This window comes from Oncorhynchus clarkii, chromosome 7 (assembly GCF_045791955.1).
Source record: "Oncorhynchus clarkii lewisi isolate Uvic-CL-2024 chromosome 7, UVic_Ocla_1.0, whole genome shotgun sequence".
Lineage (NCBI taxonomy): Eukaryota > Metazoa > Chordata > Actinopteri > Salmoniformes > Salmonidae > Oncorhynchus > Oncorhynchus clarkii.
Window position 1 is genome coordinate 9,367,006 of NC_092153.1, and position 131,454 is coordinate 9,498,459.

At 43.2% G+C, this 131,454-nt stretch overlaps 1 protein-coding gene across 1 annotated transcript; it reads left to right on the forward strand.

Annotated features, from left to right (window-relative positions):
• Window positions 1-33,763: 33,763 nt before the first annotated feature.
• On the forward strand, window positions 33,764-121,456 carry LOC139413997 (uncharacterized). The gene is made up of 2 exons (XM_071161882.1): window positions 33,764-33,804; window positions 120,112-121,456. The coding sequence occupies exons 1-2, from the start codon at window positions 33,764-33,766 to the stop codon at window positions 121,454-121,456; spliced, it is 1,386 nt and encodes a 461-aa protein (XP_071017983.1).
• The last annotated feature ends 9,998 nt before the right edge of the window (window positions 121,457-131,454 follow it).

Below are 131,454 nucleotides of genomic sequence, written 5' to 3' on the forward strand. Positions count from 1 at the left end.
AAGAGACATTACTGTGCAGCTGTATTCATCGACCTGGCCAAGGCTTTCCACTCTGGTTATTAAATCATAACCGCCATCGATAAGAGACATTACTGTGCAGCTGTATTCATCGACCTGGCCAAGGCTTTCCACTCTGGTTATTAAATCATAACCGCCATCGATAAGAGACAAGAGACATTACTGTGCAGCTGTATTCATCAACCTGGCCAAGGCTTTCCACTCTGGTTATTAAATCATAACCGCCATCGATAAGAGACATTACTGTGCAGCTGTATTCATCGACCTGGCCAAGGCTTTCCACTCTGGTTATTAAATCATAACCGCCATCGATAAGAGACATTACTGTGCAGCTGTATTCATCGACCTGGCCAAGGCTTTCCACTCTGGTTATTAAATCATAACCGCCATCGATAAGAGACATTACTGTGCAGCTGTATTCATCAACCTGGCCAAGGCTTTCCACTCTGGTTATTAAATCATAACCGCCATCGATAAGAGACATTACTGTGCAGCTGTATTCATCAACCTGGCCAAGGCTTTCCACTCTGGTTATTAAATCATAACCGCCATCGATAAGAGACATTACTGTGCAGCTGTATTCATCGACCTGGCCAAGGCTTTCCACTCTGGTTATTAAATCATAACCGCCATCGATAAGAGACATTACTGTGCAGCTGTATTCATCAACCTGGCCAAGGCTTTCCACTCTGGTTATTAAATCATAACCGCCATCGATAAGAGACATTACTGTGCAGCTGTATTCATCAACCTGGCCAAGGCTTTCCACTCTGGTTATTAAATCATAACCGCCATCGATAAAAGACATTACTGTGCAGCTGTATTCATCGACCTGGCCAAGGCTTCCCACTCTGGTTATTAAATCATAACCGCCATCGATAAGAGACATTACTGTGCAGCTGTATTCATCGACCTGGCCAAGGCTTTCCACTCTGGTTATTAAATCATAACCGCCATCGATAAGAGACATTACTGTGCAGCTGTATTCATCGACCTGGCCAAGGCTTTCCACTCTGGTTATTAAATCATAACCGCCATCGACAAGAGACATTACTGTGCAGCTGTATTCATCAACCTGGCCAAGGCTTTCCACTCTGGTTATTAAATCATAACCGCCATCGATAAGAGACATTACTGTGCAGCTGTATTCATCAACCTGGCCAAGGCTTTCCACTCTGGTTATTAAATCATAACCGCCATCGATAAGAGACATTACTGTGCAGCTGTATTCATCAACCTGGCCAAGGCTTTCCACTCTGGTTATTAAATCATAACCGCCATCGATAAGAGATAAGAGACATTACTGTGCAGCTGTATTCATTGTTGCACATTGTTGTTTTTCCCTCAGCACTGCACAGCTGATTCAAATGATCAACTCATCATCAAGTTTCAAGTGGTATTTTTCGTGTTCATTTGTGATGCCGTCCTTGATATGATCCTGTTATTGTCACATGCTACACATGCACATGTGTGTGTCCATGCATGTATCAATCCAATGTTACCATGATTTGTTATCAGGGATATTATACTTTAGTAATCCACCTGGTGATGTAACAGTCTAGTAATTACATTGTCTTCCATATTCTTACAGATACCTTGTAACTGGAGATTCCTTCAAAACGACTGCCTACAGTTATCGTGTAGGGCACTGCAAGGTTGTTGTGCATTGTTGCCAGTGTTACCAGGGCCAACTGGGACTGCCTCGTGGGGGAATTCAGGCATGTGAAGGCTACTTGTGTCCTGCATAACTTCATGGAGATGGACAACGAGGACCAGGGGGGAACTTGCAGCTCTCCTCCGTGTGCCAGAAGAAAAGTCTGCTGCTCTGCAGGATGTTGCAGGGATGGGGGCCAACGGCGCAGCACGGGAGGCCATCCGTGTGCGGGAGATCTTCCCCTCCTACTTCTTGGAAGAGGGTGCTGTTCCCTGGCAACACCTTGTGCCACAGGCTACACTAGGCACAACCAATGGCTCTTCTAGGAGCCACCCATTTACTCAGCTATATCAACTACAGTTGTTCAATACTCAGTTTCTCTCCCTTTGATTTCTACTTCTCAGGTGACGGAGCTGTTGAGGTAAGGGTGATGTCAGCACATAAACAAAACAGGCTGTTTTAAGAGTCACCCACCTTTAGAAAATGTAGAACAACCCACAACCACCACCTACACCACCTGAGCGCCACCTAATCGGACTCCCAATCACGGCCGGATGTGATTCAGCCTCCTGATTGATGGATGGTGTTGTGCAGTAAGCAGGCTCAGGTGTATAACTGTGGCTCCTTCCACCTTCAACGAATAGGCCAGAGGGCCGACTGTGGAGGATAGTAAGACACGTCATTGTTTCTGTTTCTATAACTACGCTGTATGGTTTGTCCTCGTGTGTCCGTCCAGGTTGTTCAGCATCTGCAGCCACTTAGTGTGGACGCCAGGTGAGGCCACAGATCCCTGTTGAACACAGTATCTACCTTATTTTCCCAATAACAGTCTCTCTCTCCTCACTTCATCCCTCTCCCTCTCTCCTCTCTCCTCCCCTAAAGATCCTCTAGGTTCTATCAGCTGTGTCGGTGAACCCCTCCCGTATCTGAACTGGCTACAAAGAGCGCAGAGCATGATCAAAGATGAGAGGTCACTTGGTGGGGTCAACGGGAAGTATTATTGAAGAGATGCTTCCTAGAAATAGAGATGTAGTCGTCCCAGAGTTAATGATCCAAGGTCAGTCTTGCATTTCACCTCCTGATGATTCATTAATCATATGCTGTCTTCCCTCTGTTCTCATCTCTTTCCCTGTCTGTCTTCCCTGTCTGTCTTCCCTGTCTGTCTCCTCTCTTCTAATCTCTTTCCCTGTCTGTCTCCCCTGTCTGTCTCCTCTGTTCTAATCTCTTACCCTGTCTGTCTTCCCTGTCTGTCTTCCCTGTCTGTCTCCTCTGTTCTCATCTCTTTCCCTGTCTGTCGTCCCTGTCTGTCTTCCCTGTCTGTCGTCCCTGTCTGTCTTCCCTGTCTGTCATCCCTGTCTGTCTCCTCTGTTCTAATCTCTTTCCCAGTCTGTCATCCCTGTCTGTCTTCCCTGTCTGTCTCCTCTCTTCTAATCTCTTTCCCTGTCTGTCTCCCCTGTCTGTCTCCTCTGTTTTAATCTCTTACCCTGTCTGTCTTCCCTGTCTGTCTTCCCTGTCTGTCTCCTCTGTTCTCATCTCTTTCCCTGTCTGTCGTCCCTGTCTGTTTTCCCTGTCTGTCGTCCCTGTCTGTCTTCCCTGTCTGTCGTCCCTGTCTGTCTCCTCTGTTCTAATCTCTTTCCCTGTCTGTCTTCCCTGTCTGTCTCCTCTGTTCTAATCTCTCCCCTGTCTGTCTTCCCTGTCTGTCTCCTCTGTTCTAATCTCTTTCCCTGTCTGTCTTCCCTGTCTGTCTCCTCTGTTCTAATCTCTTCCCAGTCTGTCTTCCCTGTCTGTCTCCTCTGTTCTAATCTCTTCCCTGTCTGTCTTCCCTGTCTATTTTCCCTGTCTGTTTTCCCTGTCTGTCGTCCCTGTCTGTCGTTCCTGTCTGTCGTCCCTGTCTGTCTTCCCTGTCTGTCTCCTCTGTTCTAATCTCTTTCCCTGTCTGTCTTCCCTGTCTGTCGTCCCTGTCTGTCTTCCCTGTCTGCCTTTCCTCCTCCATCGTTCTCATCTCTTTCCCTGTCTGTCTTCCCTGTCTGTCTTCCCTGTCTGTCGTCCCTGTCTGTCGTCCCTGTCTGTCTTCCCTGTCTCTCTTCCCTGTCTGTCTTCCCTCCTCCTCCGTTCTCATCTATTTTCCCTGTCTGTCTCCTTCCCTGTCTGTCTTCCCTGTCTGTCTTCCCTGTCTGTCTTCCCTCCTCCTCCGTTCTCATCTCTTTTCCCTGTCTGTCTTCCCTGTCTGTCTTCCCTGTCTGTCGTCCCTGTCTGTCTTCCCTGTCTGTCTTCCCTGTCTGTCTTCCCTCCTCCTCCGTTCTCATCTCTTTTCCCTGTCTGCCTCCTTCCCTGTCTGTCTTCCCTGTCTGTCTTCCCTCCTCCTCCGTTCTCATCTCTTTTCCCTGTCTGTCTTCCCTGTCTGTCTTCCCTGTCTGTCTCCCCTGTCTGTCTTCCCTGTCTGTCTTCCCTGTCTGTCTACCCTCCTCCTCTGTTCTCATCTCTTTTCCCTGTCTGTCTGTGACACTCTCTCTCACTCCTCTCTCCTGACCTCCTCTTTCTTCCTCTGTTCTAATCTCTTTCCCTGTCTGTCTTCCCTGTCTGTCTTCCCTGTCTGTCGTCCCTTTCTGTCTTCCCTGTCTGTCTTTGACACTCTCTCTCACACTGTCTGTCTTCCCTCCTCCTCCGTTCTCATCTCTTTTCCCTGTCTGTCTCCTTCCCTGTCTGTCTTCCCTGTCTGTCTTCCCTGTCTGTCTTCCCTCCTCCTCCGTTCTCATCTCTTTTCCCTGTCTGTCTTCCCTGTCTGTCTTCCCTGTCTGTCTCCCCTGTCTGTCTTCCCTGTCTGTCTTCCCTGTCTGTCTACCCTCCTCCTCTGTTCTCATCTCTTTTCCCTGTCTGTCTGTGACACTCTTTCTCACTCCTCTCTCCTGACCTCCTCTTTCTTCCTCTGTTCTAATCTCTTTCCCTGTCTGTCTTCCCTGTCTGTCTTCCCTGTCTGTCGTCCCTGTCTGTCTTCCCTGTCTGTCTTTGACACTCTCTCTCACACCTCTCTCCCAACCTCCTCTTTCTTCCTCTGTTCTAATCTCTTTCCCTGTCTGTCTTCCCTGTCTGTCGTCCCTGTCTGTCTTCCCTGTCTGTCTTTGACACTCTCTCTCACACCTCTCTCCCAACCTCCTCTTTCTTCCTCTGTTCTAATCTCTTTCCCTGTCTGTCTTCCCTGTCTATCTTCCCTGTCTGTCGTCCCTGTCTGTCTTCCCTGTCTGTCTTTGACACTCTCTCTCACACCTCTCTCCCAACCTCCTCTTTCTTCCTCTGTTCTAATCTCTTTCCCTGTCTGTCTTCCCTGTCTGTCTTCCCTGTCTGTCGTCCCTGTCTGTCTTCCCTGTCTGTCTTTGACACTCTCTCTCACACCTCTCTCCCAACCTCCTCTTTCTTCCTCTGTTCTAATCTCTTTCCCTGTCTGTCTTCCCTGTCTGTCTTCCCTGTCTGTCTTCCCTGTCTGTCGTCCCTGTCTGTCTTCCCTGTCTGTCTTTGACACTCTCTCTCACACCTCTCTCCCAACCTCCTCTTTCTTCCTCTGTTCTAATCTCTTTCCCTGTCTGTCTTCCCTGTCTGTCTTCCCTGTCTGTCGTCCCTGTCTGTCTTCCCTGTCTGTCTTTGACACTCTCTCTCACACCTCTCTCCCAACCTCCTCTTTCTTCCTCTGTTCTAATCTCTTTCCCTGTCTGTCTTCCCTGTCTGTCTTCCCTGTCTGTCTTCCCTGTCTGTCTTCCCTGTCTGTCGTCCCTGTCTGTCTTCCCTGTCTGTCTTCCCTGTCTGTCGTCCCTGTCTGTCTTCCCTGTCTGTCTTTGACACTCTCTCTCACACCTCTCTCCTGACCTCCTCTTTCTTCCTCTGTTCTAATCTCTTTCCCTGTCTGTCTTCCCTGACTGTCTTCCCTGTCTGTCTTCCCTGTCTGTCTTCCCTGTCTGTCGTCCCTGTTTGTCTTCCCTGTCTGTCTTCCCTGTCTGTCGTCCCTGTCTGTCTTCCCTGTCTGTCTTTGACACTCTCTCTCACACCTCTCTCCCGACCTCCTCTTTCTTCCTCTGTTCTAATCTCTTTCCCTGTCTGTCTTCCCTGTCTGTCGTCCCTGTCTGTCGTCCCTGTCTGTCTTTGACACTCTCTCTCACACCTCTCTCCCAACCTCCTCTTTCTTCCTGTGTTCTAATCTCTTTCCCTGTCTGTCTTCCCTGTCTGTCTTCCCTGTCTGTCGTCCCTGTCTGTCTTCCCTGTCTGTCTTTGACACTCTCTCTCACACCTCTCTCCTGACCTCCTCTTTCTTCCTCTGTTCTAATCTCTTTCCCTGTCTGTCTTCCCTGTCTGTCTTCCCTGTCTGTCTTCCCTGTCTGTCGTCCCTGTCTGTCTTCCCTGTCTGTCTTCCATGTCTGTCGTCCCTGTCTGTCTTCCCTGTCTGTCTTTGACACTCTCTCTCACACCTCTCTCCCGACCTCCTCTTTCTTCCTCTGTTCTAATCTCTTTCCCTGTCTGTCTTCCCTGTCTGTCTTCCCTGTCTGTCTTTGACACTCTCTCTCCCAACCTCCTCTTTCTTCCTCTGTTCTAATCTCTTTCCCTGTCTGTCTTCCCTGTCTGTCGTCCCTGTCTGTCTTCCCTGTCTGTCTTTGACACTCTCTCTCCCAACCTCCTCTTTCTTCCTCTGTTCTAATCTCTTTCCCTGTCTGTCGTCCCTGTCTGTCTTCCCTGTCTGTCGTCCCTGTCTGTCGTCCCTGTCTGTCTTCCCTGTCTGTCTTTGACACTCTCTCTCCCACCTCTCTCCCGACCTCCTCTTTCTTCCTCTGTTCTAATCTCTTTCCCTGTCTGTCTTCCCTGTCTGTCTTCCCTGTCTGTCTTCCCTGTCTGTCTTCCCTGTCTGTCGTCCCTGTCTGTCTTCCCTGTCTGTCTTTGACACTCTCTCTCACACCTCTCTCCCAACCTCCTCTTTCTTCCTCTGTTCTAATCTCTTTCCCTGTCTGTCGTCCCTGTCTGTCGTCCCTGTCTGTCGTCCCTGTCTGTCTTCCCTGTCTGTCTTTGACACTCTCTCTCCCAACCTCCTCTTTCTTCCTCTGTTCTAATCTCTTTCCCTGTCTGTCTTCCCTGTCTGTCTTCCCTGTCTGTCGTCCCTGCCTGTCTTCCCTGTCTGTCTTTGACACTCTCTCTCACACCTCTCTCCCAACCTCCTCTTTCTTCCTCTGTTCTAATCTCTTTCCCTGTCTGTCTTCCCTGTCTGTCTTCCCTGTCTGTCATCCCTGTCTGTCTTCCCTGTCTGTCTTTGACACTCTCTCTCACACCTCTCTCCCAACCTCCTCTTTCTTCCTCTGTTCTAATCTCTTTCCCTGTCTGTCTTCCCTGTCTGTCTTCCCTGTCTGTCTTCCCTGTCTGTCTTCCCTGTCTGTCTTCCCTGTCTGTCGTCCCTTTCTGTCTTCCCTGTCTGTCTTTGACACTCTCTCTCCCAACCTCCTCTTTCTTCCTCTGTTCTAATCTCTTTCCCTGTCTGTCTTCCCTGTCTGTCGTCCCTGTCTGTCGTCCCTGTCTGTCTTTGACACTCTCTCTCACACCTCTCTCCCAACCTCCTCTTTCTTCCTCTGTTCTAATCTCTTTCCCTGTCTGTCTTCCCTGTCTGTCGTCCCTGTCTGTCTTCCCTGTCTGTCGTCCCTGTCTGTCTTCCCTGTCTGTCTTTGACACTCTCTCTCACACCTCTCTCCCAACCTCCTCTTTCTTCCTCTGTGGTTATAGTTCACTCCAGATGTGCTTTGAAGTACAGATTGCACTTGTATCTACCGTGCATTTGGAAAGTATTCAGACCCTTTGACTTTCTCTGAGCAATCAGGGGAGAAGGGCCTTGGTCAGGGAGGTGACCAAGAACCCAATGGTCACTCTGACAGAGCTCCAGAGTTCCTCTATGGAGATGGGAGAGCCTTCCAGAAGGGCCAGGTCAGGGAGGTGACCAAGAACCCAATGGTCACTCTGACAGAGCTCCAGTTCCTCTATGGAGATGGGAGAGCCTTCCAGAAGGGCCAGGTCAGGGAGGTGACCAAGAACCCAATGGTCACTCTGACAGAGCTCCAGTTCCTCTATGGAGATGGGAGAACCTTCCAGAAGGGCCAGGTCAGGGAGGTGACCAAGAACCCAATGGTCACACTGACAGAGCTCCAGTTCCTCTATGGAGATACAGTACAATGGTCACCCCTCAGAGCCTGGTTCCTCTGGTCTACCCAGTACAGCCAGTAGAGGACTGACCACCCCTCAGAGCCTGGTTCCTCTGGTCTACCCAGTACAGCCAGTAGAGGACTGGTCACCCCTCAGAGCCTGGTTCTTCTCTACCCAGTACAGCCAGTAGAGGACTGGTCACCCCTCAGAGCCTGGTTCCTCTGGTCTACCCAGTTCAGCCAGTAGAGGACTGGTCACCCCTCAGAGCCTGGTTCCTCTGGTCTACCCAGTACAGCCAGTAGAGGACTGACCACCCCTCAGAGCCTGGTTCCTCTCTACCCAGTACAGCCAGTAGAGGACTGGTCACCCCTCAGAGCCTGGTTCCTCTGGTCTACCCAATACAGCCAGTAGAGGACTGGTCACCCCTCAGAGCCTGGTTCTTCTCTACCCAGTACAGCCAGTAGAGGACTGGTCACCCCTCAGAGCCTGGTTCCTCTGGTCTACCCAGTTCAGCCAGTAGAGGACTGGTCACCCCTCAGAGCCTGGTTCCTCTGGTCTACCCAGTACAGCCAGTAGAGGACTGACCACCCCTCAGAGCCTGGTTCCTCTCTACCCAGTACAGCCAGTAGAGGACTGGTCACCCCTCAGAGCCTGGTTCCTCTGGTCTACCCAATACAGCCAGTAGAGGACTGGTCACCCCTCAGAGCCTGGTTCTTCTCTACCCAGTATAGCCAGTAGAGGACTGGTCACCCCTCAGAGCCTGGTTCCTGTGGTCTACCCAGTTCAGCCAGTAGAGGACTGGTCACCCCTCAGAGCCTGGTTCCTCTGCTCTACCCAGTACAACCAGTAGAGGACTGGTCACCCCTCAGAGCCTGGTTTCTCTGGTCTACCCAGTACAGCCAGTAGAGGACTGGCCACCCCTCAGAGCCTGGTTCCTCTCTACCCAGTACAGCCAGTAGAGGACTGGTCACCCCTCAGAGCCTGGTTCCTCTGGTCTACCCAGTACAGCCAGTAGAGGACTGGTCACCACTCAGAGCCTGGTTCCTCTCTCCCCAGTACAGCCAGTAGAGGACTGGTCACCCCTCAGAGCCTGGTTCCTCTCTACCCGGTACAGCCAGGTCACCCCTCAGAGCCTGGTTCCTCTCTACCCAGTACAGCCAGTAGAGGACTGGTCACCCCTCAGAGCCTGGTTCCTCTGGTCTACCCAGTACAGCCAGTAGAGGACTGGTCACCCCTCAGAGCCTGGTTCTTCTCTACCCAGTACAGCCAGTAGAGGACTGGTCACCCCTCAGAGCCTGGTTCCTCTGGTCTACCCAGTTCAGCCAGTAGAGGACTGGTCACCCCTCAGAGCCTGGTTCCTCTGGTCTACCCAGTACAGCCAGTAGAGGACTGACCACCCCTCAGAGCCTGGTTCCTCTCTACCCAGTACAGCCAGTAGAGGACTGGTCACCCCTCAGAGCCTGGTTCCTCTGGTCTACCCAATACAGCCAGTAGAGGACTGGTCACCCCTCAGAGCCTGGTTCTTCTCTACCCAGTACAGCCAGTAGAGGACTGGTCACCCCTCAGAGCCTGGTTCCTCTGGTCTACCCAGTTCAGCCAGTAGAGGACTGGTCACCCCTCAGAGCCTGGTTCCTCTGCTCTACCCAGTACAACCAGTAGAGGACTGACCACCCCTCAGAGCCTGGTTCCTCTCTACCCAGTACAGCCAGTAGAGGACTGACCACCCCTCAGAGCCTGGTTCCTCTGGTCTACCCAGTACAGCCAGTAGAGGACTGGTCACCCCTCAGAGCCTGGTTCTTCTCTACCCAGTACAGCCAGTAGAGGACTGGTCACCCCTCAGAGCCTGGTTCCTCTGGTCTACCCAGTTCAGCCAGTAGAGGACTGGTCACCCCTCAGAGCCTGGTTCCTCTGGTCTACCCAGTACAGCCAGTAGAGGACTGACCACCCCTCAGAGCCTGGTTCCTCTCTACCCAGTACAGCCAGTAGAGGACTGGTCACCCCTCAGAGCCTGGTTCCTCTGGTCTACCCAATACAGCCAGTAGAGGACTGGTCACCCCTCAGAGCCTGGTTCTTCTCTACCCAGTACAGCCAGTAGAGGACTGGTCACCCCTCAGAGCCTGGTTCCTGTGGTCTACCCAGTTCAGCCAGTAGAGGACTGGTCACCCCTCAGAGCCTGGTTCCTCTGCTCTACCCAGTACAACCAGTAGAGGACTGGTCACCCCTCAGAGCCTGGTTTCTCTGGTCTACCCAGTACAGCCAGTAGAGGACTGGTCATCCCTCAGAGCCTGGTTCCTCTCTACCCAGTACAGCCAGTAGAGGACTGGTCACCCCTCAGAGCCTGGTTCCTCTGGTCTACCCAGTACAGCCAGTAGAGGACTGGTCACCACTCAGAGCCTGGTTCCTCTCTCCCCAGTACAGCCAGAAGAGGACTGGCCACCCCTCAGAGCCTGGTTCCTCTCTACCCAGTACAGCCAGTAGAGGACTGGTCATCCCTCAGAGCCTGGTTCCTCTGGTCTACCCAGTACAGCCAGTAGAGGACTAGCCACCCCTCAGAGCCTGGTTCCTCTCTACCCGGTACAGCCAGGTCACCCCTCAGAGCCTGGTTCCTCTCTACCCAGTACAGCCAGTAGAGGACTGGTCACCCCTCAGAGCCTGGTTCCTCTCTACCCAGTACAGCCAGTAGAGGACTGGTCACCCCTCAGAGCCTGGTTCCTCTGGTCTACCCAATACAGCCAGTAGAGGACTGGTCACCCCTCAGAGCCTGGTTCTTCTCTACCCAGTACAGCCAGTAGAGGACTGGTCACCCCTCAGAGCCTGGTTCCTCTGGTCTACCCAGTTCAGCCAGTAGAGGACTGGTCACCCCTCAGAGCCTGGTTCCTCTGGTCTACCCAGTACAGCCAGTAGAGGACTGACCACCCCTCAGAGCCTGGTTCCTCTCTACCCAGTACAGCCAGTAGAGGACTGGTCACCCCTCAGAGCCTGGTTCCTCTGGTCTACCCAATACAGCCAGTAGAGGACTGGTCACCCCTCAGAGCCTGGTTCTTCTCTACCCAGTACAGCCAGTAGAGGACTGGTCACCCCTCAGAGCCTGGTTCCTGTGGTCTACCCAGTTCAGCCAGTAGAGGACTGGTCACCCCTCAGAGCCTGGTTCCTCTGCTCTACCCAGTACAACCAGTAGAGGACTGGTCACCCCTCAGAGCCTGGTTTCTCTGGTCTACCCAGTACAGCCAGTAGAGGACTGGCCACCCCTCAGAGCCTGGTTCCTCTCTACCCAGTACAGCCAGTAGAGGACTGGTCACCCCTCAGAGCCTGGTTCCTCTGGTCTACCCAGTACAGCCAGTAGAGGACTGGTCACCACTCAGAGCCTGGTTCCTCTCTCCCCAGTACAGCCAGTAGAGGACTGGTCACCCCTCAGAGCCTGGTTCCTCTCTACCCGGTACAGCCAGGTCACCCCTCAGAGCCTGGTTCCTCTCTACCCAGTACAGCCAGTAGAGGACTGGTCACCCCTCAGAGCCTGGTTCCTCTGGTCTACCCAGTACAGCCAGTAGAGGACTGGTCACCCCTCAGAGCCTGGTTCTTCTCTACCCAGTACAGCCAGTAGAGGACTGGTCACCCCTCAGAGCCTGGTTCCTCTGGTCTACCCAGTTCAGCCAGTAGAGGACTGGTCACCCCTCAGAGCCTGGTTCCTCTGGTCTACCCAGTACAGCCAGTAGAGGACTGACCACCCCTCAGAGCCTGGTTCCTCTCTACCCAGTACAGCCAGTAGAGGACTGGTCACCCCTCAGAGCCTGGTTCCTCTGGTCTACCCAATACAGCCAGTAGAGGACTGGTCACCCCTCAGAGCCTGGTTCTTCTCTACCCAGTACAGCCAGTAGAGGACTGGTCACCCCTCAGAGCCTGGTTCCTCTGGTCTACCCAGTTCAGCCAGTAGAGGACTGGTCACCCCTCAGAGCCTGGTTCCTCTGCTCTACCCAGTACAACCAGTAGAGGACTGACCACCCCTCAGAGCCTGGTTCCTCTCTACCCAGTACAGCCAGTAGAGGACTGACCACCCCTCAGAGCCTGGTTCCTCTGGTCTACCCAGTACAGCCAGTAGAGGACTGGTCACCCCTCAGAGCCTGGTTCTTCTCTACCCAGTACAGCCAGTAGAGGACTGGTCACCCCTCAGAGCCTGGTTCCTCTGGTCTACCCAGTTCAGCCAGTAGAGGACTGGTCACCCCTCAGAGCCTGGTTCCTCTGGTCTACCCAGTACAGCCAGTAGAGGACTGACCACCCCTCAGAGCCTGGTTCCTCTCTACCCAGTACAGCCAGTAGAGGACTGGTCACCCCTCAGAGCCTGGTTCCTCTGGTCTACCCAATACAGCCAGTAGAGGACTGGTCACCCCTCAGAGCCTGGTTCTTCTCTACCCAGTACAGCCAGTAGAGGACTGGTCACCCCTCAGAGCCTGGTTCCTGTGGTCTACCCAGTTCAGCCAGTAGAGGACTGGTCACCCCTCAGAGCCTGGTTCCTCTGCTCTACCCAGTACAACCAGTAGAGGACTGGTCACCCCTCAGAGCCTGGTTTCTCTGGTCTACCCAGTACAGCCAGTAGAGGACTGGCCACCCCTCAGAGCCTGGTTCCTCTCTACCCAGTACAGCCAGTAGAGGACTGGTCACCCCTCAGAGCCTGGTTCCTCTGGTCTACCCAGTACAGCCAGTAGAGGACTGGTCACCACTCAGAGCCTGGTTCCTCTCTCCCCAGTACAGCCAGAAGAGGACTGGCCACCCCTCAGAGCCTGGTTCCTCTCTACCCAGTACAGCCAGTAGAGGACTGGTCATCCCTCAGAGCCTGGTTCCTCTGGTCTACCCAGTACAGCCAGTAGAGGACTAGCCACCCCTCAGAGCCTGGTTCCTCTCTACCCGGTACAGCCAGGTCACCCCTCAGAGCCTGGTTCCTCTCTACCCAGTACAGCCAGTAGAGGACTGGTCACCCCTCAGAGCCTGGTTCCTCTCTACCCAGTACAGCCAGTAGAGGACTGGTCACCCCTCAGAGCCTGGTTCCTCTCTAGCTTTCTTCCTAGGTTCTGGCCTTTCTAGGGAGTTTTTCCCAGCCACTGTGCTTCTACACCTGCATTGCTTGTTGTTTGGGGTTATATGCTGAGTTTCTGTACAGCACTTTGTGACATCAGCTGACCTAAGAAGGGCTTTATAATACATTTGATTAATAGTAAATATCCTATTACTATGCTTTTGCAAGTCACTGCCTGTTCGGTTTAACAAAGCCTGCAGGTTTTATCAATATTTTATTAAATATGAACACTTTTAATATTTGAATAAGAATGCATGATGGGTAAAGAATATTTCCATATTTTCTTGGAACAAACGTGATTCATTTTAGGCTCATCGGTAGCCTCTAGAGCTACAGCATGTCTGTTAAAATGTGATTAACATTGTCTCAATATTTAATAAAAAAAACAACATGATAAAAAAAACAACATGTTTATCACTAATAATATTCAACTTTATCCCCCAAAATGCAGCACTAACCCCAAAGCTGTTCCATGCATGGTTTATCCTGCTTCTAGTAACATTCAGATCCCGGTAGCCTATGATTACAGCCCTAATGACAGGGTCTGACTCAGAACCACAACGTGTACTGTGCACTACACTACAAGACTAGAGAGAAGGTCAACCTTTAAAGCTACGATGACATTATTATTTTAAGGTCTACAAATTACATCAACATTTATATTTATAGAAGAGTTCTGCATTCACTACAGTTCAGAGTAAGGAAGACATTAAAATATGAACAGCATGTTTAAAGATCTATAGATGAATAAGCATTTAGAATCCTTTGTTGTATCCACCACTCCACCACTACTCCACCACTCCACCACTCCACCTCTCCACCACTCCACTACTCCACCTCTCCACTACACCACTACTCCACTACTCCACTACTCCACCACTCCACCACTCCACCACTACTCCACCACTCCACCACTCCACCTCTCCACCACTCCACTACTCCACCTCTCCACTACACCACTACTCCACTACTCCACTACTCCACCACTCCACTACTCCACTACTCCACCACTCCACTACTCCACTACTCCACCACTCCACTACTCCACCACTCCACTACTCCACCACTCCACTACTCCACCACTCCACCACTCCACCACTCCACTACTCCACCACTCCACCACTCCACCACTCCAACACTCCGCCACACCGCTACTCCGCTACTCCACTACTCCACCACTCCACCACTCCACTACTCCACCACTCCACTACTCCACCACTCCACTACTCCACCACTCCACTACTCCACCACTCCACTACTCCACTACTCCACTACTCCACCACTCCACTACTCCACCACTCCACTACTCCACCACTCCACCACTCCACCACTCCAACACTCCACCACACCGCCACTCCACTACTCCACCACTCCACCACTCCACTACTCCACCACTCCACTACTCCACTACTACACTACTCCACTACTCCACTACTGCACTACTCCACCACTCCACCACTCCACTACTCCACCACACCGCTACTCCACTACTCCACTACTCCACCACTCCACCACTCCACTACTCCACTACTCCACCACTCCACTACTCCACCACTCCACTACTCCACTACTCCACCACTCCACTACTCCACTCCACTACTCCACCACTCCACCACTCCACTACTCCACTACTCCACTACTCCACCACTCCACTACTCCACCACTCCACTACTACACTACTCCACCACTCCACTACTACACCACTCCACCACTCCACTACTCCACCACTCCACTACTCCACCACTCCACTACTCCACCACTCCACTACTACACCAGTCCACCACTCCCCCAATCCACCACTCCCCTACTCCACCACTCCTCTACTCCACCACTCCACTACTCCACCACTCCACTACTCCACCACTCCACCACTCCCCCACTCCACCACTCCCCTACTCCACCACTCCTCTATTCCACCACTCCACCACTCCGCTACTCTACCACTCCACTACTCCACCACTCCACCACTCCCCCACTCCACCACTCCCCTACTCCACCACTCCTCTATTCCACCACTCCACTACTTCACCACTCCACTACTCCACCACTCCACCACTCCCCCACTCCACCACTCCCCTACTCCACCACTCCTCTATTCCACCACTCCACTACTCCACTACTCCACCACTCCACTACTCCACCACTCCACTACTCCACCACTCCACTACTCCACTACTCCACTACTCCACTACACTCCACTACTCCACTACTCCACCACTCCTCTATTCCACCACTCCACTACTCCACTACTCCACCACTCCACCACTCCTCTATTCCACCACTCCACTACTTCACCACTCCACTACTCCACCACTCCACCACTCCCCCACTCCACCACTCCCCTACTCCACCACTCCTCTATTCCACCACTCCACTACTCCACTACTCCACCACTCCCCTACTCCACCACTCCTCTATTCCACCACTCCACTACTCCACTACTCCACCACTCCACTACTCCACCACTCCTCTATTCCACTACTCCACCACTCCTCTATTCCACCACTCCACTACTTCACCACTCCACTACTCCACCACTCCACTACTCCACCACTCCACCACTCCACCACTCCACTACTCCACCACTCCACTACTCCACCACTCCACCACTCCACTACTCCACCACTCCACCACTCCACTACTCCACCACTCCACCACTCCACCACTCCACTACTCCACCACTCCACTACTCCACCACTCCAGCACTCCACTACTCCACTACACTCCACTCCACCACACTCCACTCCACCACTCCACCACACTCCACTCCACTACTCCACCACACTCCACTCCAGCACTTCCCTACACCACTCCACCTCTCCACCACTTCACCATTCCACCACACTCTACTCAACTTCTCCACCACTCCACCACTCCACTACTCCACCACACTCCACTCCACTACTACACCACACTCCACTCCAGCACTTCCCTACACCACTCCACCTCTCCACCACTTCACCATTTCACCACACTCTACTCCACCACTCCACCACTCCACTACTCCACTACACTCCACTGCACCACACTCCACTCCACCACTCCACCACACTCCACTCCACTACTCACCACACTCCACTCCACTACTCCACCACACTCCACTTCACCATTCCACCACACTCTACTCAACTTCTCCACCACTCCACTACTCCACTACACTCCACTGCACCACACTCCACTCCACCACTCCACCACACTCCACTCCACTACTCACCACACTCCACTCCACTACTCCACCACACTCCACTCCACCTCTCCACCACACTCCACTCCAGCACTCCACTACTTCACTACTCCACCACTCCACAACTCCACTCCACTACTCCACCACTCCTCTCCACTCCACTACTCCTCCACTTCACCACTCCACTACACCTCCACTCCACCACTCCACCTCTCCACCAGTCCACCACTCCAGCACTACTCCACCACTCCACTATTCCACCACTCCACCACTCCACTACTCCACCACTCCTCCACTCCACCACTACTCCACCACTCCACTATTCCACCACTCCACCACTCCACTACTCCACTGCTCCTCCACTCCACCACTACTCCACCACTCCACTATTCCACTACTCCACCACTCCACTATTCCACCACTCCACTACTCTACCACTCCACCACTCTACTACTCCACCACTCCACTACTTCACCACTCCTCCACTCCACCACTACTCCACCACTCCACTATTCCACCACTCCACCACTCCACCACTAGAGTAGAGTATATAAGAGTAGAATATATAACAGTAGAGTGTATAACAGTAGAGTATATAACAGTAATATAAGAGTAGATAAGAGTAGAGTATATAACAGCAATATAAGAGTATATAACATTAGAGTATATAACAGTAGAGTATATAACAGTAGAGTATATAACAGTAGAGTATATACCAGTAGAGTATATAACAGTAGAGTATATAACAGTAATATAAGAGTATATAAAAGTGGAGTATATAACAGTAGAGTATATAGTAGTAGAGTATATAACATTAGAGTATATAACAGTAGAGTATACAACAGTAGAGTATATACCAGTTGAGTATTTAACAATAATATAAGAGTATATAACAGTAGAGTTTATAACAGTAGAGTATATAACAGTAGAGTATATAACAGTAATATAAGAGTATATAAAAGTGGAGTATATAACAGTAGAGTAAATAACAGTAGAGTATATAACAGTAGAGTATATAACAGTAATATAAGAGTATATAAAAGTGGAGTATATAACAGTAGAGTATATAGTAGTAGAGTATATAACATTAGAGTATATAACAGTAGAGTATACAACAGTAGAGTATATAACAGCAGCGTATATAACAGTAATATAAGAGTATATAAAAGTGGAGTATATAACAGTAGAGTATATAGTAGTAGAGTATATAACATTAGAGTATATAACAGTAGAGTATATAACAGTAGAGTATATAACAGTAATATAAGAGTATATAAAAGTGGAGTATATAACAGTAGAGTATATAACAGTAGAGTATATAACAGTAGAGTATATAACAGTAATATACAAGTATATAAAAGTGGAGTATATAACAGTAGAGTATATAGTAGTAGAGTATATAACATTAGAGTATATAACAGTAGAGTATACAACAGTAGAGTATATACCAGTTGAGTATTTAACAATAATATAAGAGTATATAACAGTAGAGTATATACAAGTTGAGTATTTAACAATAATATAAGAGTATATAACAGTAGAGTTTATAACAGTAGAGTATATAACAGTAGAGTATATAACAGTAATATAAGAGTATATAGCAGTAGAGTATATAGCAGTAGAGTATATCACAGTAGAGTATATAATGGTTGAGTATATAAGAGTAGAGTATATAAGAGTAGAGTATATGACAGTAGAGTATATAACAGTAATATAAGAGTATATAACAGTAGTGTATATAACAGTAGAGTATATAATGGTTGAGTATATAAGAGTAGAGTATATAAGAGTAGAGTATATAACAGTAGAGTATATAACAGTAATATAAGAGTATATAACAGTAGAGTATATAACAGTAGAGTATATAGTAGTAGAGTATATAACATTAGAGTATATAACAGTAGAGTATACAACAGTAGAGTATATACCAGTTGAGTAATTAACAGTAATATAAGAGTATATAACAGTAGAGTATATAACAGTAGAGTATATAACAGTAATATAAGAGTATATAACAGTAGTGTATATAACAGTAATATAAGAGTATATAACAGTAGTGTATATAACAGTAGAGTATATAATGGTAGAGTATATAAGAGTAGAGTATATAACAGTAGAGTATATAACAGTAATATAAGAGTATATAACAGTGGAGTATATAACAGTAGAGTATATAATGGTAGAGTATATAAGAGTAGAGTATATAACAGTAGAGTATATAACAGTAATATAAGAGTATATAACAGTGGAGTATATAACAGTAGAGTATATAACAGTAGAGTATATAATGGTAGAGTATATAACAGTAGAGTATATAATGGTAGAGTATATAAGAGTAGAGTATATAACAGTAGAGTATATAACAGTAATATAAGAGTATATAACAGTGGAGTATATAACAGTAGAGTATATAGTAGTAGAGTATATAACAGTAATATATGAGTATATAACAGTAGAGTATATAATGGTTGAGTATATAAGAGTAGAGTATATAAGAGTAGAGTATATGACAGTAGAGTATATAACAGTAATATAAGAGTATATAACAGTAGTGTATATAACAGTAGAGTATATAATGGTTGAGTATATAAGAGTAGAGTATATAAGAGTAGAGTATATAACAGTAGAGTATATAACAGTAATATAAGAGTATATAACAGTGGAGTATATAACAGTAGAGTATATAATGGTAGAGTATATAAGAGTAGAGTATATAACAGTAGAGTATATAACAGTAATATAAGAGTATATAACAGTGGAGTATATAACAGTAGAGTATATAACAGTAGAGTATATAATGGTAGAGTATATAACAGTAGTGTATATAACAGTAGAGTATATAACAGTAATATAAGAGTATATAACAGTGGAGTATATAACAGTAGAGTATATAATGGTAGAGTATATAAGAGTAGAGTATATAACAGTAGAGTATATAAAAGTAATATAAGAGTATATAACAGTGGAGTATATAACAGTAATATAAGAGTATATAACAGTAGTGTATATAACAGTAGAGTATATAACAGTAATATAAGAGTATATAACAGTAGTGTATATAACAGTAGAGTATATAACAGTAGAGTATATAATGGTAGAGTATATAAGAGTAGAGTATATAACAGTAGAGTATATAACAGTAATATAAGAGTATATAACAGTGGAGTATATAACAGTAGAGTATATAGTAGTAGAGTATATAACAGTAATATATGAGTATATAACAGTAGAGTATATAACAGTAGGGTATATAACAGTAATATAAGAGTATATAACAGTAATATAAGAGTATATAACAGTAGAGTATATAACAGTAGAGTATAAACAGTAATATATGAGTATATAACAGTAGGGTGTATAACAGTAATAGAAGATTATATAACAGTATAGCATATAACAGTAGAGTATATAACAGTAATATATGAGTATATAACAGTAGAGCATATAACAGTAGAGTATATAACAGTAATATATGAGTATATAACAGTAGAGTATATAACATTAGAGTACATAACAGTAGTGTATATAACAGTAATATATGAGTATAGAACAGTATAGTATAGAACAGTAGAGTATATAACAGTAATATATGAGTATTTAACAGTAGGGTATATAACAGTAATATAAGATTATATAACAGTAGAGCATATAACAGTAGGGTATATAACAGTAATATAAGAGTATATACCAGTAGTGTATATACCAGTAGAGTATATACCAGTAGGGTATATAACAGTAATATAAGAGTATATACCAGTAGTGTATATACCAGTAGAGTATATACCAGTAGGGTATATAACAGTAATATAAGAATATATACCAGTAGTGTATATAACAGTAGAGTATATACCAGTAGAGTATATACCAGTAGTGTATATAACAGTAGAGTATATACCAGTAGAGTATATACCAGTAGTGTATATAACAGTAGAGTATATACCAGTAGGGTATATAACAGTAATATAAGAGTATATACCAGTAGTGTATATAACAGTAGAGTATATAACAGTAATATAAGAGTATATAACAGTAGTGTATATACCAGTAGAGTATATACCAGTAGGGTATATAACAGTAATATAAGAGTATATAACAGTAGTGTATTTACCAGTAGAGTATATACCAGTAGGGTATATACCAGTAATTTATGAGTATATAACAGTAGTGTGTATACCAGTAGAGTATATAACAGTAGAGTATATAACAGTAGAGTATATAACATTAGTGTATATACCAGTAGGGTATATAACAGTAATATAAGAGTATATAACAGTAGAGTATATAACAGTAATATAAGAGTATATAACAGTAGAGTATATAACATTAGTGTATATACCAGTAGGGTATATAACAGTAATATAAGAGTATATAACAGTAGAGTATATAACAGTAATATAAGAGTATATAACAGTAGAGTATATAACATTAATGTATATACCAGTAGGGTATATAACAGTAATATAAGAGTATATAACAGTAGAGTATATAACAGTAATGCAATTTGTTGAGTTGATGATATATGCAGATTGGAGGGGGTCAACAAGGTGACTGGTGGTGCTGACCTTGATGATCTTTTCAACAGATTTAACCCAGAGAGAGGTCAGAGAGACATGTCTGTAGTCATTTGATGCAGACGGATGAGAGATGTTTGGGACAGGTAAAACAAGGGATATTTTTCTCCATAGAAATGTATCCTGGGACAGCTGACAGAGAGAGAGCAGAAGACACCTCTCAGCTGAGTGGAACGGTGTTTTAAGACACGACCACTTATGTTACCAGGCCTCGGGCTCTTTTCCTGCTCCAGTGCTTTTGAACACTCACACGACTTCCTCATTGATGACAAGCGAGCTCTCAGTTGCCATGACATCCTCGTCCAGACAGGCCCGGGGGAGCAGGGCCGCCCCCCGGCTTCAAAGCAGGTGAAGAACTTATTTAGTTCATGGGCTGTAGAGAGGCACACCCTCTCGTCCAGGCAGAGATAAATACGTTACCTACCTTTGAAGGGGGCGTTTTTCATATTCTTAATACCCAACCAGGCAGACAGAGAGTTTCCCAGTAACATGATCTGTTGCACCTTATCCTGTACTGGAGAGTCTGTCTGTAACATTATCTGTTAAACATTATCCTGTACTGGAGATTCTGTCTGTAACAGTATCTGTTAAACCTTATCCTGTACTGGAGAGTCAGTCTGTAACATTATCCTGTACAGGAGAGTCAGTCTGTAACATTATCTGTTAAACCTTATCCTGTACTGGAGAGTCTGTCTGTAACATTATCTCTTAAACCTTATCCTAGTACTGGAGAGTCTGTCTGTAACATTATCTCTTAAACCTTATCCTAGTACTGGAGAGTCTGTCTGTAACATTATCTCTTAAACCTTATCCTAGTAATGTCAGTGGAGGTCTTATCCACTCAGCCAGTGGAGGTCTGGTAGAAGACCAGTGTTATCTTCTGATCCAGCCAGTGGAGGTCTGGTAGAAGACCAGTGTTATGGTCTGATCCAGCCAGTGGAGGTCTGGTAGAAGACCAGTGTTATGGTCTGATCCAGCCAGTGGAGGTCTGGTAGAAGACCAGTGTTATGGTCTGATCCAGCCAGTGGAGGTCTGGTAGAAGACCAGTGTTATGGTCTGATCCAGCCAGTGGAGGTCTGGTAGAAGACCAGTGTTATGGTCTGATCCAGCCAGTGGAGGTCTGGTAGAAGACCAGAGTTATGGTCTGATCCAGCCAGTGGAGGTCTGGTAGAAGACCAGTGTTATGGTCTGATCCAGCCAGTGGAGGTCTGGTAGAAGACCAGTGTTATGGTCTGATCCAGCCAGTGGAGGTCTGGTAGAAGACCAGTGTTATGGTCTGATCCAGCCAGTGGAGGTCTGGTAGAAGACCAGTGTTATGGTCTGATCCAGCCAGTGGAGGTCTGGTAGAAGACCAGTGTTATGGTCTGATCCAGCCAGTGGGGGTCTGGTAGAAGACCAGTGTTATGGTCTGATCCAGCCAGTGGAGGTCTGGTAGAAGACCAGTGTTATGGTCTGATCCAGCCAGTGGAGGTCTGGTAGAAGACCAGTGTTATGGTCTGATCCAGCCAGTGGAGGTCTGGTAGAAGACCAGTGTTATGGTCTGATCCAGCCAGTGGAGGTCTGGTAGAAGACCAGTGTTATGGTCTGATCCAGCCAGTGGAGGTCTGGCCAAGGATGACTACGCTTTGGGAACTGAGCCGTAACGTAAGTCAATTATCCTTGTTAGACAAGTCACATACTGGGTGTAAGTACTCAGTGTGCTTGAGAGTGCAGCTATTGAAATCCCCCGTGATGAATTTGATCGCATCGGGGGAAATCGCATCAAGCTCTTGACTGACGTTAAAAATGATGTCAGCTGCATTGACCCTGTTTGCTCTTGCAAACAACAGTCAGAAAATCCTGGGGGGGGGGGGGGGGGGGGGGGTTCACCGGGGAGTGAGAAGAGGAGCAGCGACACTGACGGTAGCTTTATATCAGGAGTGCAGATTTTTCCCCCTGGCAATCGTAGTTTTACACAATCTGAATTTATCAGAACCCAGACTTCGCCTCCGTGCTCCTCACTAGTAGCTTCACTGTCTCTGTCCATCCAAGTGATAATGAATCCGTCAGGGGTGACTTCAGAGCTTCACTGTCTCTGTCCATCCGCGTGATAGTGAATCCGTCAGAGGTGACTTCAGAGCTTCACTGTCTCTGTCCATCCAAGTGATAGTGAATCCGTCAGGGGTGACTTCAGAGCTTCACTCTCTCTGTCCATCCGCGTGATAGTGAATCCGTCAGGGGTGACTTCAGAGCATCACTGTCTCTGTCCATCCGCGTGATAGTGAATCCGTCAGGGGTGACTTCAGAGCTTCACTGTCTCTGTCCATCCGCGTGATAGTGAATCCGTCAGGGGTGACTTCAGAGCTTCCCTGTCTCTGTCCATCCGAGTGATAGTGAATCCGTCAGGGGTGACTTCAGAGTCGGGCACCGGCTCCGACAGAAAAGGCCATCAAACAGGCCTCCCTGTATTCATATAGATGACGTGTTTTCCTGCATTTCCTCTGTTTACCCCTTAAGAGATCGGACATTGGAGAGCAGGATAGTTGGAAGTGGAATCTTTGATTTTTTCCTCCTCAAACTCTGTATAACTGTAGAGAATATAACAGTGATATAAGAGTGTATAAAAGTAATGTATGATTATATAACAGTATAGTATGTAATAGTACTATAAGAATATATAAAAGTAGAGTATATAACAGTAATATAAGATTATATAACAGTAGAGTATATCACAGTAATACAAGAGTCTATAACAGCAGAGTATATAAAAGTAGAGTATACAACAGTAGAGTGTATAACAGTAGAGTATATAACAATAGAGTATATAGCAGTAGATTATATAACAATAGAGTATATAACAGTAGAGTATATAACAGTAATATAAGAGTATATAAAAATAGAGTATATAACAGTCATATAAGAGTCTATAACAGCAGAGTATATAACAGTAGAGTATACAACAGTAGAGTATACAACAGTAGAGTATACAACAGTAGAGTATACAACAGTAGAGTATAACAGTAGAGTGTATAACAGCAGAGTATATAACAGTAGAGTATACAACAGTAGAGTGTATAACAGTAGAGTATATAACAGTAATATAAGAGTCTATAACAGTAGAGTCTATAACAGTAGAGTATATAACAGTAGAGTATATAACAGTAGAGTATATAAAAATAGAGTATATAACAGTAAAATAAGAGTATATAACAGCAGAGTATATAACAGTAGAGTATATATCAGTAATACAAGAGTATATAACAGTAGAGTATATAACAGTAGAGTATATAACAGTAAAATAAGAGTCTATAACAGCAGAGTATATATCAGTAATATAAGAGTATATAACAGTAGAGTATATAACAGTAATATAAGAGTTTATAACAGTAGAGTATATAACAGTAGAATATATATCAGTAATATAAGAGTATATAACAGTAGAGTATATAACAGTAATATAAGAGTTTATAACAGTAGAGTATATAACAGAATATTAAAGTAGATAATAGTAGAGTATTTACCAGTAATATAAATGTATATAACAGTAGAGTAAATAACAGTATTTTCCGAGTATATAACAGTAATATTAGAGCATATACCAGTAGAGTATATAACAGTAGAGTATATAACAGTAATATAAGAGTATATAACAGTAATATAACAGTATATAACTGTAGAGTATATAGCAGTAATATAACAGTATATAACTGTAGAGTATATAGCAGCAATATAAGAGTATATAACAGTAATATGAGTACAAAACAGAAATATAATAGTTTATAACAGTCATGTAAGAGTATTTATCAGTTATAAATGTCACGATTCTTCAAAGTCGAACCCAGAAGCAGACCAGGACAAGGAGAGTAGAAAAAAGGTGAGTATTTATTTACAAGTGAATGGGTAGATATATCCAGGTGGTGTAGCGGGTAGCGGTGATGAGTTGATGGGAGTAAATAGGTGGATCCAATGGGGAAGCGGAATCTTCCGACGACCAGGCGGGAATGGGGTAAATGATCCGGGTGAGTAACTGAAGACAGAACAAACAGAGGTAAGTTCAAGGCAAGCAATACGTAACAAACAAAACAACTTCTATCCAACTTGAGGCTGATACTCTGGCACAACATACTGTTCATGGCTAACGATCCGGCAGGGAATGGATGTCAGGTCCGGGCTTATGAAGAGGAGCGATGATGATCAGGACCAGGTGTGCAGATAGCTGATGGGATACAGGTGCGGGTAATCAAAAACCCCAACTGGCTACATTGCCCGGCAACCAGACAGGGTGCGTTCCAGGACGCCGGAAAAACTCTCCAGGACAGAACATAGGCAAAAAACAGACTCAGGAAACGGGATTCGTGACAGTACCCCCCCCTCCGACAAACGCCACCGGGCGGACTACCCGGAGCGCCAGGGTGGAGGCGGTAAAAGTCATGAAGCAGGTCATCGTCAAGGATCTGACGCCGAGGAATCCAACTCCTCTCCTCAGGACCATATCCTTCCCAATCCACTAAATACTGGAACCCTCGACCTCGCCGTCTGGAGTCCATGATGCGGCGCACCGTGTAGACAGGACCACCTCCGATCATCCGAGGAGGAGGAGGACGAGGAGGAGGGGGCAACAGAGGACTGAGGTGAACCGGCTTGAGGCAGGAGACATGAAAGGTGGGGTGTACTCGAAGCGTTGCCGGCAATTTTAGTCGGCCCACAGCAGGGTTAATGATTCTCTCCACCACGAACGGACCAATGAACTTTGGTGACAGTTTCCTCGACTCAGTCCGTAGAGGAAGATCCCGTGTAGCCAACCACACCTTATGATGGTATAAGCGGGAGCAGGAATACGGCGACGATTCGCCCGGATCTGATACCGGTCAGAAACTCTAAGGAGAACCTTCCTGGCCCGATGCCAGGTCCGGTGGCAACAACGAATGTGGGCCTGGACAGAAGGGACCGAAAGATCCCTCTCCTGAGAAGGAAACAAGGGAGGTTGGTATCCGTACAGGCATTGGAAGGGGGACATCCCAGTGGCAGATGAAGGAAGGGTATTATGGGCATACTCGACCCAGGGTAATTGAGATGACCAAGAGGTGGGATCAGAGGAGACAAGACAACGCAGCGTGGACTCCATCTTCTGGTTGGCTCTCTCCGCCTGACCATTAGATTGGGGGTGAAATCCAGATGTGAGACTGACTGTAGCTCCAATGGCCAAACAGAAGGATTTCCAGACAGCAGAGGTAAACTGAGGACCACGGTCAGAAACAATGTCACAGGGCAACCCGTGGACCCTGAACACCTCCCTAACAAGTATCTCGGACGTCTCAGTGGCAGAAGGCAGCTTGGAGAGGGGAACAAAGTGGGCAAACTTGCTGAATCTATCCACAATGGTCAGAATAACCGTGTTACCAACAGAAGAGGGCAACCCGTGACAAAATCCAGGGCCAGATGCGACCAAGGTCGTCGGGGAATAGGTAGGGGGTGAAGAAGCCCAGAGCTGGCCCGATTGGTACTCTTATTCTGCGCACAAACAGGACAAGCGGCAACAAACCTCCGGGTATCTTCTCCCATGGCAGGCCACCAAAATCGTCTGCGCAGTAGCGCCATAGTCCAAGCAACACCAGGGTGACAAGCTATCTTGCTGGCGTGGGACCACTGAAGGACAGCAGAACGAACCGACTCAGGCACGAACAACCGACCGGGTGGACCGTTACCGGGCCCGGGCTGTGTCCGAAGAGCCGCCATCACCTCCTCCTCAATCCTCCATGTAACGGCTCCCACGACAACGTTCTGGGGAAGAATCGTCTCAGTCTTGGCCTCACTCTCCTCCGTCTTGGAGAACATCCGGGACAGGGCGTCCGCCTTCCCGTTCTTCGACCCAGGTTGGAACGTCAGGGAAAAATGGAAGCGTCCAAAAAACAAAGCCCACCGGGCCTGACGAGAGTTGAGACGTTTAGCCGATTGCACGTAAACCAGATTCTTGTGGTCAGTCCAGACCACAAACGGTTGCTCCGCTCCCTCCAACCAGTGACGCCACTCCTCCAAGGCAAGCTTCACAGCGAGAAGCTCCCGGTTACCCACATCGTAGTTTCTTTCAGCTGGAGAAAGACGACAATAGTAGAAGGCGCAGGGATGGAGTTTACCGTCAGTGGAGCTACGCTGGGACAGGATGGCGCCCACCCCCACATCAGACGCATCCACCTCCACAACGAACTGACGGGAAGTGTCAGGTTGAGAGAGAATCGGGGCGTTGGTGAATCGGCTCTTCAAATCTAGAAATGCTCGGTCTGCCTCAGGAGACCAACAGAATTTTCTGGTGCAAGACGTCAGTACAGTTAAAGGGGCGGCCACCCGGCTGTAATCACGGATAAACCTCAGATAAAAATTTGCAAACCCCAGGAATCTCTGGAGCTGCAATCTCGAACCGGGCTGGACCCAATCCCGAACCGCCCGAACCTTCTCTTGGTCCATCTTGATCTCTCCACTGGAGATGATGTAACCGAGGAAGGACGTCGTGTGGGCGTGAAAATCACACTTCTCAGCCTTCACGAACAGACGGTTCTCCAATAACCGCTGCAGGACCTGCTTGACATGCTGAACGTGGCTAGAAAGCTCCTTCGAGAAGATGAGGATATCATCCAGGTAAACAAACACAAAAATACCAATCATATCTCTCAGAACGTCATTCACCATACTTTGGAACACAGCAGGAGCGTTGGTCAGTCCAAACGGCATCACCTGGTACTCGAAATGTCCCATCGGAGTATTGAACCCAGTCAACCACTCGTCCCCCTCCTTGATCCGAACCAAATGATAAGCATTACGTAAATCAAGCTTCGTAAAAACCGTAGCACCCTGTAAATAATCGAAAGCCGAGCTCATCAAGGGCAGGGGATACTTGTTCTTGACCGTAATATCATTCAAACCCCGATAATCAATACACGGTCGAAGAGAGCCATCCTTCTTGCTCACAAAAAAAAATCCTGCTCCCAGAGGTGATGAAGAGGGCCGAATGAGACTTGCAGCTAGAGACTCCTTGATGTAGGTCTCCAAGGCCTCACGTTCAGGTCGAGAGATACTGTATAACCGTCCCTTGGGAAAGGAGGCTCCAGGAAACAGATTAATCGCACAGTCATAAGGTCGGTGGGGAGGAAGGGACTGAGCCTTCTGTTTACTGAATACTTCACCCAACTCGTGATATGTTTCTGGAACCAGGGACAAATCAGGAGGAACAGAGTCACTGACCTGACTGGAAATGGCAGGAGAACAGGCAGTCCTAAGACAGTTAGCATGACAATCAATGCTCCAACTAGTTACCTTACCCGTCACCCAATCAAACGAGGGATTGTGTTCCTTCAGCCAGGGGTAACCAAGAACCAGAGGAACATGGGGTGAGGACAGAATGAAGAAGGAGATAAACTCTGAATGATTCCCCGACAACAACATCTTAACCGGTTCAGTCCTCATAGTGATCCGTGCCAGACTACTGCCGTTCAGAGTGGTTGCTTCAATGGCTTCCGGCAATTGCTCCTTAGAAAGCCCCAGCTGTTCCACCAAGTCGGCATCAATAAAGCTGCCATCGGCACCTGAATCGATAAAAGCGTTCATCTCTAAGCTCTGATCCTTATTCATAAGGGTCGCAGGAAAACGGGGTCTGACAGGATTCTGGAGAGGTTGAATCTGGCTCGCTAAAATTCCTCCCAAAACTAGCGAGCCGGGCAGTTTAACGAGCGCTGTGGACAAGTGGAGATGTAATGTCCTGAGCTACCACAGTAGAGACAGCTGTTGGTCTCACGTCTACGTTGGCGCTCCTCCTTAGTTAGCCCGTGTCGCCCCACTTGCATTGGTTCAGGATCTGGTGGCAAGACCCCTCCACTAATCCCGTGTGGGGAATAACGATCAATACGTTCTGGTTCACTTCCTGAACCGAATGGTAACCGAGTTGCTGATTGATTGGATGGGCCCCACTGCTTCTCCCTCCTTCTCTCTCGGACTCTATTATCTACCCGAATAGATAAAGTGACCAAACTGTCTAGATCACTAGGCTCTGGATAGGATATCAGCTCGTCCTTGAGTTGCTCCGACAACCCCTGGTAAAAAGCCGCTTGTAGTGACTCCTCATTCCAACCACTCTCCACAGACAATGTCCTGAACTCGATCATAAAGTCTGCCACACTGCGAGCTCCTTGGCGAAGAGTGAACAAACGTTTAGCTGCGTCCTTACCTCGGACTGGATGGTCAAAAAGCCTTCTCAGCTCTCCCGTGAATTCCTGGTATGAAGCCATGCAGGTCCCCTGTCGTTCCCAAACGGCTGAAGCCCATTCCAGAGCTCTTCCACGCAGCAGTTCAATAACAAAGGCTATCCTAGCCTTGTCAGTGGCGTAAGAATGGGGCTGCAGATCAAACACTAACCCACACTGCATAAGAAACGAACGGCATCTTCCTAAATCCCCTTCATATTTATCAGGTGTCGGTACCTTGGGTTCACGGAAGGAAAACGCATCAGGCACGGCAGGTGAGATGGGTGAAACAGGTGGTGAATGAATCGCCAGCAAACTGAGCTGATCCTGGATCTGTGTCAAGCTAGCAGATAATTTCTGGATTGCAACCGCTATCTCCTGTAGCTCCGTCTTGTGTTGTCCCAATGTCTTCCCCTGCTGGGTAATGGCATGGCAAACGGAATCCAGGTCCGCTGGGTTCATTCTTGGCCGGATCGTTCTGTCACGATTCTTCAAAGTCGAACCCAGAAGCAGACCAGGACAAGGAGAGTAGAAAAAAGGTGAGTATTTATTTACAAGTGAATGGGTAGATATATCCAGGTGGTGTAGCGGGTAGCGGTGATGAGTTGATGAGAGTAAATAGGTGGATCCAATGGGGAAGCGGAATCTTCTGACGACCAGGCGGGAATGGGGTAAATGATCCGGGTGAGTAACTGAAGACAGAACAAACAGAGGTAAGTTCAAGGCAAGCAATACGTAACAAACAACAAAACAACTTCTATCCAACTTGAGGCTGATACTCTGGCACAACATACTGTTCATGGCTAACGATCCGGCAGGGAATGGATGTCAGGTCCGGGCTTATGAAGAGGATAGATGATGATCAGGACCAGGTGTGCAGATAGCTGATGGGATACAGGTGCGGGTAATCAAAAACCCCAACTGGCTACATTGCCCGGCAACCAGACAGGGTGCGTTCCAGGACGCCGGAAAAACTCTCCAGGACAGAACATAGGCAAAAAACAGACAGGGTGCGTTCCTGGACGCCGGAAAAACTCTCCAGGACAGAACATAGGCAAAAAACAGACTCAGGAAACGGGATTCGTGACAATAAAGGTGTTTATGACTGTGTGTGTTTTGATGAAAGCTTGATGAAGACTCTGTGTATTTAGTAACAAGCAGCTCACCTCACAGACACACAGTCACTTGTTATGATGTAGTTGTTTAATTATTTTATTATTATTTATTTTATATAATTATTATTATCTGCATTTGTTGTGTCCCTGGGATGTGATAGTGTGATTGCTGTCCAAACTGATGACAGTATCCTGCTGTAAGCAAAATGGAAGGAGGTTCATTATTACAATACAAAGCTGTTACCATGGTTTGGGTGGGACATTTACATGTGCAAAAAAGTCATTTAAAAATAAAGAAAGACAGAAAGACTGGGTTAAATACATAAAGACTGGGTTAAATACATACAGACTGGGTTAGATACAGACTGGGTTAGATACAGACTGGGTTAAATACATAAAGACTGGGTTAAATACATACAGACTGGGTTAGATACAGACTGGGTTAGATACATAAAGACTGGGTTAGATACAGACTGGGTTAAATACATAAAGACTGGGTTAAATACATACAGACTGGGTTAAATACATAAAGACTGGGTTAAATACATACAGACTGGGTTAAATACATACAGACTGGGTTAAATACATAAAGACTGGGTTAAATACATAAAGACTGGGTTAAATACATACAGACTGGGTTAAATACATACAGACTGGGTTAAATACATAAAGACTGGGTTAAATACATACAGACTGGGTTAAATACATACAGACTGGGTTAAATACATAAAGACTGGGTTAAATACATACAGACTGGGTTAAATACATACAGACTGGGTTAAATACATACAGACTGGGTTAAATACATACAGACTGGGTTAAATACATACAGACTGGGTTAAATACATACAGACTGGGTTAAATACATACAGACTGGGTTAAATACATACAGACTGGGTTAAATACATACAGACTGGGTTAAATACATAAAGACTGGGTTAAATACATACAGACTGGGTTAAATACATACAGACTGGGTTAAATACATACAGACTGGGTTAAATACATACAGACTGGGTTAAATACATACAGACTGGGTTAAATACATACAGACTGGGTTAAATACATACAGACTGGGTTAATTACATACAGACTGGGTTAAATACATACAGACTGGGTTAAATACATACAGACTGGGTTAAATACATACAGACTGGGTTAAATACATAAAGACTGGGTTAAATACATACAGACTGGGTTAAATACATAAAGACTGGGTTAGATACAGACTGGGTTAGACACATAAAGACTGGGTTAGATACAGACTGGGTTAGATACATAAAAACTGGGTTAGATACAGACTGGGTTAGATACATAACAACTGGGTTATACATAAAGACTGGGTTAGACACAGACTGGGTTAGATACATAAAGACTGGGTTAGATACAGACTGGGTTAGATACAGACTGGGTTAGATACATAAAGACTGGGTTAGATACAGACTGGGTTAGACACATAAAGACTGGATTAGATACAGACTGGGTTAGATACAGACTGGGTTAGATACATAAAGACTGGGTTAGATACAGATTGGGTTAGATACATAAAGACTGGGTTAGATACAGACTGGGTTAGATACAGACTGGGTTAGATACATAAAGACTGGGTTAGATACAGACTGGGTTAGATACATAAAGACTGGGTTAGATACAGACTGGGTTAGACACATAAAGACTGGGTTAAATACAGACTGGGTTAGATACATAAAGACTGGGTTAGATACAGACTGGGTTAGACACAAAGACTTGGTTAGATACAGATTGGGTTAGATACATAAAAGACTGGGTTAGATACATAAAGACTGGGTTAGATACAGACTGGGTTAGATAAATACAGACTGGGTTAGATACATAAAGACTGGGTTAGATACAGACTGGGTTAGATACAGACTGGGTTAGATACATAAAGACTGGGTTAGATACAGAAAGATTGGGTTAGATATATAAAGACTGGGTTAGATACAGACTGGGTTAGATACAGACTGGGTTAGATACATAAAGACCGGGTAAGATACAGACTGGGTTAGATACATAAAGACCGGGTAAGATACAGACTGGGTTAGACACCTAAAGATTGGGTTAGATACAGACTGGGTTAGATACATAAAGACTGGGTTAGATACAGAAAGATTGGGTTAGAAACAGACTGGGTTAGATACAGACTGGGTTAGATACATAAAGACTGGGTTAGATACAGAAATATTGGGTTAGATACAGACTGGGTTAGATACAGACTGGGTTAGATACAGACTGGGTTAGATACAGACTGGGTTAGATACATAAAGACTGGGTTGGATACAGACTGGGTTGGATACATAAAGACTGGGTTAGATACAGACTGGGTTAGATACATAAAGACTGGGTTGGATACAGACTGGGTTGGATACATAAAGACTGGGTTAGATACAGACTGGGTTAGATACAGACTGGGTTAGATACAGACTGGGTTAGATACATAAAGACTGGGTTAGATACATAAAGACTGGGTTAGATACAGACTGGGTTAGATACAGACTGGGTTAGATACAGACTGGGTTAGATACAGACTGGGTTAGATTCAGAAAGACTGGGTTGGATACATAAAGACTGGGTTGGTTACAAGGTAACATTATAAACAGACACTGTGTGTATAAAACATTGAGAACATCTGCCCTTCCATGATGTCACTTGTTAATGCCACTTCCATCAGTGTAGATGAACGGGAGAAGACAGGTTAAAGAAGGGTTTTCAAGCCTGGTGACAATTGAGACTTGGGTTATGTATGTGTGCCATTCCGATGGTGAATGGGCAAGACATTAGATTGAAGTGCCTTTGAACAAGGTATAGTAGTAGGTACAAGTCGTTTTGTGTCTAGAACTGCAACGCTGCTGGGCTTTTCACACTCAACCGTTTCCACTGTGTAACAACACTGGTCCAGCACCCAATGGACCTCCAGCCAACTTAAAACACCTGTGGGAAACATTGGGGTCAACATGGGCCAGCATCCCTGTGGAACGCTTTCAACACCTTGTAGAGTCCATGCCCTGACAAATTTAGGCTGTTCTGAGGGCAACTCAATATTAGGAAGGTGTTCGTAATGTTTTTCACACATAGACTATAAAATCTAAAGAAACCGTGCACTGTGTTTTCCTGGACTTTTGGGCTGAAGCCAGAACCAGGATAGACGAGGAGCAGATGAGGTGACCGCTGGTAGGATGATAGATTTTCAATAACATAATAGTGCTTTTAAACTCTAGCTTGTCCTCAAAGTGGCTTGGTAATTTCTCTGTCTTCCTTTAGCTCGAAGGAAAACATCTCTCAATGTGGGTAGGTAATTTCTCCGTCTTCCTTTAGCTCGAAGGAAAACCTCACATTTCTGTGTCATTTAGACGTTATTCAGACTGACATTTTTCAAAGCAATTTGAACGGCACTGTTGATCCCGTCTCTTTCACGGTACAATGTCTTCCTGCTCTAAATGAGTGTCTTGACAAAACAACTTTCAAAACAAACAACAACCTTTGTCCAATTATCCCTGAACCTTCTCTGGCAGTTTTCTGGAGGGTTGGTTGATTGACTCACAGAGAAACATTGCGGGTGTCCCAAATGGCCCCCGATCTCCTATATACTGGAATAGGAGCCCGGTCTAAAGTAGTGTACTATATAGGGAACAGGGTATCATGTGGGACGTAAGCCTTTATTTAAACCAAGCAGACAAGACGAGTCGTCCTCACACAGACAACAATTACGTTGTATTCCAACTATCATCTCCTCACTTGACAAAGACGTTATAGATGACGGATAATGAACGGTGTGGACAGACAGGAGCTGAGAGATAATGAACGGTATGGACAGACAGGAACTGAGAGATAATGAACGGTGTGGACAGACAGGAGCTGAGAGATAATGAACGGTATGGACAGACAGAGATAATGAACGGTATGGACAGACAGAAATAATGAACGGTATGGACAGACAGAGATAATGAACGGTATGGACAGACAGAGATAATGAACGGTATGGACAGACAGAGATAATGAACGGTATGGACAGACAGAGATAATGAACGGTATGGACAGACAGAGATAATGAACGGTATAGACAGACAGAGATAATGAACGGTATGGACAGAGATAATGAACGGTATGGACAGACAGAGATAATGAACGGTATAGACAGACAGAGATAATGAATGGTATGGACAGACAGAGATAATTAACCGTATGGACAGACAGAGATAATGAACGGTATGGACAGACAGAGATAATGACCCTATAGAACCTATAGAACCTTATTCCCTATATAGTGCACTACTTTAGACAAGGGCCCTATAGAACCCTATTCCCTAAATATAGTACACTACTTTAGGACAGGGCCCTATAGAACCCTATTCCCTAAATATAGTGCACTACTTTAGACCAGGGCCCTATAGAACCCTATTCCCTATATAGTGCACTACTTTAGACCAGGGTCCTATAGAATCCTATTCCCTATATAGTGCACTAATTTTAGACCGGAGCCCTATAGACCCTCAAACCCCTTTTGGCCGTGGTCTAAATCAGTGCACTACATAGGAAATAGGGCCCCTTGCTGTTTACTAGGGAGTCTCTTCCAGCTCGATAAATGTGAACAAGAAATGAATAATGATAACCCTAATTGACTGTATCTAGATGAGTTACTAAATAATCAGCTGTGGGGTGGGGTGAAGAGGGATGTGGTTACAACCACACAACCATCACAGAACTACCAATTAACATCACCACAATGGGTTATGTTGCTAGATGGTATTATTGTATTAGATAGCATCGTCCAAAACCAACCGTTGAATTTCGAGGATTTTCTATTGTATAGTCAACATGAAATCTGCATCCGTTTAATTCAATTACGCCACTAAACCACTATACACACTGGCTGCTTGTTCTGGTTTGTATTGAGCTGATTAGTAGCTGGCTGGCTGTGTACAATGATAGATACCACGGCAGGAGGTCTGTCTAACAGTGGTAAACATTAAGGTTGAAGTTGTTGCTATTCAGATGAGAGATCAAAGGTTGGAGGAGGACAGCAACACCCCAGGTCCTCACCACAACAACAGGAGCATGGTGATGATGGTTGGAGGAGGACAGCAACACCCCAGGTCCTCACCACAACACAACAACAGGAGCATGGTGATGATGGTTGGAGGAGGACAGCAACACCCCAGGTCCTCACCACAACACAACAACAGCAGCATGGTGATGATGGTTGAAGGATGACAGCAACACCCCAGGTCCTCACCACAACAACAGGAGCATGGTGATGATGGTTGGAGGATGACAGCAACACCCCAGGTCCTCAACACAACAACAGGAGCGTGGTGATGATGGTTGGAGGATGACAGCAACACCACAGGTCCTCACCACAACACAACAACAGCAGCATGGTGATGATGGTTGGAGGATGACAGCAACACCCCAGGTCCTCACCACAACAACAGGAGCGTGGTGATGATGGTTGGAGGATGACAGCAACACCCCAGGTCCTCACCACAACAACAGGAGCATGGTGATGATGGTTGGAGGAGGACAGCAACACCCCAGGTCCTCACCACAACACAACAACAGGAGCATGGTGATGATGGTTGGAGGAGGACAGCAACACCCCAGGTCCTCACCACAACAACAGGAGCATGGTGGTGATGGTTGGAGGAGGACAGCAACACCCCAGGTCCTCACCACAATAGCAGCATGGTGATGATGGTTGGAGGTGGACAGCAACACCCCAGGTCATGGTGATGGTGGTTGGAAGATGACAGCAACACCCCAGGTCATGGTGATGATGGTTGGAGGAGGACAGCAACACCCCAGGTCATGGTGATGATGGTTGGAGGAGGACAGCAACACCCCAGGTCCTCACCACAATAGCAGCATGGTGATGATGGTTGGAGGTGGACAGCAACACCCCAGGTCATGGTGATGGTGGTTGGAAGATGACAGCAACACCCCAGGTCATGGTGATGATGGTTGGAGGAGGACAGCAACACCCCAGGTCATGGTGATGATGGTTGGAGGAGGACAGCAACACCCCAGGTCATGGTGAGGATGGTTGGAGGATGACATCAACACCACAGGTCATGGTGAGGATGGTTGGAGGAGGACAGCAACACCCCAGGTCATGGTGAGGATGGTTGGAGGATGACATCAACACCACAGGTCATGGTGAGGATGGTTGGAGGAGGACAGCAACACCCCAGGTCATGGTGATGATGGTTGGAGGATGACAGCAACACCCCAGGTCATAGTGATGGAGCAGACAGAGCTGTTCAGGTAACTTTCTCAACTCCTCCGTTGTCTTTCAGATTCAGAGCTGCCCCTAAGGGCCCTAGACAGAGCTGCCCCCAAGGGCCATAGACAGAGCTGCCCCTAAGGGCCCTAGACAGAGCTGCACCTAAGGGCCCTAGACAGAGCTGCACCTAAGGGCCCTAGACCTAGTTGCACCTAAGGGCCCTAGTCAAAGCTGCCCCTAAGGGCCCTAGACAGAGCTGCACCTAAGGGCCCTAGACAGAGCTGCACCTAAGGGCCCTAGACCTAGTTGCACCTAAGGGCCCTAGTCAAAGCTGCCCCTAAGGGCCCTAGACAGAGCTGCACCTAAGGGCCCTAGACAGAGCTGCACCTAAGGGCCCTAGATCTAGTTGCACCTAAGGGCCCTAGTCAAAGCTGCCCCTAAGTGCCCTAGACAGAGCTGCACCTAAGGGCCCTAGTCAAAGCTGCCCCTAAGGGCCCTAGACAGAGCTGCACCTAAGGACCCTCGGCAGTCTTTTTGGGACACAGAGTACTCTTGATGAGAATATCAGGTTTCTTTCTCCAGCCCTCCATTGCCTTTCAGATTCCCAGCACATAGTCATTCTAGTGTTTCAGGAAAGCTCACCTAAGGGCCCTAGACAGAGCTGCACCTAAGGGCCCTAGTCAAAGCTGCCCCTAAGGGCCCTAGACAGAGCTGCACCTAAGGGCCCTAGTCAAAGCTGCCCCTAAGGGCCCTAGACAGAGCTGCACCTAAGGGCCCTCGTCAAAGCTGCCCCTAAGGGCCCTAGACAGAGCTGCACCTAAGGGCCCTAGTCAAAGCTGCCCCTAAGGGCCCTAGACAGAGCTGCACCTAAGGGCCCTAGACAGAGCTGCACCTAAGGACCCTCGGCAGTCTTTTTGGGACACAGAGTACTCTTGATGAGAATATCAGGTTTCTTTCTCCAGCCCTCCATTGCCTTTCAGATTCCCAGCACATAGTCATTCTAGTGTTTCAGGAAAGCTCACCTAAGGCAAAATCAGCCCTGGGGTTTCAGCTCCCAGGTACAATTAGATATAAAAAGTCAGCCAAGCTTATCCTCCTCACTCTACATCAATATTAGCAGAGGGGGACCATGCCCCCAGGGTAGATCTGTCCTCAGAACAATCACTGGCACCTCTCCTTCCCTCCCGATCCATCGCACACATCCTCTTGTCTCTCCTCCCATTCCTTCTCCTGTCTGCTCCTCTCACACCTCTCCTCCCTCATCGTTCCTCTCCTCCCTCCCCGCTCGTTCCTCTCCTCCCTCCACCTCTCCTCCCTCCACCTCTCCTCCCTCCATCTCTCTTCCCTCCACCTCTCCTCCCTCCATCTCCCCTCGTTCCTCTCCTCCCTCCATCTCTCCTCCCTACACCTCTCCTCCCTCCACCTCTCCTCCCTCCCCCTCTCCATCTCCCCTCGTTCCTCTCCTCCCTCCATCTCTCCTCCCTACACCTCTCCTCCCTCCATCTCCCCTCGTTCCTCTCCTCCCTCCATCTCTCCTCCCTCCATCTCTCCTCCCTCCACCTCTCCTCCCTTCATCTCCCCTCGTTCCTCTCCTCCCTTCATCTCTCCTCCTTCCACCTCTCCTTCCTCCACCTCTCCTCCCTCATCGTTCCTCTCCTCCCTCAATCTCTCCTCCCTCCATCTCTCCTCCTTCCACCTCTCCTTCTTCCACCTCTCCTCCCTCAATCTCTCCTCGTTCCTTTCCTTCCTCCCTTCTCATCTGACTCCCACCTCCCAAAACTCCCAAAGCCAGTTTCAGAGGATGGCTGGGCAATTCATTCTCTCCTCTCCTCCTTCTCCTTTTTATCCACCCTCAATCCCTCTTCCTCAATCTCTCCCTCTCCTCCCAAAATGTCACATAGCCAGTTAGAGAGAGAGGGTGTGTGGTCTGGTCTTTCAATCTGTTAGAGACTGGGACCTGGGAGCCGAGGAGAGGAAGGAGAGATGGAGGAGAGGAAGGGGAGATGGAGGAGAGGAAGGGGAGATGGAGGAGAGGAAGGAGAGGAAGGAGAGATGGAGGAGAGGAAGGAGAGATGGAGGGATTGAGGAGAGGGCGGAGAGATGGGGGAGTTGAAGGAGAGATGGAGTAGAGGAAGGAGAGATGGAGGAGAGGAAGGAGAGATGGAGGGATGAGGGGGGAAGGAGAGATGGAGGAGAGGAAGGAGAGATGGAGGGATGGAGGAGAGATGGAGGAGAGGAAGGAGAGATGGAGGGATGAGGGGGGAAGGAGAGATGGAGGAGAGGAAGGAGAGATGGAGGAGAGGAAGGAGAGATGGAGAGATGGAGGAGAGGAAGGAGAGATGGAGGGATGAGGGGGGGAGGAGAGATGGAGGGATGAGGGGGGAAGGAGAGATGGAGGGATGAGGGGGGAAGGAGAGATGGAGAGATGAGGGGGGGAGGAGAGATGGAGGGATGAGGGGGGAAGGAGAGATGGAGGGATGAGGGGGGAAGGAGAGATGGAGGAGAGGAAGGAGAGATGGAGGAGAGGAAGGAGAGATGGAGGAGAGGAAGGAGAGATGGAGGAGAGGAAGGAGAGATGGAGGAGAGGAAGGAGAGATGGAGGGATGGAGGAGAGGAAGGAGAGATGGAGGAGAGGAAGGACAGATGGAGGGATGAGGGGGGAAGGAGAGATGGAGGGATGAGGGGGGAAGGAGAGATGGAGGGATGAGGGGGGAAGGAGAGATGGAGGGATGAGGGGGGAAGGAGAGATGGAGGGATGAGGGAGAAGGAGAGATGGAGGGATGAGGGGGGAAGGAGAGATGGAGGGATGAGGGGGGAAGGAGAGATGGAGGGATGAGGGGGGAAGGAGAGATGGAGGGATGAGGGGGGAAGGAGAGATGGAGGGATGGAGGAGAGATGGATGAGAGGAAGGAGAGATGGAGGGATGAGGGGGGAGGAGAGATGGAGGGATGAGGGGGGAAGGAGAGATTGAGGGATGAGGGGGGAAGGAGAAATGGAGGGATGAGGGGGGAAGGAGAGATGGAGGGATGAGGGGGGAAGGAGAGATGGAGAGATGAGGGGGGAAGGAGAAATGGAGGGATGAGGGGGGAAGGAGAGATGGAGGGATGAGGGGGGAGGAGAGATGGAGGGATGAGGGGGGAAGGAGAGATGGAGGGATGAGGAGAGGAAGGAGAGATGGAGGGATGAGGGGGGAAGGAGAGATGGAGGGATGAGGGGGGAAGGAGAGATGGAGGGATGAGGGGGGAAGGAGAGATGGAGGGATGAGGGGGAAGGAGAGATGGAGGAGAGGAAGGAGAGATGGATGAGAGGAAGGAGAGATGGAGGAGAGGAAGGAGAGATGGAGGGATGAGGGGGGAAGGAGAGATGGAGGGATGAGGGGGAAGGAGAGATGGAGGAGAGGAAGGAGAGATGGAGGGATGAGGGGGGAGGAGAGATGGAGGGATGAGGGGGGAAGGAGAGATGGAGGGATGAGGGGGGAAGGAGAGATGGAGGGATGAGGGGGGAAGGAGAGATGGAGGGATGAGGGGGGAAGGAGAGATAGAGGGATGAGGGGGGAAGGAGAGATGGAGGGATGAGGGGGGAAGGAGAGATGGAGGGATGAGGGGGGAAGGAGGTGTTTTCTATTACACACTGTTCTCCTCAATGGGGATCATTGCTCATTGTGTTTTGGTCCTGTGGTTCGAGGCAGAGCAGAACACATCAGTCTTGACCATTCAATAGATTTACAGAAGAATGATTACTGCTGTCTGACGGGTGACAGAAGGGACAGACTAAATCTCTGGAGCAGGAGGATAAGTGATTAGGCAGATTGATGTTGTGTGTTTCGTTTGGTAAATTGTAACGCTCATAGATTTTCAATGACAGATTATCATTCTGTTTGTTTATATCTGATAAACTTGGTGACTCATCTAAAGTAACTACTGAGTCTACTAGTCTACTAGTCTTCAGTAAATTTGTATTGAATACTTGTAGAATTCACAACACAAAAAATACATTAATTTCACTAAAATCCACATCAAATCAAAAATATTTACGAAGCCCTTTTTACATCAGCTGATGTCACAAAGGGCTGTACAGAAACCCAACCAAAAACCCCCAAACAGCAAGCAATGCAGGTATAGGGGGGAGGGGGGGGGGGGGGGGGGGGCTGTCCTCTTCTGGCTGTGCCGGGTGGAGATTATAACAGGACATAGCCAAGATGTTCAAATGTTCATAGATGACCAGCAGGGTCAGATAATAATAATCACTGTGGTTGTTGAGGGTGCAACAGGTCAGCACCTCAGGAGTAAATGTCAGTTGGCTTTTCATAGCCGAGCATTAAGAGTATCTCTACCACTCCTGCTGTCTCTAGAGAGTTGAAAACAGCAGGTCTGGGACAAGGTAGCACGTTCGGTGAACAGGTCAGGTCAGGTCGGTGAACAGGTCAGGTCAGGTCAGGCAGAACAGTTGAAAATTGAGCAGCAGCACGACCAAGTGGACTGGGGACAGCATAGAGTCATAAGGCCAGGTAGTCCTGGGGCATGGTCCTAGGGCTCAGGTCCTCAGAGAGAAGAGAAAGAGAGAAAGAGAGACACAGAGAGAGAAAGAGGGAAAGAGAGCGAGAGAAAGAGAGAGAATTAGAAGGGGCGTACTTAAATTCACACAGGACACTGGATAAGACAGGATAAATACTCCAGATATAACAAACTAACCCTAGCTCCCCCGACACATAAACTACAGCAGCCATAAGGAGAATGGAGAATAATGCATCTCCTTAGTTGAGTTAATATACCCTTAAAACCCTCTGAACCAGCTACTGATGGTGTTGCATACAAAGACTGACCTCAGGACAGATTTTATGGGTTTACATACAGAGACTGACCTCAGGGAAGAGACTGACCTCAGGGAAGAGACTGACCTCAGGGAAGATATAATGGTGTTACATTCAAAGACTAACCTCAGGACAGATTTTATGGGTTTACATACAGAGACTGACCTCAGGGAAGAGACTGACCTCAGGGAAGAGACTGACCTCAGGGAAGATATAATGGTGTTACATACAGAGACTGACCTCAGGGAAGAGACTGACCTCCGGGAAGAGACTGACCTCGGGGAAGAGACTGACCTCGGGGAAGAGACTGACCTCAGGGAAGATTTACTGGTGTTACAGACAGAGGCTGACCTCAGGGAAGAGACTGACCACAGGGAAGAGACTGACCTCAGGGAAGATTTACTGGTGTTACAGACAGAGACTGACCTCTGGGAAGAGACTGACCTCAGGGAAGATTTACTGGTGTTACATACAGAGACTGACCTCAGGGAAGAGACTGACCTCAGGGAAGATTTACTGGTGTTAGACAGAGACTGACCTCAGGGAAGAGACTGACCACAGGGAAGAGACTGACCACAGGGAAGAGACTGACCTCAGGGAAGATTTACTGGTGTTACAGACAGAGACTGACCTCAGGGAAGAGACTGACCACAGGGAAGATTTACTGGTGTTACAGACAGAGACTGACCTCAGGGAAGAGACTGGCCTCAGGGAAGAGACTGGCCTCAGGGAAGATTTACAGGTGTTACAGACAGAAACTGACCTCAGGGAAGAGACTGGCCTCAGGGAAGAGACTGACCTCAGGGAAGATTTCTGGTTTTACAGACAGAGACTGACCTCAAGGAAGATTTACTGGTGTTACAGACAGAGACTGACCTCAGAAAAGATTTACTGGTGTTACAGACAGAGACTGACCTCAGGTATGATTTACTGGTTTTACAGACAGAGACTGACCTCAGGCAAAATTTACTGTTGTCACATACAGAGACTGACCTCAGGGAACATTAACTGGTATTACAGACAGAGATGACCTCAGAGAAGAGACTGACCTCAGGGAAGATGTACTGGTGTTACATACAGAGACTGACCTCACCTGCACCATTGAAATAATCTTGACTGGCTGCATCACTGCTTGCTATCGAGACATCAGACCTGAAAGAATTGTCAAAGTCTCCAGCCACCCAAGCCATAGATTGTTCTCTCTGCTATCTCACTGCAAGTGGTACCGGAGCGCTAAGTCTGGTACCAAAAGGCTCCTGAACTATTTCTACCAATTTCTACCCCCAAGCCATAAGGTCAATTATGCGGAGATTGGCTGATTGGCTGATGATGTACTTGGTATTTTTATTAGGATCCCCATTAGTTGTTGCAAAAGCAGCAGCTACTCTTCCTGGGGTCAACACATGAAACATTACGTAATACAGGAACATTAATAGAGAAGAACAGATCATAATTCTATCCTCCTGATTCCTGCTTACAAGCAAAGACTAAAGCAGGAAGCACCAGTGACTCGCTCAATAAGAAAGTGGTCAGATGAAGCAGATGCTAAACTAAAGGACTGTTTTGCAGCACAGACTGGAATATAATCTGGGATTCCTCTCCGATGGCATTGAGGAGTACATTACATCAGTCACTGGCTTCATCAATAAGTGCATCGATGACGTCATCCCCACAGTGACTGTACGTACATACCCCAAAAAGAAGCCATGGATTGTAGGCAAGATCCACACTGAGCTAAAAGGTAGAGCTGCCGCTTTCAAGGAGCGGGACTTTCAAGGAGCGTCTATACAGGACTAAGATTGAATCGTACGACACCAGCTCAGATGGATTACCAGGACGTGTACTCCGAGCATGCGCTGACCAACTGGCAAGGGTCTTCACTGACATTTTCAAGCTCTCCCTGTCGGAGTCTGTAATACAAACATGTTTCAAGCAGACCACCATAGTTTCTGTGCCCAAGAACATTAAGGTAACCTGCCTATATGACTACCGACCCCTGGCACTCACGTCTGTAGCCATGAAGTGCTCTGAAAGGCTGTTCATGGCTCTCATCAACACCATCATCCCAGAAACCCTAGACCCACTCCAATTTGCATACCGCCCCAACAGATCCACAGATGATGCAATCTCTATTGCATTCAACACGGCCCTTTCCCACCTGAACAACTTGCTCTGACAGAACTACATCAATTTAAAAAAGGCACACGTAGCCTACATATCAATACATACACACACACTATCTAGGTCAAATAGGGGAGAGGCGCTTTGCCGTGAGGAGTTGCTTTATCTGGTTTTTGAAACCAAGTTTGCTGTTCATTTGAGAAATATGGAACGGAGTTCCATGCAATAAGGGCCCTATATAAGACTATACACTTTCTTGAATTTGTTCTGGATTTGGGGGCTGTGAAAATGTCTGGTGTGGTGAGTGTGTGTGTCAGAGCTGTGTGTAAATTGACTCCTTCCTCTAACACATTAATGTTTCTTATATAAAGAAGACGTGATTCACGGGATGTGTACCAAACTCACTAAAAGTGGCAGTAATAAAGTCTCTCTTGAAAAAGCCAAACCTTGACCCAGAAAATATTTAAAAAACAATCGACCTATGTGGAATCTTCCATTCCTCTGAATTTGTTTTTTAGAAAAGGCTGTTGCTCAGCAACTCACTGCCTTCCTGAAGACAAACAATCTATACAAAATGCTTCAGTCTGGTTTTAGACCCCATCATAGCACCGAGACTGGTAAATGACCTTTTAATGGCGTCAGACTGAGGCTCTACATCTGTCCTCGTGCTCCTAGACCTTAGTGCTGATTTTGATACCATCGATCACCACATTCTTTTGGAAATATTGGAAACCGAAATTGGTCTACACGGACAAGTTCTGGCCTGGTTTAGATCTTATCTGTCGGAAAGATATCAGTTTCGGTGTTCCTCAAGGTTCTGTTTTAGGACCACCATTGTTTTCACTTTATATTTTACCTCTTGGTGATGTCATCCGGAAACATAATGTTAACTTTCACTGCTATGCAGACAACACACAGCTGTACATTTCGATGAAATATGGTGAACCCCCAAAATTGCCCTCCCTGGAAGCATGTGTTTCAGACATAAGGAAGTGGATGGCTGCAAACGTTCTACTTTTAAACTTGGACAAAACAGAGATGCTTGTTTTAGGTCCCAAGAAACAAAGAGATCTTCTGTTGAATCTGACAATTAATCTTGATGGTTGTACAGTCGTCTCAAATAAAATGGTGAAGGACCTCGGTGTTACTCTGGACCCTGATCTCTCTTTTGACGAACATATCAAGACTGTTTCAAGGACAGCTTTGTTTCCCTCTACGTAACGTTGCAAAAATCAGAAGTTTTCTGTCCAAAAATGATGCCGAAAAAGTCATCCATGCTTTTTTTCACTTCTAGGTTAGACTACTGCAATGCTCTAGTTTCCGACTAATCGGATAAAGCACTAAATAAACTTCAGTTAGTGCTTAACACGGCTGCTTGAATCTTGACTAGAACCAAAACATTTGATCATATTACTCCAGTGCTAGCCTCCCTACACTGGCTTCCTGTTAAGGCTAGGGCTGTTTTCAAGGTTTTACTGCTAACCTATAAAGCATTACATGGGCGTATTCCTACCTATCTTTGTGATTTGGTCCTTACGTACATACCTACAAGTAACCTACCTAGACGCAGGCCTCCTAATTGTCCCTAGAATTTCTAAGCAAACATCTGGAGGCAGGGCTTTCTCCTATAGAGCTCCATTTTTATGGAATGGTCTGCCTACCCATGTGAGAGATGCAGACTAGGTCTCAACCTTTAAGTCTTTATTGAAGACTCATCTCTTCAGTTGGTCCTATGATTGAGCCCAAGAGTGTGAAGGTGAACGGAAAGGCACTTGAGCAACGAACCGCTCTTGCTGTCTCTGCCTAGCCGGTTCCCCTCTCTCCACTGGGATTCTCTGCCTCAAACCCTATTGCAGGTGCTGAGTCACTGGCTTACTGGTGCTCTTCCATGCAGTCCCTAGGAGGGGTGTGTCACTTGAGTAGGTTGAGTCACTGACGTGATCTTCATGTCCATGTTGGAGCCCCCCTATGGGTTTGTGCCGTGGGGGAGATCTTGGTGTGCTATACTCAGCCTTGTCTCAGGATAGTAAGTTGGTGGCTGAAGGTATCCCTCAAGTAGTGTGGGGGCTGTGCTTTGGCAAAGTGGGTGTTGTTATATCCTGCCTGTTTGGCCTTGTCCGGGGTATCATCGGACGGGCCCACAGTGTCTCCCGACGTCTCCTGTCTCAGCCTCCAGTACTTACGCTACAATAGTTTACGTGTCGAGGGGCTAGGGTCAGTCTGTTATATTGGGAGTAATTATCCTGTCCTATCCGGTGTCCTGTGTGAATTGAAGTATGCTCCCTCTAATTCTTTCTCTCTCTCTTTCTCTCTTTTTCTCTTTCTCTCGGAGGACCTGAGCCCTAGGACCATGCCTCAGGACTACCTGGCCTGATGACTCTTTTCTGTCCCCAGTCCACCTGGTCGTGCTGCTGCTCCAGTTTCAACTGTTCTGCCTGCGACCATGGAACCCTGACCTGTTCACCGGACGTGCTACCTTGTCCCAGACCTGCTGTTTTCAACTCTCTAGAGACAGCAGGAGCGATAGAGATACTCTGAATGATGGGCTATGAAAAGCCAACTGACATTTACTCTTGAGATGCTGACCTGTTGCACCCTCGACAACCACAGTGATTATTATTATCTGACCCTGCTGGTCATCTATGAACATTTGAAAATCTTGGACATGTTCTGTTATAATCTCCACCCGGTACAGCCAGAAGATGACTGGCCACCCCTCATGGCCTGGTTCCTCTCTACCCGGTAGAGCCAGAAGAGGACTGGCCACCCCTCATAGCCTGGTTCCTCTCTACCCGGTACAGCCAGAAGAGGACTGGTCACCCCTCATAGCCTGGTTCCTCTCTACCCGGTACAGCCAGAAGAAGACTGGCCACCCCACATAGCCTGGTTCCTCTCTAGGTTTCTTCCTAGGTTTTGGCCTTTCTAGGGAGTTTTTCCTAGCCACCGTGCTTCTACACCTGCATTGCTTGCTGTTTGGGGTTTTAGACTGAAGATCTGTACAGCACTTTGTGATATCAGCTGACCTAAGAAGAGCTTTATAAATTCATTTGATTGATTGATGCAGTCAGTCCCTCCTCAACACTTAGCCAAGAGAGACTGGCATGCATAATATTTATATTAGTCCTCTGATTACAATGAAGATTAAGACGTGCTGCTCTGTTCTGGGCCAGCTGCAGCTTAACTAGGTGTTTCCTTGCAGCCCTGGACCACACGACTGGACAATAATCAAGCTAAGACAAATCTAGAGTCTGCATTACTTGCTTTGTGGAGTGTGGTGTCAAAAAAGCAGAGCATCAGTTTATTATGGACAGACCTCTCCCTATCTTTACAGCCATTGAATCTGCGTGTTACAGTAACTGATCAGGGGTTATAAGGTGTTACAGTAACTGATCAGGGGTTATAAGGTGTTACAGTAACTGATCAGGGGTTATAAGGTGTTACAGTAACTGATCAGTGGTTATAAGGTGTTACAGTAACTGATCAGGGGTTACAAGGTGTTACAGTAACTGATCAGTGGTTATATGGTGTTACAGTAACTGATCAGGGGTTATAAGGTGTGTTACAGTAACTGGTTATAAGGTGTGTTACAGTAACTGATCAGTGGTTATAAGGTGTGTTACAGTAACTGATCAGTGGTTATAAGGTGTTACATTAACTGATCAGTGGTTATAAGGTGTTACAGTAACTGATCAGTGGTTATAAGGTGTTACAGTAACTGATTAGTGGTTATAAGGTGTTACAGTAACTGATCAGTGGTTATAAGGTGTTACAGTAACTGATCAGTGGTTATAAGGTGTTACAGTAACTGATCAGTGGTTATAAGGTGTTACAGTAACTGATCAGTGGTTATAAGGTGTTACAGTAACTGATTAGTGGTTATAAGTTGTTACAGTAACTGATCAGGGGTTATAAGGTGTTACAGTAACTGATCAGGGGTTATAAGGTGTTACAGTAACTGATCAGTGGTATATATAATATAATGTTTACATACCCTACATTACTCATCTCATATGTATATGTATATACTGTACTCTATATCATCTACTGCATCTTTATGTAATACATGTATCATTAGCCACTTTAAACTATGCCACTTTGTTTACATACCCTACATTACTCATCTCATATGTATATACTGTACTCGATACCATCTACTGCATCTTGCCTATACCGTTCTGTACCATCACTCATTCATATATCTTTATGTACATATTCTTTATCCCTTTACACTTGTGTGTATAAGGTAGTAGTTTTGGAATTGTTAGGTTAGATTACTCGTTGGTTATTACTGCATTGTCGGAACTAGAAGCACAAGCATTTCACTACACTCGCATTAACATCTGCCAACCATGTGCATGTGACAAATACAATTTGATTTGATTTAGATGCCAACCCCAGTTAGGGTTTTAATCAGCTGTGTTTGTGCCATGTAACATCTAACCCGTCGTGTCCTTGGAGATATTTTACTACACGCTAATCATCTCAGTCTGTTCCAGAAAGGAGACATTTTAAAGCATCTTATAAATAATTCACTGTAGTTGCAGGTGGTTGTTTTGCTGCTGATTAATTGTGTCTTTAGGCTGGGTAATTAGGGTTATGAATTGTAAACAGAATCTGCGTAACAATTGGCACCCTATTCCCTACATAGGGTACTAAAAGTAATCCACTATAGAGGGAATACTGTGCCATTTAGGATGCAGACAGAATGTTACCAGTCAGAAGCACAGAGAGGATCAGATGAAGCCGTTTGGAGAAGAGGAAAACATGACCATCCTGACAGACGTTTTGTGGTGTAATGTTTGGAAACTAATGTACACAATGATCTTACATTATCCAATCTTATTATATTATCTTATGTCATCATATAGAGTGGGGCAAAAAAGTATTTAGTCAGCCAACAATTGTGCAAGTTCTCCCACTATCTTATATTATCCAACACTATCTTATATTATCTTGTATTATCCTATATTATCTTATATTAACTTATATTATCCGATATTATCCTATATTATGTTATATTAACTTATATTATCCTACATTATCTTATATTATCTTATATTAACGTATATTATCTTATATTATCCAACACTATCTTATATTTTCATATTTTATCCTATATTATCTCATATTATCCTATATTATTTTATATTATCCAACACTACATTTTCTTATCCTACATTATCCTATATTATCATATATTATCTTATATTATCCAACACTCTCTTATATTATCATATATTATCCTATATTATCTCATATTATCCAACACTAAGTTATATTATCTTATATTATCTCATATTATCCTATGTTATCTTATATTATCCTATATATTTTATTATCCAGAACTATCTTATATTATCTTATATTATCCTACATTATCTTATATTATCCTATATTATGTTATTTTCAAATCAAATTTCAAAATCAAATCAAATCAAATGTATTTATATAGCCCTTCGCACATTAGCTGATATCTCAAAGTGCTGTACAGAAACCCAGCCTAAAACCCCAAACAGCAAGCAATGCAGGTGTAGAAGCACGGTGGCTAGGAAAAACTCCCTAGAAAGGCCAGAACCTAGGAAGAAACCTAGAGAGGAACCAGGCTGTGTGGGGTGGCCAGTCCTCTTCTGGCTGTGCCGGGTGGAGATTATAACAGAACATGGCCAAGATGTTCAAATGTTCATAAATGACCAGCAGGGTCAAATAATAATAAGGCAGAACAGTTGAAACTGGAGCAGCAGCACGGTCAGGTGGACTGGGGACAGCAAGGAGTCATCATGTCAGGTATTCCTGGGGCATGGTCCTAGGGCTCAGGTCCTCCGAGAGAGAGAAAGAAAGAGAGAATTAGAGAGAGCATATGTGGGATGGCCAGTCCTCTTCTGGCTGTGCCGGGTGGAGATTATAACAGAACATGGCCAAGATGTTCAAATGTTCATAAGTGACCAGCATGGTCGAATAATAATAAGGCAGAACAGTTGAAACTGGAGCAGCAGCACGGCCAGGTGGACTGGGGACAGCAAGGAGTCATCATGTCAGGTAGTCCTGGGGCATGGTCCTAGGGCTCAGGTCCTCCGAGAGCGAGAAAGAAAGAGAGAAGGAGAGAATTAGAGAACGCACACTTAGATTCACACAGGACACCGAATAGGACAGGAGAAGTACTCCAGATATAACAAACTGACCCTAGCCCCCCGACACATAAACTACTGCAGCAGAAATACTGGAGGCTGAGACAGGAGGGGTCAGGAGACACTGTGGCCCCATCCGAGGACACCCCCGGACAGGGCCAAACAGGAAGGATATAACCCCACCCACTTTGCCAAAGCACAGCCCCCACACCACTAGAGGGATATCTTCAACCACCAACTTACCATCCTGAGACAAGGCTGAGTATAGCCCACAAAGACCTCCGCCACGGCACAACAACGTGGGGGGGGGGGGGGGGGGGGGGGGGTCATCCCAGACAGGATGACCACATCAGTGAATCAACCCACTCAGGTGACGCACCCCCTCCAGGGACGGTATGAGAGAGCCCCAGTAAGCCAGTGACTCAGCCCCTGTAATAGGGTTAGAGGCAGAGAATCCCAGTGGAAAGAGGGGAACCGGCCAGGCAGAGACAGCAAGGGCGGTTAGTTTCTCCAGAGCCTTTCCGCTCACCTTCACACTCCTGGGCCAGACTACACTAAATCATATGACCCACTGAAGAGATGAGTCTTCAGTAGAGACTTAAAGGTTGAGACCGAGTTTGCGTCTCTGACATGGGTAGGCAGACCGTTCCATAAAAATGGAGCTCTATAGGAGAAAGCCCTGCCTCCAACTGTTTGCTTAGAAATTCCAGGGACAATTAGGAGGCCTGCGTCTTGTGACCGTAGCGTACGTGTAGGTATGTACGGCAGGACCAAATCAGAGAGATAGGTAGGAGCAAGCCCATGTAATGCTTTGTAGGTTAGCAGTAAAACCTTGAAATCAGCCCTTGCTTTGACAGGAAGCCAGTGTAGAGAGGCTAGCACTGGAGTAATATGATCACATTTTTTGGTTCTAGTCAGGATTCTAGCAGCCGTATTTAGCACTAACTGAAGTTTATTTAGTGCTTTATCCGGGTAGCCGGAAAGTAGAGCATTGCAGTAGTCTAACCTAGAAGTGACAAAAGCATGGATTCATTTTTCTGCATCATTTTTGGACAGAAAGTTTCTGATTTTTGCAATGTTACGTAGATGGAAAAAGCTGTCCTTGAAATGGTCTTGATATGTTCTTCAAAAGAGAGATCAGGGTCCAGAGTAACGCCGAGGTCTTTCACAGTTTTATTGAGACGACTGTACAATCATTTTATCATATATTATCCTATATTATCTTATATTATCCTATATTATCTTATATTATCCCATATTATGTTATTTTAACTTATATTATCCTATAATATCTTATATTATCCTATATTATGTTATTTTAACTTATACTATCCTATAATATCTTATATTATCTGAAATTATCTTATATTATCCTATAATACATTATCTGAATTTACCTTATATTATCTTATTTTAAACTCCTATAATATATTATCTGAATTTACCTTATATTATCTTATTATCTTATTATTATCTTATTTTAAACTTATCTTATCTTAAACTTATTTTATCTTATTTTATCTTACAATTTATCTTATAATATCCAAAACGATCTTTTATTATCATATATTATCCTACATTATCTTATATTACCTTATAATATCTTATATTATCCTACATTATCTTATATTATCCTATATTATGTTATATTAACTTATATTATCCAACACTATCTTATATTATCTTATATTATCCTACATTATGTTATATTATCCAACACTATCTTATATTATCTTATATGATCCTATATTATCTTATATTAACTTATATTATCTTATATTATACAACACTATCTTATATTATCGTATATTATCCTATAATATCTTATATTATCCTACATTATCTTATATTATCCTACATTATCTTATATTATCTTAAATATTATCTTATGTAGTATCCTATATTAACTTATATTATCCAACACTATCTTATATTATCCTATATTATCTTAAAGTAACTTATATTATCATATTTTATCTTATATTATCCTATATTATTTTATGTAATCCTATAATATCTTATAACAGCCTATATTAACCTATAAATACAGTGTCATACACAGGTTATGAGCATTAAGGGCTTTATATCATAGCAGGTAGTTTATTAAGGGCTTTATATTATAGCAGGTAGTTTATTACGGGTATTAGGGGCTTTATATTATAGCAGGTAGTTTATTACGGGTATTAGGGCTTTATATTATAGCAGGTAGTTTATTACGGGTATTAGGGGCTTTATATTATAGCAGGTAGTTTATTACGGGTATTAGGGGCTTTATATTATAGCAGGTAGTTTATTACGGGTATTAAGGGCTTTATATTATAGCAGGTAGTTTATTACGGGTATTAAGGGCTTTATATTATAGCAGGTAGTTTATTACGGGTATTAGGGGCTTTATATTATAGCAGGTAGTTTATTACGGGTATTAGGGGCTTTATATTAAAGCAGGTAGTTTATTACGGCATTAAGGGCTTTATATTATAGCAGGTAGTTTATTACGGGTATTAGGGGCTTTATATTATAGCAGGTAGTTTATTAAGGGCTTTATATTATAGCAGGTAGTTTATTACGGGTATTAGGGGCTTTATATTATAGCAGGTAGTTTATTACGGGTATTAGGGGCTTTATATTATAACAGGTAGTTTATTACGGGTATTAGGGCTTTATATTATAGCAGGTAGTTTATTACGGGTATTAGGGGCTTTATATTATAGCAGGTAGTTTATTACGGGTATTAGGGGCTTTATATTATAGCAGGTAGTTTATTACGGGTATTAGGGGCTTTATATTATAGCAGGTAGTTTATTACGGCATTAAGGGCTTTATATTATAGCAGGTAGTTTATTACGGGTATTAGGGGCTTTATATTATAGCAGGTAGTTTATTACGGGTATTAGGGGCTTTATATTGTAGCCGGTAGTTTATTACTGGTATTAGGGGCTTTATATTATAGCAGGTAGTTTATTACGGGTATTAGGGGCTTTATATTATAGCAGGTAGTTTATTACGGGTATTAGGGGCTTTATATTATAGCAGGTAGTTTATTACGGGTATTAAGGGCTTTATATTATAGCAGGTAGTTTATTACGGGTATTAAGGGCTTTATATTATAGCAGGTAGTTTATTACGGGTATTAGGGGCTTTATATTCTAGCAGGTAGTTTATTACGGGTATTAAGGGCTTTATATTCTAGCAGGTAGTTTATTACGGGTATTAGGGGCTTTGTATTTTAGCAGGTAGTTTATTACGGGTATTAGGGGCTTTATATTATAGCAGGTAGTTTATTAAGGGCTTTATATTATAGTTGGTAGTTTATTACGGGTATTAGGGCTTTATATTATAGCAGGTAGTTTATTACGGGTATTAGGGGCTTTATATTATAGCAGGTAGTTTATTACGGGTATTAAGGGCTTTATATTATAGGAGGTAGTTTATTACGGGTATTAGGGGCTTTATATTATAGCAGGTTGTTTATTATGGGTATTAGGGGCTTTATATTATAGCAGGTAGTTTATTACGGGTATTAGGGGCTTTATATTATAGCAGGTAGTTTATTACGGGTATTAGGGGCTTTATATTATAGCAGGTAGTTTATTACGGGTATTAAGGGCTTTATATTATAGCAGGTAGTTTATTACGGGTATTAGGGGCTTTATATTATAGCAGGTAGTTTATTACGGGTATTAGAGAGTTTATATTATAGCAGGTAGTTTATTACGGGTATTAAGGGCTTTATATTATAGCAGGTAGTTTATTACGGGTATTAGGGGCTTTATATTATAGCAGGTAGTTTATTACGGGTATTAGGGGCTTTATATTATAGCAGGTAGTTTATTACGGGTATTAGGGGCTTTATATTATAGCAGGTAGTTTATTACGGGTATTAGGGGCTTTATATTATAGCAGGTAGTTTATTACGGGTATTAGGGGCTTTATATTATAGCAGGTAGTTTATTACGGGTATTAAGGGCTTTATATTATAGCAGGTAGTTTATTAAGGGCTTTATATTATAGCAGGTAGTTTATTAAGGGCTTTATATTATAGCAGGTAGTTTATTAAGGGCTTTATATTATAGCAGGTAGTTTATTACGGGTATTAGGGGCTTTAAATTCTAGCAGGTAGTTTATTACGGGTATTAAGGACTTTATATTATAGCAGGTAGTTTATTACGGGTATTAGGGGCTTTATATTATAGCAGGTAGTTTATTACGGGTATTAGGGGCTTTATATTATAGCAGGTAGTTTATTATGGGTATTAAGGGCTTTATATTGTAGCAGGTAGTTTATTACGGGTATTAGGGGCTTTATATTGTAGCAGGTAGTTTATTACGGGTATTAGGGGCTTTATATTATAGCAGGTAGTTTATTACGGGTATTAGGGGCTTTATATTATAGCAGGTAGTTTATTACGGGTATTAAGGGCTTTATATTATAGCAGGTAGTTTATTACGGGTATTAAGGGCTTTATATTATAGCAGGTAGTTTATTACGGGTATTAGGGGCTTTATATTATAGCAGGTAGTTTATTACGGGTATTAGGGGCTTTATATTGTAGCCGGTAGTTTATTACTGGTATTAGGGGCTTTATATTATAGCAGGTAGTTTATTACGGGTATTAGGGGCTTTATATTATAGCAGGTAGTTTATTACGGCATTAAGGGCTTTATATTATAGCAGGTAGTTTATTACGGGTATTAGGGGCTTTATATTATAGCAGGTAGTTTATTAAGGGCTTTATATTATAGCAGGTAGTTTATTACGGGTATTAGGGGCTTTATGTTATAGCAGGTAGTTTATTACGGGTATTAGGGGCTTTATATTATAGCAGGTAGTTTATTACGGGTATTAGGGCTTTATATTATAGCAGGTAGTTTATTACGGGTATTAGGGGCTTTATATTATAGCAGGTAGTTTATTACGGGTATTAGGGGCTTTATATTATAGCAGGTAGTTTATTACGGGTATTAGGGGCTTTATTTTATAGCAGGTAGTTTATTACGGCATTAAGGGCTTTATATTATAGCAGGTAGTTTATTACGGGTATTAGGGGCTTTATATTATAGCAGGTAGTTTATTACGGGTATTAGGGGCTTTATATTGTAGCCGGTAGTTTATTACTGGTATTAGGGGCTTTATATTATAGCAGGTAGTTTATTACGGGTATTAGGGGCTTTATATTATAGCAGGTAGTTTATTACGGGTATTAGGGGCTTTATATTATAGCAGGTAGTTTATTACGGGTATTAAGGGCTTTATATTATAGCAGGTAGTTTATTACGGGTATTAAGGGCTTTATATTATAGCAGGTAGTTTTTTACGGGTATTAGGGGCTTTATATTCTAGCAGGTAGTTTATTACGGGTATTAAGGGCTTTATATTATAGCAGGTAGTTTATTACGGGTATTAGGGGCTTTATATTCTAGCAGGTAGTTTATTACGGGTATTAGGGGCTTTATATTATAGCAGGTAGTTTATTACGGGTATTAGGGGCTTTGTATTCTAGCAGGTAGTTTATTACGGGTATTAGGGGCTTTATATTATAGCAGGTAGTTTATTATGGGTATTAAGGGCTTTATATTGTAGCAGGTAGTTTATTACGGGTATTAGGGGCTTTATATTGTAGCAGGTAGTTTATTACGGGTATTAGGGGCTTTATATTATAGCAGGTAGTTTATTACGGGTATTAGGGGCTTTATATTATAGCAGGTAGTTTATTACGGGTATTAAGGGCTTTATATTATAGCAGGTAGTTTATTACGGGTATTAAGGGCTTTATATTATAGCAGGTAGTTTATTACGGGTATTAGGGGCTTTATATTATAGCAGGTAGTTTATTACGGGTATTAGGGGCTTTATATTGTAGCCGGTAGTTTATTACTGGTATTAGGGGCTTTATATTATAGCAGGTAGTTTATTACGGGTATTAGGGGCTTTATATTATAGCAGGTAGTTTATTACGGCATTAAGGGCTTTATATTATAGCAGGTAGTTTATTACGGGTATTAGGGGCTTTATATTATAGCAGGTAGTTTATTAAGGGCTTTATATTATAGCAGGTAGTTTATTACGGGTATTAGGGGCTTTATATTATAGCAGGTAGTTTATTACGGGTATTAGGGGCTTTATATTATAGCAGGTAGTTTATTACGGGTATTAGGGCTTTATATTATAGCAGGTAGTTTATTACGGGTATTAGGGGCTTTATATTATAGCAGGTAGTTTATTACGGGTATTAGGGGCTTTATATTATAGCAGGTAGTTTATTACGGGTATTAGGGGCTTTATATTATAGCAGGTAGTTTATTACGGCATTAAGGGCTTTATATTATAGCAGGTAGTTTATTACGGCATTAAGGGCTTTATATTATAGCAGGTAGTTTATTACGGGTATTAGGGGCTTTATATTATAGCAGGTAGTTTATTACGGCATTAAGGGCTTTATATTATAGCAGGTAGTTTATTACGGGTATTAGGGGCTTTATATTATAGCAGGTAGTTTATTAAGGGCTTTATATTATAGCAGGTAGTTTATTACGGGTATTAGGGGCTTTATATTATAGCAGGTAGTTTATTACGGGTATTAGGGGCTTTATATTATAGCAGGTAGTTTATTACGGGTATTAGGGCTTTATATTATAGCAGGTAGTTTATTACGGGTATTAGGGGCTTTATATTATAGCAGGTAGTTTATTACGGGTATTAGGGGCTTTATATTATAGCAGGTAGTTTATTACGGGTATTAGGGGCTTTATATTATAGCAGGTAGTTTATTACGGCATTAAGGGCTTTATATTATAGCAGGTAGTTTATTACGGGTATTAGGGGCTTTATATTATAGCAGGTAGTTTATTACGGGTATTAGGGGCTTTATATTGTAGCCGGTAGTTTATTACTGGTATTAGGGGCTTTATATTATAGCAGGTAGTTTATTACGGGTATTAGGGGCTTTATATTATAGCAGGTAGTTTATTACGGGTATTAGGGGCTTTATATTATAGCAGGTAGTTTATTACGGGTATTAAGGGCTTTATATTATAGCAGGTAGTTTATTACGGGTATTAAGGGCTTTATATTATAGCAGGTAGTTTATTACGGGTATTAGGGGCTTTATATTCTAGCAGGTAGTTTATTACGGGTATTAAGGGCTTTATATTATAGCAGGTAGTTTATTACGGGTATTAGGGGCTTTATATTCTAGCAGGTAGTTTATTACGGGTATTAGGGGCTTTATATTATAGCAGGTAGTTTATTACGGGTATTAGGGGCTTTGTATTCTAGCAGGTAGTTTATTACGGGTATTAGGGGCTTTATATTATAGCAGGTAGTTTATTAAGGGCTTTATATTATAGTTGGTAGTTTATTACGGGTATTAGGGCTTTATATTATAGCAGGTAGTTTATTACGGGTATTAGGGGCTTTATATTATAGCAGGTAGTTTATTACGGGTATTAGGGGCTTTGTATTCTAGCAGGTAGTTTATTACGGGTATTAGGGGCTTTATATTATAGCAGGTAGTTTATTATGGGTATTAAGGGCTTTATATTGTAGCAGGTAGTTTATTACGGGTATTAGGGGCTTTATATTGTAGCAGGTAGTTTATTACGGGTATTAGGGGCTTTATATTATAGCAGTTAGTTTATTACGGGTATTAGGGGCTTTATATTATAGCAGGTAGTTTATTACGGGTATTAAGGGCTTTATATTATAGCAGGTAGTTTATTACGGGTATTAAGGGCTTTATATTATAGCAGGTAGTTTATTACGGGTATTAGGGGCTTTATATTATAGCAGGTAGTTTATTACGGGTATTAGGGGCTTTATATTGTAGCCGGTAGTTTATTACTGGTATTAGGGGCTTTATATTATAGCAGGTAGTTTATTACGGGTATTAGGGGCTTTATATTATAGCAGGTAGTTTATTACGGCATTAAGGGCTTTATATTATAGCAGGTAGTTTATTACGGGTATTAGGGGCTTTATATTATAGCAGGTAGTTTATTAAGGGCTTTATATTATAGCAGGTAGTTTATTACGGGTATTAGGGGCTTTATATTATAGCAGGTAGTTTATTACGGGTATTAGGGGCTTTATATTATAGCAGGTAGTTTATTACGGGTATTAGGGCTTTATATTATAGCAGGTAGTTTATTACGGGTATTAGGGGCTTTATATTATAGCAGGTAGTTTATTACGGGTATTAGGGGCTTTATATTATAGCAGGTAGTTTATTACGGGTATTAGGGGCTTTATATTATAGCAGGTAGTTTATTACGGCATTAAGGGCTTTATATTATAGCAGGTAGTTTATTACGGCATTAAGGGCTTTATATTATAGCAGGTAGTTTATTACGGGTATTAGGGGCTTTATATTATAGCAGGTAGTTTATTACGGCATTAAGGGCTTTATATTATAGCAGGTAGTTTATTACGGGTATTAGGGGCTTTATATTATAGCAGGTAGTTTATTAAGGGCTTTATATTATAGCAGGTAGTTTATTACGGGTATTAGGGGCTTTATATTATAGCAGGTAGTTTATTACGGGTATTAGGGGCTTTATATTATAGCAGGTAGTTTATTACGGGTATTAGGGCTTTATATTATAGCAGGTAGTTTATTACGGGTATTAGGGGCTTTATATTATAGCAGGTAGTTTATTACGGGTATTAGGGGCTTTATATTATAGCAGGTAGTTTATTACGGGTATTAGGGGCTTTATATTATAGCAGGTAGTTTATTACGGCATTAAGGGCTTTATATTATAGCAGGTAGTTTATTACGGGTATTAGGGGCTTTATATTATAGCAGGTAGTTTATTACGGGTATTAGGGGCTTTATATTGTAGCCGGTAGTTTATTACTGGTATTAGGGGCTTTATATTATAGCAGGTAGTTTATTACGGGTATTAGGGGCTTTATATTATAGCAGGTAGTTTATTACGGGTATTAGGGGCTTTATATTATAGCAGGTAGTTTATTACGGGTATTAAGGGCTTTATATTATAGCAGGTAGTTTATTACGGGTATTAAGGGCTTTATATTATAGCAGGTAGTTTATTACGGGTATTAGGGGCTTTATATTCTAGCAGGTAGTTTATTACGGGTATTAAGGGCTTTATATTATAGCAGGTAGTTTATTACGGGTATTAGGGGCTTTATATTCTAGCAGGTAGTTTATTACGGGTATTAGGGGCTTTATATTATAGCAGGTAGTTTATTACGGGTATTAGGGGCTTTGTATTCTAGCAGGTAGTTTATTACGGGTATTAGGGGCTTTATATTATAGCAGGTAGTTTATTAAGGGCTTTATATTATAGTTGGTAGTTTATTACGGGTATTAGGGCTTTATATTATAGCAGGTAGTTTATTACGGGTATTAGGGGCTTTATATTATAGCAGGTAGTTTATTACGGGTATTAAGGGCTTTATATTATAGCAGGTAGTTTATTACGGGTATTAGGGGCTTTATATTATAGCAGGTTGTTTATTATGGGTATTAGGGGCTTTATATTATAGCAGGTAGTTTATTACGGGTATTAGGGGCTTTATATTATAGCAGGTAGTTTATTACGGGTATTAGGGGCTTTATATTATAGCAGGTAGTTTATTACGGGTATTAAGGGCTTTATATTATAGCAGGTAGTTTATTTTTATTTTTTTTTTATTTTTTTTATTTTTTATTTTACCTTTATTTAACCAGGCAAGTCAGTTAAGAACAAATTCTTATTTTCAATGACGGCCTGGGAACAGTGGGTTAACTGCCTGTTCAGGGGCAGAACGACAGATTTGTACCTTGTCAGCTCGGGGGTTTGAACTCGCAACCTTCCGGTTACTAGTCCAACGCTCTAACCACTAGGCTACCCTGCTACCCTGCCGCCCCAGCAGGTAGTTTATTACGGGTATTAGGGGCTTTATATTATAGCAGGTAGTTTATTACGGGTATTAGAGGCTTTATATTATAGCAGGTAGTTTATTACGGGTATTAAGGGCTTTATATTATAGCAGGTAGTTTATTACGGGTATTAGGGGCTTTATATTATAGCAGGTAGTTTATTACGGGTATTAGGGGCTTTATATTATAGCAGGTAGTTTATTACGGGTATTAAGTGCTTTATATTATAGCAGGTAGTTTATTAAGGGCTTTATATTATAGCAGGTAGTTTATTAAGGGCTTTATATTATAGCAGGTAGTTTATTAAGGGCTTTATATTATAGCAGGTAGTTTATTACGGGTATTAGGGGCTTTAAATTCTAGCAGGTAGTTTTTTACGGGTATTAAGGACTTTATATTATAGCAGGTAGTTTATTACGGGTATTAGGGGCTTTATATTATAGCAGGTAGTTTATTACGGGTATTAGGGGCTTTATATTATAGCAGGTAGTTTATTATGGGTATTAAGGGCTTTATATTGTAGCAGGTAGTTTATTACGGGTATTAGGGGCTTTATATTGTAGCAGGTAGTTTATTACGGGTATTAAGGGCTTTATATTATAGCAGGTAGTTTATTACGGGTATTAGGGGATTTATATTATAGCAGGTAGTTTATTACGGGTATTAGGGGCTTTATCTTATAGCAGGTAGTTTATTACGGGTATTAAGGGCTTTATATTATAGCAGGTAGTTTATTACGGGTATTAAGGGCTTTATATTATAGCAGGTAGTTTATTACGGGTATTAGGGGCTTTATATTATAGCAGGTAGTTTATTACGGGTATTAGGGGCTTTATATTATAGCAGGTAGTTTATTACGGGTATTAGGGCTTTATATTATAGCAGGTAGTTTATTACGGGTATTAGGGGCATTATATTCTAGCAGGTAGTTTATTACGGGTATTAAGGGCTTTATATTATAGCAGGTAGTTTATTACGGGTATTAGGGGCTTTATATTCTAGCAGGTAGTTTATTACGGGTATTAGGGGCTTTATATTATAGCAGGTAGTTTATTACGGGTATTAGGGGCTTTATATTATAGCAGGTAGTTTATTACGGGTATTAGGGGCTTTATATTATAGCAGGTAGTTTATTAAGGGCTTTATATTATAGCAGGTAGTTTATTACAGGTATTAAGGGCTTTATATTATAGCAGGTAGTTTATTACGGGTATTAGGGGCTTTATATTATAGCAGGTAGTTTATTACGGGTATTAGGGGCTTTATATTATAGCAGGTAGTTTATTACGGGTATTAGGGGCTTTATATTATAGCAGGTAGTTTATTAAGGGCTTTATATTATAGCAGGTAGTTTATTAAGGGCTTTATATTATAGCAGGTAGTTTATTAAGGGCTTTATATTATAGCAGGTAGTTTATTACGGGTATTAGGGGCTTTATATTATAGCAGGTAGTTTATTACGGGTATTAAGGGCTTTATATTATAGCAGGTAGTTTATTAAGGGCTTTATATTATAGCAGGTAGTTTATTAAGGGCTTTATATTATAGCAGGTAGTTTATTAAGGGCTTTATATTATAGCAGGTAGTTTATTACGGGTATTAGGGGCTTTAAATTCTAGCAGGTAGTTTATTACGGGTATTAAGGACTTTATATTATAGCAGGTAGTTTATTACGGGTATTAGGGGCTTTATATTATAGCAGGTAGTTTATTACGGGTATTAGGGGCTTTATATTATAGCAGGTAGTTTATTATGGGTATTAAGGGCTTTATATTGTAGCAGGTAGTTTATTACGGGTATTAAGGGCTTTATATTGTAGCAGGTAGTTTATTACGGGTATTAAGGGCTTTATATTATAGCAGGTAGTTTATTACGGGTATTAGGGGCTTTATATTATAGCAGGTAGTTTATTACGGGTATTAGGGGCTTTATATTATAGCAGGTAGTTTATTACGGGTATTAAGGCTTTTATATTATAGCAGGTAGTTTATTACGGGTATTAGGGGCTTTATATTATAGCAGGTAGTTTATTACGGGTATTAGGGGCTTTATATTATAGCAGGTAGTTTATTACGGGTATTAGGGGCTTTATATTATAGCAGGTAGTTTATTACGGGTATTAGGGGCTTTATATTATAGCAGGTAGTTTATTACGGGTATTAGGGGCTTTATATTATAGCAGGTAGTTTATTACGGGTATTAGGGGCTTTATATTATAGCAGGTAGTTTATTACGGGTATTAAGGGCTTTATATTATAGCAGGTAGTTTATTAAGGGCTTTATATTATAGCAGGTAGTTTATTAAGGGCTTTATATTATAGCAGGTAGTTTATTAAGGGCTTTATATTATAGCAGGTAGTTTATTACGGGTATTAGGGGCTTTAAATTCTAGCAGGTAGTTTATTACGGGTATTAGGGGCTTTATATTATAGCAGGTAGTTTATTACGGGTATTAGGGGCTTTATATTATAGCAGGTAGTTTATTACGGGTATTAGGGGCTTTATATTATAGCAGGTAGTTTATTACGGGTATTAGGGGCTTTATATTATAGCAGGTAGTTTATTACGGGTATTAGGGCTTTATATTATAGCAGGTAGTTTATTACGGGTATTAGGGGCATTATATTCTAGCAGGTAGTTTATTACGGGTATTAAGGGCTTTATATTATAGCAGGTAGTTTATTACGGGTATTAGGGGCTTTATATTCTAGCAGGTAGTTTATTACGGGTATTAGGGGCTTTATATTATAGCAGGTAGTTTATTACGGGTATTAGGGGCTTTATATTATAGCAGGTAGTTTATTACGGGTATTAGGGGCTTTATATTATAGCAGGTAGTTTATTAAGGGCTTTATATTATAGCAGGTAGTTTATTACAGGTATTAAGGGCTTTATATTATAGCAGGTAGTTTATTACGGGTATTAGGGGCTTTATATTATAGCAGGTAGTTTATTACGGGTATTAGGGGCTTTATATTATAGCAGGTAGTTTATTACGGGTATTAAGGGCTTTATATTATAGCAGGTAGTTTATTAAGGGCTTTATATTATAGCAGGTAGTTTATTAAGGGCTTTATATTATAGCAGGTAGTTTATTAAGGGCTTTATATTATAGCAGGTAGTTTATTACGGGTATTAGGGGCTTTAAATTCTAGCAGGTAGTTTATTACGGGTATTAAGGACTTTATATTATAGCAGGTAGTTTATTACGGGTATTAGGGGCTTTATATTATAGCAGGTAGTTTATTACGGGTATTAGGGGCTTTATATTATAGCAGGTAGTTTATTATGGGTATTAAGGGCTTTATATTGTAGCAGGTAGTTTATTACGGGTATTAGGGGCTTTATATTGTAGCAGGTAGTTTATTACGGGTATTAAGGGCTTTATATTATAGCAGGTAGTTTATTACGGGTATTAGGGGCTTTATATTATAGCAGGTAGTTTATTACGGGTATTAGGGGCTTTATATTATAGCAGGTAGTTTATTACGGGTATTAAGGGCTTTATATTATAGCAGGTAGTTTATTACGGGTATTAGGGGCTTTATATTATAGCAGGTAGTTTATTACGGGTATTAGGGGCTTTATATTATAGCAGGTAGTTTATTACGGGTATTAAGGGCTTTATATTATAGCAGGTAGTTTATTACGGGTATTAGGGGCTTTATATTATAGCAGGTAGTTTATTACGGGTATTAGGGGCCTTTTATTATAGCAGGTAGTTTATTACGGGTATTAGGGGCTTTATATTATAGCAGGTAGTTTATTACGGGTATTAGGGGCTTTATATTATAGCAGGTAGTTTATTACGGGTATTAGGGGCTTTATATTATAGCAGGTAGTTTATTACGGGTATTAAGGGCTTTGTATTATAGCAGGTAGTTTATTAAGGGCTTTATATTATAGCAGGTAGTTTATTAAGGGCTTTATATTAAAGCAGGTAGTTTATTAAGGGCTTTATATTATAGCAGGTAGTTTATTACGGGTATTAGGGGCTTTAAATTCTAGCAGGTAGTTTATTACGGGTATTAAGGACTTTATATTATAGCAGGTAGTTTATTACGGGTATTAGGGGCTTTATATTATAGCAGGTAGTTTATTACGGGTATTAGGGGCTTTATATTATAGCAGGTAGTTTATTATGGGTATTAAGGGCTTTATATTGTAGCAGGTAGTTTATTACGGGTATTAGGGGCTTTATATTGTAGCAGGTAGTTTATTACGGGTATTAAGGGCTTTATATTATAGCAGGTAGTTTATTACGGGTATTAGGGGCTTTATATTATAGCAGGTAGTTTATTACGGGTATTAGGGGCTTTATATTATAGCAGGTAGTTTATTACGGCATTAAGGGCTTTATATTATAGCAGGTAGTTTATTACGGGTATTAGGGGCTTTATATTATAGCAGGTAGTTTATTACGGGTATTAGGGGCTTTATATTATAGCAGGTAGTTTATTACTGGTATTAGGGGCTTTATATTATAGCAGGTAGTTTATTACGGGTATTAGGGGCTTTATATTATAGCAGGTAGTTTATTACGGGTATTAGGGGCTTTATATTATAGCAGGTAGTTTATTACGGGCATTAAGGGCTTTATATTATAGCAGGTAGTTAATTACGGGTATTAAGGGCTTTATATTATAGCAGGTAGTTTATTACGGGTATTAGGGGCTTTATATTCTAGCAGGTAGTTTATTACGGGTATTAAGGGCTTTATATTATAGCAGGTAGTTTATTACGGGTATTAGGGGCTTTATATTCTAGCAGGTAGTTTATTACGGGTATTAGGGGCTTTATATTATAGCAGGTAGTTTATTACGGGTATTAGGGGCTTTATATTCTAGCAGGTAGTTTATTACGGGTATTAGGGGCTTTATATTATAGCAGGTAGTTTATTAAGGGCTTTATATTATAGTTGGTAGTTTATTACGGGTATTAGGGCTTTATATTATAGCAGGTAGTTTATTACGGGTATTAGGGGCTTTATATTATAGCAGGTAGTTTATTACGGATATTAGGGGCTTTATATTATAGCAGGTAGTTTATTACGGGTATTAGGGGCTTTATATTATAGCAGGTTGTTTATTATGGGTATTAGGGGCTTTATATTATAGCAGGTAGTTTATTACGGGTATTAGGGGCTTTATATTATAGCAGGTAGTTTATTACGGGTATTAGGGGCTTTATATTATAGCAGGTAGTTTATTACGGGTATTAAGGGCTTTATATTATAGCAGGTAGTTTATTACGGGTATTAGGGGCTTTATATTATAGCAGGTAGTTTATTACGGGTATTAGGGGCTTTATATTATAGCAGGTAGTTTATTACGGGTATTAAGGGCTTTATATTATAGCAGGTAGTTTATTACGGGTATTAGGGGCTTTATATTATAGCAGGTAGTTTATTACGGGTATTAGGGGCTTTATATTATAGCAGGTAGTTTATTACGGGTATTAGGGGCTTTATATTATAGCAGGTAGTTTATTACGGGTATTAGGGGCTTTATATTATAGCAGGTAGTTTATTACGGGTATTAAGGGCTTTATATTATAGCAGGTAGTTTATTAAGGGCTTTATATTATAGCAGGTAGTTTATTAAGGGCTTTCTATTATAGCAGGTAGTTTATTAAGGGCTTTATATTATAGCAGGTAGTTTATTACGGGTATTAGGGGCTTTAAATTCTAGCAGGTAGTTTATTACGGGTATTAAGGACTTTATATTATAGCAGGTAGTTTATTACGGGTATTAGGGGCTTTATATTATAGCAGGTAGTTTATTACGGGTATTAGGGGCTTTATATTATAGCAGGTAGTTTATTATGGGTATTAAGGGCTTTATATTGTAGCAGGTAGTTTATTACGGGTATTAGGGGCTTTATATTGTAGCAGGTAGTTTATTACGGGTATTAAGGGCTTTATATTATAGCAGGTAGTTTATTACGGGTATTAGGGGCTTTATATTATAGCAGGTAGTTTATTACGGGTATTAGGGGCTTTATATTATAGCAGGTAGTTTATTACGGGTATTAAGGGCTTTATATTATAGCAGGTAGTTTATTACGGGTATTAAGGGCTTTATATTATAGCAGGTAGTTTATTACGGGTATTAGGGGCTTTATATTTTAGCAGGTAGTTTATTACGGGTATTAGGGGCTTTATATTATAGCAGGTAGTTTATTACGGGTATTAGGGCTTTATATTATAGCAGGTAGTTTATTACGGGTATTAGGGGCTTTATATTCTAGCAGGTAGTTTATTAAGGGCTTTATATTATAGCAGGTAGTTTATTAAGGGCTTTATATTATAGCAGGTAGTTTATTACGGGTATTAGGGGCTTTAAATTCTAGCAGGTAGTTTATTACGGGTATTAAGGACTTTATATTATAGCAGGTAGTTTATTACGGGTATTAGGGGCTTTATATTATAGCAGGTAGTTTATTACGGGTATTAAGGGCTTTATATTATAGCAGGTAGTTTATTACGGGTATTAGGGGCTTTATATTATAGCAGGTAGTTTATTACGGGTATTAGGGGCTTTATATTATAGCAGGTAGTTTATTACGGGTATTAGGGGCTTTATATTATAGCAGGTAGTTTATTACGGGTATTAAGGGCTTTATATTATAGCAGGTAGTTTATTACGGGTATTAGGGGCTTTATATTATAGCAGGTAGTTTATTACGGGTATTAGGGGCTTTATATTATAGCAGGTAGTTTATTACGGGTATTAGGGGCTTTATATTATAGCAGGTAGTTTATTACGGGTATTAGGGGCTTTATATTATAGCAGGTAGTTTATTACGGGTATTAAGGGCTTTATATTATAGCAGGTAGTTTATTAAGGGCTTTCTATTATAGCAGGTAGTTTATTAAGGGCTTTATATTATAGCAGGTAGTTTATTACGGGTATTAGGGGCTTTAAATTCTAGCAGGTAGTTTATTACGGGTATTAAGGACTTTATATTATAGCAGGTAGTTTATTACGGGTATTAGGGGCTTTATATTATAGCAGGTAGTTTATTACGGGTATTAGGGGCTTTATATTATAGCAGGTAGTTTATTATGGGTATTAAGGGCTTTATATTGTAGCAGGTAGTGTATTACGGGTATTAGGGGCTTTATATTGTAGCAGGTAGTTTATTACGGGTATTAAGGGCTTTATATTATAGCAGGTAGTTTATTACGGGTATTAGGGGCTTTATATTATAGCAGGTAGTTTATTACGGGTATTAGGGGCTTTATATTATAGCAGGTAGTTTATTACGGGTATTAAGGGCTTTATATTATAGCAGGTAGTTTATTACGGGTATTAAGGGCTTTATATTATAGCAGGTAGTTTATTACGGGTATTAGGGGCTTTATATTATAGCAGGTAGTTTATTACGGGTATTAGGGGCTTTATATTATAGCAGGTAGTTTATTACGGGTATTAGGGCTTTATATTATAGCAGGTAGTTTATTACGGGTATTAGGGGCTTTATATTCTAGCAGGTAGTTTATTACGGGTATTAAGGGCTTTATATTATAGCAGGTAGTTTATTACGGGTATTAGGGGCTTTATATTCTAGCAGGTAGTTTATTACGGGTATTAGGGGCTTTATATTATAGCAGGTAGTTTATTACGGGTATTAGGGGCTTTATATTATAGCAGGTAGTTTATTACGGGTATTAGGGGCTTTATATTATAGCAGGTAGTTTATTAAGGGCTTTATATTATAGCAGGTAGTTTATTAAGGGCTTTATATTATAGCAGGTAGTTTATTACGGGTATTAGGGGCTTTATATTATAGCAGGTAGTTTATTACGGATATTAGGGGCTTTATATTATAGCAGGTAGTTTATTACGGGTATTAAGGGCTTTATATTATAGCAGGTAGTTTATTACGGGTATTAGGGGCTTTATATTATAGCAGGTAGTTTATTACGGGTATTAGGGGCTTTATATTATAGCAGGTAGTTTATTACGGGTATTAAGGGCTTTGTATTATAGCAGGTAGTTTATTACGGGTATTAGGGGCTTTATATTATAGCAGGTAGTTTATTACGGGTATTAGGGGCTTTATATTATAGCAGGTAGTTTATTACGGGTATTAGGGGCTTTATATTATAGCAGGTAGTTTATTACGGGTATTAGGGGCTTTATATTATAGCAGGTAGTTTATTACGGGTATTAAGGGCTTTATATTATAGCAGGTAGTTTATTAAGGGCTTTATATTATAGCAGGTAGTTTATTAAGGGCTTTATATTATAGCAGGTAGTTTATTAAGGGCTTTATATTATAGCAGGTAGTTTATTACGGGTATTAGGGGCTTTAAATTCTAGCAGGTAGTTTATTACGGGTATTAAGGACTTTATATTATAGCAGGTAGTTTATTACGGGTATTAGGGGCTTTATATTATAGCAGGTAGTTTATTACGGGTATTAGGGGCTTTATATTATAGCAGGTAGTTTATTATGGGTATTAAGGGCTTTATATTGTAGCAGGTAGTTTATTACGGGTATTAGGGGCTTTATATTGTAGCAGGTAGTTTATTACGGGTATTAAGGGCTTTATATTATAGCAGGTAGTTTATTACGGGTATTAGGGGCTTTATATTATAGCAGGTAGTTTATTACGGGTATTAGGGGCTTTATATTATAGCAGGTAGTTTATTACGGGTATTAAGGGCTTTATATTATAGCAGGTAGTTTATTACGGGTATTAAGGGCTTTATATTATAGCAGGTAGTTTATTACGGCTATTAGGGGCTTTATATTATAGCAGGTAGTTTATTACGGGTATTAGGGGCTTTATATTATAGCAGGTAGTTTATTACGGGTATTAGGGCTTTATATTATAGCAGGTAGTTTATTACGGGTATTAGGGGCTTTATATTCTAGCAGGTAGTTTATTACGGGTATTAAGGGCTTTATATTATAGCAGGTAGTTTATTACGGGTATTAGGGGCTTTATATTCTAGCAGGTAGTTTATTACGGGTATTAGGGGCTTTATATTATAGCAGGTAGTTTATTACGGGTATTAGGGGCTTTATATTATAGCAGGTAGTTTATTACGGGTATTAGGGGCTTTATATTATAGCAGGTAGTTTATTACGGGTATTAGGGGCTTTATATTATAGCAGGTAGTTTATTAAGGGCTTTATATTATAGCAGGTAGTTTATTACAGGTATTAAGGGCTTTATATTATAGCAGGTAGTTTATTACGGGTATTAGGGGCTTTATATTATAGCAGGTAGTTTATTACGGGTATTAGGGGCTTTATATTGTAGCCGGTAGTTTATTACTGGTATTAGGGGCTTTATATTATAGCAGGTAGTTTATTACGGGTATTAGGGGCTTTATATTATAGCAGGTAGTTTATTACGGGTATTAGGGGCTTTATATTATAGCAGGTAGTTTATTACGGGTATTAGGGGCTTTATATTATAGCAGGTAGTTTATTACGGGTATTAGGGGCTTTATATTATAGCAGGTAGTTTATTACGGGTATTAGGGGCTTTATATTATAGCAGGTAGTTTATTACGGGTATTAAGGGCTTTATATTATAGCAGGTAGTTTATTACGGGTATTAAGGGCTTTATATTATAGCAGGTAGTTTATTACGGCTATTAGGGGCTTTATATTATAGCAGGTAGTTTATTACGGGTATTAGGGGCTTTATATTATAGCAGGTAGTTTATTACGGGTATTAGGGCTTTATATTATAGCAGGTAGTTTATTACGGGTATTAGGGGCTTTATATTCTAGCAGGTAGTTTATTACGGGTATTAAGGGCTTTATATTATAGCAGGTAGTTTATTACGGGTATTAGGGGCTTTATATTCTAGCAGGTAGTTTATTACGGGTATTAGGGGCTTTATATTATAGCAGGTAGTTTATTACGGGTATTAGGGGCTTTATATTATAGCAGGTAGTTTATTACGGGTATTAGGGGCTTTATATTATAGCAGGTAGTTTATTACGGGTATTAGGGGCTTTATATTATAGCAGGTAGTTTATTAGGGCTTTATATTATAGCAGGTAGTTTATTACTGGTATTAAGGGCTTTATATTATAGCAGGTAGTTTATTACGGGTATTAGGGGCTTTATATTCTAGCAGGTAGTTTATTACGGGTATTAAGGGCTTTATATTATAGCAGGTAGTTTATTACGGGTATTAGGGGCTTTATATTCTAGCAGGTAGTTTATTACGGGTATTAGGGGCTTTATATTATAGCAGGTAGTTTATTACGGGTATTAGGGGCTTTATATTATAGCAGGTAGTTTATTACGGGTATTAGGGGCTTTATATTATAGCAGGTAGTTTATTACGGTATTAGGGGCTTTATATTATAGCAGGTAGTTTATTAAGGGCTTTATATTATAGCAGGTAGTTTATTACAGGTATTAAGGGCTTTATATTATAGCAGGTAGTTTATTACGGGTATTAGGGGCTTTATATTATAGCAGGTAGTTTATTACGGGTATTAGGGGCTTTATATTATAGCAGGAAGTTTATTACGGGTATTAAGGGCTTTCTATTATAGCAGGTAGTTTATTAAGGGCTTTATATTATAGCAGGTAGTTTATTAAGGGCTTTATATTATAGCAGGTAGTTTATTAAGGGCTTTATATTATAGCAGGTAGTTTATTACGGGAATTAGGGGCTTTAAATTCTAGCAGGTAGTTTATTACGGGTATTAAGGACTTTATATTATAGCAGGTAGTTTATTACGGGTATTAGGGGCTTTATATTATAGCAGGTAGTTTATTACGGGTATTAGGGGCTTTATATTATAGCAGGTAGTTTATTATGGGTATTAAGGGCTTTATATTATAGCAGGTAGTTTATTACGGGTATTAGGGGCTTTATATTATAGCAGGTAGTTTATTACAGGTATTAAGGGCTTTAAATTGTAGCAGGTAGTTTATTACGGGTATTAGGGGCTTTATATTGTAGCAGGTAGTTTATTACGGGTATTAAGGGCTTTATATTATAGCAGGTCGTTTATTACGGGTATTAGGGGCTTTATATTATAGCAGGTAGTTTATTACGGGTATTAGGGGCTTTATATTATAGCAGGTAGTTTATTAAGGGTATTAAGGGCTTTATATTATAGCAGGTAGTTTATTACGGGTATTAAGGGCTTTATATTATAGCAGGTAGTTTATTACGGGTATTAGGGGCTTTATATTATAGCAGGTAGTTTATTACGGGTATTAGGGGCTTTATATTATAGCAGGTAGTTTATTACGGGTATTAGGGCTTTATATTATAGCAGGTAGTTTATTACGGGTATTAGGGGCTTTATATTCTAGCAGGTAGTTTATTACGGGTATTAAGGGCTTTATATTATAGCAGGTAGTTTATTACGGGTATTAGGGGCTTTATATTATAGCAGGTAGTTTATTACAGGTATTAAGGGCTTTATATTGTAGCAGGTAGTTTATTACGGGTATTAGGGGCTTTATATTGTAGCAGGTAGTTTATTACGGGTATTAAGGGCTTTATATTATAGCAGGTAGTTTATTACGGGTATTAGGGGCTTTATATTATAGCAGGTAGTTTATTACGGGTATTAGGGGCTTTATATTATAGCAGGTAGTTTATTACGGGTATTAAGGGCTTTATATTATAGCAGGTAGTTTATTACGGGTATTAAGGGCTTTATATTATAGCAGGTAGTTTATTACGGGTATTAGGGGCTTTATATTATAGCAGGTAGTTTATTACGGGTATTAGGGGCTTTATATTATAGCAGGTAGTTTATTACGGGTATTAGGGCTTTATATTATAGCAGGTAGTTTATTACGGGTATTAGGGGCTTTATATTCTAGCAGGTAGTTTATTACGGGTATTAAGGGCTTTATATTATAGCAGGTAGTTTATTACGGGTATTAGGGGCTTTATATTCTAGCAGGTAGTTTATTACGGGTATTAGGGGCTTTATATTATAGCAGGTAGTTTATTACGGGTATTAGGGGCTTTATATTATAGCAGGTAGTTTATTACGGGTATTAGGCGCTTTATATTATAGCAGGTAGTTTATTAAGGGCTTTATATTATAGCAGGTAGTTTATTACAGGTATTAAGGGCTTTATATTGTAGCAGGTAGTTTATTACGGGTATTAGGGGCTTTATATTATAGCAGGTAGTTTATTACGGGTATTAAGGGCTTTATATTATAGCAGGTAGTTTATTACGGGTATTAGGGGCTTTATATTATAGCAGGTAGTTTATTACGGGTATTAAGGGCTTTATATTGTAGCCGGTAGTTTATTACTGGTATAACGGGCTTTATATTATAGCAGGTAGTTTATTACGGGTATTAGGGGCTTTATATTATAGCAGGTAGTTTATTACGGGTATTAGGGGCTTTATATTATAGCAGGTAGTTTATTACGGGTATTAGGGGCTTTATATTATAGCAGGTAGTTTATTACAGGTATTAAGGGCTTTATATTATAGCAGGTAGTTTATTACGGGTATTAGGGGCTTTATATTCTAGCAGGTAGTTTATTACGGGTATTAAGGGCTTTATATTATAGCAGGTAGTTTATTACGGGTATTAGGGGCTTTATATTCTAGCAGGTAGTTTATTACGGGTATTAGGGGCTTTATATTATAGCAGGTAGTTTATTACGGGTATTAGGGGCTTTATATTATAGCAGGTAGTTTATTACGGGTATTAGGGGCTTTATATTATAGCAGGTAGTTTATTACGGTATTAGGGGCTTTATATTATAGCAGGTAGTTTATTAAGGGCTTTATATTATAGCAGGTAGTTTATTACAGGTATTAAGGGCTTTATATTATAGCAGGTAGTTTATTACGGGTATTAGGGGCTTTATATTATAGCAGGTAGTTTATTACGGGTATTAGGGGCTTTATATTATAGCAGGTAGTTTATTACGGGTATTAGGGGCTTTATATTATAGCAGGTAGTTTATTACGGGTATTAGGGGCTTTATATTATAGCAGGTAGTTTATTACGGGTATTAGGCGCTTTATATTATAGCAGGTAGTTTATTAAGGGCTTTATATTATAGCAGGTAGTTTATTACAGGTATTAAGGGCTTTATATTGTAGCAGGTAGTTTATTACGGGTATTAGGGGCTTTATATTATAGCAGGTAGTTTATTACGGGTATTAAGGGCTTTATATTATAGCAGGTAGTTTATTACGGGTATTAGGGGCTTTATATTATAGCAGGTAGTTTATTACGGGTATTAAGGGCTTTATATTGTAGCCGGTAGTTTATTACTGGTATAACGGGCTTTATATTATAGCAGGTAGTTTATTACGGGTATTAGGGGCTTTATATTATAGCAGGTAGTTTATTACGGGTATTAGGGGCTTTATATTATAGCAGGTAGTTTATTACGGGTATTAGGGGCTTTATATTATAGCAGGTAGTTTATTACGGGTATTAGGGGCTTTATATTATAGAGTAATATAATATAATATTGAGTCATCTATAATTCATCCATACATTAGCACATTGTGGGTTGCTTAAAACTCACTACTGCATTAAAAAAACGTGTGTGTGTGTGAATGGATACATTGAGTCACTGAATAAATGTTGCAAATCCATTGAAGAATACATTTGCATAGAATTTAAATTTTTACTAGATATTTTTAAACATCTTTAAAATGAGAGTGAAGTGTTTCAATTATAATTCAGATGATACTTGATATTTTATTCCAGTGTGGCACATTGTTATAAATATTTCAGTTATTTTCTCAACATGTTCAGCATAAACAAACTCTAAACCAATTAGCCCAGTAGCCTGCTGAGAGACGAATCCAACAGCCGATGACATTTGACTATGTTACATAAATACATGTAGTAGGTAATTTAGTTTGCAGCCCAAACGGCATCCCATTCCCTACATAGTGCACTACTGTTGAGCAGGGGCACTATGTAGGGAACAATGATCCATTCGGGACAGGCCCCCTGCAATCCTCTGACCTCCTGAAGAAATATTGACAGGATCAAAACACAGACAACCCAGACAACCCAGACAACCTAGAATACCCAGAATACCAAGAATACCAAGAATACCCAGACAACCCAGACAACCTAGACAACCCAGAATACCAAGAATACCGAGACAACATAGACAACCCAGAATACCAAGAATACCCTGTTATCTGACTGGTATGTTATCTGACTGTTATCTGTCTGTTATCTGACTTTTATCTGACTGTTATCTGACTGTTATCTGACTGTTATCTGACTGTTATCTGACTGTTATCTGACTGTTATCTGTCTGTTATCTGACTGTTATCTGACTGTTATCTGACTGTTATCTGACTGTTATCTGACTGTAATGTTATCTGACTGTTATCTGACTGTTATCTGACTGTTATCTGACTGTTATCTGACTTTTATCTGACTGTTATCTGACTGTTATCTGTCTGTTATCTGACTGTTATCTGTCTGTTATCTGTCTGTTATCTGACTGTTATCTGTCTGTTATCTGACTGTTATCTGACTGTTATCTGACTGTTATCTGACTGTAATGTTATCTGTCTGTTATCTGACTGTTATCTGACTGTTATCTGACTGTTATCTGACTGTTATCTGACTGTTATCTGACTGTTATCTGACTGTAATGTTATCTGACTGTTATCTGTTATCTGACTGTTATCTGACTGTAATGTTATCTGACTGTTATCTGACTGTTATCTGACTGACTGTTATCTGACTGTTATCTGACTGTTATATTATCTGATGTTATCTGACTGTTATCTGACTTTTATCTGACTGTTAATGTTATCTGACTGTTATCTGACTGTTATCTGACTGGTATGTTATCTGACTGTTATCTGTCTGTTATCTGACTGTTATCTGACTGTTATCTGTCTGTTATCTGACTGTTATCTGACTGTTATCTGACTGTTATCTGACTGTAATGTTACTGTTATCTGACTGTTATCTGACTGTTATCTGACTGTTATCTGACTGTTATCTGACTGTTATCTGACTGTTATATTATCTGACTGTTATCTGACTGGTATCTGTCTGGTATGTTATGTGACTGTTATCTGACTTTTATCTGACTGTAATGTTATCTGACTGTAATGTTATCTGACTGTTATCTGACTGTTATCTGACTGTTATATTATCTGACTGTTATCTGACTGGTATCTGTCTGGTATGTTATGTGACTGTTATCTGACTTTTATCTGACTGTAATGTTATCTGACTGTTATCTAATTTTTATCTGACTGTAATGTTATCTGACTGTTATCTGTCTGGTATGTTATGTGACTGTTATCTGTTTGTATCTGTCTGGCATATTATCTGACTGTTATCTGATTGTTATCTGTCTGGTATCTGACTGTTATCTGTCTGGTATGTTATGTGACTGTTATCTGACTGTAATGTTATCTGACTGTTATCTGACTGGTATGTTATGTGACTGTTATCTGTCTGGCATATTATCTGACTGTTATCTGATTGTTATCTGTCTGGTATTTTATCTGACTGTTATCTGACTGTTATCTGACTGTTATCTGACTTTTATCTGACTGGTATGTTATCTGACTGTTATCTGACTGTCATCTGACTGGTATGTTATGTGACTGTTATCTGACTGTTATCTGACTGTTATATTATCTGACTGTTATCTGACTGGCATCTGTCTGGTATGTTATGTGACTGTTATCTGACTTTTATCTGACTGTAATGTCATCTGACTGTTATCTGACTTTTATCTGACTGTAATGTTATCTGACTGTTATCTGTCTGGTATGTTATGTGACTGTTATCTGTTTGTATCTGTCTGGCATATTATCTGACTGTTATCTGATTGTTATCTGTCTGGTATCTGACTGTTATCTGTCTGGTATGTTATGTGACTGTTATCTGACTGTAATGTTATCTGACTGTTATCTGACTGGTATGTTATGTGACTGTTATCTGTCTGGCATATTATCTGACTGTTATCTGATTGTTATCTGTCTGGTATTTTATCTGACTGTTATCTGACTGTTATCTGACTGTTATCTGACTTTTATCTGACTGGTATGTTATCTGACTGTTATCTGACTGTCATCTGACTGGTATGTTATGTGACTGTTATCTGACTGTAATGTTATCTGACTGTTATCTGACTGGTATGTTATGTGACTGTTGTCTGTCTGTTATCTGACTTTTATCTGACTGTAATGTTATCTGTTATGACACTGGTGAATAGTGCATTGGTCAGTAAAGTTAGCTGTCATGACACGCTGTCATTCGTAATACAACATTCATGCCCTCTCTAACCATCATTATAATTATAAGGATTTTCCTCCACCTCTACACAGCACACAACCGACTAGGAAGAGATGGAAATGAAGACATCACTGTATCCACTCAGCGAGTTACCGAGGCAACAGCCTGGATTGTTGGAGTTTGTTTCTCCACTAGTGGGAACAGAACACATCAACCAACAACAGACTTTTAGAACCACAACAATGATCTCTGTCACTCTTTCCTTCTACAGGATGTGTTCCTCAGTCACTCTCTTTACGGTAGATAGATGTTAGCATGATCTCTGTCACTCTTTCCTTCTACAGGACGTGTTCCTCAGTCACTCTCTACGGTAGATAGATGTTAGCATGATCTCTGTCACTCTTTCCTTCTACAGGACGTGATCCTCAGTCACTCTCTCTACGGTAGATAGATGTTAGCATGATCTCTGTCACTCTTTCCTTCTACAGGACGTGTTCCTCAGTCACTCTCTCTACGGTAGATAGATGTTAGCATGATCTCTGTCACTCTTTCCTTCTACAGGACGTGATCCTCAGTCACTCTCTACGGTAGATAGATGTTAGCATGATCTCTGTCACTCTTTCCTTCTACAGGACGTGATCCTCAGATCTTAGCGTGTTGTTGGCGTGTTAGACATGTCCAGTTCTGTTCCGTGGTGCTGTGGGGCTCAACATGAGAACACTCTACGACCGTTAAACAATTACAGTGCATTAAGCCCTGACTCAGACCATTACACATTTATTAAACTGGTGATTTCTCTTTCCCAAAACGGCACCATATTCTTTACGGTCACCCTAACCCATGGGCCTCTGGTCAGCAGTAGTGCACTACATAGGGAACAGGGTGCGATTTCAGCCACAGGCCCTGAGTTGACTGCTTCAATGGTTCAGACAGAGATGGATTGTTCACTATGAATATTATTCTGTCTCACAGCCTGACTGGAATTATTCATCATAAAAGATGTACTGCCGTCTGTAAGTTTATTGACGTGTTTTAACAAAGAATAAAGGGGAATGTATCAGGAAGTAGAACCAGACAGCGAGGGGAAGAGAGGGGAAGACTGACGTGCTGGTGGGAGTCTATAGTACTGTATATTATAACTAGGGATATACAGGAAGTAGAACCAGACAGCGAGGGGAAGACTGACGTGCTGGTGGGAGTCTATAGTACTGTATATTATAACTAGGGATATACAGGAAGTAGAACCAGACGGAGAGGGGAAGACTGACGTGCTGGTGGGGTCTATAGTACTGTATATTATAACTAGGGATATACAGGAAGTAGAACCAGACAGCGAGGGGAAGACTGACGTGCTGGTGGGTGGGTGGGGGGGGGGGGGTGGGGGGGGGGGGGGTGATAGTAATGTAAATTATAACTAGGGCTGTCATGATGAAGGGGGGGGGGGGTCTATAGTACTGTATATTATAACTAGGGATATACAGGAAGTAGAACCAGACAGCGAGGGGAAGACTGACGTGCTGGTGGGGTCTATAGTACTGTATATTATAACTAGGGATATACAGGAAGTAGAACCAGACGGAGAGGGGAAGACTGACGTGCTGGTGGGAGTCTATAGTACTGTATATTATAACTAGGGATATACAGGAAGTAGAACCAGACAGCGAGGGGAAGACTGACGTGCTGGTGGGGTCTATAGTACTGTATATTATAACTAGGGATATACAGGAAGTAGAACCAGACAGCGAGGGGAAGACTGACGTGCTGGTGGGAGTCTATAGTACTGTATATTATAACTAGGGATATACAGGAAGTAGAACCAGACGGAGAGGGGAAGACTGACGTGCTGGTGGGGTCTATAGTACTGTATATTATAACTAGGGATATACAGGAAGTAGAACCAGACGGAGAGGGGAAGACTGACGTGCTGGTGGGGTCTATAGTACTGTATATTATAACTAGGGATATACAGGAAGTAGAACCAGACGGAGAGGGGAAGACTGACGTGCTGGTGGGGTCTATAGTACTGTATATTATAACTAGGGATATACAGGAAGTAGAACCAGACGGAGAGGGGAAGACTGACGTGCTGGTGGGAGTCTATAGTACTGTATATTATAACTAGGGATATACAGGAAGTAGAACCAGACAGCGAGGGGAAAACTGACGTGCTGGTGGGTGGGGGGTCTATAGTACTGTATATTATAACTAGGGCTGTCATGATGAAGGGGGGGGGGTCTATAGTACTGTATATTATAACTAGGGCTGTCATGATGAAGGGGGGGGGGGGGGTCTATAGTACTGTATATTATAACTAGGGCTGTCATGATGAAGGGGGGGGGGGGGGGGTCTATAGTACTGTATATTATAACTAGGGCTGTCATGATGAAGGGGGGGGGGGTCTATAGTACTGTATATTATAACTAGGGCTGTCATGATGAAGGGGGGGTCTATAGTACTGTATATTATAACTAGGGCTGTCATGATGAAGGGGGGGGGGGGGGTCTATAGTACTGTATATTATAACTAGGGCTGTCATGATGAAGGGGGGGGGGGTCTATAGTACTGTATATTATAACTAGGGCTGTCATGATGAAGGGGGGGGGGGGGTCTATAGTACTGTATATTATAACTAGGGCTGTCATGATGAAGGGGGGGGGGGGGGTCTATAGTACTGTATATTATAACTAGGGCTGTCATGATGAAGGGGGGGGGGTCTATAGTACTGTATATTATAACTAGGGCTGTCATGATGAAGGGGGGGGGGTCTATAGTACTGTATATTATAACTAGGGCTGTCATGATGAAGGGGGGGGGGTCTATAGTACTGTATATTATAACTAGGGCTGTCATGATGAAGGGGGGGGGGTCTATAGTACTGTATATTATAACTAGGGCTGTCATGATGAAGGGGGGGGGGTCTATAGTACTGTATATTATAACTAGGGCTGTCATGATGAAGGGGGGGGGGGGGGTCTATAGTACTGTATATTATAACTAGGGCTGTCATGATGAAGGGGGGGTCTATAGTACTGTATATTATAACTAGGGCTGTCATGATGAAGGGGGGGGGGTCTATAGTACTGTATATTATAACTAGGGCTGTCATGATGAAGGGGGGGGGGGTCTATAGTACTGTATATTATAACTAGGGCTGTCATGATGAAGGGGGGGGGTCTATAGTACTGTATATTATAACTAGGGCTGTCATGATGAAGGGGGGGGGGGTCTATAGTACTGTATATTATAACTAGGGCTGTTATGATGAAGGGGGGGGGGTCTATAGTACTGTATATTATAACTAGGGCTGTCATGATGAAGGGGGGGGGGGTCTATAGTACTGTATATTATAACTAGGGCTGTCATGATGAAGGGGGGGGGGGTCTATAGTACTGTATATTATAACTAGGGCTGTCATGATGAAGGGGGGGGGTCTATAGTACTGTATATTATAACTAGGGCTGTCATGATGAAGGGGGGGGGGTCTATAGTACTGTATATTATAACTAGGGCTGTCATGATGAAGGGGGGGGGGGTCTATAGTACTGTATATTATAACTAGGGCTGTCATGATGAAGGGGGGGGGGGGGTCTATAGTACTGTATATTATAACTAGGGCTGTCATGATGAAGGGGGGGGGGGGGTCTATAGTACTGTATATTATAACTAGGGCTGTTATGATGAAGGGGGGGGGTCTATAGTACTGTATACTATAACTAGGGCTGTCATGATGAAGGGGGGGGGGGTCTATAGTACTGTATATTATAACTAGGGCTGTCATGATGAAGGGGGGGGGGGTCTATAGTACTGTATATTATAACTAGGGCTGTCATGATGAAGGGAGGGGGGTCTATAGTACTGTATATTATAACTAGGGCTGTCATGATGAGGGGGGGGGGTCTATAGTACTGTATATTATAACTAGGGCTGTCATGATGAAGGGGGGGGGGGTCTATAGTACTGTATATTATAACTAGGGCTGTCATGATGAAGGGGGGGGGTCTATAGTACTGTATATTATAACTAGGGCTGTCATGATGAAGGGGGGGGGGGTCTATAGTACTGTATATTATAACTAGGGCTGTCATGATGAAGGGGGGGGGGTCTATAGTACTGTATATTATAACTAGGGCTGTCATGATGAAGGGGGGGGTCTATAGTACTGTATATTATAACTAGGGCTGTCATGATGATGGGGGGGGGGGTCTATAGTACTGTATATTATAACTAGGGCTGTCATGATGAGGGGGGGGGGGTCTATAGTACTGTATATTATAACTAGGGCTGTCATGATGAGGGGGGGGGTCTATAGTACTGTATATTATAACTAGGGCTGTCATGATGAAGGGGGGGGGTCTATAGTACTGTATATTATAACTAGGGCTGTCATGATGAAGGGGGGGGGGGGTCTATAGTACTGTATATTATAACTAGGGCTGTCATGATGAAGGGGGGGGGGGGTCTATAGTACTGTATATTATAACTAGGGCTGTCATGATGAAGGGGGGGTCTATAGTACTGTATATTATAACTAGGGCTGTCATGATGAAGGGGGGGGGGTCTATAGTACTGTATATTATAACTAGGGCTGTCATGATGAAGGGGGGGGGGGTCTATAGTACTGTATATTATAACTAGGGCTGTCATGATGAGGGGGGGGGGGGGTCTATAGTACTGTATATTATAACTAGGGCTGTCATGATGAAGGGGGGGGGGGGGTCTATAGTACTGTATATTATAACTAGGGCTGTTATGATGAAGGGGGGGGGGGTCTATAGTACTGTATATTATAACTAGGGCTGTCATGATGAAGGGGGGGGGGGTCTATAGTACTGTATATTATAACTAGGGCTGTCATGATGAAGGGGGGGGGGGGTCTATAGTACTGTATATTATAACTAGGGCTGTCATGATGAAGGGGGGGGGGTCTATAGTACTGTATATTATAACTAGGGCTGTCATGATGAAGGGGGGGGGTCTATAGTACTGTATATTATAACTAGGGCTGTCATGATGAAGGGGGGGGGGGTCTATAGTACTGTATATTATAACTAGGGCTGTCATGATGAAGGGGGGGGTCTATAGTACTGTATATTATAACTAGGGCTGTCATGATGAAGGGGGGGGGGGGGGTCTATAGTACTGTATATTATAACTAGGGCTGTTATGATGAAGGGGGGGGGTCTATAGTACTGTATATTATAACTAGGGCTGTCATGATGAAGGGGGGGGGGGGTCTATAGTACTGTATATTATAACTAGGGCTGTCATGATGAAGGGGGGGGGGTCTATAGTACTGTATATTATAACTAGGGCTGTCATGATGAAGGGGGGGGTCTATAGTACTGTATATTATAACTAGGGCTGTCATGATGAAGGGGGGGGGTCTATAGTACTGTATATTATAACTAGGGCTGTCATGATGAAGGGGGGGGGTCTATAGTACTGTATATTATAACTAGGGCTGTCATGATGAAGGGGGGGGGGGTCTATAGTACTGTATATTATAACTAGGGCTGTTATGATGAAGGGGGGGGGTCTATAGTACTGTATACTATAACTAGGGCTGTCATGATGAAGGGGGGGGGGGTCTATAGTACTGTATATTATAACTAGGGCTGTCATGATGAAGGGGGGGGGGTCTATAGTACTGTATATTATAACTAGGGCTGTCATGATGAAGGGAGGGGGGTCTATAGTACTGTATATTATAACTAGGGCTGTCATGATGAGGGGGGGGGTCTATAGTACTGTATATTATAACTAGGGCTGTCATGATGAAGGGGGGGGGGTCTATAGTACTGTATATTATAACTAGGGCTGTCATGATGAAGGGGGGGGTCTATAGTACTGTATATTATAACTAGGGCTGTCATGATGAAGGGGGGGGGGGGTCTATAGTACTGTATATTATAACTAGGGCTGTTATGATGAAGGGGGGGGGTCTATAGTACTGTATATTATAACTAGGGCTGTCATGATGAAGGGGGGGGGGGTCTATAGTACTGTATATTATAACTAGGGCTGTCATGATGAAGGGGGGGGTCTATAGTACTGTATATTATAACTAGGGCTGTCATGATGAAGGGGGGGGGGGGGTCTATAGTACTGTATATTATAACTAGGGCTGTCATGATGAGGGGGGGGGGGGTAGACATGTAGATTGGAGGTTAACAGCTGATTGGGTTAACAGCTGGTGGTACAGGGGTTTTGATGTTACGAAAGGATGTCATTTGGAAATAAGGGAATTGTAATGAAATTAAAATCATTTATTAAAAAATACTTTTTCAATTTACTCTCCCAACAGGGTTGACTTATTAAATGGGTCCACGGTCCCATTTAGTTGCTAATTAAAATGTCCAGTTGGGAATTCAACGGAACTGGGTCCCTAAGAGATTAGATCTTCTAATGACCTTTATGTTAATTAGATACATCCACAACGAATCAGACACCACCCTCTTGTCCTTAACAGCTCCATCTCCTTGAGGCAGAATAATGATCTCACAGAACCAACCTCTCCTCACCGTTTCCCAGTCTCCATTCAACCAAACCTAAAAGGTCTCATTCTAACAGATCCCTAAAGGTCTTATTCTAACAGATCCCTAAAGTTATCTTCCTAACAAATCCCTAAAGGTATCTTCCTAACAGATCCCGAAAGGTCTCGTCCTAGCAGATCCCTAAAGGTTTCTTCCTAACAGATCCCTAAAGGTATCTTCCTAACAGATCCATAAAGGTCTCTTCCGAACAGATCCCTAAAGGTCTCATTCTAACAGATCCCTAAAGGTCTCTTCCTAACAGATCCCCAAAGGTATCTTCCTAACAGATCCATAAAGGTCTCTTCCTAACAGATCCCTAAAGGTCTCTTCCTAACAGATCCCTAAAGGTCTCATTCTGACAGATCCCTAAAGGTCTCTTTCTAACAGATCCCTAAAGGTCTCTTCCTAACAGATCCCTAAAGGTATCTTCCTAACAGATCCCTAAAGGTCTCTTCCTAACAGATCCCTAAAGGTCTATTCCTAACAGATCCCCAAAGGTCTCTTCCTAACAGATCCCTAAAGGTCTCTTCCTAACAGATCCATAAAGGTCTCTTCCTAACAGATCCCTTAAGGTCTCTTCATTACAGATCCCTAAAGGTCTCTTCCTAACAGATCCCTAAAGGTCTCTTTCTAACAGATCCCTTAAGGTCTCTTCCTAACAGATCCCTAAAGGTCTCTTTCTAACAGATCCATAAAGGTCTCTTTCTAAGAGATCCCTTAAGGTATCTTCCTAACAGATCCCTTAAGGTCTCTTTCTTACAGACCCCTAAAGGTCTCATTTCTAACAGATCCCTAAAGGTCTCTTCCTAACAGATCCTTAAAGGTCTCTTCCTAACAGATCCCTTAAGGTCTCTTCCTAACAGATCCCTAAAGGTCTCTTTCTAACAGATCCATAAAGGTCTCTTTCTAAGAGATCCCTTAAGGTCTCTTCCTAACAGATCCCTTAAGGTCTCTTTCTTACAGACCCCTAAAGGTCTCATTCTATCAGATCCCTAAAGGTCTCTTCCTAACAGATCCTTAAAGGTCTCTTCCTAACAGATCCCTAAAGGTCTCTTTCTTACAGATCTACACTGCTCCATGTTACCTTTATAAAAGCAGGAAATGGGAAGCCTGTGTCCCAGTCACCCTGTGAGACTACAAACAAAGCCTGTGTCCCAGTCACCCTGTAAGACTACAAACAAAGCCTGTATCCCAGAGTCACCCTGTGAGACTACAAACAAAGCCTGTATCCCTGTCACCCTGTAAGACTACAAACAAAGCCTGTATCCCAGAGTCACCCTGTGAGACTACAAACAAAGCCTGTGTCCCAGTCACCCTGTTAGACTACAAACAAAGCCTGTGTCCCAGAGTCACCCTGTGAGACTACAAACAAAGCCTGTATCCCAGAGTCACCCTGTGAGACTACAAACAAAGCCTGTATCCCAGAGTCACCCTGTGAGACTACAAACAAAGCCTGTATCCCAGAGTCACCCTGTGAGACTACAAACAAAGCCTGTATCCCAAAGTCTGGGCCAGCAGCCTTGCGAGGGTTACCACGTTTAAAGGTCTTTCTCACGTTGGACACGGAGAAGGAGAGGGGGGCGGGCAGTCCTTGGTAGTGGGCCGCGTCGGTGGCAGTGAAGGTGTTTTGTTTGTCTGGAAGCAAGACGTCAGTGTCCGTAACATTGCTGGTTTTCTTTTCGTAGTACGTAGTTGCCTATAGACCCTTCCACATACGTCTCGTGTCTGACCCGTTGAATTGCGACTCCACTTTGTCCCTATACCGATATTTACCTTGTTTGATTGCCTTGCGGAGGGACTAACTACACTGTTTATATTCTGCCATATTCCCAGTCATCTTTTCATGGTTAAATGCGGTGGTTTGCGCTTTCAGTTTTGCGCGAATGCCACCATCTCTTCACGGTTTTTGGTTCGGGTAGGTTTTAATAGTCACAGTGGGTACAACATCTCCAATGCACTTCCTTATAAACTCACTCAGCCAAAAAGCGTATAAATCGATGTTTTTCTCTGAGGATGCCCGGAATATTTCCCATTCCGAGTGACAAAAACAATCTTGAAGCGTGGATTCCGATTGGTCAGACCAGCGTTGAATGGTTCTTGTCATGGGAACATCCTGTTTGAGTTTCTGCCTATAGGACGGTAGTAGCAAAATGGAGTCGTGGTCGTATTTTCCGAATGGAGGGCGGGGGAGGGCCTTGTATACTTTGTGGGAGTTAGAGTAGCAGTGAGTAGCAAATTTGAGAATTTGCTTTGTTAAAATCCCCAGCTAAAATAAATGCAGCCTCAGGATATATGTTTTCCAGTTTGCATTGTCCAGTGTAGTTCCTTGAGGGTCGTTGTGATATCTGCTAGAGGGGGGATATACACGGCTGTAACGATAACCGATGAGAATTCTCTTGGGAGATAATATGGTCGGCATTTGATTGTAAGGAATTCTAGGTCAGTTGAACAAAAAGACTTGAGTTCCTGTATGTTGTTATGATTACACCATGAGTTGTTAATTATGAAGCATACACCCCCGCCCTTCTTCTTCCCAGAGATGTTAATTTCTGTCGGAGCGATGCATGAAGAAATATTTTCTTTATTTTTTAATTCACCTTTATTTAACCAGGTAGGCCAGTTGAGAACACCTTTATTTAACCAGGTAGACTAGTTGAGAACACCTTTATTTAACCAGGTAGGCTAGTTGAGAACACCTTTATTTAACCAGGTAGGCTAGTTGAGAACACCTTTATTTAACCAGGTAGGCTAGTTGAGAACACCTTTATTTAACCAGGTAGGCTAGTTGAGAACACCTTTATTTAACCAGGTAGACTAGTTGAGAACACCTTTATTTAACCAGGTAGGCTAGTTGAGAACACCTTTATTTAACCAGGTAGGCTAGTTGAGAACACCTTTATTTAACCAGGTAGGCTAGTTGAGAACACCTTTATTTAACCAGGTAGGCTAGTTGAGAACACCTTTATTTAACCAGGTAGGCTAGTTGAGAACACCTTTATTTAACCAGGTAGGCCAGTTGAGAACACCTTTATTTAACCAGGTAGGCTAGTTGAGAACACCTTTATTTAACCAGGTAGGCCAGTTGAGAACACCTTTATTTAACCAGGTAGGCCAGTTGAGAACACCTTTATTTAACCAGCTAGGCCAGTTGAGAACACCTTTATTTAACCAGCTAGGCCAGTTGAGAACACCTTTATTTAACCAGGTAGGCTAGTTGAGAACACCTTTATTTAACCAGCTAGGCCAGTTGAGAACACCTTTATTTAACCAGGTAGGCTAGTTGAGAACACCTTTATTTAACCAGCTAGGCCAGTTGAGAACACCTTTATTTAACCAGGTAGGCTAGTTGAGAACACCTTTATTTAACCAGGTAGGCTAGTTGAGAACACCTTTATTTAACCAGGTAGGCCAGTTGAGAACACCTTTATTTAACCAGGTAGGCCAGTTGAGAACACCTTTATTTAACCAGGTAGGCTAGTTGAGAACACCTTTATTTAACCAGGTAGGCCAGTTGAGAACACCTTTATTTAACCAGGTAGGCTAGTGGAGAACACCTTTATTTAACCAGGTAGGCCAGTTGAGAACACCTTTATTTAACCAGGTAGGCCAGTTGAGAACACCTTTATTTAACCAGGTAGGCCAGTTGAGAACACCTTTATTTAACCAGGTAGGCCAGTTGAGAACACCTTTATTTAACCAGGTAGGCCAGTTGAGAACACCTTTATTTAACCAGGTAGGCCAGTTGAGAACACCTTTATTTAACCAGGTAGGCTAGTTGAGAACACCTTTATTTAACCAGGTAGGCTAGTTGAGAACAACACCTTTATTTAACCAGCTAGGCCAGTTGAGAACACCTTTATTTAACCAGCTAGGCCAGTTGAGAACACCTTTATTTAACCAGCTAGGCCAGTTGAGAACACCTTTATTTAACCAGCTAGGCCAGTTGAGAACACCTTTATTTAACCTGGTAGGCCAGTTGAGAACACCTTTATTTAACCAGGTAGGCTAGTTGAGAACACCTTTATTTAACCAGGTAGGCCAGTTGAGAACACCTTTATTTAACCAGGTAGGCCAGTTGAGAACACCTTTATTTAACCTGGTAGGCCAGTTGAGAACACCTTTATTTAACCAGGTAGGCTAGTTGAGAACACCTTTATTTAACCAGGTAGGCCAGTTGAGAACACCTTTATTTAACCAGGTAGGCCAGTTGAGAACACCTTTATTTAACCAGGTAGGCTAGTTGAGAACACCTTTATTTAACCAGGTAGGCTAGTTGAGAACACCTTTATTTAACCAGCTAGGCCAGTTGAGAACACCTTATTTAACCAGCTAGGCCAGTTGAGAACACCTTTATTTAACCAGCTAGGCCAGTTGAGAACACCTTTATTTAACCAGCTAGGCCAGTTGAGAACACCTTTATTTAACCAGCTAGGCCAGTTGAGAACACCTTTATTTAACCAGCTAGGCCAGTTGAGAACACCTTTATTTAACCAGGTAGGCCAGTTGAGAACACCTTTATTTAACCAGGTAGGCTAGTTGAGAACACCTTTATTTAACCAGGTAGGCCAGTTGAGAACACCTTTATTTAACCAGGTAGGCCAGTTGAGAACACCTTTATTTAACCAGGTAGGCCAGTTGAGAACACCTTTATTTAACCAGGTAGGCCAGTTGAGAACACCTTTATTTAACCAGGTAGGCCAGTTGAGAACACCTTTATTTAACCAGGTAGGCCAGTTGAGAACACCTTTATTTAACCAGGTAGGCCAGTTGAGAACACCTTTATTTAACCAGGTAGGCCAGTTGAGAACACCTTTATTTAACCAGGTAGGCTAGTTGAGAACACCTTTATTTAACCAGGTAGGCCAGTTGAGAACACCTTTATTTAACCAGGTAGGCCAGTTGAGAACACCTTTATTTAACCAGGTAGGCTAGTTGAGAACACCTTTATTTAACCAGGTAGGCTAGTTGAGAACACCTTTATTTAACCAGCTAGGCCAGTTGAGAACACCTTTATTTAACCAGCTAGGCCAGTTGAGAACACCTTTATTTAACCAGCTAGGCCAGTTGAGAACACCTTTATTTAACCAGCTAGGCCAGTTGAGAACACCTTTATTTAACCACAGGTAGGCCAGCTGAGAACACCTTTATTTAACCAGCTAGGCCAGTTGAGAACACCTTTATTTAACCAGGTAGGCTAGTTGAGAACACCTTTATTTAACCAGGTAGGCTAGTTGAGAACACCTTTATTTAACCAGGTAGGCCAGTTGAGAACACCTTTATTTAACCAGGTAGGCTAGTTGAGAACACCTTTATTTAACCAGGTAGGCTAGTTGAGAACACCTTTATTTAACCAGGTAGGCCAGTTGAGAACACCTTTATTTAACCAGGTAGGCCAGTTGAGAACACCTTTATTTAACCAGGTAGGCCAGTTGAGAACACCTTTATTTAACCAGGTAGGCTAGTTGAGAACACCTTTATTTAACCAGGTAGGCCAGTTGAGAACACCTTTATTTAACCAGGTAGGCTAGTTGAGAACACCTTTATTTAACCAGGTAGGCTAGTTGAGAACACCTTTATTTAACCAGGTAGGCCAGTTGAGAACACCTTTATTTAACCAGGTAGGCCAGTTGAGAACACCTTTATTTAACCAGGTAGGCCAGTTGAGAACACCTTTATTTAACCAGGTAGGCCAGTTGAGAACACCTTTATTTAACCAGGTAGGCTAGTTGAGAACACCTTTATTTAACCAGGTAGGCCAGTTGAGAACACCTTTATTTAACCAGGTAGGCCAGTTGAGAACACCTTTATTTAACCAGCTAGGCCAGTTGAGAACACCTTTATTTAACCAGCTAGGCCAGTTGAGAACACCTTTATTTAACCAGGTAGGCCAGTTGAGAACACCTTTATTTAACCAGGTAGGCCAGTTGAGAACACCTTTATTTAACCAGGTAGGCCAGTTGAGAACACCTTTATTTAACCAGGTAGGCCAGTTGAGAACACCTTTATTTAACCAGGTAGGCCAGTTGAGAACACCTTTATTTAACCAGGTAGGCCAGTTGAGAACACCTTTATTTAACCAGGTAGGCTAGTTGAGAACACCTTTATTTAACCAGGTAGGCCAGTTGAGAACACCTTTATTTAACCAGGTAGGCTAGTTGAGAACACCTTTATTTAACCAGGTAGGCCAGTTGAGAACACCTTTATTTAACCAGCTAGGCCAGTTGAGAACACCTTTATTTAACCAGCTAGGCCAGTTGAGAACACCTTTATTTAACCAGCTAGGCCAGTTGAGAACACCTTTATTTAACCAGCTAGGCCAGTTGAGAACACCTTTATTTAACCAGGTAGGCCAGTTGAGAACACCTTTATTTAACCAGCTAGGCCAGTTGAGAACAAGTTCTCATTTACAACTGCGACTTGGCCAAGATAAAGCAAAGCAGTGCGACACAAACAACAACACGGAGTTACACATGGGATGAACACATGTACAGTCAATAACATAATACAAAAAATCTATACACAGTGTGTGCAAATGGCGTGAGAAGGTAAGGCAATAAATAGGCCGTAGTAGCGAAGTAATTACAATTTAGCAAATGAACACTGGAGTGATAGATGAGCAGATGATGATGTGTAAGTAGAAATACTGGTGTGCAAAAGAGCAAAAAAGTAAATAAAAATAGTATGGGGATGAGGTAGGTAGATTGGGTGGGCTATTTACAGATGGGCTATTTACAGCTGCAGTGATCAGTTAGCTGCTTAGATAGTAGGTGCTTAAAGTTAGAAATATAAGTCTTGAGCTTCAGCGATTTTTTTGCAATTCGTTCCTTCATTGGCAGCAGAGAATTGGAAGAGTCCACTTCGGGAAAGTCGTAATGTTGGTAGGTTGACCTTATTTCCAATAGTTCTAAATACTATTTCCTAAGGACTCGAAGAGAGGCGACCATCTCAATAGTTCTAAATACTGGGTAGTTTCCTAAGGACTCGAAGAGAGGCGACCATCTCAATAGTTCTAAATACTGGGTAGTTTCCTAAGGACTCGAATAGAGGCGACCATCTCAATAGTTCTAAATACTGGGTAGTTTCCTAAGGACTCGAAGAGAGGCGACCATCTCAATAGTTCTAAATACTGGGTAGTTTCCTAAGGACTCGAAGAGAGGCAACCATCTCAATAGTTCTAAATACTGTTTCCTAAGGACTCGAAGAGAGGCGACCATCTCAATAGTTCTAAATACTGGGTAGTTTCCTAAGGACTCGAAGAGAGGCGACCATCTCAATAGTTCTAAATACTGTTCCCTAAGGACTCGAAGAGAGGCGACCATCTCAATAGTTCTAAATACTGGGTAGTTTCCTAAGGACTCGAAGAGAGGCGACCATCTCAATAGTTCTAAATACTGTTTCCTAAGGACTCGAAGAGAGGCGACCATCTCAATAGTTCTAAATACTGGGTAGTTTCCTAAGGACTCGAAGAGAGGTGACCATCTCAATAGTTCTAAATACTGGGTAGTTTCCTAAGGACTCGAAGAGAGGTGACCATCTCAATAGTTCTAAATACTGGATAGTTTCCTAAGGACTCGAAGAGAGGCGACCATCTCAATAGTTCTAAATACTGTTTCCTAAGGACTCGAAGAGAGGCGACCATCTCAATAGTTCTAAATACTGGGTAGTTTCCTAAGGACTCGAAGAGAGGCGACCATCTCAATAGTTCTAAATACTGTTTCCTAAGGACTCGAAGAGAGGCGACCATCTCAATAGTTCTAAATACTGGGTAGTTTCCTAAGGACTCGAAGAGAGGCGACCATCTCAATAGTTCTAAATACTGTTTCCTAAGGACTCGAAGAGAGGCGACCATCTCAATAGTTCTAAATAGTTTCCTAAGGACTCGAAGAGAGGCGACCATCTCAATAGTTCTAAATAGTTTCCTAAGGACTCGAAGAGAGGCGACCATCTCAATAGTTCTAAATACAGTTTCCTAAGGACTCGAAGAGAGGCGACCATCTCAATAGTTCTAAATACTAGTTTCCTAAGGACTCGAAGAGAGGCGACCATCTCAATAGTTCTAAATACAGTTTCCTAAGGACTCGAAGAGAGGCGACCATCTCAATAGTTCTAAATACTGGGTAGTTTCCTAAGGACTCGAAGAGAGGCGACCATCTCAATAGTTCTAAATACTGGGTAGTTTCCTAAGGACTCGAAGAGAGGCGACCATCTCAATAGTTCTAAATACTGTTTCCTAAGGACTCGAAGAGAGGCGACCATCTCAATAGTTCTAAATACTGGGTAGTTTCCTAAGGACTCGAAGAGAGGCGACCATCTCAATAGTTCTAAATACTGGGTAGTTTCCTAAGGACTCGAAGAGAGGCGACCATCTCAATAGTTCTAAATACTGTTTCCTAAGGACTCGAAGAGAGGCGACCATCTCAATAGTTCTAAATACTGGGTAGTTTCCTAAGGACTCGAAGAGAGGCGACCATCTCAATAGTTCTAAATACTGGGTAGTTTCCTAAGGACTCGAAGAGAGGCGACCATCTCAATAGTTCTAAATACTGTTTACTAAGGACTCGAAGAGAGGCGACCATCTCAACAGTTCTAAATACTGGGTAGTTTCCTACGGACTCGAAGAGAGGCGACCATCTCAATAGTTCTAAATACTGTTTCCTAAGGACTCGAAGAGAGGCGACCATCTCAATAGTTCTAAATACTGGGTAGTTTCCTAAGGACTCGAAGAGAGGCGACCATCTCAATAGTTCTAAATAATGGGTAGTTTCCTAAGGACTCGAAGAGAGGCGACCATCTCAATAGTTCTAAATACAGTTTCCTAAGGACTCGAAGAGAGGCGACCATCTCAATAGTTCTAAATACTGGGTAGTTTCCTAAGGACTCGAAGAGAGGCGACCATCTCAATAGTTCTAAATACTGTTTCCTAAGGACTCGAAGAGAGGCGACCATCTCAATAGTTCTAAATACTGGGTAGTTTCCTAAGGACTCGAAGAGAGGCGACCATCTCAATAGTTCTAAATACTGGGTAGTTTCCTAAGGACTCGAAGAGAGGCGACCATCTCAATAGTTCTAAATACTGGGTAGTTTCCTAAGGACTCGAAGAGAGGCGACCATCTCAATAGTTCTAAATACTGTTTCCTAAGGACTCGAAGAGAGGCGACCATCTCAATAGTTCTAAATACTGTTTCCTAAGGACTCGGAGAGAGGCGACCATCTCAATAGTTCTAAATACTGGGTAGTTTCCTAAGGACTCGAAGAGAGGCGACCATCTCAATAGTTCTAAATACTGTTTCCTAAGGACTCGAAGAGAGGCGACCATCTCAATAGTTCTAAATACTGGGTAGTTTCCTAAGGACTCGAAGAGAGGCGACCATCTCAATAGTTCTAAATACTGGGTAGTTTCCTAAGGACTCGAAGAGAGGCGACCATCTCAATAGTTCTAAATACTGGGTAGTTTCCTAAGGACTCGAAGAGAGGCGACCATCTCAATAGTTCTAAATACTGTTTCCTAAGGACTCGAAGAGAGGCGACCATCTCAATAGTTCTAAATACTGGGTAGTTTCCTAAGGACTCGAAGAGAGGCGACCATCTCAATAGTTCTAAATACTGTTTACTAAGGACTCGAAGAGAGGCGACCATCTCAACAGTTCTAAATACTGGGTAGTTTCCTACGGACTCGAAGAGAGGCGACCATCTCAATAGTTCTAAATACTGTTTCCTAAGGACTCGAAGAGAGGCGACCATCTCAATAGTTCTAAATACTGGGTAGTTTCCTAAGGACTCGAAGAGAGGCGACCATCTCAATAGTTCTAAATAATGGGTAGTTTCCTAAGGACTCGAAGAGAGGCGACCATCTCAATAGTTCTAAATACAGTTTCCTAAGGACTCGAAGAGAGGCGACCATCTCAATAGTTCTAAATACTGGGTAGTTTCCTAAGGACTCGAAGAGAGGCGACCATCTCAATAGTTCTAAATACTGTTTCCTAAGGACTCGAAGAGAGGCGACCATCTCAATAGTTCTAAATACTGGGTAGTTTCCTAAGGACTCGAAGAGAGGCGACCATCTCAATAGTTCTAAATACTGGGTAGTTTCCTAAGGACTCGAAGAGAGGCGACCATCTCAATAGTTCTAAATACTGTTTCCTAAGGACTCGAAGAGAGGCGACCATCTCAATAGTTCTAAATACTGGGTAGTTTCCTAAGGACTCGAAGAGAGGCGACCATCTCAATAGTTCTAAATACTGTTTCCTAAGGACTCGGAGAGAGGCGACCATCTCAATAGTTCTAAATACTGGGTAGTTTCCTAAGGACTCGAAGAGAGGCGACCATCTCTATAGTTCTAAATACTGGGTAGTTTCCTAAGGACTCGAAGAGAGGCGACCATCTCAATAGTTCTAAATACTGGGTAGTTTCCTAAGGACTCGAAGAGAGGCGACCATCTCAATAGTTCTAAATACTGTTTCCTAAGGACTCGAAGAGAGGCGACCATCTCAACAGTTCTAAATACTGGGTAGTTTCCTAAGGACTCGAAGAGAGGTGACCATCTCAATAGTTCTAAATACTGTTTCCTAAGGACTCGAAGAGAGGCGACCATCTCAATAGTTCTAAATACTGGGTAGTTTCCTAAGGACTCGAAGAGAGGCGACCATCTCAATAGTTCTAAATAATGGGTAGTTTCCTAAGGACTCGAAGAGAGGCGACCATCTCAATAGTTCTAAATACAGTTTCCTAAGGACTCGAAGAGAGGCGACCATCTCAATAGTTCTAAATACTGGGTAGTTTCCTAAGGACTCGAAGAGAGGCGACCATCTCAATAGTTCTAAATACTGTTTCCTAAGGACTCGAAGAGAGGCGACCATCTCAATAGTTCTAAATACTGGGTAGTTTCCTAAGGACTCGAAGAGAGGCGACCATCTCAATAGTTCTAAATACTGGGTAGTTTCCTAAGGACTCGAAGAGAGGCGACCATCTCAATAGTTCTAAATACTGTTTCCTAAGGACTCGAAGAGAGGCGACCATCTCAATAGTTCTAAATACTGGGTAGTTTCCTAAGGACTCGAAGAGAGGCGACCATCTCAATAGTTCTAAATACTGGGTAGTTTCCTAAGGACTCGAAGAGAGGCGACCATCTCAATAGTTCTAAATACTGGGTAGTTTCCTAAGGACTCGAAGAGAGGCGACCATCTCAATAGTTCTAAATACTGGGTAGTTTCCTAAGGACTCGAAGAGAGGCGACCATCTCAATAGTTCTAAATACAGTTTCCTAAGGACTCGAAGAGAGGCGACCATCTCAATAGTTCTAAATACTGGGTAGTTTCCTAAGGACTCGAAGAGAGGCGACCATCTCAATAGTTCTAAATACTGGGTAGTTTCCTAAGGACTCGAAGAGAGGCGACCATCTCAATAGTTCTAAAATACTGTTTCCTAAGGACTCGAAGAGAGGCGACCATCTCAATAGTTCTAAATACTGGGTAGTTTCCTAAGGACTCGAAGAGAGGCGACCATCTCAATAGTTCTAAATACTGGGTAGTTTCCTAAGGACTCGAAGAGAGGCGACCATCTCAATAGTTCTAAATACTGTTTCCTAAGGACTCGAAGAGAGGCGACCATCTCAATAGTTCTAAATACTGGGTAGTTTCCTAAGGACTCGAAGAGAGGCGACCATCTCAATAGTTCTAAATACTGGGTAGTTTCCTAAGGACTCGAAGAGAGGCGACCATCTCAATAGTTCTAAATACTGGGTAGTTTCCTAAGGACTCGAAGAGAGGCGACCATCTCAATAGTTCTAAATACTGTTTCCTAAGGACTCGAAGAGAGGCGACCATCTCAATAGTTCTAAATACTGGGTAGTTTCCTAAGGACTCGAAGAGAGGCGACCATCTCAATAGTTCTAAATACTGTTTCCTAAGGACTCGAAGAGAGGCGACCATCTCAATAGTTCTAAATACTGGGTAGTTTCCTAAGGACTCGAAGAGAGGCGACCATCTCAATAGTTCTAAATACTGGGTAGTTTCCTAAGGACTCGAAGAGAGGCGACCATCTCAATAGTTCTAAATACTGTTTCCTAAGGACTCGAAGAGAGGCGACCATCTCAATAGTTCTAAATACTGGGTAGTTTCCTAAGGACTCGAAGAGAGGCGACCATCTCAATAGTTCTAAATACTGGGTAGTTTCCTAAGGACTCGAAGAGAGGCGACCATCTCAATAGTTCTAAATACTGGGTAGTTTCCTAAGGACTCGAAGAGAGGCGACCATCTCAATAGTTCTAAATACTGGGTAGTTTCCTAAGGACTCGAAGAGAGGCGACCATCTCAATAGTTCTAAATACTGGGTAGTTTCCTAAGGACTCGAAGAGAGGCGACCATCTCAATAGTTCTAAATACTGTTTCCTAAGGACTCGAAGAGAGGCGACCATCTCAACAGTTCTAAATACTGGGTAGTTTCCTAAGGACTCGAAGAGAGGCGACCATCTCAATAGTTCTAAATACTGTTTCCTAAGGACTCGAAGAGAGGCGACCATCTCAATAGTTCTAAATACTGGGTAGTTTCCTAAGGACTCGAAGAGAGGCGACCATCTCAATAGTTCTAAATAATGGGTAGTTTCCTAAGGACTCGAAGAGAGGCGACCATCTCAATAGTTCTAAATACTGTTTCCTAAGGACTCGAAGAGAGGCGACCATCTCAATAGTTCTAAATACTGGGTAGTTTCCTAAGGACTCGAAGAGAGGCGACCATCTCAATAGTTCTAAATACTGGGTAGTTTCCTAAGGACTCGAAGAGAGGCGACCATCTCAATAGTTCTAAATACAGTTTCCTAAGGACTCGAAGAGAGGCGACCATCTCAATAGTTCTAAATACTGGGTAGTTTCCTAAGGACTCGAAGAGAGGCGACCATCTCAATAGTTCTAAATACTGTTTCCTAAGGACTCGAAGAGAGGCGACCATCTCAATAGTTCTAAATACTGGGTAGTTTCCTAAGGACTCGAAGAGAGGCGACCATCTCAATAGTTCTAAATACTGGGTAGTTTCCTAAGGACTCGAAGAGAGGCGACCATCTCAATAGTTCTAAATACTAGTTTCCTAAGGACTCGAAGAGAGGCGACCATCTCAATAGTTCTAAATACTGGGTAGTTTCCTAAGGACTCGAAGAGAGGCGACCATCTCAATAGTTCTAAATACTGGGTAGTTTCCTAAGGACTCGAAGAGAGGCGACCATCTCAATAGTTCTAAATACTGTTTCCTAAGGACTCGAAGAGAGGCGACCATCTCAATAGTTCTAAATACTGGGTAGTTTCCTAAGGACTCGAAGAGAGGCGACCATCTCAATAGTTCTAAATACTGGGTAGTTTCCTAAGGACTCGAAGAGAGGCGACCATCTCAATAGTTCTAAATACTGGGTAGTTTCCTAAGGACTCGAAGAGAGGCGACCATCTCAATAGTTCTAAATACTAGTTTCCTAAGGACTCGAAGAGAGGCGACCATCTCAATAGTTCTAAATATGGGTAGTTTCCTAAGGACTCGAAGAGAGGCGACCATCTCAATAGTTCTAAATACTGGGTAGTTTCCTAAGGACTCGAAGAGAGGCGACCATCTCAATAGTTCTAAATACTGGGTAGTTTCCTAAGGACTCGAAGAGAGGCGACCATCTCAATAGTTCTAAATACTGTTTCCTAAGGACTCGAAGAGAGGCGACCATCTCAATAGTTCTAAATACTGGGTAGTTTCCTAAGGACTCGAAGAGAGGCGACCATCTCAATAGTTCTAAATACTAGTTTCCTAAGGACTCGAAGAGAGGCGACCATCTCAATAGTTCTAAATACTGTTTCCTAAGGACTCGAAGAGAGGCGACCATCTCAATAGTTCTAAATACTGGGTAGTTTCCTAAGGACTCGAAGAGAGGCGACCATCTCAATAGTTCTAAATACTGTTTCCTAAGGACTCGAAGAGAGGCGACCATCTCAATAGTTCTAAATACTGGGTAGTTTCCTAAGGACTCGAAGAGAGGCGACCATCTCAATAGTTCTAAATACTGGGTAGTTTCCTAAGGACTCGAAGAGAGGCGACCATCTCAATAGTTCTAAATACTGGGTAGTTTCCTAAGGACTCGAAGAGAGGCGACCATCTCAATAGTTCTAAATAGTTTCCTAAGGACTCGAAGAGAGGCGACCATCTCAATAGTTCTAAATACTGGGTAGTTTCCTAAGGACTCGAAGAGAGGCGACCATCTCAATAGTTCTAAATACAGTTTCCTAAGGACTCGAAGAGAGGCGACCATCTCAACTAGTTCTAAATACTGGGTAGTTTCCTAAGGACTCGAAGAGAGGCGACCATCTCAATAGTTCTAAATACTGTTTCCTAAGGACTCGAAGAGAGGCGACCATCTCAATAGTTCTAAATACTGGGTAGTTTCCTAAGGACTCGAAGAGAGGCGACCATCTCAATAGTTCTAAATACTGGGTAGTTTCCTAAGGACTCGAAGAGAGGCGACCATCTCAATAGTTCTAAATACTGGGTAGTTTCCTAAGGACTCGAAGAGAGGCGACCATCTCAATAGTTCTAACTACTGTTTCCTAAGGACTCGAAGAGAGGCGACCATCTCAATAGTTCTAAATACTGGGTAGTTTCCTAAGGACTTGAAGAGAGGCGACCATCTCAATAGTTCTAAATACTGGGTAGTTTCCTAAGGACTCGAAGAGAGGCGACCATCTCAATAGTTCTAAATACTGTTTCCTAAGGACTCGAAGAGAGGCGACCATCTCAATAGTTCTAAATACTGGGTAGTTTCCTAAGGACTCGAAGAGAGGCGACCATCTCAATAGTTCTAAATACTGTTTCCTAAGGAAGAGAGGCGACCATCTCAATAGTTCTAAATACTGGGTAGTTTCCTAAGGACTCGAAGAGAGGCGACCATCTCAATAGTTCTAAATACTGGGTAGTTTCCTAAGGACTCGAAGAGAGGCGACCATCTCAATAGTTCTAAATACTGGGTAGTTTCCTAAGGACTCGAAGAGAGGCGACCATCTCAATAGTTCTAAATACTGTTTCCTAAGGACTCGAAGAGAGGCGACCATCTCAACAGTTCTAAATACTGGGTAGTTTCCTACGGACTCGAAGAGAGGCGACCATCTCAATAGTTCTAAATACTGTTTCCTAAGGACTCGAAGAGAGGCGACCATCTCAATAGTTCTAAATACTGGGTAGTTTCCTAAGGACTCGAAGAGAGGCGACCATCTCAATAGTTCTAAATAATGGGTAGTTTCCTAAGGACTCGAAGAGAGGCGACCATCTCAATAGTTCTAAATACAGTTTCCTAAGGACTCGAAGAGAGGCGACCATCTCAATAGTTCTAAATACTGGGTAGTTTCCTAAGGACTCGAAGAGAGGCGACCATCTCAATAGTTCTAAATACTGTTTCCTAAGGACTCGAAGAGAGGCGACCATCTCAATAGTTCTAAATACTGGGTAGTTTCCTAAGGACTCGAAGAGAGGTGACCATCTCAATAGTTCTAAATACTGGGTAGTTTCCTAAGGACTCGAAGAGAGGCGACCATCTCAATAGTTCTAAATACTGGGTAGTTTCCTAAGGACTCGAAGAGAGGCGACCATCTCAATAGTTCTAAATACTGTTTCCTAAGGACTCGAAGAGAGGCGACCATCTCAATAGTTCTAAATACTGGGTAGTTTCCTAAGGACTCGAAGAGAGGCGACCATCTCAATAGTTCTAAATACTGGGTAGTTTCCTAAGGACTCGAAGAGAGGCGACCATCTCAATAGTTCTAAATACTGTTTCCTAAGGACTCGAAGAGAGGCGACCATCTCAATAGTTCTAAATACTGGGTAGTTTCCTAAGGACTCGAAGAGAGGCGACCATCTCAATAGTTCTAAATACTGGGTAGTTTCCTAAGGACTCGAAGAGAGGCGACCATCTCAATAGTTCTAAATACTGGGTAGTTTCCTAAGGACTCGAAGAGAGGCGACCATCTCAATAGTTCTAAATACTGGGTAGTTTCCTAAGGACTCGAAGAGAGGCGACCATCTCAATAGTTCTAAATACTGTTTCCTAAGGACTCGAAGAGAGGCGACCATCTCAATAGTTCTAAATACTGGGTAGTTTCCTAAGGACTCGAAGAGAGGCGACCATCTCAATAGTTCTAAATACTGGGTAGTTTCCTAAGGACTCGAAGAGAGGCGACCATCTCAATAGTTCTAAATACTGTTTCCTAAGGAAGAGAGGCGACCATCTCAATAGTTCTAAATACTGGGTAGTTTCCTAAGGACTCGAAGAGAGGCGACCATCTCAATAGTTCTAAATACTGGGTAGTTTCCTAAGGACTCGAAGAGAGGCGACCATCTCAATAGTTCTAAATACTGGGTAGTTTCCTAAGGACTCGAAGAGAGGCGACCATCTCAATAGTTCTAAATACTGTTTCCTAAGGACTCGAAGAGAGGCGACCATCTCAATAGTTCTAAATACTGGGTAGTTTCCTAAGGACTCGAAGAGAGGCGACCATCTCAATAGTTCTAAATACTGTTTCCTAAGGACTCGAAGAGAGGCGACCATCTCAATAGTTCTAAATACTGGGTAGTTTCCTAAGGACTCGAAGAGAGGCGACCATCTCAATAGTTCTAAATACTGTTTCCTAAGGACTCGAAGAGAGGCGACCATCTCAATAGTTCTAAATACTGGGTAGTTTCCTAAGGACTCGAAGAGAGGCGACCATCTCAATAGTTCTAAATACTGGGTAGTTTCCTAAGGACTCGAAGAGAGGCGACCATCTCAATAGTTCTAAATACTGGGTAGTTTCCTAAGGACTCGAAGAGAGGCGACCATCTCAATAGTTCTAAATACTGTTTCCTAAGGACTCGAAGAGAGGCGACCATCTCAATAGTTCTAAATACTGGGTAGTTTCCTAAGGACTCGAAGAGAGGCGACCATCTCAATAGTTCTAAATACTGGGTAGTTTCCTAAGGACTCGAAGAGAGGCGACCATCTCAATAGTTCTAAATACTGTTTCCTAAGGACTCGAAGAGAGGCGACCATCTCAATAGTTCTAAATACTGGGTAGTTTCCTAAGGACTCGAAGAGAGGCGACCATCTCAATAGTTCTAAATACTGTTTCCTAAGGACTCGAAGAGAGGCGACCATCTCAATAGTTCTAAATACTGGGTAGTTTCCTAAGGACTCGAAGAGAGGCGACCATCTCAATAGTTCTAAATACTGGGTAGTTTCCTAAGGACTCGAAGAGAGGCGACCATCTCAATAGTTCTAAATACTGTTTCCTAAGGACTCGAAGAGAGGCGACCATCTCAATAGTTCTAAATACTGGGTAGTTTCCTAAGGACTCGAAGAGAGGCGACCATCTCAATAGTTCTAAATACTGGGTAGTTTCCTAAGGACTCGAAGAGAGGCGACCATCTCAATAGTTCTAAATACTGGGTAGTTTCCTAAGGACTCGAAGAGAGGCGACCATCTCAATAGTTCTAAATACTGGGTAGTTTCCTAAGGACTCGAAGAGAGGCGACCATCTCAATAGTTCTAAATACTGTTTCCTAAGGACTCGAAGAGAGGCGACCATCTCAATAGTTCTAAATACTGGGTAGTTTCCTAAGGACTCGAAGAGAGGCGACCATCTCAATAGTTCTAAATACTGGGTAGTTTCCTAAGGACTCGAAGAGAGGCGACCATCTCAATAGTTCTAAATACTGTTTCCTAAGGACTCGAAGAGAGGCGACCATCTCAATAGTTCTAAATACTGGGTAGTTTCCTAAGGACTCGAAGAGAGGCGACCATCTCAATAGTTCTAAATACTGGGTAGTTTCCTAAGGACTCGAAGAGAGGCGACCATCTCAATAGTTCTAAATACTGTTTCCTAAGGACTCGAAGAGAGGCGACCATCTCAATAGTTCTAAATACTGGGTAGTTTCCTAAGGACTCGAAGAGAGGCGACCATCTCAATAGTTCTAAATACTGGGTAGTTTCCTAAGGACTCGAAGAGAGGCGACCATCTCAATAGTTCTAAATACTGGGTAGTTTCCTAAGGACTCGAAGAGAGGCGACCATCTCAATAGTTCTAAATCTGTTTCCTAAGGACTCGAAGAGAGGCGACCATCTCAATAGTTCTAAATACTGGGTAGTTTCCTAAGGACTCGAAGAGAGGCGACCATCTCAATAGTTCTAAATACTGTTTCCTAAGGACTCGAAGAGAGGCGACCATCTCAATAGTTCTAAATACTGGGTAGTTTCCTAAGGACTCGAAGAGAGGCGACCATCTCAATAGTTCTAAATACTGGGTAGTTTCCTAAGGACTCGAAGAGAGGCGACCATCTCAATAGTTCTAAATACAGTTTCCTAAGGACTCGAAGAGAGGCGACCATCTCAATAGTTCTAAATACTGGGTAGTTTCCTAAGGACTCGAAGAGAGGCGACCATCTCAATAGTTCTAAATACTGTTTCCTAAGGACTCGAAGAGAGGCGACCATCTCAATAGTTCTAAATACTGGGTAGTTTCCTAAGGACTCGAAGAGAGGCGACCATCTCAATAGTTCTAAATACTGGGTAGTTTCCTAAGGACTCGAAGAGAGGCGACCATCTCAATAGTTCTAAATACTGTTTCCTAAGGACTCGAAGAGAGGCGACCATCTCAATAGTTCTAAATACTGGGTAGTTTCCTAAGGACTCGAAGAGAGGCGACCATCTCAATAGTTCTAAATACTGTTTCCTAAGGACTCGAAGAGAGGCGACCATCTCAATAGTTCTAAATACTGGGTAGTTTCCTAAGGACTCGAAGAGAGGCGACCATCTCAATAGTTCTAAATACTGGGTAGTTTCCTAAGGACTCGAAGAGAGGCGACCATCTCAATAGTTCTAAATACTGGGTAGTTTCCTAAGGACTCGAAGAGAGGCGACCATCTCAATAGTTCTAAATACTGGGTAGTTTCCTAAGGACTCGAAGAGAGGCGACCATCTCAATAGTTCTAAATACTGGGTAGTTTCCTAAGGACTCGAAGAGAGGCGACCATCTCAATAGTTCTAAATACTGGGTAGTTTCCTAAGGACTCGAAGAGAGGCGACCATCTCAATAGTTCTAAATACTGGGTAGTTTCCTAAGGACTCGAAGAGAGGCGACCATCTCAATAGTTCTAAATACTGGGTAGTTTCCTAAGGACTCGAAGAGAGGCGACCATCTCAATAGTTCTAAATACTGTTTCCTAAGGACTCGAAGAGAGGCGACCATCTCAATAGTTCTAAATACTGGGTAGTTTCCTAAGGACTCGAAGAGAGGCGACCATCTCAATAGTTCTAAATACTGGGTAGTTTCCTAAGGACTCGAAGAGAGGCGACCATCTCAATAGTTCTAAATACTGTTTCCTAAGGACTCGAAGAGAGGCGACCATCTCAATAGTTCTAAATACTGGGTAGTTTCCTAAGGACTCGAAGAGAGGCGACCATCTCAATAGTTCTAAATACTGGGTAGTTTCCTAAGGACTCGAAGAGAGGCGACCATCTCAATAGTTCTAAATACTGTTTCCTAAGGACTCGAAGAGAGGCGACCATCTCAATAGTTCTAAATACTGGGTAGTTTCCTAAGGACTCGAAGAGAGGCGACCATCTCAATAGTTCTAAATACTGTTTCCTAAGGACTCGAAGAGAGGCGACCATCTCAATAGTTCTAAATACTGTTTCCTAAGGACTCGAAGAGAGGCGACCATCTCAATAGTTCTAAATACTGGGTAGTTTCCTAAGGACTCGAAGAGAGGCGACCATCTCAATAGTTCTAAATACTGGGTAGTTTCCTAAGGACTCGAAGAGAGGCGACCATCTCAATAGTTCTAAATACTGGGTAGTTTCCTAAGGACTCGAAGAGAGGCGACCATCTCAATAGTTCTAAATACTGGGTAGTTTCCTAAGGACTCGAAGAGAGGCGACCATCTCAATAGTTCTAAATACTGTTTCCTAAGGACTCGAAGAGAGGCGACCATCTCAATAGTTCTAAATACTGGGTAGTTTCCTAAGGACTCGAAGAGAGGCGACCATCTCAATAGTTCTAAATATTGTTTCCTAAGGACTCGAAGAGAGGCGACCATCTCAATAGTTCTAAATACTGGGTAGTTTCCTAAGGACTCGAAGAGAGGCGACCATCTCAATAGTTCTAAATACTGGGTAGTTTCCTAAGGACTCGAAGAGAGGCGACCATCTCAATAGTTCTAAATACTGGGTAGTTTCCTAAGGACTCGAAGAGAGGCGACCATCTCAATAGTTCTAAATACTGGGTAGTTTCCTAAGGACTCGAAGAGAGGCGACCATCTCAATAGTTCTAAATACTGTTTCCTAAGGACTCGAAGAGAGGCGACCATCTCAATAGTTCTAAATACTGGGTAGTTTCCTAAGGACTCGAAGAGAGGCGACCATCTCAATAGTTCTAAATACTGTTTCCTAAGGACTCGAAGAGAGGCGACCATCTCAATAGTTCTAAATATTAGTTTCCTAAGGACTCGAAGAGAGGCGACCATCTCAATAGTTCTAAATACTGGGTAGTTTCCTAAGGACTCGAAGAGAGGCGACCATCTCAATAGTTCTAAATACTGGGTAGTTTCCTAAGGACTCGAAGAGAGGCGACCATCTCAATAGTTCTAAATACTGTTTCCTAAGGACTCGAAGAGAGGCGACCATCTCAATAGTTCTAAATACTGTTTCCTAAGGACTCGAAGAGAGGCGACCATCTCAATAGTTCTAAATACTGTTTCCTAAGGACTCGAAGAGAGGCGACCATCTCAATAGTTCTAAATAGTTCTAAATATTGTTTCCTAAGGACTCGAAGAGAGGCGACCATCTCAATAGTTCTAAATACTGGGTAGTTTCCTAAGGACTCGAAGAGAGGCGACCATCTCAATAGTTCTAAATACTGGGTAGTTTCCTAAGGACTCGAAGAGAGGCGACCATCTCAATAGTTCTAAATACTGGGTAGTTTCCTAAGGACTCGAAGAGAGGCGACCATCTCAATAGTTCTAAATACTGGGTAGTTTCCTAAGGACTCGAAGAGAGGCGACCATCTCAATAGTTCTAAATAGTTCTAAATATTGTTTCCTAAGGACTCGAAGAGAGGCGACCATCTCAATAGTTCTAAATACTGGGTAGTTTCCTAAGGACTCGAAGAGAGGCGACCATCTCAATAGTTCTAAATACTGGGTAGTTTCCTAAGGACTCGAAGAGAGGCGACCATCTCAATAGTTCTAAATACTGTTTCCTAAGGACTCGAAGAGAGGCGACCATCTCAATAGTTCTAAATACTGTTTCCTAAGGACTCGAAGAGAGGCGACCATCTCAATAGTTCTAAATACTGGGTAGTTTCCTAAGGACTCGAAGAGAGGCGACCATCTCAATAGTTCTAAATACTGTTTCCTAAGGACTCGAAGAGAGGCGACCATCTCAATAGTTCTAAATATTGTTTCCTAAGGACTCGAAGAGAGGCGACCATCTCAATAGTTCTAAATACTGGGTAGTTTCCTAAGGACTCGAAGAGAGGCGACCATCTCAATAGTTCTAAATACTGGGTAGTTTCCTAAGGACTCGAAGAGAGGCGACCATCTCAATAGTTCTAAATACTGTTTCCTAAGGACTCGAAGAGAGGCGACCATCTCAATAGTTCTAAATACTGTTTCCTAAGGACTCGAAGAGAGGCGACCATCTCAATAGTTCTAAATACTGTTTCCTAAGGACTCGAAGAGAGGCGACCATCTCAATAGTTCTAAATACTGTTTCCTAAGGACTCGAAGAGAGGCGACCATCTCAATAGTTCTAAATACTGTTTCCTAAGGACTCGAAGAGAGGCGACCATCTCAATAGTTCTAAATACTGGGTAGTTTCCTAAGGACTCGAAGAGAGGCGACCATCTCAATAGTTCTAAATACTGTTTCCTAAGGACTCGAAGAGAGGCGACCATCTCAATAGTTCTAAATACTGTTTCCTAAGGACTCGAAGAGAGGCGACCATCTCAATAGTTCTAAATATTGTTTCCTAAGCACTCGAAGAGAGGCGACCATCTCAATAGTTCTAAATACTGGGTAGTTTCCTAAGGACTCGAAGAGAGGCGACCATCTCAATAGTTCTAAATACTGGGTAGTTTCCTAAGGACTCGAAGAGAGGCGACCATCTCAATAGTTCTAAATACTGTTTCCTAAGGACTCGAAGAGAGGCGACCATCTCAATAGTTCTAAATACTGGGTAGTTTCCTAAGGACTCGAAGAGAGGCGACCATCTCAATAGTTCTAAATACTGGGTAGTTTCCTAAGGACTCGAAGAGAGGCGACCATCTCAATAGTTCTAAATACTGTTTCCTAAGGACTCGAAGAGAGGCGACCATCTCAATAGTTCTAAATACTGGGTAGTTTCCTAAGGACTCGAAGAGAGGCGACCATCTCAATAGTTCTAAATACTGTTCCCTAAGGACTCGAAGAGAGGCGACCATCTCAATAGTTCTAAATACTGTTTCCTAAGGACTCGAAGAGAGGCGACCATCTCAATAGTTCTAAATACTGGGTAGTTTCCTAAGGACTCGAAGAGAGGCGACCATCTCAATAGTTCTAAATACTGTTTCCTAAGGACTCGAAGAGAGGCGACCATCTCAATAGTTCTAAATACTGGGTAGTTTCCTAAGGACTCGAAGAGAGGTGACCATCTCAATAGTTCTAAATACTGGGTAGTTTCCTAAGGACTCGAAGAGAGGTGACCATCTCAATAGTTCTAAATACTGGATAGTTTCCTAAGGACTCGAAGAGAGGCGACCATCTCAATAGTTCTAAATACTGTTTCCTAAGGACTCGAAGAGAGGCGACCATCTCAATAGTTCTAAATACTGGGTAGTTTCCTAAGGACTCGAAGAGAGGCGACCATCTCAATAGTTCTAAATACTGTTTCCTAAGGACTCGAAGAGAGGCGACCATCTCAATAGTTCTAAATACTGGGTAGTTTCCTAAGGACTCGAAGAGAGGCGACCATCTCAATAGTTCTAAATACTGGGTAGTTTCCTAAGGACTCGAAGAGAGGCGACCATCTCAATAGTTCTAAATACTGGGTAGTTTCCTAAGGACTCGAAGAGAGGCGACCATCTCAATAGTTCTAAATACTGTTTCCTAAGGACTCGAAGAGAGGCGACCATCTCAATAGTTCTAAATACTGTTTCCTAAGGACTCGAAGAGAGGCGACCATCTCAATAGTTCTAAATACAGTTTCCTAAGGACTCAAAGAGAGGCGACCATCTCAATAGTTCTAAATACTGGGTAGTTTCCTAAGGACTCGAAGAGAGGCGACCATCTCAATAGTTCTAAATACTGTTTCCTAAGGACTCGAAGAGAGGAGACCATCTCAATAGTTCTAAATACTGGGTAGTTTCCTAAGGACTCGAAGAGAGGCGACCATCTCAATAGTTCTAAATACTGGGTAGTTTCCTAAGGACTCGAAGAGAGGCGACCATCTCAATAGTTCTAAATACTGTTTCCTAAGGACTCGAAGAGAGGCGACCATCTCAATAGTTCTAAATACTGGGTAGTTTCCTAAGGACTCGAAGAGAGGCGACCATCTCAATAGTTCTAAATACTGTTTCCTAAGGACTCGAAGAGAGGCGACCATCTCAATAGTTCTAAATACTGGGTAGTTTCCTAAGGACTCGAAGAGAGGCGACCATCTCAATAGTTCTAAATACTGTTTCCTAAGGACTCGAAGAGAGGCGACCATCTCAATAGTTCTAAATACTGGGTAGTTTCCTAAGGACTCGAAGAGAGGCGACCATCTCAATAGTTCTAAATACTGGGTAGTTTCCTAAGGACTCGAAGAGAGGCGACCATCTCAATAGTTCTAAATACTGGGTAGTTTCCTAAGGACTCGAAGAGAGGCGACCATCTCAATAGTTCTAACTACTGTTTCCTAAGGACTCGAAGAGAGGCGACCATCTCAATAGTTCTAAATACTGGGTAGTTTCCTAAGGACTCGAAGAGAGGCGACCATCTCAATAGTTCTAAATACTGGGTAGTTTCCTAAGGACTCGAAGAGAGGCGACCATCTCAATAGTTCTAAATACTGTTTCCTAAGGACTCGAAGAGAGGCGACCATCTCAATAGTTCTAAATACTGGGTAGTTTCCTAAGGACTCGAAGAGAGGCGACCATCTCAATAGTTCTAAATACTGTTTCCTAAGGACTCGAAGAGAGGCGACCATCTCAATAGTTCTAAATACTGGGTAGTTTCCTAAGGACTCGAAGAGAGGCGACCATCTCAATAGTTCTAAATACTGTTTCCTAAGGACTCGAAGAGAGGCGACCATCTCAATAGTTCTAAATACTGGGTAGTTTCCTAAGGACTCGAAGAGAGGCGACCATCTCAATAGTTCTAAATACTGGGTAGTTTCCTAAGGACTCGAAGAGAGGCGACCATCTCAATAGTTCTAAATACAGTTTCCTAAGGACTCGAAGAGAGGCGACCATCTCAATAGTTCTAAATACTGGGTAGTTTCCTAAGGACTCGAAGAGAGGCGACCATCTCAATAGTTCTAAATATTGTTTCCTAAGGACTCGAAGAGAGGCGACCATCTCAATAGTTCTAAATACTGGGTAGTTTCCTAAGGACTCGAAGAGAGGCGACCATCTCAATAGTTCTAAATACTGTTTCCTAAGGACTCGAAGAGAGGCGACCATCTCAATAGTTCTAAATACTGGGTAGTTTCCTAAGGACTCGAAGAGAGGCGACCATCTCAATAGTTCTAAATACTGTTTCCTAAGGACTCGAAGAGAGGCGACCATCTCAATAGTTCTAAATACTGGGTAGTTTCCTAAGGACTCGAAGAGAGGCGACCATCTCAATAGTTCTAAATACTGTTTCCTAAGGACTCGAAGAGAGGCGACCATCTCAATAGTTCTAAATACTGGGTAGTTTCCTAAGGACTCGAAGAGAGGCGACCATCTCAATAGTTCTAAATACTGGGTAGTTTCCTAAGGACTCGAAGAGAGGCGACCATCTCAATAGTTCTAAATACTGGGTAGTTTCCTAAGGACTCGAAGAGAGGCGACCATCTCAATAGTTCTAACTACTGTTTCCTAAGGACTCGAAGAGAGGCGACCATCTCAATAGTTCTAAATACTGGGTAGTTTCCTAAGGACTCGAAGAGAGGCGACCATCTCAATAGTTCTAAATACTGGGTAGTTTCCTAAGGACTCGAAGAGAGGCGACCATCTCAATAGTTCTAAATACTGTTTCCTAAGGACTCGAAGAGAGGCGACCATCTCAATAGTTCTAAATACTGTTTCCTAAGGACTCAAAGAGAGGCGACCATCTCAATAGTTCTAAATACTGGGTAGTTTCCTAAGGACTCGAAGAGAGGCGACCATCTCAATAGTTCTAAATACTGGGTAGTTTCCTAAGGACTCGAAGAGAGGCGACCATCTCAATAGTTCTAAATACTGGGTAGTTTCCTAAGGACTCGAAGAGAGGCGACCATCTCAATAGTTCTAAATACTGTTTCCTAAGGACTCGAAGAGAGGCGACCATCTCAATAGTTCTAAATATTGTTTCCTAAGGACTCGAAGAGAGGCGACCATCTCAATAGTTCTAAATACTGGGTAGTTTCCTAAGGACTCGAAGAGAGGCGACCATCTCAATAGTTCTAAATACTGGGTAGTTTCCTAAGGACTCGAAGAGAGGCGACCATCTCAATAGTTCTAAATACTGGGTATTTTCCTAAGGACTCGAAGAGAGGCGAACATCTCAATAGTTCTAAATACTGTTTCCTAAGGACTCGAAGAGAGGCGACCATCTCAATAGTTCTAAATATTGTTTCCTAAGGACTCGAAGAGAGGCGACCATCTCAATAGTTCTAAATACTGGGTAGTTTCCTAAGGACTCGAAGAGAGGCGACCATCTCAATAGTTCTAAATACTGTTTCCTAAGGACTCGAAGAGAGGAGACCATCTCAATAGTTCTAAATACTGGGTAGTTTCCTAAGGACTCAAAGAGAGGCGACCATCTCAATAGTTCTAAATACTGGGTAGTTTCCTAAGGACTCGAAGAGAGGCGACCATCTCAATAGTTCTAAATACTGTTTCCTAAGGACTCGAAGAGAGGAGACCATCTCAATAGTTCTAAATACTGGGTAGTTTCCTAAGGACTCGAAGAGAGGCGACCATCTCAATAGTTCTAAATACTGGGTAGTTTCCTAAGGACTCGAAGAGAGGCGACCATCTCAATAGTTCTAAATACTGTTTCCTAAGGACTCGAAGAGAGGCGACCATCTCAATAGTTCTAAATACTGGGTAGTTTCCTAAGGACTCGAAGAGAGGCGACCATCTCAATAGTTCTAAATACTGTTTCCTAAGGACTCGAAGAGAGGCGACCATCTCAATAGTTCTAAATACTGGGTAGTTTCCTAAGGACTCGAAGAGAGGCGACCATCTCAATAGTTCTAAATACTGGGTAGTTTCCTAAGGACTCGAAGAGAGGCGACCATCTCAATAGTTCTAAATACTGGGTAGTTTCCTAAGGACTCGAAGAGAGGCGACCATCTCAATAGTTCTAACTACTGTTTCCTAAGGACTCGAAGAGAGGCGACCATCTCAATAGTTCTAAATACTGGGTAGTTTCCTAAGGACTCGAAGAGAGGCGACCATCTCAATAGTTCTAAATACTGGGTAGTTTCCTAAGGACTCGAAGAGAGGCGACCATCTCAATAGTTCTAAATACTGTTTCCTAAGGACTCGAAGAGAGGCGACCATCTCAATAGTTCTAAATACTGGGTAGTTTCCTAAGGACTCGAAGAGAGGCGACCATCTCAATAGTTCTAAATACTGTTTCCTAAGGACTCGAAGAGAGGCGACCATCTCAATAGTTCTAAATACTGGGTAGTTTCCTAAGGACTCGAAGAGAGGCGACCATCTCAATAGTTCTAAATACTGTTTCCTAAGGACTCGAAGAGAGGCGAACATCTCAATAGTTCTAAATACTGGGTAGTTTCCTAAGGACTCGAAGAGAGGCGACCATCTCAATAGTTCTAAATACTGGGTAGTTTCCTAAGGACTCGAAGAGAGGCGACCATCTCAATAGTTCTAAATACAGTTTCCTAAGGACTCGAAGAGAGGCGACCATCTCAATAGTTCTAAATACTGGGTAGTTTCCTAAGGACTCGAAGAGAGGCGACCATCTCAATAGTTCTAAATATTGTTTCCTAAGGACTCGAAGAGAGGCGACCATCTCAATAGTTCTAAATACTGGGTAGTTTCCTAAGGACTCGAAGAGAGGCGACCATCTCAATAGTTCTAAATACTGTTTCCTAAGGACTCGAAGAGAGGCGACCATCTCAATAGTTCTAAATACTGGGTAGTTTCCTAAGGACTCGAAGAGAGGCGACCATCTCAATAGTTCTAAATACTGTTTCCTAAGGACTCGAAGAGAGGCGACCATCTCAATAGTTCTAAATACTGGGTACTTTCCTAAGGACTCGAAGAGAGGCGACCATCTCAATAGTTCTAAATACTGTTTCCTAAGGACTCGAAGAGAGGCGACCATCTCAATAGTTCTAAATACTGGGTAGTTTCCTAAGGACTCGAAGAGAGGCGACCATCTCAATAGTTCTAAATACTGGGTAGTTTCCTAAGGACTCGAAGAGAGGCGACCATCTCAATAGTTCTAAATACTGGGTAGTTTCCTAAGGACTCGAAGAGAGGCGACCATCTCAATAGTTCTAACTACTGTTTCCTAAGGACTCGAAGAGAGGCGACCATCTCAATAGTTCTAAATACTGGGTAGTTTCCTAAGGACTCGAAGAGAGGCGACCATCTCAATAGTTCTAAATACTGGGTAGTTTCCTAAGGACTCGAAGAGAGGCGACCATCTCAATAGTTCTAAATACTGTTTCCTAAGGACTCGAAGAGAGGCGACCATCTCAATAGTTCTAAATACTGTTTCCTAAGGACTCAAAGAGAGGCGACCATCTCAATAGTTCTAAATACTGGGTAGTTTCCTAAGGACTCGAAGAGAGGCGACCATCTCAATAGTTCTAAATACTGGGTAGTTTCCTAAGGACTCGAAGAGAGGCGACCATCTCAATAGTTCTAAATACTGGGTAGTTTCCTAAGGACTCGAAGAGAGGCGACCATCTCAATAGTTCTAAATACTGTTTCCTAAGGACTCGAAGAGAGGCGACCATCTCAATAGTTCTAAATATTGTTTCCTAAGGACTCGAAGAGAGGCGACCATCTCAATAGTTCTAAATACTGGGTAGTTTCCTAAGGACTCGAAGAGAGGCGACCATCTCAATAGTTCTAAATACTGGGTAGTTTCCTAAGGACTCGAAGAGAGGCGACCATCTCAATAGTTCTAAATACTGGGTATTTTCCTAAGGACTCGAAGAGAGGCGAACATCTCAATAGTTCTAAATACTGTTTCCTAAGGACTCGAAGAGAGGCGACCATCTCAATAGTTCTAAATATTGTTTCCTAAGGACTCGAAGAGAGGCGACCATCTCAATAGTTCTAAATACTGGGTAGTTTCCTAAGGACTCGAAGAGAGGCGACCATCTCAATAGTTCTAAATACTGGGTAGTTTCCTAAGGACTCGAAGAGAGGCGACCATCTCAATAGTTCTAAATACTGTTTCCTAAGGACTCGAAGAGAGGCGACCATCTCAATAGTTCTAAATATTGTTTCCTAGGGACTCGAAGAGAGGCGACCATCTCAATAGTTCTAAATACTGTTTCCTAAGGACTCGAAGAGAGGCGACCATCTCAATAGTTCTAAATACTGTTTCCTAAGGACTCGAAGAGAGGCGACCATCTCAATAGTTCTAAATACTGTTTCCTAAGGACTCGAAGAGAGGCGACCATCTCAATAGTTCTAAATACTGTTTCCTAAGGACTCGAAGAGAGGCGACCATCTCAATAGTTCTAAATACTGGGTAGTTTCCTAAGGACTCGAAGAGAGGCGACCATCTCAATAGTTCTAAATACTGGGTAGTTTCCTAAGGACTCGAAGAGAGGCGACCATCTCAATAGTTCTAAATACTGTTTCCTAAGGACTCGAAGAGAGGCGACCATCTCAATAGTTCTAAATACTGTTTCCTAAGGACTCGAAGAGAGGCGACCATCTCAATAGTTCTAAATATTGTTTCCTAAGCACTCGAAGAGAGGCGACCATCTCAATAGTTCTAAATACTGGGTAGTTTCCTAAGGACTCGAAGAGAGGCGACCATCTCAATAGTTCTAAATACTGAGTAGTTTCCTAAGGACTCGAAGAGAGGCGACCATCTCAATAGTTCTAAATACTGGGTAGTTTCCTAAGGACTCGAAGAGAGGCGACCATCTCAATTGTTCTAAATACTGTTTCCTAAGGACTCGAAGAGAGGCGACCATCTCAATAGTTCTAAATACTGGGTAGTTTCCTAAGGACTCGAAGAGAGGCGACCATCTCAATAGTTGATGTGTATATTGATGTTTATACTGATGTGAATATTGATGTGTATATCGATGTGAATAGTGTATATTGATGTTTATGTTGATGTTTATGTTGATGTGTGTATTGATGTAAATAGTGTGTATTGATGTAAATAGTGTGTATTGATGTGAATAGTGTATATTGATGTTTATGTTGATGTTTATATTGATGTTTATATTGATGTGAATAGTGTATATTGATGTTTATGTTGATGTGTATGTTGATGTTTATGTTGATGTGTCTATTGATGTTTATGTTGATGTGTGTATTGATGTGAATACTGTATATTGATGTTTATGTTGATGTGTATGTTGATGTGAATAGTGTATATTGATGTTTATATTGATGTTTATATTGATGTGTATATTGATGTTTATGTTGATGTGTTTATTGATGTGACTATTTAGCTTCAACAATGTTTCATTACAGATGCACATTGGTGCAAAAACTGATCAAAGACATTTTAATTAATTACGGTTCACAACATTGATCAAATCAAGGAAGACATTTCCCATAATCCATCAATGCTCTTCATCTGCCCGGGCAGCGCTGCATATATGACAGCACAGAGAAAGGCCTTTTCCCTTTCAACCGACAGCTTGTCACTGAAGCAGCTCTGAGGTAATTATAGGATGTCATTTTACACCATCACCATTTCCTCCAGACGACACCGTTGTAGTGGATCAATACATACACTGTCTTGTAGCTCCGTTTCCTGCAGTCAAACGACCAAATCGCCCTCTAGTGGCTTTATGGGTGGAATGTTATTCATGTTTTTCATCATTTCAAAAGTGAATACATTTATTTTTATTTTTTTAAAATCTGGTGTTCCTACGTCAAACGTTTTAGTTATATTTCAGTATTCTGTGATGTATATCAAGCAAATATCAAGTGTAATATTGGGATACAAACTCAAAATGTAATATATTTCAACTCTATATTTGACAGGTGTCTTCTTTTTTGTTAAACCATGTGCGTGAGGTTTATACTTTTGTTTCAACGTAGACTTGTTTAAGATTACCAAGAAGTACTCTGTCTGACCTTGATTTATCCCGCTGCAGGAAAATGTTAACAGGTGAGAGCTATGACGTGCTGTGACAGGAAATGTGATGTGTGGTAGAGAGGGGGAGAGAGAGATAAGTGGGTTGTCTGTCAGCTGAAAGAGAGAGAGAGAGAGAAGTGGGTTGTCTGTCTGCTGAAAGAGAGAGAGAGAGAGAGAGAGAGAGAGAGAGATAAGTGGGTTGTCTGTCTGCTGAAAGAGAGAGAGAGAGAGAGAGTGAGAGAGAGAGACCAAATCATGAGAAAACAAAAAGATAATTACTTGACACATTGGAAAGAATTAACAAAAAAACAGAGCAAACTAGAATGCTATTTGGCCCTAAACAGAGAGTACACAGCGGCGGAATACCTGACCACTGTGACTGACCCAAACTTAAGGAAAGCTTTGACTATGTACAGACTCAGTGAGCATAGCCTTGCTATTGAGAAAGGCCGCCGTAGGCAGACATGGCTCTCAAGAGAAGACAGGCTATGTGCTCACTGCCCACAAAATGAGGTAGAAACTGAGCTGCACTTCCTAACCTCCTGCCCAATGTATGACCATATTAGGGACACATATTTCCCTCAGATTACACAGATCCACAAAGAATTCGAAAACAAACCCAATTTTGATAAACTCCCATATCTACTGGGTGAAATTCCACAGTGTGCCATCACAGCAACAAGATTTGTGACCTGTTGCCATGAGAAAAGGGCAACCAGTGAAGAACAAACACCATTGTAAATACAACCCATATTTATGCTTATTTATTTTATCTTGTGTGCTTTAACCATTTGTACATCGTTACAACACATTTGTAATGTCGTTATTGTTTTGAAACTTCTGTATGTTTAATGTTTATTTGTATTGTTTATTTCACTTTTGTATATTATCTACCTCACCATCTCATCCTGGAATATCCAAGGCCTGAGGTCATCTGCCTTTATAGAACACAAAGCCTTCACCATCTCATCCTGGAATATCCAAGGCCTGAGGTCATCTGCCTTTATAGAACACAAAGCCTTCACTATCTCATCCTGGAATATCCAAGGCCTGAGGTCATCTGCCTTTATAGAACACAAAGCCTTCACTATCTCATCCTGGAATATCCAAGGCCTGAGGTCATCTGCCTTTATAGAACACAAAGCCTTCACCATCTCATCCTGGAATATCCAAGGCCTGAGGTCATCTGCCTTTATAGAACACAAAGCCTTCATTATCTCATCCTGGAATATCCAAGGCCTGAGGTCATCTGCCTTTATAGAACACAAAGCCTTCATTATCTCATCCTGGAATATCCAAGGCCTGAGGTCATCTGCCTTTATAGAACACAAAGCCTTCACTATCTCATCCTGGAATATCCAAGGCCTGAGGTCATCTGCCTTTATGGAACACAAAGCCTTCACTATCTCATCCTGGAATATCCAAGGCCTGAGGTCATCTGCCTTTATAGAACACAAAGCCTTCATTATCTCATCCTGGAATATCCAAGGCCTGAGGTCATCTGCCTTTGGCCTGAAGAGCAGGAACCTGGACTTCACCAAAGAAATCGGTAATACAGACATTGTCATCCTGCAAGAAACCTGGTATAGAGGAGACGGACCCACTGGTTGTCCTCTAGGTTACAGAGAGCTGGTAGTCCCATCCACCAAACTACCAGGTAGGTGGTATAGAGGAGACGGACCCACTGGTTGCCCTCTAGGTTACAGAGAGCTGGTAGTCCACCAATGTGTATGGGATGTTAATTTGGTATAGAGCAGACCTAACTCACTCCATTAAATTAATCAAAACAGGAACATTTTACATTTGCCTAGAAATTCAAAAGGAAATGATCTTTACAGAGTAAAATGTCCTCCTGTGTGCTAACTATATCCCCCCACCAGAATCCCCATACATTAATGAAGACAGCTTCTCCATCCTGGAAGGGGAAATCAATCATTTCCAGGCCCAGGGACATGTACTAGTCTGTAACGACCTAAATGCCAGAACCGGACAAGAACCTGACACCCTCAGCACACAGGGGGACAAACACCTACCTGGAGGTGACAGCATTCCCTCCCCCATATGCCCCCCTAGGCATAACTATGACAACATAACCACAAAAACGGGTCACAACTCCTGCAGCTCTGTCGCACGCTGGGTATGTACATAGTCAACGGAAGGCTTCGAGGGGACTCCTATGATAGGTACATCCATAGCTCATCTCTTGGCAGTAGTACTGTAGACTACTTTATCACTGACCTCAACCCAGAGTCTCTCAGAGCGTTCACAGTCAGTCCACTGACACCCCCATCAGACAACAGTAAAATCACAATCTACTTGAACAGAGCACTAATCAACCCACAAAACAGCAGTCTCAACGTCAACAGTGAAGAGGCGACTCCGGGATGCTGGCTTTCCAGGCAGAGTTCCTCTGTCCAGTCTCAACGTCAACAGTGAAGAGGAGACCCCGGGATGCTGGCCTTCCAGGCAGAGTTCCTCTGTCCAGTCTCAACGTCAACAGTGAAGAAGAGACTCCGGGATGCTGGCCTTCTAGGCAGAGTTCCTCTGTCCAGTCTCAACGTCAACAGTGAAGAGGTGACTCCGGGATGCTGGCCTTCCAGGCAGAGTTCCTCTGTCCAGTCTCAATGTCAACAGTGAAGAGGAGACTCCGGGATGCTGGCCTTCCAAGCAGAGTTCCTCTGTCCAGTCTCAACGTCGACAGTGAAGAGGAGACTCCGGGATGCTGGCCTTCTAGGCAGAGTTCCTCTGTCCAGTCTCAACGTCAACAGTGAAGAGGAGACTCCGGGATGCTGGCCTTCTAGGCAGAGTTCCTCTGTCCAGTCTCAACGTCAACAGTGAAGAGGTGACTCCGGGATGCTGGCCTTCTAGGCAGAGTTCCTCTGTCCAGTGTCTGTGTTCTTTTGCCAGTCTTAATATTTTCTTCTTGTTGGCCAGTCTGAGATGTGGCTTTTTCTTTGCAACTCTGCCTAGAAGACCAGCATCCTGGAGTCCCAGAGTCGCCTCTTCACTGTTGACGTTGAGACTGGTGCTTTGTGGGTACTATATAATGAAGCTGCCAGTTGAGGACTTGTGAGGCGTCTGTTTCTCAAACTAGACACTCTAATGTACTTGCTCAGCTGTGCACCGGGGCCTCCCACGCCTCTTTCTATTCTGGTTAGAGCCAGTTTGCGCTGTTCTGTGAAGGGAGTAGTATAGAGCGCGGTACCGCTTGCCATGCGGTAGTAGAGAGAACAGTCTATGACTGGGGTGGCTGGGGTCTTTGACAGTTTTTAGGGCCTTCCTCTGGCACTGTCTGGTGTAGAGGTCCTGGAAGGCAGGAAGCTTAGCCCTGGTGATGTCCTGGGCCATGCACACTACCTTCTGTAGTGTCTTGCTGTCGGAGGCCGAGCGATTGCCGATCTCAGGACCCATGACAAATCTTTTTAGTCTCCTGAGGGGGAATAGGCTTTGTCGTGCCCTCTTCACAACTGTCTTAGTGTGTTTGGACCATGATGGCTTGTTGGTGATGTGGACACCAAGGAACTTGACGCTCTCAACCTGCTCCACTACAGCCCCGTCGATGAGAATGGGGGCGTGCTCGGTCCTCCTTTTCCTGTAGTCCACAATCATCTCCTTTGTCTTGATCATGTTGAGGGAGAGGTTGTTGTCCGTGCACCACCCGGCCAGGTCTCTGACCTCTCATCGTTGTCCGTGATCAGGCCTACCACTGTTGTGTCGTCTGCAAACTTAATGATGGTGTTGGAGTCGTGCCTGGCAGTTCAGTCATGAGTGAACAGGGACTACAGGAGGGGACTGAGCACGCACCCCTGAGGGGCCCCCGTGTTGAGGATCAGCGTGGCAGATGTGTTGTTGCCTACCCTTACCACCTGGGGGCGGCCCATCAGGAAGTCCAGGATCCAGTTGCAGAGGGAGGTGTTTAGTCCCAGGGTCCTTAGTTTAGTGATGAGCTTTGAGGGCACTATGGTGTTGAATGCTGAGCTGTAGTCAATGAATAGCATTCTCACATAGGTGTTCCTTTTGTCCAGGTGGGAAAGGGCAGTGTGGAGTGCAATAGAGAGTGGATCATCTGTGGATCTGTTGGGGCGGTATGCAAATTGGAGTGGGTCTAGGGTTTCTGGGATAATGGTGTTGATGTGAGCCATTACTAGCTATTCAAAGCACTTCATGGCTACGGACATGAGTGCTACGGGTCTGTAGTCATTTAGGCAGGTTACCTTTGTGTTCTTGGGCACAGGGACTATGGTGGTCTGCTTGAACCATGTTGGTATTACAGACTCAATCAGGGACATGTTGAAAATGTCAGTGAAGACACCTGCCAGTTGGTCAGCACATGCCTATTAACATATGTTTCCCATAGCAATAAAGCCTCTTACATTGAAATTGAATTGAATTGCGAGAAAGATAGAGAGAGAGAGAGAGAGAGAGATAGAGAGAGAGGAGAGAGAGAGGAGAGGAGAGAGAGAGAGAGAGAGAGAGAGAGGAGAGAGAGAGGAGAGAGAAAGAGAGAGAGAGCGAGAGAGAGCGCGAGAGATAGAGAGAGAGAGGAGAGAGCGCGAGAGAGAGAGAGAGAGGAGAGAGAGAGAGAGAGAGAGAGAGAGAGAGAGAGAGAGAGAGACAGAGAGAGAGGAGAGAGAGAGGAGAGAGAGAAAGAGAGAGAGAGCGAGAGAGAGCCCGAGAGATAGAGAGAGAGAGGAGAGAGAGAGGAGAAGGAGAGAGAGAGAGAGAGAGAGAGAGAGAGAGAGAGAGGAGAGAGAGAGCGAGAGAGAGCGCGAGAGATAGAGAGAGAGGAGAGAGCGCGAGAGATAGAGAGAGAGAGGAGAGAGCGCGAGAGAGAGAGAGAGAGGAGAGAGAGAGAGAGAGAGAGAGAGAGAGACAGAGAGAGAGAGAGAGAGAGAGAGAGAGAGACAGGGCTACAGATTATTGTGAAAGCTGGTCCCAGCACCAACATCTGTGTGATAGGTGGAAGCAGAAGTGGGGGTGAATTGAGGCACTTATCTCAGTGGGAGGAGAGCTCAAACTCAATATTGATGGTACTGTTTTCCCCTTCCTCACACCTCAGAGAAAAGCACACAGCTGGAGTCCTGAGGGGGAGGACACGATAAACAAGAGGATTGGAGATGTTGTTTTAGTTAGAGACAATTTCTCCCACGCAGGTCAAACTATTTCCTCTGTAGATTAACATGTAGAGTTCCATGGTAATTTCAGCTGATGGGCCATATACAGGTGTTTACTGACAGTAGATGTGCAGCCCTATTCCCTATATAGTGCACTACTTTAGACCAGAGCCCTATAGAACCCTATTCACTATATATAGTGCACTACTTTAGACCAGAGCCCTATAGAACCCTATTCACTATAAATAGTGCACTACTTTAGACCAGGGCCCTATAGAACCCTATTCCCTATATAGTGCACTACTTTAGACCAGGGCCCTATAGAACCCTATTCCCTACATTCCCAACACTCTAACCACAAGGATACTGGCCCAAAACTCTAACCACTAGGCTACTGGCCCAAAACTCTAACCACTAGGCTACCGGCCCAAAACTCTAACCACTAGGCTACAGGCCCAAAACTCTAAACACTAGGCTACTGGCCCAACACTCTAACCAGGAGGCTACTGGCCCAAAACTCTAACCACTAGGCTACCGGCCCAAAACTCTAACCACTAGGCTACTGGCCCAACACTCTAACCAGGAGGCTACTGGCCCAAAACTCTAACCACTAGGCTACCGGCCCAAAACTCTAAACACTAGGCTACAGGCCCAACACTCTAACCACTAGGCTACTCGCGCAACACTCTGACCACTAGGCTACTGGCCCAACACTCTAACCACTAGGCTACTGGCCCAACACTCTAACCACTAGGCTACAGGCCCAACACTCTAACCACTAGGATACTGGCCCAACACTCTAACCAGTAGGATACTGGCCCAACACTCTAACCAGTAGGCTACTGGCCCAACACTCTAACCAGGAGGCTACTGGCCCAACACTCTAACCAGGAGGCTACTGGCCCAACACTCTAACCACTAGGCTACTGGCCCAACACTCTAACCACTAGGATACTGGCCCAACACTCTAACCACTAGGCTACTGGCCCAACACTCCAACCACTAGTCTACTGGCCCAACACTCTAACCACTAGGCTACAGGCCCAACACTCTAACCAGGAGGCTACTGGCCCAACACTCTAACCACTAGGCTACTGGCCCAACACTCTAACCACTAGGATACTGGCCCAACACTCTAACCACTAGGCTACTGGCCCAACACTCTAACCACTAGGCTACTGGCCCAACACTCTAACCACTAGGCTACTGGCCCAACACTCTAACCACTAGGCTACTGGCCCAACACTCTAACCACTAGGATACTGGCCCAACACTCTAACCACTAGGCTACTCGCGCAACACTCTGACCACTAGGCTACTGGCCCAACACTCTAACCACTAGGCTACTGGCCCAACACTCTAACCAGGAGGCTACAGGCCCAACACTCTAACCAGTAGGCTACTGGCCCAACACTCTAACCAGGAGGCTACCTGCCGCCCCATTGAAGGTTTTGTCCCAGCCATTTCAAATACTAAATAGAAATGATTTGCAAAATGTGGGCTGTTGGGCTTTTTGTATTAAAAATATTTAAAGTTGTGAACTCTTTGGCTTATCTAAATCCTGGTGAGGACCTGGGCTGACATCTCTCTCCCCATCTCCCTCCCCCTCCTCCCTCTCTCCCCCTCTCTCCCAATCTCACTCCCTCCCCTTCTCTTTCCTTCTCTTTCCCTCTCTCCCCATCTCCCTCCCTCCCTCCCCATCTCCCTCCCTCCCCATCTCCCTCCCTTCTCTACTGGACGATGGCATGATAAGTCTGGATGAGTCCCAGCTCTGTTATAAACAAAACTGAGGGACTTGACCTTGTTCAGCTGGACCTCGTCCAATGTGGCTTAACACCGTACGACCGGAGGACCAGGCCAGAAACCTCCTACAAACAGCTAGACCTGATTTGTCACTTTCCCCCCTCTTCCCCCTCCTCCACAACCCTCCACCCCACTCCAACCCCCTCCACCCCCTAGCATCCCGCTCCACCCCTTCTCAACCCTCTACCCCTCCACAACCCTCCACCTCTCTACAACCCTCCACCCCTCTACAACCCTCTACAACCCTCTACCCCTCTACAACCCTTACCCCTCTACAACCCTCTACCCCTCTACAACCCTCCACCCCTCTACCCCTCCACCCCTCCACCCCCTCCACCCCTCCACAACCCTCTACCCCTCCACCCCTACACCCCTCCACCCCTCCACAACCCTCCACCCCACTTCAAGCCCCTCCAACCCCATCCACCCCTCCACCCCTCCACAACCCTCCACCCCTCCACAACCCTCCACCTCTCCACAACCCTCCATCTCTCCACAACCCTCCATCCCTCCACAACCCTCCACAACCCTCCACCCCCTCCACCCCTCCACAACCCTCCACCCCCTCCATCCCTCCACAACCCTCCACAACCCTCTACCCCCTCCACAACCCTCCACCCCTCCACCCCTCCACAACCCTCCATCCCTCCACAACCCTCCACCCTGCTACAACCCTCCACCCCTCTACCCCTCCACCCCTCCACCCCCTCCACCCCTCCACAACCCTCTACCCCTCCACCCCTCCCCCCCTCCACAACCCTCCACCCCACTTCAAGCCCCTCCAACCCCATCCACAACCCTCCACCCCCCTCCACCCCGCTCCACCCCTCCACAACCCTCCACCCCTCCACAACCCTCCACCCCGCTCCACCCCTCCACAACCCTCCACCCCTCCACCCCCCTCCATCCCCCTCCACCCCTCCACCCCCCTCCACCCCTCCACAACCCTCTACCCCTCCACAACCCTCCACCCTGCTCCACCACTCCACAACCCTCTACCCCTCCAACCCCCTCCACCCCTCCACCCCCCTGCAACCTCCTCCACAACCCTCCACCCCCTCCACCCCGCTCCACCCCTCCACCCCACTCCAACCCCCTCCACAGCCTTTCTCCCCCTTCCACACTCATCCAGCCCCCTCCACACCCCTCCCGCCCCCTCCACACTCATCCAGCCCCCTCCACCCCTCCACAACCCTCCACCCCCCTCCACCCCGCTCCACCCCTCCACAACCCTCCACCCCTCCACAACCCTCCACCCCGCTCCACCCATCCACAACCCTCTACCCCTCCACAACCCTCCACCTCCCTCCACAACCCTCCACCCCTCCACAACCCTCCACCCCGCTCCACCCCTCCACAAACCTCTACCCCTCCACATTCCTCCACCCCTCCACCCCGCTCCACACCCCTCTTCACCATCCAGCCCCCTCCACACTCATCCAGCCCCCTCCACAACCCTCCACCCCTCCACAACCCTCCACCCCATTCCAACCCCTTCCAACCCCCTCCACAGCCTTCCACTCCCCTCTTCACCTTCCAGCCCCTCTACAACCATCCTGCCCCCTCCAACCCTCCACCCCACTCAACAGCCTTCCACCCCCCTCCACACCCATCCACACCCATCCACCACCTTCCACACCCCTCCAGCCCACTCCACACCCATCCACCCCCCTCCAGCCCCCTCCACACCACTCTGCCCCCTCCACACCCATCCACACCCATCCACCACCCTCCACACCCCTCCAGCCCCCTCCACACCCATCCACCCCCCTCCAGCCCCCTCCACACCACTCTGCCCCCTCCACACTCATCCAGCCCCCTCCACAACCCTCCACCCCTCCACAACCCTCCACCCCATTCCAACCCCTTCCAACCCCCTCCACAGCCTTCCACTCCCCTCTTCACCTTCCAGCCCCTCTACAACCATCCTGCCCCCTCCAACCCTCCACCCCACTCAACAGCCTTCTACCCCCCTCCACACCCATCCACACCCATCCACCACCCTCCACACCCCTCCAGCCCACTCCACACCCATCCACCCCCTCCAGCCCCCTCCACACCACTCTGCCCCCTCCACACCCATCCATCCCCCTCCACACCCCTCCAACCCTCCACCACTAAATATATTTTTCCTGGATTATCTTCCATAAAATCCCTCTGCATTAATAAATATATCCACCCAGTCTGCTGCATGACAACATGCAGGGTTCTGTTATAGGCCCTGTCTCTATATCTCTACAGAGATGCAGTACTATAGATGTACTATAGATGTACTATAGATGTACTATAGATGCAGATCTATAGATGCAGTACTATAGATGTACTATAGATGCAGTACTACAGATGCAGATCTATAGATACAGTACTATAGATGCAGTGCTATAGATGCAGTACTATAGATGTACTATAGATGCAGTACTATAGATGTACTATAGATGTACTATAGATGCAGATCTATAGATGCAGTATTATAGATGTACTATAGATGCAGTACTATAGATGTACTATAGATGCAGATCTATAGATGCAGTACTATAGATGTACTATAGATGCAGTACTATAGATGTACTATAGATGCAGTACTATAGATGTACTATAGATATACTATAGATGCAGATATATAGATGCAGTACTATAGATGTACTATAGATGCAGTATTATAGATGTACTATAGATGCAGTACTATAGATGTACTATAGATGCAGATCTATAGATGCAGTACTATAGATGTACTATAGATGCAGTACTATAGATGTACTATAGATGCAGTACTATAGATGTACTATAGATATACTATAGATGCAGATATATAGATGCAGTACTATAGATGTACTATAGATGCAGTACTATAGATGTACTATAGATGCAGTACTATAGATGTACTATAGATGCAGATCTATAGATGCAGTACTATAGATGTACTATAGATGCAGTACTACAGATGCAGATCTATAGATACAGTACTATAGATGCAGTACTATAGATGCAGTACTATAGATGCAGTACTATAGATGTACTATAGATGCAGTACTATAGATGTACTATAGATGTACTATAGATGCAGATCTATAGATGCAGTGTTATAGATGTACTATAGATGCAGTACTATAGATGTACTATAGATGCAGATCTATAGATGCAGTACTATAGATGTACTATAGATGCAGTACTATAGATGTACTATAGATGCAGTACTATAGATGTACTATAGATATACTATAGATGCAGATATATAGATGCAGTACTATAGATGTACTATAGATGCAGTACTATAGATGTACTATAGATGCAGTACTATAGATGTACTATAGATGCAGATCTATAGATGCAGTACTATAGATGTACTATAGATGCAGTACTATAGATGTACTATAGATGTACTATAGATGCAGATCTATAGATGCAGTACTATAGATGTACTATAGATGCAGTGCTATAGATGCAGTACTATAGATGTACTATAGATGCAGTACTATAGATGTACTATAGATGTACTATAGATGCAGATCTATAGATGCAGTGTTATAGATGTACTATAGATGCAGTACTATAGATGTACTATAGATGCAGATCTATAGATGCAGTACTATAGATGTACTATAGATGCAGTACTATAGATGTACTATAGATGCAGTACTATAGATGTACTATAGATATACTATAGATGCAGATATATAGATGCAGTACTATAGATGTACTATAGATGCAGTACTATAGATGTACTATAGATGCAGTACTATAGATGTACTATAGATGCAGATCTATAGATGCAGTACTATAGATGTACTATAGATGCAGTACTATAGATGTACTATAGATGTACTATAGATGCAGATCTATAGATGCAGTACTATAGATGTACTATAGATGCAGTACTATAGATGTACTATAGATGCAGTACTATAGATGTACTATAGATATACTATAGATGCAGATATATAGATGCAGTACTATAGATGTACTATAGATGCAGTATTATAGATGTACTATAGATGCAGTACTATAGATGTACTATAGATGCAGATCTATAGATGCAGTACTATAGATGTACTATAGATGCAGTACTATAGATGTACTATAGATGCAGTACTATAGATGTACTATAGATATACTATAGATGCAGATATATAGATGCAGTACTATAGATGTACTATAGATGCAGTACTATAGATGTACTATAGATGCAGTACTATAGATGTACTATAGATGCAGATCTATAGATGCAGTACTATAGATGTACTATAGATGCAGATCTATGGATGCAGTACTATAGATGTACTATAGATGCAGTACTATAGATGCAGTACTATAGATGTACTATAGATGCAGATCTATAGATGCAGTACTATAGATAGATGCAGATCTATAGATGCAGTACTATAGATGTACTATAGATGCAGATCTATAGATGCAGTACTATAGATGTACTATAGATGCAGTACTATAGATGTACTATAGATGCAGATCTATGGATGCAGTACTATAGATGTACTATAGATGCAGTACTATAGATGTACTATAGATGCAGTACTATAGATGTACTATAGATATACTATAGATGCAGATATATAGATGCAGTACTATAGATGTACTATAGATGCAGTACTATAGATGTACTATAGATGCAGTACTATAGATGTACTATAGAAGCAGTACTATAGATGCAGTACTATAGATGCAGTACTATAGCTGTACTATAGATGCAGTGCTATAGATGCAGTACTATAGATGTACTATAGATGCAGTACTATATATGCAGTACTATAGCTGTACTATAGATGTAGTACTATAGATGCAGTACTATAGCTGTAGTTCTATAGATGTAGTTCTATAGATGCAGTACTATAGATGTACTATAGATGCAGATCTATAGATGCAGTACTATAGATGCAGTACTATAGATGCAGTACTATAGATGCAGTACTATAGACAGACTGAGGGAAACAGTATTAGAATAATTTAGCAGAGATTCACTTTAACATGTCCACGTTAACATGTCCACTTTAACATGTCCACTTTAACATGTCCACCTTTAACATGTCCACCTTTAACATGTCCACTTTAACATGTCCACTTTTTACATGTCCACTTTAACATGTCCACTTTAACATGTCCACTTCAACATGTCCACTCTAACATGTCCACTTTAACATGTCCACTTTAACATGTCCACTTTAACATGTCCACTTTTTACATGTCCACTTTAACATGTCCACTTTAACATGTCCACCTTTAACATGTCCACCTTTAACATGTCCACTCATGTCCACTTTTTACATGTCCACTTTTTACATGTCCACTTTAACATGCCCACTTTTACATGTCCACTTTAACATGTCCACTTTTACATGTCCACTTTAACATGTCCACTTTTACATGTCCACTTTAACATGTCCACTTTTTACATGTCCACTTTAACATGTCCACTTTAACATGTCCACCTTTACATGTCCACTTTTTACATGTCCACTTTAACATGTCCACTTTAACATGTCCACCTTTAACATGTCCACTCAAGTCCACTTTTTACATGTCCACTTTAACATGTCCACTTTAACATGTCCACCTTTAACATGTCCACTTTAACATGTCCACTTTAACATGTCCACTCATGTCCACTTTTTACATGTCCACTTTTTACATGTCCACTTTAACATGTCCACTTTAACATGTCCACTTTAACATGTCCACTTTTACATGTCCACTTTAACATGTCCACTTTAACATGCCCACTTTTACATGTCCACTTTAACATGTTCACTTTTACATGTCCACTTTAACATGTCCACTTTTACATGTCCACTTTAACATGTCCACTTTTTACATGTCCACTTTAACATGTCCACTTTAACATGTCCACCTTTACATGTCCACTTTTTACATGTCCACTTTAACATGTCCACTTTAACATGTCCACCTTTAACATGTCCACTCAAGTCCACTTTTTACATGTCCACTTTAACATGTCCACTTTAACATGTCCACCTTTAACATGTCCACCTTTAACATGTCCACCTTTAACATGTCCACTTTAACATGTCCACTTTAACATGTCCACTCATGTCCACTTTTTACATGTCCACTTTTTACATGTCCACTTTAACATGTCCACTTTAACATGTCCACTTTAACATGTCCACTTTTACATGTCCACTTTAACATGTCCACTTTTACATGTCCACCTTTAACATGTCCACTTTTACATGTCCACCTTTAACATGTCCACTCTAACATGTCCACTTTAAAATGTCCACTTTAACATGTCCACTTTAACATGTCCACCTTTACATGTCCACCGTAACATTCATGCGTACATACAGTGTGGTTGGTCACAAGGTAAAGGAGGATACCCTTTGGTGTACAGTTGGAGTCAGAAGGTTACATACACCTTAGCGAAAAACATTTAAACTCAGTTTTTCACAATTCCTGACATTTAATCCTTGTAAAAAAATTCCCTGTTTTAGGTCAGTTAGGATCACCACTTTATTTTAAGAATGTGAAATGTCAGAATAATAGTTGAGAGAATGATTTATTTCAGCTTTTATTTATTTCATCACATTCCCAGTGGGTCACAAGTTTACATACACTCAATTAGTATTTGGTAGCACTGCCTTTAAATTGTTTAACTTGGGTCAAACGTTTTGGGTAGCCTTGCACAAGCTTCCCACAATAAGTTGGGTGAGTTTTGGCCCAGGTTTGTAGGCCTCCTTTCTCACACTTGCTTTTTTCAGATCTGCCCACCTCCAATTGAATCAAATGATGTCAATTAGCCTATCAGAAGCTTCTAAAGCCATGTCATCATTTGCTGTAATTTTCCAAGCTGTTTAAAGGCTTGCCAAAACTATAGTTTGTTAACAAGAAATTTGTGGAGTGGACCTGGAAGTGGAATTGGACACTGGAATTGTGATACAGTGAATTATAAGTGAAATAATCTGTCTATAAACATTTGTTGGAAAAATGACTTGTGTCATGCACAAAGTAGATGTCCTAACCGACTTGCCAAAACTATAGTTTGTTAACAAGAAATTTGTGTAGTGGTTGAAAAACGAGTTTTAATGACTCCAACCTAAGTGTATGTAAACTTCTGACTTCAACCGTATATACAGATGTAGTTTTTATGTTGACTATTTTCTACATTGTAGAATATTAGTGAAGTCATCAAAACTATGAAACAAAACATATGGAATCATGTAGTAACCAAAAAAGTGTTCAACAAATCAAAATATATTTTATATTTGAGATTCTTCAAAGAAGCCACCCTTTGCCTTGATGACAGCTTTGCAAACTCTGAGTGCTTCCACTCAGACCGTCTTCAAGAAGAGACCAAATTATTCAGCTCCTCTCCTCTGCAAAAAAAGCTGTGTCTGTTCTGTGTCTTCATCAGTACATCCGAATACATCAACTCACTCTGAAAGCTGTTAGAACTAGCAAAGTAGTGCACTGTGTAGGGAATAGGTTGCCTTTGATTTCAGGCCAAAGATGGAGTTGTTGATCAGTGAACTGAGAGACAGAAGATGAGAGCATAATCCTATTCTTTATCTGTGTCCTGGAGTGTCCCAGGGCCTTAACAGGAGGTGTCCTGATTATCCACATCAAATATCTCCCCAGGACCTGAGACACAGTCAGTGGATGCCAGTGTGGTCTGAAATGAACTGCTATTGATTCAGTGCTTCTCTGCAGAGCTGCTACATCCCCAAGATACACAGAGAGCAGAGACACATACCGATAGGCCTGCGAGACCAGAGACACATACCGATAGGCCTGCGAGACCAGAGGCACATACCGATAGGCCTGCGAGACCAGAGGCACAGACCAGAGACACATACCGATAGGCCTGCGAGACCAGAGACACATACTGATAGGCCAGCGAGACCAGAGACACATACCGATAGGCCTGCCAGACCAGAGACACATACCGATAGGCCTGCGAGACCAGAGACACATACCGATAGGCCTGCGAGACCAGAGACACATACCGATAGGCCTGCGAGACCAGAGACACATACCGATAGGCCTGCGAGACCAGAGACACATACCGATAGGCCTGCGAGACCAGAGAGACATACCGATAGGCCTGCGAGACCAGAGACACATACCGATAGGCCTGCGAGACCAGAGAGACACATACCGATAGGCCTGCGAGACCAGAGACACATACCGATAGGCCTGCGAGACCAGAGACACATACCGATAGGCCTGCGAGACCAGAGAGACATACCGATAGGCCTGCGAGACCAGAGACACATACCGATAGGCCTGCGAGACCAGAGGCACAGACCAGAGACACATACCAATAGGCCTGCGAGACCAGAGAGACACATACCGATAGGCCTGCGAGACCAGAGGCACAGACCAGAGACACATACCAATAGGCCTGCGAGACCAGAGAGACACATACCGATAGGCCTGCGAGACCAGAGACACATACCGATAGGCCTGCGAGACAAGAGACACATACCGATAGGCCTGCGAGACCAGAGAGACATACCGATAGGCCTGCGAGACAAGAGACACATACCGATAGGCCTGCGAGACCAGAGACACATACCGATAGGCCTGCGAGACCAGAGACACATACCGATAGGCCTGCGAGACCAGAGAGACACATACCGATAGGCCTGCGAGACAAGAGACACATACCGATAGGCCTGCGAGACCAGAGACACATACCGATAGGCCTGCGAGACCAGAGACGCATACCGATAGGCCTGCGAGACCAGAGACACATACCGATAGGCCTGCACTCTTAGAACAAAAAGTGCTATCTACAACCTAAAAGGTTGCTTCGGCTGTCCCCATAGGAGAACCCTTTTTGATTCCAGGAAGAACCCTTTCGGGTTCAATGTAGAACCCTTTCCACAGAGGGCTCTACAGTAACCCAAAATAGTTCTACCTGGAACTCAAAAGGGTTCTCCTATGGCGACAGTTGAAGAACACTTTTGGAACTATTTTTTTCAGAGTGTAGCTACCCAGGGACCCAGGGATAGTTTGGAGGCCCGGTGGTCCAGGTTGGAGGCACGGTGGTTCAGGTTGGAGACCCGGTGGTCCAGGTTGGAGGCCAGGTAGTCCAGGTTGGAGGCCCGGTGGTTGGAGATCCGGTGGTCCAGGTTGGAGGCCCGGTGGTCCAGGTTGGAGGCCCGGTGGTCCAGGTTGTAGGCCCGGTGGTCCAGGTTGGAGGCCCGGTGGTTGGGGGCCCGAAGGTCCAGGTTGGAGGCCCGGTGGTTGGAGGACCGGTGGTTCCGGTTGGAGGCCCAGTGGTTGGGGGCCCGGTGGTCCAGGTTGGAGGCCCGGTGGTCCAGGTTGGAGGCCCGGTGGTCCAGGTTGGAGACCAAGTGGTCCAGGTTGGAGGCCCGGTGGTCCAGGTTGGAGGCCCGGTGGTCCAGGTTGGAGACCCGGTGGTCCAGGTTGGAGGCCCGGTTGTCCAGGTTGGAGGCCATGTGGAGCGGGCCTAGAACGATGAGCAATGTTTGTCAAATCATAGAGAGGTGTTTATCAGACCAGGAGACAGTCAGGTGTTTATCAGACCAGGAGACAGTCTATCTGAGGTGTTTATCAGACCAGGAGACAGTCAGGTGTTATCAGACCAGGAGGCAGTCAGGTGTTTATCAGACCAGGAGACAGTCAGGTGTTATCAGACCAGGAGAGAGTCAGGTGTTATCAGACCAGGAGACAGTCAGGTGTTTATCAGACCAGGAGACAGTCAGGTGTTTATCAGACCAGGAGACAGTCAGGTGTTTATCAGACCAGGAGACAGTCAGGTGTTATCAGACCAGGAGACAGTCAGGTGTTATCAGACCAGGAGACAGTCAAGTGTTTATCAGACCAGGAGACAGTCAGGTGTTTATCAGACCAGGAGACAGACAGGTGTTTATCAGACCAGGAGACAGTCCATCTGAGATGTTTATCAGACCAGGAGACAGTCCATCTGAGATGTTTATCAGACCAGGAGACAGTCAGGTGTTTCTCAGACCAGGAGACAGTCAGGTGTTTTTCAGACCAGGAGACAGTCAGGTGTTTATCAGACCAGGAGACAGACCATCTGAGATGTTTATCAGACCAGGAGACAGACCATCTGAGATGTTTATCAGAACAGGAGAGAGTCAGATATTTATCAGACCAGGAGACAGTCCATCTGAGATGTTTATCAGACCAGGAGACAGTCAGGTGTTATCAGACCAGGAGACAGTCAGGTGTTTATCAGACCAGGAGACAGTCAGGTGTTTATCAGACCAGGAGACAGTCAGGTGTTTATCAGACCAGGAGACAGTCAGGTGTTATCAGACCAGGAGACAGTCAGGTGTTATCAGACCAGGAGACAGTCAGGTGTTTATCAGACCAGGAGACAGTCAGGTGTTTATCAGACCAGGAGACAGACAGGTGTTTATCAGACCAGGAGACAGTCCATCTGAGATGTTTATCAGACCAGGAGAGAGTCCATCTGAGATGTTTATCAGACCAGGAGACAGTCAGGTGTTTATCAGACCAGGAGACAGTCAGGTGTTTTTCAGACCAGGAGACAGTCAGGTGTTTATCAGACCAGGAGACAGACCATCTGAGATGTTTATCAGACCAGGAGACAGACCATCTGAGATGTTTATCAGAACAGGAGAGAGTCAGATATTTATCAGACCAGGAGACAGTCCATCTGAGATGTTTATCAGACCAGGAGACAGTCCATCTGAGATGTTTATCAGACCAGGAGACAGACAGGTGTTTATCAGACCAGGAGACAGTCAGGTGTTTATCAGACCAGGAGACAGACCATCTGAGATGTTTATCAGACCAAGAGACAGACCATCTGAGATGTTTATCAGACCAGGAGACAGTCCATCTGAGATGTTTATCAGACCAGGAGACAGTCAGGTGTTAATCAGACCAGGAGACAGTCCATCTGAGATGTTTATCAGACCAGGAGACAGTCCATCTGAGATGTTTATCAGACCAGGAGACAGTCCATCTGAGATGTTTATCAGACCAGGAGACAGTCAGGTGTTAATCAGACCAGGAGACAGTCCATATGAGATGTTTATCAGACCAGGAGACAGTCCATCTGAGATGTTTATCAGACCAGGAGACAGTCCATCTGAGATGTTTATCAGACCAGGAGACAGTCAGATATTTATCAGACCAGGAGACAGTCCATCTGAGATGTTTATCAGACCAGGAGACAGTCCATCTGAGATGTTAATCAGACCAGGAGACAGACCATCTGAGATGTTTATCAGACCAGGAGACAGTCCATCTGAGATGTTTATCAGACCAGGAGACAGTCCATCTGAGATGTTTATCAGACCAGGAGACAGTCCATCTGAGATGTTTATCAGACCATGACCATCAGTCCTAAAATCGGTCTTCTCACGTTAACGTCTGTAGCGTCCAAATGTTTTGACCTTCAGAACCTCGTATGACCTTCAGAACCTCGTATGACCTTCAGAACCTCGTATGACCTCGTGTGACCACTCTATGAAAAGGGAAGGCTCTCACGAATATGATGGTGTTCTCCCGTTTGCTCTACGACCCCCACTAGTATCACGGGTCTTGTCTGAAGGTAATCGGTTCTGGTTGAATAAAACGAATGGAAGTATGTGTGTCTACCCAAAAAAAGGGGTTAAATATTTTTGATTTGTATCTCCTAGATTTAGGACAGACACTTCAAAACCTTGTTTCTTATGATACATTTTTTGACTCTCCTTTTTGCCATTGATTCTTGTGTTTTTCATTGCGTTTCTATGGGCTTAGAAGTAAAGGCCAAAATAAATATTTTATCAAATCATCTTAAAACAATTCCATATGTCAGCTAAGAACTCCCCCAACATCTAAGAGTCTAAATAAATGATAGAACATTTGAAATGTCTCCATTCTTTTAAAACTTTTGTGAGTTTACTGTTTACTGTTACTTTCTGATAGTTTATTTAACTTTTTCTTAATTTCTAGACAGAGAGAGAGACACAGAGAGAGACACAGAGAGAGAGAGAGAGAGAGAGAGAGAGGGACGGACAGACAGACAGACAGACAGACAGACAGACCGAGAGAGATAGGGGGAGAGAGAGACAGAGAGAGGGACAGACAGAGAGAGAGAGAGAGAGAGAGACAGAGAGAGGGACAGACATAGAGACAGA

Bases quoted from the DNA above. Each gene is read 5' to 3' on its own strand.
- LOC139413997 (XM_071161882.1), top strand. From the start codon at position 33,764: ATGAACGGTGTGGACAGACAGGAGCTGAGAGATAATGAACG. The intron at 33,805-120,111 runs GTATGGACAGAC...CCCCACTTCAAG, and splicing joins GAGCTGAGAGATAATGAACG to CCCCTCCAACCCCATCCACA.